At 48.9% G+C, this 143,064-nt stretch overlaps 1 protein-coding gene and 1 long non-coding RNA gene across 2 annotated transcripts; one reads left to right on the top strand and one right to left on the bottom strand.

The window, feature by feature from the left end:
- The first annotated feature begins 48,157 nt into the window (after nucleotides 1–48,157).
- LOC130540949 (uncharacterized) lies at nucleotides 48,158–58,644 on the top strand. The gene is made up of 3 exons (XR_008954991.1): nucleotides 48,158–49,119; nucleotides 56,591–56,666; nucleotides 58,259–58,644. It is a non-coding gene; the product is annotated as an uncharacterized LOC130540949 (long non-coding RNA).
- A 38,119-nt stretch (nucleotides 58,645–96,763) lies between these two features.
- On the bottom strand, nucleotides 96,764–140,257 carry USP22 (ubiquitin specific peptidase 22). The gene is made up of 13 exons (XM_034942235.3): nucleotides 139,832–140,257; nucleotides 125,559–125,691; nucleotides 118,153–118,266; nucleotides 116,135–116,236; nucleotides 114,992–115,161; nucleotides 112,809–112,956; nucleotides 109,888–109,993; nucleotides 108,231–108,389; nucleotides 105,035–105,161; nucleotides 104,061–104,152; nucleotides 102,099–102,161; nucleotides 101,395–101,544; nucleotides 96,764–100,264 (listed from the first exon to the last, which is right to left on the bottom strand). Exons 1-13 carry the CDS (start codon nucleotides 140,000–140,002, stop codon nucleotides 100,222–100,224), a joined length of 1,578 nt encoding a protein of 525 aa, XP_034798126.1. The 5' UTR covers nucleotides 140,003–140,257; the 3' UTR covers nucleotides 96,764–100,221.
- Nucleotides 140,258–143,064: the final 2,807 nt, after the last annotated feature.

The raw sequence follows: 143,064 nt of genomic DNA, 5'->3' as shown, positions 1-143,064 counted from the left end.
GGGCCAGGCTAGCGCTAGGGACAGGCTAGGGCCAGGCTAGGGTTAGGGCCAGCCTAGGGCAAGGCTAGTGTTAGGGCCACGCTAGGGCCAGACTAAGGCAAGGTCCAGGCTAGGGCAAGGCTAGGGCTAGGGCCAGGCTAGGGCCAGGCTAGGGCTACAGACAGGCTAGGGCTAATCCAGGCTAGGACTAGGGCCAGGCTAGGGCTAGGGCCAGGGTAGGGCAAGGGCCAGTCACGGGCTAGGGCCAGGCTAGGGCTAGTGCCAGGCTGGTGCTAGGCCAGGCTAGGGCTACAGCCAGGTTAGGGTAGGCCAGTTTAGGGCTAGGGCCCTGCTAGGGCTAGGGTCACGCTAGGGCCAGGCTAGGGCTAGGGCCAGGCTAGGGCCAGGTTATGGGTAGCGCAGGGCTAGGGCCAGGATAGGGCTTCGGCCAGGCTAGGCCTAGGGCCAGGCTAGGCCTAGGGCGAGGCTAGGGCTAGGGCAAGGCTAGGGCTAGGCCAGGCTAGGACTAGGACCAGGCTAGTGCTAGGCCATGCTAGGGCTAGGTACAGGCTAGCGTTATGCCAGTCTAGGGCTAGGGCCAGGCTAGGGCTAGGGCCAGGATAGGGCTAGGCCAGGCTAGGACTAGGGCCAGGCTAGGGCTAGGGCCAGGGTAGGGCAACGGCCAGGCTAGGGCTAGGCCAGGCTAGGGCTAGGCCAGGCTACGGCTGGAGCCAGGGTAGGGCTTGGGCAGTCTGGGGCGTGGGCCAGGCTAGGTCTAGGGCCAGATTAGGGCTAGGGCCAGGCTAGGGCTAGATCCAGGGTAAGGTAAGGGCCAGTCTAGAGCGTGGGCCAGGACAGGGCTAGTGTCACGATGGTGCTAGGCCAGGCTAGGGCTAGAGCCAGGCTAGGGTAGGCCAGTTTAGGGCTAGGGCCCTGCTACGGCTAGGGTCAGGCTAGGGCAAGGCTAGGGCTAGGGACAGGCTAGGGCTAGGGCCAGGCTAGGGCCAGGCTAGGGCTAGGGCCAGGCTAGGTCCAGGCTAGGGCTTCGGCCAGGCTAGGCCTAGGGCCAGGCTAGGAATACGGCCAGGCTAGGGCTACGCCAGGCTAGGGCTACGGCCAGGATACGGTTAAGGCCAGGCTAGGGCTAGGGCCAGTCTAGGGCTAGGCCACGCTGTGGCTAGGGCCAGGCTAGGGCTAGGGCCAGGCTAGGGCCAGGCTAGGGCTAGGGCCAGGCTAGGGCCAGGCTATGGCTAGGGCCAGGCTATGTCTAGGCCAGGCTAGTTCTCTGGGCAGGCTAGGTCTAGGCCAGGCTAGGGCTAGGGCCAGGCTAGGTCTAGGCTAGGGCTAGCCCAGGCTAGGTCTAGGCTAGGGCTATCCGGCTAGGTCTAGGCTAGGGCTATGCCAGGCTAGGTCTAGGCTAGGGCTAGGCCAGGCTAGGTCTAGGCTAGGGCTAGGCCAGTCTAGGGCTAGGCTAAGGCTAGGCCAGTCTAGGGCTAGGCTAGGGCTAGGCCAGGCTAGGGCTAAGCTAGGGCTAGGCCAGGCTAGGCCTAGGCCAGTCTACGGCTAGGGACAGTCTAGGGCTAGGGCCAGGGTAGGGCATGAGCAAGTCCAGGACTAGGGCCACGCTAGGGCTAGTGCCAGACTACTGCTAGGCCAGGCTAGGGCTAGACACAGGCTAGGGCTAGGGCCGGGCTAGGGCCAGGCTAAGGCTAGGGCCAGGCTAGGGCTAGGGCGAGGCTAGGGCCAGGCTAGGGCTAGGGCCAGGCTAGGGCTACGGACACGCTAGGGCCAGGCTAGGGCTAGGGCCAGGCTAGGGCCAGGCTAGGGCCACGCTAGGGCTAGGGCCAGGCAAGGGCCAGGCTAGGGCTAGGGCCATGCTAGGGCCAGGCTAGTGATAGGGCCACGCTAGGGCCAGGCTACGGCTAGGGCCAGTCTAGGGCCAGGCTAGGGCTACGGCCAGTCAAGGCCTAGGGCCAGGCTAGGGCTAGGGCCAGGTTGGGGCTAGGCCAGGCTAGGACTAGGGCCAAGCTAGGGCTAGGCCAGGCTAAGGCTAGGGACAGGCTAGGGCTAGGCTAGGGCTAGGCCAGGCTAGGGCTGGGCTAGGGCCATGCCGGCTATGTCTAGGCTAGGGCTAGGCCAGTCTAGGTCTAGGCTAGTGCTAGGCCAGGCTAGGGCTAGGCTAGGGCTAGGCAAGGCTAGGGCTAGGCTAGGGCTAACTAGGCTAGGGCTAGGCTAGGGCTAGGCCAGGATAGGGCTAGGCTAGGGCTAGGCCAGGCTAGGACTAGGCTAGGGCTAGGCCAGTCTAGCGCTAGGTCAGGCTAGGGCTAGTGCCAGGCTAGCGCTAGGGCCAGACTAGGGCCAGGCTAGGGCTAGGGCCCGGCTAGGGCCAGGCTAGGGCTAGGGACAGGCTAGGGCCAGGCTATAGCTAGGGCCAGGCGAGGGCCAGGCTAGGGCTTTGGCCAGGCTAGGCCTTGGGCCAGGCTAGGGATAGGGCCAGGCTAGGGATAGGGCCAGGCTAGCGCTAGGCAAGGCTACGGCTAGAGTCAGGCTAGGGCTTGGGCAGTCTGGGGAGAGGGCCAGGCTAGGGCTAGGTCCAGACTAGGGCTAGGGCCAGGATAAGGCTACGGAAATGCTAGGCAAGGCCAGGCTAGGACTAGGGCCAGGCTAGGGCTAGGCCATGCTAGGGCTAGGTACAGGCCAGGGTTATGCCAGTCTAGGGCTAGGGCCATCCTAGGGATATGGCCAGGATAGGGCTAGGCCAGGCTAGGGCTAGGGCCAGGCTAGGGCCACGCTAGGGCTAGGCCAGGATAGGACTAGGGCCAGGATAGGGCTAGGCCATGCTAGGGCTAGGTACAGGCTAGGGTTATGCCAGTCTAGGGCTAGAGCCAGATTAGGGCTAGGCCCAGGACAGGGCTAGGCCAGGTTACGGCTAGGGCCAGGCTAGGGCTAGGCCAGGCTAAGGCTAGGGCCTGGTTAGGGCCAGGCTAGGGCTAGGCCAGGCTAGGACTATGGCCAGGCTATGGCTAGGCCATGCTAGGGCTATGTACACGCTAGGGTTATGCCAGTCTAGGGCTAGGGCCAGGCTAGGGCTAGGGCCACGATAGGGCTAGGCCAGGCTATGGCTAGGGCCAGTCTACGGCTAGATCCAGGGTAAGGTAAGGGCCAGTCTAGGCCTAGGGCCAGGACAGGGCTAGTGACAGGCTACTGCTAGGCCAGGCTAGGTCTAGAGCCAGGCTAGGGTAGGCCAGTTTAGAGCTAGGGCCCTGCTAGGGCTAGGGTCAGGCTAGAGCCAGGTTAGGGCTAGGGCCAAGCTAGGGTCAGGCTAGGGCTACGGCCAGGCTAGGGCTAGGGCCAGGGTAGGGCAAGGGCCAGTAAAGGGCTAGGGCCAGGCTCGGGCTAGTGTCACGATGGTGCTAGGCCAGGCTAGGGCTAGTGCCAGGCTAGGGTAGGCCAGTTTAGGGCTAGGGCCCTGCTACGGCTAGGGTCAGGCTAGGGCAAGGCTAGGGCTAGGGACAGGCTAGGGCTAGGGCCAGGCTAGGGCCAGGCTAGGGCTAGGGCCAGGCTAGGGCCAGGCTAGGGCTTCAGCCAGGCTAGGCCTACGGCCATGCTAGGGACAGGGCCAGGCTAGAGCTAGGCCAGGTTAGGGCTAGGGCCAGGCTAGGGCTAGGGCCAGGGTAGGGCAAGGGTCAGTCTAGGGCTAGGGCCAGGCTAGGGCTAGTGCCAAGCTGGTAATAAGCCAGGCTATGGCTAGAGCCAGGCTAGGGTAGGCCAGTTTAGGGCTAGGGCCCTGCTAGGGCTAGGGTCATTCTAGGGCCAGGCAAGGCCTAGGGTCATGCTAGGGCCAGGCTAGGGCTAGGGCCAGGCTAGGGCCAGGCTAGGGCTTCAGCCACGCTAGGCCTACGGCCAGGCTAGGGACAGGGCCAGGCTAGAGCTAGGCCAGGTTAGGGCTAGGGCCAGGCTAGGGCTAGGGCCAGGCTAGGGCTAGGGCAAGGCTAGGGCTACGCCAGGCTAGGACTAGGACCAGGCTAGTGCTAGGCCATGCTAGGGCTAGGTACAGGCTAGCGTTATGCCAGTCTAGGGCTAGGGCCAGGCTATGGCTAGGGCCAGGATAGGGCTAGGCCAGGTTAGGGCTAGGGCCAGTCTAGGGCTAGATCCAGGGTATGGTAAGGGTCAGTCTAGGGCTAGGGCCAGGACAGTGCTAGTGCCAGGCTAGTGCTAGGCCAGGCTAGGGCTTCAGCCAGGCTAGGGAAGGCCAGTTTAGAGCTAGGGCCCTGCTAGCGCTAGGGTCAGGCTAGAGCCAGGCTAGGGCTAGGGCCAGGCTAGGGCCAGGCTAGGGCTAGGGCCAGGCTACGGCTAGGCCAGGTTAGGGCTAGGGCCAGGCTAGGGCTAGGGCCAGGTGAGGGCTACGGACAGGCTAGGGCTAGGCCCGGCTAGGACTAGCCCCAGGCTTGATCTCGGGCGAGGGTAGGGCAAGGGCCAGTCAAGGGCTAGGGCCAGGCTAGGGCTAGTGCCAGGATGGAGCTAGGCCAGGCTAGGGCTAGAGCCAGGCTAGGGTAGGCCAGTTTAGGGCTAGGGCCCTGCTACGGCTAGGGTCAGGCTAGGGCCAGGCTAGGGCTAGGGCCAGGCTAGGGCCAGGCTACGGCTAGGGCCAGGCGACGGCCAGGCTAGGGCTTTGGCCAGGCTAGGCCTAAGGCCAGGCTAGGGATAGGGCCAGGCTAGGGCTAGGGCCAGGCTAGGGCTAGGCAAGGCTACGGCTAGAGTCAGGCTAGGGCTTGGGCCGTCTGGGGAGAGGGCCAGTCTAGGGCTAGGTCCAGACTAGGGCTAGGGCCAGGATAAGGCTACGGAAAGGCTAGGGCTAGGCCAGGCTAGGACTAGGGCCAGGCTAGGGATAGGCCATGCTAGGGCTAGGTACAGGCCAGGGTTATGCCAGTCTAGGGCTAGGGCCATCCTAGGGCTATGCTCAGGATACGGCTAGGCCAGGTTAGGGCTAGGGCCAGGCTAGGGCTAGGCCAGGCTAGGGCTAGGGCCAGGCTAGGGCCACGCTAGGGCTAGGCCAGGATAGGACTAGGGCCAGGCTAGGGCTAGGCCATGCTAGGGCTAGGTACAAGCTAGGGTTATGCCAGTCTAGGGCTAGAGCCAGGCTAGGGCTAGGCCCAGGACAGGGCTAGGCCAGTTTACGCCTAGGGCCAGGCTAGGGCTAGGCCAGGCTAGGGCTAGGGCCTGCCTAGGGCCAGGCTAGGGCTAGGCCAGGCTAGGACTATGGCCAGTCTAGGGCTAGGGCCAGGCTAGGGCTAGGGCCACGATAGGGCTAGGCCAGGTTAGGGCTAGGGCCAGGCTAGGGCCAGGCTAGGGCTAGGCTAGGGCTAGGCCAGGCTAGGGCCAGGGTATGCCTATGCCAGGCTAAGTCTAGGTCGAAGCAAGGGCTAGGGCTAGGCTAGGGTAGGCCAGTTTAGCGCTAGAGCCAGGCTAGGGCTAGGGACAGGCTAGGGCCAGGCTAGGGCTAGAGACAGGCTAGGGCCAGGCTAGCGCTAGGGACAGGCTAGGGCCAGGCTAGGGTTAGGGCCAGCCTAGGGCAAGGCTAGTGTTAGGGCCACGCTAGGGCCAGACTAAGGCAAGGTCCAGGCTAGGGCAAGGCTAGGGCTAGGGCCAGGCTAGGGCCAGGCTAGGGCTACAGACAGGCTAGGGCTAATCCAGGCTAGGACTAGGGCCAGGCTAGGGCTAGGGCCAGGGTAGGGCAAGGGCCAGTCACGGGCTAGGGCCAGGCTAGGGCTAGTGCCAGGCTGGTGCTAGGCCAGGCTAGGGCTACAGCCAGGTTAGGGTAGGCCAGTTTAGGGCTAGGGCCCTGCTAGGGCTAGGGTCACGCTAGGGCCAGGCTAGGGCTAGGGCCAGGCTAGGGCCAGGTTATGGGTAGCGCAGGGCTAGGGCCAGGATAGGGCTTCGGCCAGGCTAGGCCTAGGGCCAGGCTAGGCCTAGGGCGAGGCTAGGGCTAGGGCAAGGCTAGGGCTAGGCCAGGCTAGGACTAGGACCAGGCTAGTGCTAGGCCATGCTAGGGCTAGGTACAGGCTAGCGTTATGCCAGTCTAGGGCTAGGGCCAGGCTAGGGCTAGGGCCAGGATAGGGCTAGGCCAGGCTAGGACTAGGGCCAGGCTAGGGCTAGGGCCAGGGTAGGGCAACGGCCAGGCTAGGGCTAGGCCAGGCTACGGCTGGAGCCAGGGTAGGGCTTGGGCAGTCTGGGGCGTGGGCCAGGCTAGGTCTAGGGCCAGATTAGGGCTAGGGCCAGGCTAGGGCTAGATCCAGGGTAAGGTAAGGGCCAGTCTAGAGCGTGGGCCAGGACAGGGCTAGTGTCACGATGGTGCTAGGCCAGGCTAGGGCTAGAGCCAGGCTAGGGTAGGCCAGTTTAGGGCTAGGGCCCTGCTACGGCTAGGGTCAGGCTAGGGCAAGGCTACGGCTAGGGACAGGCTAGGGCTAGGGCCAGGCTAGGGCCAGGCTAGGGCTAGGGCCAGGCTAGGTCCAGGCTAGGGCTTCGGCCAGGCTAGGCCTAGGGCCAGGCTAGGAATACGGCCAGGCTAGGGCTACGCCAGGCTAGGGCTACGGCCAGGATACGGTTAAGGCCAGGCTAGGGCTAGGGCCAGTCTAGGGCTAGGCCACGCTGTGGCTAGGGCCAGGCTAGGGCTAGGGCCAGGCTAGGGCCAGGCTAGGGCTAGGGCCAGGCTAGGGCCAGGCTATGGCTAGGGCCAGGCTATGTCTAGGCCAGGCTAGTTCTCTGGGCAGGCTAGGTCTAGGCCAGGCTAGGGCTAGGGCCAGGCTAGGTCTAGGCTAGGGCTAGCCCAGGCTAGGTCTAGGCTAGGGCTATCCGGCTAGGTCTAGGCTAGGGCTATGCCAGGCTAGGTCTAGGCTAGGGCTAGGCCAGGCTAGGTCTAGGCTAGGGCTAGGCCAGTCTAGGGCTAGGCTAAGGCTAGGCCAGTCTAGGGCTAGGCTAGGGCTAGGCCAGGCTAGGGCTAAGCTAGGGCTAGGCCAGGCTAGGCCTAGGCCAGTCTACGGCTAGGGACAGTCTAGGGCTAGGGCCAGGGTAGGGCATGAGCAAGTCCAGGACTAGGGCCACGCTAGGGCTAGTGCCAGACTACTGCTAGGCCAGGCTAGGGCTAGACACAGGCTAGGGCTAGGGCCGGGCTAGGGCCAGGCTAAGGCTAGGGCCAGGCTAGGGCTAGGGCGAGGCTAGGGCCAGGCTAGGGCTAGGGCCAGGCTAGGGCTACGGACACGCTAGGGCCAGGCTAGGGCTAGGGCCAGGCTAGGGCCAGGCTAGGGCCACGCTAGGGCTAGGGCCAGGCAAGGGCCAGGCTAGGGCTAGGGCCATGCTAGGGCCAGGCTAGTGATAGGGCCACGCTAGGGCCAGGCTACGGCTAGGGCCAGTCTAGGGCCAGGCTAGGGCTACGGCCAGTCAAGGCCTAGGGCCAGGCTAGGGCTAGGGCCAGGTTGGGGCTAGGCCAGGCTAGGACTAGGGCCAAGCTAGGGCTAGGCCAGGCTAAGGCTAGGGACAGGCTAGGGCTAGGCTAGGGCTAGGCCAGGCTAGGGCTGGGCTAGGGCCATGCCGGCTATGTCTAGGCTAGGGCTAGGCCAGTCTAGGTCTAGGCTAGTGCTAGGCCAGGCTAGGGCTAGGCTAGGGCTAGGCAAGGCTAGGGCTAGGCTAGGGCTAACTAGGCTAGGGCTAGGCTAGGGCTAGGCCAGGATAGGGCTAGGCTAGGGCTAGGCCAGGCTAGGACTAGGCTAGGGCTAGGCCAGTCTAGCGCTAGGTCAGGCTAGGGCTAGTGCCAGGCTAGCGCTAGGGCCAGACTAGGGCCAGGCTAGGGCTAGGGCCCGGCTAGGGCCAGGCTAGGGCTAGGGACAGGCTAGGGCCAGGCTATAGCTAGGGCCAGGCGAGGGCCAGGCTAGGGCTTTGGCCAGGCTAGGCCTTGGGCCAGGCTAGGGATAGGGCCAGGCTAGGGATAGGGCCAGGCTAGCGCTAGGCAAGGCTACGGCTAGAGTCAGGCTAGGGCTTGGGCAGTCTGGGGAGAGGGCCAGGCTAGGGCTAGGTCCAGACTAGGGCTAGGGCCAGGATAAGGCTACGGAAATGCTAGGCAAGGCCAGGCTAGGACTAGGGCCAGGCTAGGGCTAGGCCATGCTAGGGCTAGGTACAGGCCAGGGTTATGCCAGTCTAGGGCTAGGGCCATCCTAGGGATATGGCCAGGATAGGGCTAGGCCAGGCTAGGGCTAGGGCCAGGCTAGGGCCACGCTAGGGCTAGGCCAGGATAGGACTAGGGCCAGGATAGGGCTAGGCCATGCTAGGGCTAGGTACAGGCTAGGGTTATGCCAGTCTAGGGCTAGAGCCAGATTAGGGCTAGGCCCAGGACAGGGCTAGGCCAGGTTACGGCTAGGGCCAGGCTAGGGCTAGGCCAGGCTAAGGCTAGGGCCTGGTTAGGGCCAGGCTAGGGCTAGGCCAGGCTAGGACTATGGCCAGGCTATGGCTAGGCCATGCTAGGGCTATGTACACGCTAGGGTTATGCCAGTCTAGGGCTAGGGCCAGGCTAGGGCTAGGGCCACGATAGGGCTAGGCCAGGCTATGGCTAGGGCCAGTCTACGGCTAGATCCAGGGTAAGGTAAGGGCCAGTCTAGGCCTAGGGCCAGGACAGGGCTAGTGACAGGCTACTGCTAGGCCAGGCTAGGTCTAGAGCCAGGCTAGGGTAGGCCAGTTTAGAGCTAGGGCCCTGCTAGGGCTAGGGTCAGGCTAGAGCCAGGTTAGGGCTAGGGCCAAGCTAGGGTCAGGCTAGGGCTACGGCCAGGCTAGGGCTAGGGCCAGGGTAGGGCAAGGGCCAGTAAAGGGCTAGGGCCAGGCTCGGGCTAGTGTCACGATGGTGCTAGGCCAGGCTAGGGCTAGTGCCAGGCTAGGGTAGGCCAGTTTAGGGCTAGGGCCCTGCTACAGCTAGGGTCAGGCTAGGGCAAGGCTAGGGCTAGGGACAGGCTAGGGCTAGGGCCAGGCTAGGGCCAGGCTAGGGCTAGGGCCAGGCTAGGGCCAGGCTAGGGCTTCAGCCAGGCTAGGCCTACGGCCAGGCTAGGGATAGGGCCAGGCTAGAGCTAGGCCAGGTTAGGGCGAGGGCCAGGCTAGGGCTAGGGCCAGGGTAGGGCAAGGGTCAGTCTAGGGCTAGGGCCAGGCTAGGGCTAGTGCCAAGCTGGTAATAAGCCAGGCTATGGCTAGAGCCAGGCTAGGGTAGGCCAGTTTAGGGCTAGGGCCCTGCTAGGGCTAGGGTCAGTCTAGGGCCAGGCAAGGGCTAGGGTCAGGCTAGGGCCAGGCTAGGGCTAGGGCCAGGCTAGGTCCAGGCTAGGGCTTCGGCCAAGCTAGGCCTAGGGCCAGGCTAGGAATACGGCCAGGCTAGGGCTACGCCAGGATAGGGCTGCGGCCAGGATAGGGTTAAGGCCAGGCTAGGGCTAGGGCCAGGCTAGGGCTAGGCCACGCTGTGGCCAGGGCCAGGCTAGGGCTAGGGCCAGGCTAGGGCTAGGGCCAGGCTATGTCTAGGCCAGGCTAGTTCTATGGGCAGCCTAGGTCTAGGCCAGGCTAGGGCTAGGGCCAGGCTAGGACTAGCCTAGGGCTAGCCCAGGCTAGGTCTAGGCTAGGGCTATCCGGCTACGTCTAGGCTAGGGCTATGCCAGGCTAGGTCTAGGCTAGGGCTATGCCAGGCTAGGTCTAGTCTAGGGCTAGGCCAGTCTAGGGCTAGGCTAAGGCTAGGCCAGTCTAGGGCTAGGCTAGGGCTAGGCCAGGCTAGGGCTAAGCTAGTTCTAGGCCAGGCTAGGGCTAGGCCAGTCTACGGCTAGGGATAGTCTAGGGCTAGGGCCAGGGTAGGGCATGAGCAAGTCTAGGGCTAGGGCCACGCTAGGGCTAGTGCCAGGCTACTGCTAGGCCAGGCTAGGGCTAGACCCAGGCTAGGGCCAGGCTAGGGCTAGGGCCAGGCTAAGGCTAGGGCCAGGCTAGGGCTAGGGCGAGGCTAGGGCCAGGCTAGGGCTAGGGCCAGGCTAGGGCTAGGGACACGCTAGGGCCAGGCTAGGGCTAGGGCCAGGCTAGGGCCAGGCTAGGGCCACGCTAGGGCTAGGGCCAAGCTAGGGCCAGGCTAGGGCTAGGGCCAGGCTAGGGCCAGGCTAGTGCTAGGGCCACGCTAGGGCCAGGCTAGGGCTAGGGCCAGTCTAGGGCCAGGCTAGGGCTACGGCCAGTCAAGGCCTAGGGCCAGGCTAGGGCTAGGGCCAGGGTGGGGCTAGGCCAGGCTAGGGCTAGGGCCAAGCTAGGGCTAGGCCAGGTTAAGGCTAGGGCCAGGCTAGGGCTAGGCTAGGGATTACTAGGCTAGGGCTAGGCTAGGGCTAGGCCAGGCTAGGACTAGGCTAGGGCTAGGCCAGTCTTGCGCTAGGTCAGGCTAGGGCTAGTGCCAGGCTAGCGCTTCGGCCAGACTAGGGCCAGGCTAGGGCTAGGGCCCGGCTAGGGCCAGGCTAGGGCTAGGGCCAGGCTAGGGCCAGGCTAGGGCTAGGCTAGTGCTAGGCCAGGCTAGGGCCAGGGTATGCCTATGCCAGGCTAAGGCTAGGTCGAGGCTAGGGCTAGGGCTAGGCTAGGGTAGGCCAGTTTAGGTCTAGAGCAAGGCTAGCGCTGGGGACAGGCTAGGGCCAGGCTAGGGCTAGAGACAGGCTAGGGCCAGGCTAGCACTAGGGACAGGCTAGGGCCAGGCTAGGGTTAGGGCCAGCCTAGGGCAAGGCTAGTGTTAGGGCCACGCTAGGGCCAGACTAAGGCTAGGTCCAGGCTAGGGCAAGGCAAGGGCTAGGGCCAGGCTAGGTCCAGGCTAGGGCTACAGACAGGCTAGGGCTAATCCAGGCTAGGACTAGGGCCAGGCTAGGGCTAGGGCCAGGGTAGGGCAAGGGCCAGTCACGGGCTAGGGCCAGGCTAGGGCTAGTGCCAGGCTGGTGCTAGGCCAGGCTAGGGCTAGAGCCAGGCTAGGGTAGGCCAGTTTAGGGCTAGGGCCCTGCTAGGGCTAGGGTCAGGCTAGGGCCAGGCTAGGGCTAGGGCCAGGCTAGGGCCAGGCTAGGGGTAGCGCAGGGCTAGGGCCAGGATAGGGCTTCGGCCAGGCTAGGCCTCGGGCCAGGCTAGGCCTAGGGCCAGGCTAGGGCTAGGGCAAGGCTAGGGCTACGCCAGGCTAGGACTAGGACCAGGCTAGTGCTAGGCCATGCTAGGGCTAGGTACAGGCTAGCGTTATGCCAGTCTAGGGCTAGGGCCAGGCTATGGCTAGGGCCAGGATAGGGCTAGGCCAGGTTAGGGCTAGGGCCAGTCTAGGGCTAGATCCAGGGTATGGTAAGGGTCAGTCTAGGGCTAGGGCCAGGACAGTGCTAGTGCCAGGCTAGTGCTAGGCCAGGCTAGGGCTTCAGCCAGGCTAGGGAAGGCCAGTTTAGAGCTAGGGCCCTGCTAGCGCTAGGGTCAGGCTAGAGCCAGGCTAGGGCTAGGGCCAGGCTAGGGCCAGGCTAGGGCTAGGGCTAGGGCCAGGTGAGGGCTACGGACAGGCTAGGGCTAGGCCCGGCTAGGACTAGCCCCAGGCTTGATCTCGGGCGAGGGTAGGGCAAGGGCCAGTCAAGGGCTAGGGCCAGGCTAGGGCTAGTGCCAGGATGGAGCTAGGCCAGGCTAGGGCTAGAGCCAGGCTAGGGTAGGCCAGTTTAGGGCTAGGGCCCTGCTACGGCTAGGGTCAGGCTAGGGCCAGGCTAGGGCTAGGGCCAGGCTAGGGCCAGGCTACGGCTAGGGCCAGGCGACGGCCAGGCTAGGGCTTTGGCCAGGCTAGGCCTAGGGCCAGGCTAGGGATAGGGCCAGGCTAGGGCTAGGGCCAGGCTAGGGCTAGGCAAGGCTACGGCTAGAGTCAGGCTAGGGCTTGGGCCGTCTGGGGAGAGGGCCAGTCTAGGGCTAGGTCCAGACTAGGGCTAGGGCCAGGATAAGGCTACGGAAAGGCTAGGGCTAGGCCAGGCTAGGACTAGGGCCAGGCTAGGGATAGGCCATGCTAGGGCTAGGTACAGGCCAGGGTTATGCCAGTCTAGGGCTAGGGCCATCCTAGGGCTATGCCCAGGATACGGCTAGGCCAGGTTAGGGCTAGGGCCAGGCTAGGGCTAGGCCAGGCTAGGGCTAGGGCCAGGCTAGGGCCACGCTAGGGCTAGGCCAGGATAGGACTAGGGCCAGGCTAGGGCTAGGCCATGCTAGGGCTAGGTACAAGCTAGGGTTATGCCAGTCTAGGGCTAGAGCCAGGCTAGGGCTAGGCCCAGGACAGGGCTAGGCCAGTTTACGCCTAGGGCCAGGCTAGGGCTAGGCCAGGCTAGGGCTAGGGCCTGCCTAGGGCCAGGCTAGGGCTAGGCCAGGCTAGGACTATGGCCAGTCTAGGGCTAGGGCCAGGCTAGGGCTAGGGCCACGATAGGGCTAGGCCAGGTTAGGGCTAGGGCCAGTCTACGGCTAGATCCAGGGTAAGGTACGGGCCAGTCTAGGCCTAGGGCCAGGACAGGGCTAGTGACAGGCTACTGCTAGGTCAGGCTAGGTCTAGAGCCAGGCTAGGGTAGGCCAGTTTAGAGCTAGGGCCCTGCTAGGGCTAGGGTCAGGCTAGAATCAGGCTAGGGCTAGGGCCAGGCTAGGGCTACGGCCAGGCTAGGGCTAGGCCAGGTTAGGGCTAGGGCCAGGCTAGGGCTAGGGCCAGGCTAGGGCTACGGACAGGCTAGGGTTAGGCCAGGCTAGGACTAGGGCCAGGCTAGGGCTAAGGCCAGGGTAGGGCAAGGGCCAGGCTCCAGCTAGGCCAGGCTACGGCTGGAGCCAGGCTAGGGCTTGGGCAGTCTGGGGCGTGGGCCAGGCTAGGTCTAGGGCCAGATTAGGGCTGGGTCCAGGCTAGGGCTACGGACAGGATTGGGCTAGGCCCGGCTAGGACTTGGGCCAGGCTAGGGCTAGGCCATGCTAGGGCTAGGTACAGGCTAGGGTTATGCCAGTGTAGGGCTAGGGCCAGGCTAGGGCAAGGGCCACGATAGGGCTAGGCCAGGTTAGGGCTAGGGCCAGTCTATGGCTAGATCCAGGATAAGGTAAGAGCCAGTCTAGGCCTAGGGCCACGACAGAGTTAACGACAGGCTACTGCTAGGCCAGGCTAGGTCTAGAGCCAGGCTAGGGTAGGCCAGTTTAGAGCTAGGGCCCTGCTAGGGCTAGGGTCAGGCTAGAGCCAGGTTAGGGCTAGGGCCAGGCTAGGGTCAGGCTAGGGCTAGGGCCAGGGTAGGGCTAGGCCAGGTTAGGGCTAGGGCCAGGCTAGGGCTAGGGCCAGGCGAGGGCTACGGACAGGCTAGGGCTAGGCCAGGCTAGGACTAGGGCCAGGCTAAGGCTAGGGCCAGGGTAGGGCAACGGCCAGGCTAGGGCTAGGCCAGGCTACGGCTGGAGCCAGGGTAGGGCTTGGGCAGTCTGGGGCGTGGGCCAGGCTAGGTCTAGGGCCAGATTAGGGCTAGGGCCAGGCTAGGGCTAGATCCAGGGTAAGGTAAGGGCCAGTCTAGGGCTAGGGCCAGGACAGGGCTAGTGTCAGGCTAGTGTTAGGCCAGGCTAGGGCTAGAGGCAGGGTAGGGTAGGCCAGTTTAGAGCTAGGGCCCTGCTAGGGCTAGGGTCAGGCTAGAGCCAGGCTAGGGCTAGGGCCAGGTGAGGGCTACGGACAGGCTAGGGATAGGCCAGGCTAGGCCTAGGGCCAGGCTAGGGCTAGGGCCAGGGTAGGGCAAGGGCCAGTAAAGGGCTAGGGCCAGGCTCGGGCTAGTGTCACGATGGTGCTAGGCCAGGCTAGGGCTAGAGCCAGGCTAGGGTAGGCCAGTTTAGGGCTAGGGCCCTGCTACGGCTAGGGTCAGGCTAGGGCAAGGCTAGGGCTAGGGACAGGCTAGGGCTAGGGCCAGGCTAGGGCCAGGCTAGGGCTAGGGCCAGGCTAGGACCAGGCTAGGGCTAGGGCCAGGCTATGTCTAGGCCAGGCTAGTTCTATGGGCAGGCTAGGTCTAGGCCAGGCTAGAGCTAGGGCCAGGCTAGGCCTAGGCTAGGGCTAGCCCAGGCTAGGTCTAGGCTAGGGCTATCCGGCTAGGTCTAGGCTAGGGCTATGCCAGGCTAGGTCTAGGCTAGGGCTAGGCCAGGCTAGGTCTAGGCTAGGGCTAGGCCAGTCTAGGGCTAGGCTAGGGCTAGGCCAGTCTAGGGCTAGGCTAGGGCTAGGCCAGGCTAGGGCTAAGCTAGGGCTAGGCCAGGCTAGGCCTAGGCCAGTCTACGGCTAGGGACAGTCTAGGGCTAGGGCCAGGGTAGGGCATGAGCAAGTCTAGGGCTAGGGCCACGCTAGGGCTAGTGCCAGGCTACTGCTAGGCCAGGCTAGGGCTAGACCCAGGCTAGGGCCAGGCTAGGGCTAGGGCCAGGCTAGGGCCAGGCTAAGGCTAGGGCCAGGCTACGGGTAGGGCCAGGCTAGGGCTAGGGACACGCTAGGGCCAGGCTAGGGCTAGGGCCAGGCTAGGGCCAGGCTAGGGCCACGCTAGGGCTAGGGCCAGGCTAGGGCCAGGCTAGGGCTAGGGCCAGGCTAGGGCCAGGCTAGTGATAGGGCCACGCTAGGGCCAGGCTAGGGCTACGGCCAGTCAAGGCCTAGGGCCAGGCTAGGGCTAGGGCCAGGTTGGGGCTAGGCCAGGCTAGGGCTAGGGCCAAGCTAGGGCTAGGCCAGGCTAAGGCTAGGGCCAGGCTAGGGCTAGGCTAGGGCTAGGCCAGGCTAGGGCTGGGCTAGGGCCATGCCGGCTATGTCTAGGCTAGGGCTAGGCCAGTCTTGGTCTAGGCTAGTGCTAGGCCAGGCTAGGACTAGGCTAGGGCTAGGCCAGTCTAGCGCTAGGTCGGGCTAGGGCTAGTGCCAGGCTAGCGCTAGCGCCAGACTAGGGCCAGGCTAGGGCTAGGGCCCGGCTAGGGCCAGGCTAGGGCTAGGGCCAGGCTAGGGCCAGGCTAGGGCTAGGCTAGGGCTAGGCCAGGCTAGGGCCAGGGTATGCCTATGCCAGGCTAAGTCTAGGTCGAAGCAAGGGCTAGGGCTAGGCTAGGGTAGGCCAGTTTAGCGCTAGAGCCAGGCTAGGGCTAGGGACAGGCTAGGGCCAGGCTAGGGCTAGAGACAGGCTAGGGCCAGGCTAGCGCTAGGGACAGGCTAGGGCCAGGCTAGGGTTAGGGCCAGCCTAGGGCAAGGCTAGTGTTAGGGCCATGCTAGGGCCAGACTAAGGCATGGTCCAGGCTAGGGCAAGGCTAGGGCTAGGGCCAGGCTAGGGCCAGGCTAGGGCTACAGACAGGCTACGGCTAATCCAGGCTAGGGCCAGGTTATGGGTAGCGCAGGGCTAGGGCCAGGATAGGGCTTCGGCCAGGCTAGGCCTAGGGCCAGGCTAGGCCTAGGGCGAGGCTAGGGCTAGGGCAAGGCTAGGGCTAGGCCAGGCTAGGACTAGGACCAGGCTAGTGCTAGGCCATGCTAGGGCTAGGTACAGGCTAGCGTTATGCCAGTCTAGGGCTAGGGCCAGGCTATGGCTAGGGCCAGGATAGGGCTAGGCCAGGCTAGGACTAGGGCCAGGCTAGGGCTAGGGCCAGGGTAAGGCAACGGCCAGGCTAGGGCTAGGCCAGGCTACGGCTGGAGCCTGGGTAGGGCTTGGGCAGTCTGGGGCGTGGGCCAGGCTAGGTCTAGGGCCAGATTAGGGCTAGGGCCAGGCTAGGGCTAGATCCAGGGTAAGGTAAGGGCCAGTCTAGAGCGTGGGCCAGGACAGGGCTAGTGTCACGATGGTGCTAGGCCAGGCTAGGGCTAGAGCCAGGCTAGGGTAGGCCAGTTTAGGTCTAGGGCCCTGCTATGGCTAGGGTCAGGCTAGGGCAAGGCTAGGGCTAGGGACAGGCTAGAGCTAGGGCCAGGCTAGGGCCAGGCTAGGGCTAGGGCCAGGCTAGGTCCAGGCTAGGGCTTCGGCCAGGCTAGGCCTAGGGCCAGGCTAGGAATACGGCCAGGCTAGGGCTACGCCAGGCTAGGGCTACGGCCAGGATACGGTTAAGGCCAGGCTAGGGCTAGGGCCAGGCTAGGGCTAGGCCACGCTGTGGCTAGGGCCAGGCTAGGGCTAGGGCCAGGCTAGGGCCAGGCTAGGGCTAGGGCCAGGCTAGGGCCAGGCTATGGCTAGGGCCAGGCTATGTCTAGGCCAGGCTAGTTCTCTGGGCAGGCTAGGTCTAGGCCAGGCTAGGGCTAGGGCCAGGCTAGGTCTAGGCTAGGGCTAGCCCAGGCTAGGTCTAGGCTAGGGCTAGGCCAGGCTAGGTCTAGGCTAGGGCTAGGCCAGTCTAGGGCTAGGCTAAGGCTAGGCCAGTCTAGGGCTAGGCTAGGGCTAGGCCAGGCTAGGGCTAAGCTAGGGCTAGGCCAGGCTAGGCCTAGGCCAGTCTACGGCTAGGGACAGTCTAGGGCTAGGGCCAGGGTAGGGCATGAGCAAGTCCAGGACTAGGGCCACGCTAGGGCTAGTGCCAGGCTACTGCTAGGCCAGGCTAGGGCTAGACACAGGCTAGGGCTAGGGCCGGGCTAGGGCCAGGCTAAGGCTAGGGCCAGGCTAGGGCTAGGGCGAGGCTAGGGCCAGGCTAGGGCTAGGGCCAGGCTAGGGCTACGGACACGCTAGGGCCAGGCTAGGGCTAGGGCCAGGCTAGGGCCAGGCTAGGGCCACGCTAGGGCTAGGGCCAGGCTAGGGCCAGGCTAGGGCTAGGGCCAGGCTAGGGCCAGGCTAGTGATAGGGCCACGCTAGGGCCAGGCTACGGCTAGGGCCAGTCTAGGGCCAGGCTAGGGCTACGGCCAGTCAAGGCCTAGGGCCAGGCTAGGGCTAGGGCCAGGTTGGGGCTAGGCCAGGCTAGGACTAGGGCCAAGCTAGGGCTAGGCCAGGCTAAGGCTAGGGCCAGGCTAGGGCTAGGCTAGGGCTAGGCCAGGCTAGGGCTGGGCTAGGGCCATGCCAGCTATGTCTAGGCTAGGGCTATGCCAGTCTACGTCTAGGCTAGTGCTAGGCCAGGCTAGGGCTAGGCTAGGGCTAGGCAAGGCTAGGGCTAGGCTAGGGCTAACTAGGCTAGGGCTAGGCTAGGGCTAGGCCAGGATAGGGCTAGGCTAGGGCTAGGCCAGGCTAGGGCTAGGCTAGGGCTAGGCCAGTCTAGCGCTAGGTCAGGCTAGGGCTAGTGCCAGGCTAGCGCTAGGGCCAGACTAGGGCCAGGCTAGGGCTAGGGCCCGGCTAGGGCCAGGCTAGGGCTAGGGACAGGCTAGGGCCAGGCTATAGCTAGGGCCAGGCGAGGGCCAGGCTAGGGCTTTGGCCAGGCTAGGCCTTGGGCCAGGCTAGGGATAGGGCCAGGCTAGGGATAGGGCCAGGCTAACGCTAGGCAAGGCTACGGCTAGAGTCAGGCTAGGGCTTGGGTTAGGGTTAGGTTTAGGGTTAGGGTTAGGGTTAGGTCCAGACTAGGGCTAGGGCCAGGATAAGGCTACGGAAATGCTAGGGCTAGGCCAGGCTAGGACTAGGGCCAGGCTAGGGCTAGGCCATGCTAGGGCTAGGTACAGGCCAGGGTTATGCCAGTCTAGGGCTAGGGCCATCCTAGGGATATGGCCAGGATAGGGCTAGGCCAGGCTAGGGCTAGGGCCAGGCTAGGGCCACGCTAGGGCTAGGCCAGGATAGGACTAGAGCCAGGCTAGGGCTAGGCCATGCTAGGGCTAGGTACAGGCTAGGGTTATGCCAGTGTAGGGCTAGGGCCAGGCTAGAGCTAGGGCCAGGATAGGGCTAGGCCAAGTTAGGGCTAGGGCCAGTCTAGGGCTAGATTCAGGGTAAGGTAAGGGCCAGTCTAGGGCTAGGGCCAGGACAGGGCTAATGCCAGGCTAGTGCTAGGTCAGGCTAGGGCTAGAGGCAGGGTAGGGTAGGCCAGTTTAGAGCTAGGGCCCTGCTAGGGCTAGGGTCAAGCTAGAGCAAGGCTAGGGCTAGGGCCAGGTGAGGGCTACTGACAGGCGAGGGATAGGCCAGGCTAGGCCTAGGGCCAGGCTAGGGCTAGGGCCAGGGTACGGCAAGGGCCAGTAAAGGGCTAGGGCCAGGCTCGGGCTAGTGTCAGGATGGTGCTAGGCCAGGATAGGGCTAGAGCCAGGCTAGGGTAGGCCAGTTTAGGGCTAGGGCCCTGCTACGGCTAGGGTCAGGCTAGGGCAAGGCTAGGGCTAGGGACAGGCTAGGGCTAGAGCCAGGCTAGGGCCAGGATAGGGCTAGGGCCAGGCTAGGGCCAGGCTAGGGCTTCAGCCAGGCTAGGCCTACGGCCGGGCTATGGATAGGGCCAGGCTAGGGCTAGGCCAGTTTGGGGCTAGGGCCAGGCTAGGGCTAGGGCCAGGGTACGGCAAGGGTCAGTCTAGGGCTAGGGCCAGGCTAGGGCTAGTGCCAAGCTGGTAATAAGCCAGGCTATGGCTAGAGCCAGGCTAGGGTAGGCCAGTTTAGGTCTAGGGCCCTGCTAGGGCTAGGGTCTGTCTAGGGCCAGGCAAGGGCTAGGGTCAGGCTAGGGCCAGGTTAGGGCTAGGGCCAGGCTAGGTCCAGGCTAGGGCTTCGGCCAGGCTAGGCCTAGGGCCAGGCTAGGAATACGGCCAGGCTAGGGCTACGCCAGGCTAGGGCTACGGCCAGGATACGGTTAAGGCCAGGCTAGGGCTAGGGCCAGGCTAGGGCTAGGCCACGCTGTGGCCAGGGCCAGGCTAGGGCTAGGGCCAGGCTAGGGCTAGGGCAAGGCTAGGGCCAGGCTATGGCTAGGGCCAGGCTATGTCTAGGCCAGGCTAGTTCTATGGGCAGGCTAGGTCTAGGCCAGGCTAGGGCTAGGGCCCGGCTAGGTCTAGGCTAGGACTAGCCCAGGCTAGGTCTAGGCTAGGGCTATCCGGCTAGGTCTAGGCTAGGGCTATGCCAGGCTAGGTCTAGGCTAGGGCTAGGCCAGGCTAGGTCTAGGCTAGGGCTAGGCCAGGCTAGGTCTAGGCTAGGGCTAGGCTGGGGCTAGGCCAGGCTAGGGCTAGGTCCAGGCTAGGGCTAGGTCAGGCTAGGGCTAGGCCCATGCTAGGGCTAGGGCAGGCTAGGGCTCGGTTCAGGCTAGGGCTAGGGCCAGGCTAGTGCTAGGCCCAGGCTAGGGCCAGGGCCAGGCTTGGGCTAGGCCAGGCTAGGGCTAGGGCCAGGCTAGGGCTAGGCCAGGCTAGGGCTAGGGCCAGGCTAGGGCTAGGGCTAGGCTAGGGTAGGCCAGTTTTGGGCTAGAGCCAGGCTAGGCCTAGGGTCATGCTAGGGCCAGGCTAGGGCTAGGGACAGGCTAGGGCCAGGCTAGCGCTAGGGACAGGCTAGGGCCAGGCTAGCGCTAGGGCCAGGCTAGGGCCAGGCTAGGATTTGGGCCAGGCTAGGGCCAGGCTAGTGTTAAGGCCTGGCTAGGGCCAGACTAGGGCTAGGTCCAGGCTAGGGCCAGGCTAGGGCTAGGGCCAGGCTGCGGCTAGGCCAGGCTAGGGTTAGGGCCAGGCTACGGCTAGGCCAGGCTAGGGCTAGGCCAGGTTAGGGCTAGGCCATTCTAGGGCTAGGGCCTTGCTAGGGCTAGGCCAGGCTAGGGCTCGGGCCAGGCTAGGACTAGGACAGGCTAGGGCCAGGCTAGCACTAGGGCAAGGCTAGGGCCAGGCTAGGGCTAGGGCCAAGCTAGGGCCAGGCTATGGCTAGGGCCAGGCTAGGGCTAGGCCAGGCTATGGCTCGGCCAGGCTAGGGGTATGGTAGGGCTATGCCTGGCTAGGGGTATTGTAGGGCTAGGCCAGGCTAGGGCTTGGCTAGTGCTAGGCCAGGCTAGGGCCAGGGTATGCCTATGCCAGGCTAGGGCTAGGTCCAGGCTAGGTCTAGGTCCAGGCAAGGGCTAGGGCAGGCTAGGGCTAGGTCCAGGCTAGGGCTAGGGCAGGCTAGGGCTTGGTCCAGGCTAGGGCTAGTTCCGGCTGGCGCTCGGGCCTGTCTAGGGCTGGGGCAGGCTGGGGCTCGGGTCAGGCTAGTGCTAGGTCAGGCTGGGGCTCGGGCCAGGCTAGGGCTAGGACAGGCTGGGGCTCGGGCCAGGCTAGGACTAGGGCAGGCTGGGGCTCATTCCAGGCTAGGGCTGGGGCAGGCTGGGGCTCGGGCCAAGCTAGGGCTGGGGCAGGCTGGGCCTCGGGCCAGGCTAGGGCTTGGCCAGGCTGGGGCTAGGGCCAGGCTAGTGCTGGGGCAGGCTGGGGCTAGGCCAGGCTAGGGCTAGGGCCAGGCTAGGGCTAGGCTAGGCTAGGGCTATGCCAGTCTAGGGCTAGGGCCAGGCTAGGGCTAGGCCAGGCTAGGGCTAGGGCCAGGCTAGGGCTAGGTCCAGGCTAGGGCTAGGGCAGGCTAGGTCTAAGTCCAGGCTAGGGCTAGGGCAGGCTAGGTCTAGGGCCGGCTAGGGCAAGGTCCAGGCTAGGGCTAGGGCACACTGGGGCTAGGGTCAGGCTAGGACTAGGGCAGGCTGGGGCTCGGTCCAGGCTATGGCTATGCCAGGCTGGGGCTTGGGCCAGGCTAGCGCTAGGCCAGGCTGGGGCTGCGGCCAGTCTAGTGCTATGCCAGGCTGGGGCTAAGGCCAGGCTAGGGCTAGGCCAGGCTAAGGGTAGGTCCAGGCTATGGCTAGGCCTGGCTAGGGCTATGCTAGGGCTAGGCCAGCCTAGGGCCATGCTAGGGCTAGGCTAGGCTAGGGCCAGGCTATGGCTATGCCAGTCTAGGGCTAGGCCAGGCTAGGGCTAGGGCCAGGCTAGGGCTAGGGCCATGGTAGGGCTAGGGCCAGGCTGGGGCTAGGGCCAGGCTAGGATTAGGCCAGGCTAGGGCTAGGGCCAGACTAAGGCTAGGCCAGGCTAGAGCTAGGGCCAGGCTAGGGCTGGGCCAGGCTAGGGCTATGGCCAGGCTAGTGCTGGGCCACTCTAGGGCTAGGGCCAGGCTAGGGCTAGGGCCAGGCTAGGGCCAGGCTAGGGCTAGGTCCAGGCTAGAGCTAGGGCCAGGCTATGTCCAGGCTAGGGCTAAGGCCAGCCTAGGGCTAGGCCAGGCTAGGGCTAGGGCCCGGCTAGTGCTAGGCCAGACTAGGGCTAGGGCCAGGTTAATGCTAGGTCCAGGCTAGGGCTAGGGCCAGGCTAGTGCTAGGCCAGACTAGGGCTAGGGCCAGGTTAATGCTAGGTCCTGGCTAGGGCTAGGGCCAGGCTCGGGCTAGGGCAGGCTAGGGCTAGTGCCAGGCTAGGGCTAGGCCCAGGCTAGGGCTAGGGCAGGCTAGGGCTATGGCCAGGCTAGGGCTAAGGCCAGGCTAGGGCTAGGCCAGGGCCAGGGCCAGGCTAGGGCTCAGGCCGGGCCAGGGCCAGGCTAGGGCTAGGGCTGGGCTAGGGCCAGGGCCGTGCTAGGGCCGGGCTAGGGCCAGGGCCGGGCTAGGGATGGGATATGGCCAGGGCCAAGGCCAGGGCGAGGGCGAGTGCGAGGGCGAGGGCTAGGGCTAGGACTAGGCTAGCGCCGTCCCCGACATGACGGCGCGCCCGCATCCTTCGCCTGGCCATTACCTCTTCTTCCTATCCCTCTTGTCCACGCCAGTGTCTCCAGGAGCCCAGCAGGATAGCCCGCGGTTTCCAATCTGCGAAAGGAGGACCGCCAAGCCAGAAATCCCAAGCCAAGCGATCACTGCCACGCCAAGCCAAACGACCACCGCCAAGCCAAGCAGCCACCGCAAAGCCTCGCGGGTAAGGCCAAGCCAATCCGTTACAGACCAGTGCACCTGCCCACCTGTGACGTCACAGAACCTGTGACTTCACTGCAACTGCCACTCCAGCCTCCCAGAAAAAGACTCCTTGGCCTGCAGGTGGCGCTGCAGCTCCAGCCTCCCAGAAAAAGACTCCTTGGCCTGCAGGTGGCGCTGCAGCTCCAGCCTCCCAGAAAAAGACTCCTTGGCCTGCAGGTGGCGCTGCAGCTCCAGCGCCAACCTGGGCTGGCTGGTCCTCCCTCGGAGGTTTCGGGGTGGCCGCACCCAGCCTGCCTATCATGAGTGCCGCTTCACAGCGCCGCCGGCGCACCTGCTCCTAGGCTTGCTCGGTTCAGGGGTACGGGCCAGTTCCGCCCCCGGCTTGGCCACTGCAGCGAAGTTGCCCTAGGGTCCGCGCTGCCAGGACGCAAGCGGAGTCTGATGGCTGGGTCAGAGCGGCCTGTCAGCCTGGCTGGAAGGGCCTGCCCAACACCGCTGCCCGCCCAGCTCCTACTCGGCCTGCGCCCGGAGCCAGGGACCAGCTCTGGGCATTCTGCTGCCTTAGGATGGGGCCGAGCAGCCGCTCCCCGCCCTGTGCCGCAGCCGCTGTGTGCATCTGCCCAAGGTCCGTGCAGCTGGCGACCCGGGCGGGTCGGGGAATGCCTGGTGCCACCGGGATTGCTCGCCTCTAGTTCCACTTTTAGTTTTGTCTGAGAAAATATATATTATACACATTTGGTTTTTCTAAATTTTGTATAAAGTTATGGGGCACAATTGTAATTTTGTTACACGGATATTTTGCTGCATGGGGTGAAGCCTGGGCCTTTTGAATATCCATCACTGGAATAACATGCATTGTACCCATTAGTAATTTTGCATCTTGCACCCCCAACCCTTCCAAGTCTCCATGTTTTCACACTCTACGTCCATGTGTACACATTATTTAGCTCCCACTTATGAGAATGTGGGGTGTTTGTCTTTCTGTGTCTGAGTTGTTTCATTTAAGGTAACGGCCTCCAGTTCCATCCAAGTTGCTGCAATAAACATGATTTCATTTGAAAATACACATATAGGTATACGTAGAATTTTTTAAATTATCTTTAAAATTTTTGCTTCTTTCTGGTTATTTCCTCAAGGTCATCCATATATCTCCTGCAGCTGAATCTCTCGATATGCCTCTGCAGCCCTCTGTACCCCAATCAAAATTTTTATTTTTATTTATTTATTTATTGAGACAGAGTCTCTCTCTGTGTCGCCTAGGCTGGAGTGCAGTGGCACAATCTCTGCTCACTGCAACCTCCGTCTCCTGGGCTCAAGCAATTCTCGTGCCTCGGCTTCCCAAGTACCTGTGACTGCAGGTGTGCGCTACCACAACATGGGGTCTCACCCATGTTGGCCAGACTGGTCTTGAACTCCTGACCTCAAGGGATCCACCCGACTCAGCTTCCCAAAGTGCTGGGATTACAGGCGTGAGCCACTGGCCCAACCCCACTCTAAATTTTTAAAATTCTTGTTGAATAAGTAGAAGTAATATGTATCATCTTGTACTTTTTTAAAACTTCTTGAATAAAATGTAATAGTTGACATTTCATTGACAAATTTATCAGTCCAATTCTGCTTTACAATGCCATCCCTTGGGAACCACAGCTTATTCTCTAAAGAGAGTTGAAGATACGCATTTGGTTATAATTATTTAACATGAAAAATGTATCCATTCCAAGCCTAACCTGAGAGATACAGATAATATACATTCCTATAATTGAGCTCTAAAGTGCTTTTATTCTTAGGATACATTTTAAAAACTAGAATCTGTGGAGAACCAAGATCACATGTAAAACCAATAAATATATATATTTTTGTAAAGTATGTAAAAATAGCATTGAAAAGAATAAAAATCAGGCAATTTGTGAGTGGAAGGAGAGATGGCAAAAGTCTTTATTAACAAAATAATCATAGTTATGGAAGTTTTATTACATGCTGGCCACATTCTCAGTATGTTAAATGTATTGGCTTATTTAAAACTCACAAGAATCTCATGAGATATTAATATTTCCCCCATTTTAAAGATGACGCTCAGAGAGATTAGAACTTGCCCAAGCTCATACAATGAGTGACCCTTGGAGCCCAGCAATGAACCGAGTCAGTGACATTACAGACGTCATGATAAAAATGGAGTCTTGCTCCAGCCTGGGCGACAGAGCAAGACTCCGTCTCAAAAAAAAAAAAAAAAAAAAAATGTGACTCTTAGGAAAAAAAAAAAGAGCAGATATTTGTTTCCACCAGTGATGATCTTCAAAATTGTTACTACCAGTTTTAGAATCTCTGGCACGATGAGAATAATCAGGCTTGTATCCATAATGTATTTTAAAGGTGAATTTGTTTTGGAGTAGTTATAAATGAAGCTGAGAAATTGACAGTAAGCATAGGATTGGCAAAAAGCAAAATGACTATCTTACATATTGATGAACTGATGCATTGAAACATAATCTGCGCAAAGAAAAATATTTCATTTTGAATAAACATGCCTATCTGCGTCGATTGATACTTGGCCAGGTTTCTGTTCTCCTTTGTTTTGCATTATTTTCAATTGAATGGAAAAACATTGTTACTAAATTGGTTAAAATTATTACAGGAAGAATGTTGTTTCGAAGTATAAAGTAATTTATACAGAATTTCTATGTTATATTATCTGATTGAGACAGTTAAGCAAAACAAAGTCAAATTTCTTCTTCTTCTTCTTCTTCTTCTTCTTTTTTTTCTGAGACAGTCTTGCTCTGTGGCCCAGAATTGGAGTGCAATGGCATGATCTCGGCTTACTGCAACCTCTGCCTCCCAGGTTCAAACGATTCTCCTGCCTCAGCCTCCCAAGTAGCCAGGATTACAGGCACACGCCACCATGCCCAACTAATTTTTGTATTTTTAGTAGAGACGGGGTTTCACTATGTTGGCCAGGCTGGTCTCAAACTCCTGACCTCGTGATCCGCCCGCCTCGGCCTCCCAAAGTGCTGGGATTACAGGCATGAGCCACCTTACCCAGCCAACAATGTTAAATTTCTTCGTTTTTTTTTTTTTTTTTTTTTTTGAGACAGGATTTCACTCTTGTTACCCAGGCTGGAGCCACCGTGCCTGGCCACAATGTTAAATTTCAATAGCTTCAAGTGTACTCATTAATTATCCTCTATGAAAAATGTTTATTCTGAAATAATTAAAATTCAAAAATAAATTGATTCAATATATATTTTAATTTTATTTCACAAGTTTTGTTTTGTTTTGTTTTGTTTTTGAGATGGAGTCTTTCTCTGTCTCCTAGGCTGGAGTGCAGTGGCCTGATCTCAACTCACTTCAACCTCTGCTTCCTGGGTTCAAGGGATTCTCCTACCTCAGCCTCCTGAGTAGCTGGGATTACAGGTGCGTGCCACCACATCCGGCTAATTTTTGTATTTTTAGTAGAGACGGGGTTTCTCCATGTTGGCCAGGCTGGTCTCAAACTCCTGACCTCAGGTGATCCACATGCCTTAGACTCCCAGAGTGCTGGGATGACAGGCCCGAGCCACCGTGCCTGGCCATTTCACAAGTATTTTTATGTTAATAGTGGCAAGATTTTAAGTATATGTATTAAAATTATACCTACTGCCTATTATTATTTCATATGCATGCATTTTAAATAAATAGAAATATAGCAAGAAAAACATTTAAGAAATACTACGCTTTAAAAAATCTCAATACATTGTTTATGTTACTAATGTCTTTTAAGTTTTTGGTTTTTCTTTAAAAGATGAGGTATTTCAACGCTGCCAAGACTTGTCTCAAACTTCTGGGCTTAAGCCTCCCGAGTAGCTGGTATTACAGGTGTGCACCACCATGCCCAGTGTTGCCTGTTTCTTGACTATCAGGTAGGAAGCACATTAAATAGTTTTCACTCATTCACTCAGCAACCATCATAACTAAAATTTCCACAGGTAAGAATCTGAATTCTCACTAAATGAATACACTGGAATGTTTTACTTGTATTTATCATCTAGTTTGACAAACACCATAGTTATATTGCTAGACATACCCATTAAATTATCTTCCTTAAGGTATTAATATCCTGTTGTATCATTTAGGAAATACATTTTAGAAGTACAGTATGCCATTTTATCAAGATGTCCGGTTTCACTTTCATTTTATTCTGATTATAAGAGTTCATTGTTTTGCAGGTTTGTCTTACGCTATATGTCATAGGTTGGCCAACTTTTTCTCTAAAGAGCTGCACAGTAAATGTTCTATGTGTTGCAGGTTATAGCATGCCTGCCTAAATTGATGTGGCCATGTCCCAATTTTTTGTTTCTTACTAAAACGGGCTCAGCCCGATTTGCATATAATCTCATCTCTGCTTGCCTCACTGCCTATCACTCACCCCCTTAATGCTTCTGTCTTAAATGACCTTTCTTTTGTTTGGGCAGACTTTAATTCCTAGATTAGATCTGCTGTGCTTTCTTTACCCTCTGACTGTAAATATCTATCCGTGTGTTGAAATGTCACCTCTTCTAGTGGCCTTTTCCAACCAGCTTCCTCCTGTAGTTGCATACACTCCACACTCTACGTATTAATTAGAGAATTGTATGTCCAATTGCATGTCCTGATTTACAATGAAAAGCCCTGGTCTGGCTGGCTGTGGTGGCTCACACCTATAATCCCAGCACTTTGGGAGGCCGAGGCGGGAAGATCAGGAGGTCAGGAAATTGAGACCACCCTGGCCAACATGGTGAAACCCCGTCTCTACTAAAAATACAAAAATTAGCTGGGTGTGGTGGCATGCACCTACTACTCCCAGCTACTTAGGAGACTGAGGTGGGAGAACTGCTTGAACCCGGGAAGCGGAGGTTGCAGTGAGCCAAGATTGCATCACTGCACTCCAGCCTGGGTGACAATGTGAGACTCTGTCTCAAAAAAAAAAAAAAAAAAAGAAAGGAAAAGTCTTGGTTTACGTGGAACAGACCTGGTTTATTTCTGCTACCCATGTATCACATCTAGTAGAGTCTTTGTTCCAGGTACTACATTGTTTAAACAAATACTGTTACTTGCAATACATAGGCTGGACAGGGTTTGATAGAGCTCTTCTTTTTTTATTATTATTATTATACTTTACGTTCTAGGGTACATGTGCACAACGTGCAGGTTTGTTAGATATGCATACACATGCCATGTTGGTGTGCTGCACCCATTAACTCGTCATTTTCATTAGGTATATTTCCTAATGCTATCCCTCCCCCCTCCCCCCACCCCATGACAGGCTGCGGTGTGTGATATTCCCCTTCCTGTGTCCATGTGTTCTCATTGTTCAATTCCCACCTATGAGTGAGAACATGCGGTGTTTGGTTTTTTTGTCCTTGCGATAGTTTGCTGAGAATGATGGTTTCCAGCTTCATCCATGTCCCTACAAAGGACAGGAACTCATCCTTTTTTATGGCTGCATAGTATTCCATGGTGTATAGGTGCCACATTTTCTTAATCCAGTCTATCTATCATTGATGGACATTTGGGTTGGTTCCTAGTCTTTGCTATTGTGAATAGTGCCACAATAAACATAGGTGTGCGTGTGTCTTTATAGCAGCATGATTGATAATCCTTTGGGTATATACCCAGTAATGGGATGGCTGGGTCAAATGGTATTTCTAGTTCTAGATCCTTGAGGAATCGCCACACTGTCTTCCACAATGGTTAAACTAGTTTACAGTCCCACCAACGGTGTAAAAGTGTTCCTATTTCTCCATATCCTCTCCAGCACCTGTTGTTTCCTAACTTTTTAATGATCGCCATTCTAAATGGTGTGAGATGGCATCTCATTATGGTTTTGATTTGCATTTCTCTGATGGCCAGTGATGATGAGCATTTTTTCATGTGTCTGTTGGCTGCATAAATGTCTCCTTTTGAGAAGTGTCTGTTCATATCCTTCGCCCACTTTTTGATGGGGTTGTTTGTTTTTTTCTTGTAAATTTGATTGAGTTCTTTGTAGGTTCTGGATATTAGCCCTTAGTCAGATGAGTAGATTGCAAAAATTTTTTCCCATTCTGTAGGTTGCCTGTTCACTCTGATCATAGTTTCTTTTGCTGTGCAGAAGCTTTTTAGTTTAATTAGATCCCATTTGTCAATTTTGGCTTCTGTTGCCATTGCTTTTGGTGTTTTAGACATGAAGTCTTTGCCCATGCCTATGTCCTGAATGGTATTGACCAGGTTTTCTTCTAGGGTTTTTATGGTTTTAGGTATAACATTTAAGTCTTTAATCCATCTTGAATTAATTTTTGTCTAAGGTGTAAGGAAAGGATCCAGTTTCAGCTTTCTACATATGGCTAGCCAGTTTTCCTAGCGCCATTTATTAAATAGGGAATCCTTTCCCCATTTCTTGTTTTTGTCAGGTTTGTCAAAGATCAGATAGTTGTAGATGTGTGGTATTATTTCTGAGGGCTCTGTTCTGTTCCATTGGTCTACATCTCTGTTTTGGTACCAGTACCATGCTGTTTTGGTTACTGTAGCCTTGTAGAATAGTTTGAAGTCAGGTAGCGTGATGCCTCTAGGTTTGTTCTTTTGGCTTAGGATTACAGCCAATATCATACTAAAAGATTAAAAACTGGAAGCATTCCCTTTGAAAACTGGCACAAGACAGGGATGCCCTCTCTCACCACTCCTATTCAGCATAGTGTTGGAAGTTCTGGCCTGGGCAATCAGGCAGGAGAAAGAAATAAAGGGTATTCAATTAGGAAAGGAGGAAGTCAAATTGTCCCTGTTTGCAGATGACATGATTGTATATTTAGAAAACCCCATCGTCTCAGCCCAAAATCTCCTTAAGCTGATAAGCAACTTCAGCAAAGTCTCAGGATACAAAATCGATGTGCAAAAATCACAAGCATTCTTATACACCAATAACAGACAAACAGAGAGCAAAATCATGAATGAACTCCCATTCAAAATTGCTTCAAAGGGAATAAAATACCTAGGAATCCAACTTACAAGGAATGTGAAGGACCTCTTCAAGGAGAACTACAAACCACTGCTCAACAAAATAAAAGAGGACACAAACAAATGGAAGAACATTCCATGCTCATGGATAGGAAGAATCAATATCATGAAAATGGCCATACTGCCCAAGGTAATTTATAGATTCAATGCCATCCCCATCAAACTACCAATGACTTTCTTCACAGAATTGGAGAAAACTACTTTAAAGTTCGTATGGAACCAAAAAAGAGCCCACATTGCCAAGATAGAGCTCTTCTTTATACATCCTGCTTTTGCCATAGTTGCTTCTAATACCACGTGAGATGCACCTTCAGTGAACAGAGTTCTCCCTGAAAAAGATCATCAAATGTGAAAGACAACCAGTGATAACCCACTTAGAGAGAAACAGGACACACGTTAAGGGAATGTGTTAGAATAGAAAAAATATTGAAAATCAATCACATAAACCTTTCAAGAACTAAAAAAGATTAGAACGAAAGAATGCAGAATGAAAGTAATAATAAAGAGCAGACATCAGCTGAAAGTTTTGACAGAATGAGGACTGACTTCTCCCAAGCAGGAAGGGATTGTGCCAGCAGACTGCTTCGGACTCAAACAGCAACTGTTTCCTGGGTCTTCAGCCCGCCGGCCTACCCTGCGGTCTTTTAGGCTTTTAAGGGACTGGCTCACATGATTGTGTGTATCTATATCTAATCTATATCATCTGCATCACTCATTTCTCTGGAGAACCCTAATATATGCCCTTAAGGGTCATTTTATATCAAGAGTTTATTTTTGCCAGACATGATTGTGTTGCACTAATATTTGCCTTCCTTTTCTTAAAATTATGCCTTCTTTTTTTGTTGAATATTATATCTGTGACTTAGCTTTCTAGTGTGAGTGTGTTATTTGTTGTCAAGATGAAAAATACACATACACAATTTAATAAACATTAAAGGAACTGTGGTGGCCAAAATGCAGATGGATGTGAGAAAGAAGGGCTGTGAGCTGCCACCTCATTAATCCACAATGGCACCATTTTCCTCTCACCTGAACTTTTAGAAACTTTTTTTCCACCTTACAATTGCTTATGCAATAAACTTCACTCTCACTTAGACTCCATAACTTATCCCAGAAACCTTAATGCCTCTAAGCAGCAACAAATAGACTGACAAAGAGATGTGTTACCTTGTTCAGACAACCCGATGATTCTGTGAAAGCACATAATGACCATCTTCACTTTACATAGTTAACCTGAACTGCCAATTAAATTGAATTGTTCTCATCTGACGTAGTTATTGGCCTAGCTTTTTCCCTGTATTCTTGTACTGGAGACATTTAATATGGTCATCATAAGTGAAGGTAAGTTATTTCAAATAAATATACTAATTGGATCAGACTCAATTCTATTTTACTTTTTATATTTCAACTGTGCATGTATACATGCACTATTAATTTGGTTTTAATTATAATTTTGATTAATAATTTGAATCTAAACTTATCCCCATCCCTGATACTTACACGGCCGGAGCTAGCACAGTCTTTGACTGGATTATAGCAATTGACTCCAAATGACCCTACTGCGTTTGCTTTTGCCTCCCATTAATGCTTGCACTCAGTCCAGCGGCCAGAATGTTCCTTTAAAGATACACATCGAATCACATTACTCCTCTGCTCACAACCTTCCCATGGCTCTTAATCATACTTCATCTGAAGACTAGAATTGTTAAAATGGCCTGCAAAGTGCATTATGATTCAGTGCTCAGCACCTTTCTGACTATTTCTCCTGCTACTTTTCCACGTTGCTTTCTCCACTGAAGTTATGCTGGCCTCCTTGAAGTTTCCTTCTCAGCACTTTTTAGCTATAGGAGGTTTGTGCTGTATCCTCCTTCACCTGTAACAGACTCTTGCGGGTATTTCTACAACTCACTCCTCATATCATTTACATCTTCTCTCAAATGTTAACTTCACAGTGAAGTCTTCCTTCAATATCCTACTTAAAGGTGTACCAAGTTTACCAGCCCAGCAGGAGCTTCTGTCTCCTCTGTGATTTGTTTCCCTCCAAAGCACTTATCGCCTTCTAATAAATTATACAACTTATTTTACTTTTTCTCTTTGTCTCTTTTTATTGCTTTTTTGGTTCATTTCTTATTGTATCTCTTCCACCAAATAAATTTTGAATAAAACATTTTTACTAATTTGTCTCATCTCCATAATTTCAGCAAAAACAACAGACCTTCATTCAGCTTAGGAACATAATAAATAGGATGAAGTTGAATAAACGAAATGGAGGGGAGTGAAGTATTCCAGATGGAAGAGGCAGTACGTGGCCAAGAGGAAACAGACCATGTGCGCTGGAGAAAAAGGATGGCCAGACTTGCAGAAACCTGGAATTGGTGATTGGCTTTAGAAGTGGAGAGACAAAAAAGGAGGCATAGAAAGTGCCAACATTTGGCTACACAGGGAAGAAAGACGTAAAATAATAAAAACATTGGCATCACCTGTAGACTCAAATCCTGTGAGTGAAGGACCTGAGCAATGAAGGATGGATTGAACTCGTGATTAGCCTTCTTCAGCATATGTAAAATGATGTCTGCTTTTCTTCTCTATTTGTCATTTTACCGACTTTTTATATAGTTTCCCCATATCCATGGAGGATGTATCCCAAGACCCCCAGAGGATGCTTGAAACCACAGATAATAACAAACTCTTATGTATCCTATGATTTTTCCTGTACATCCTTACCTATCATAAAGTGAGTGTATAAATTAGGCACAGGAGATTAAAAACAATAACTCATAATAAAATAGAACAATTAGTACAACCTAATGAAAGTTATCTGAATGTGATCTCTCTCAAAATATCTTATTGTAGTGTACCGTGGGTAACTGAAATGATAGAAAACAAAATTGCCGATAAAGGGGGATATTGTAGTAAAATAAAGGGGGATGGGTAGAGCGTAGGAAGCATTCACAATTAGAACAGTTGGCAGTAGGGAAAGAAACATACTTTAAATTGGAATGTGGATCACATGGCTGCCTCCTGCCAGTCATGATCGCAGGGTACGGAGGCCTCTGGTATGTCAGGTCTTCTCTCCCACCACTAATACTGCCCAAAAGACTCCATCAGCAACCAGAGCTGAATCACACACAACCCAGATTGTCATTTCTGATGACTTTGACTTAAACAAACAGACATATTTTTAATCTTTTTAGTGTGTGCGAAACTAGCAAGGCCTAATGAATTGAGTATATGGATGAAGTTTGTGGCCTCTGTAACGTTTTCTCCAACCAGAACCTACTGAAATAGCACAGATGGTGATGAGTACGGTTCAAACACAAGAATTCTTGGGTAAGTGACAAGAATCTCGGTCTCCTGCCATTTCCATCTCTGCATTTACTTACTGTGTGAATTTGGACGAGTCATGTAATCTTCTGGCTTCAGTGTGTTTATCTCTGTAATTAATATGTTCAGTAACAGTTCTTCCCTCTGACCTAAAAATAACCACTTCTTCCAAAGGTATATATTAGAACTATATACATATATACTATACAAATATCTAACATTTATATACTTAATATATGTAATAAACATATTACACATGTAAATTTAATGATCTACCCTATTCTCAGCCTCTACTTTCCTCTGACAATGACATCATTCAAATACTCTAAAAAGCTCATATTATAGAATCTTTATATTTAAAAAAGTTTTGTAATGCTCTAAACTTAATTGCATATTGCTAAGTGAAAGAGGCCAGTCTGAAAAAGCTACATACTCTATGATTCCAACTACATGACATTCTGAAAAAGCCAAAACTATAGAGACAATAAAAGTATCAAAGGCCTTTAGGGGGTTCAGGGAAATGGGTGAGGAATTAAATAAATGGAGTACAGCACACTTTTAGGGCAGTGAAACTATTGTGTATGGTACTCTAACAGTGGATATGTAACATTACACTTTTATCAAAACCTATAAGCCCCAAACAGAATGTTGTAAATGTAAACTCTGGACTTCATTTATTTGTAGAGACAGGACTTTAGTTAAAAGTCCATATTGGTTTATTAATGGTAGCAAATATACCACACGAACGCCAGATGCTACTAAGAGAAGAAACTGTGTTGGGAGGAGGGAAGACGTATGGGAACTGTACTTTCTGTGCAATTTCTCTCGGTAAACCTAAAACTGCTCTAAAATTTTTCTATTGAATTTTTCAATTATTCCAGTTATTCTCTATAAATTAGCATACCTATCAGCCCCCAATTACCTTGCTAATTTTAGGTTACTTATTTATATATGGTTCTCGATTTAGTCTCCTTGGGCAAATAGTAAACTGCATGGCTTTTACTCTCTCTGACTTTCTTTTTCTGTCCTTCACAGAAATTGAAGTTGAAGTATAAGGAGAATTTTTACATCACCCAGGTTCTAATTTGGAAGGTTTCTAACAGCCCTCTGTCCTCTTCTGGTGCTCACTGTGAAAGAATTTGCACCCTGCAACATTAAGTGTTTGTGCTAGAATCCACTTCTGATGTTGGCTGCTCTGACACAGCTTCCATTTGGTATTTATGTTGAGTTCTTTCATTTTGTGTTGCTCTAATAGAATACTTTAGACTGTGTAATTTACAAAGAGTGAAGTTTTATTTCTTACAGTTCTGGAGGCTGGGGAGTCCACCCCAGGTGCTGGCATCTTGTGAGAACCCTCCTGCTGTGTCATTCCATGGCAGAAGGCAAAAGTGCAAGAGAATGCCAGAGAGCAAGAAGGGGAAGAACTCAGTTTTATAACAAACTCACTCTCAAGATAACTAACCCATTCCTGCTATAGCAACATTCATCCATTCATGAGGGCAGAGCCCACATGACCCAATCACATCTTACTTGGCTCCATCTCTCAACACTGTTTCATTAGGAATTAAGTATTTAACACATGACCTTTGGGAGACGCATTCAAACCATAGCATATGTCCTCTATGCAGTTGCCTTGTCTAGATGTAGGACACTGAGAATTTACCACCCTTCCAGCATTGACGTGCTCTCTAGGTGGCTCAAGAATTCTTGGCTGTGTCTCCACCAGGCTTCAAGACCCTTCATTAGCCTGGCTTTTGGACCTCTGTGGTTCCAGCCCTTACTAGACACGGGTTTCTCTAAGAGATCTGTATTCTCCACAGTCTGTATACAGAAAAGACAGTCTCAAATCTCCTCTGATTTAGGGCCCTGATAAAAATTACTTGGTCTTCTACTCTACAACCTCACCATAACCCTTCAGGTTTTGAACCTGGGAGAGACAGAATATGGAACACTTTCTTAAAAATAAATGCATACTTGACATTAATAAGGGACTTACAATCTATTCACTATGAAATCCTCAGGAACATATAGGTTTTTCCAAGAAGTAAAAAACAATTATTTTCATTTAAGTCATATGTCAATTAACAATATTTTTTACACAATTAAAAATCTCATTTTTGTTATGAAATGTGAAACACATTTCCTTTGTTTTTGAGGCAGGGTCTCACTCTGTCGCCCAGACTGCATTGCAGTGGGGTGATCTCGGCTCATTGCAACCTCTGTCTCCCGGATTCAAGCAATTCTCCTGCCTCAGCCCCCCAAGTAGCTGGGTTTACAGGTATGTGCAACCATGCCCAGCTAATTTTTTTTTGTATTTTTTTTTAGTAGACATGGGGTTTTTTTTAAATTTTATTATTATTATACTTTAAGTTTTAGGGTACATGTGCGCAACGTGCAGATTTGTTACATATGTATATATGTGCCATGTTGGTGTGCTGCACCCATTAACTCATCATTTAGCATTAGGTATATCTCCTAATGCTATTCCTCCCCACTCCCACCACCCCACAACAGTCCCCGGTGTGTGATGTTCCCCTTCCTGTGTCCATGTGTTCTCATTGTTCAATTCCCACCTGTGAGTGAGAACATGCGGTGTTTGGTTTTTTGTCCTTGCGATAGTTTGCTGAGAATGGTGGTTTCCAGCTTCATCCACGTCCCTACAAAGGACATGAACTCATCCTTTTTTATGGCTGCATGGTATTCCATGGTGTATATGTGCCACATTTTCTTAATCCAGTCTATCATTGTTGGACATTTGGGTTGGTTCTAAGTCTTTGCTATTGTGAATAGTGCCGCAATAAACATGCATGTGCATGAGTAGACACGGGGTTTCACCATGTTGGCCAGGCTGGTCTTGAATGCCTGACCTCAACTGATCCACCTGCCTTGGCCTCCCAAAGTGCTGGGATTACAGGCATGAAGTCACCACACCTGGCCACATTTCCTTTTTGAAATGTGATTTATTTTATGAGGAACTGTGTGAAATATGAACAAATGAATAAATAAATCTCATATTTTTTATGTTAATGGATTTGTGACCAGGCCAAGAAATAAACAGAAGTAGTAAATGAGAGATGTTGGCTTGGACTTACGTGAGTTCCTGTGTGTTTGCTAATTGGTAAAGGAAATGCGCCAACACCAACTTGGAATACATTGATGCTGATTTCTAATACTTCATCAGAGGCAAGCATTTAGGGAAGTGGAGCAGACAAAATCAAGGACTTGGTCAGGGCTCAGCAAGAACTGGGTTTGCTAGATGTCTGCTAGGCAGCTTTCATCCCATTAACCTCTGGGATACTGTGTCCGTGTTGTCCTTCTGGATAAACAGAGGAATCGACTCTGTAGAGCTACTATCAACAGAGTCTTAAGCCACCTTCAATATTTCCCCTTGATTCCTGTGGGTAACATGAGAGCCAAAATTTCATCCCAGCCGTGCTAATCATCATTGTTTATGAGGTTCTCAGATACCCCGAGGCTTTCCAACATGGCCACTCACAAGATGGAAGCTAAGTAGAACTGAAATGTACATTTAAATCAAAAAATATTAATAGAACATTAGATAAGATTTCAACCACCATAGTAAGTAAAAGCTCACATCTAATCCATTTAGAAAGGTCTCTGGATACAGTATACAAAATCATTTGTATAAAAATACCTATACATGCAAAACTCAGTTATATTTCTATGTATCAACAATTAATAAAAAGAAATGCAAAGAATAAACCTGGAGGACCTAAACTATCAGATATGGAATGTGTTATTAATTTACAGTAAGTCAGGCGATAAGCACAGGGTAGAAAAACCATCAATGGAATAAAATGGAGTCTAGAAAAAGATTCAGAAGTAGAGAAAACTTGATTTATGACATATGTGGCACTGCAGTTTACAGAAAAAGCTTAACTTTTAAAAAATTTTGCTGAGTCATTGACTATCAGTTTGGAAAAACAGTGTTGTAGCCCTTACCTTACACCACAATTAAAAATTTATCCCAGTTGCATAGATCTAAATGTGAACAGCAAAACAATAAATATTATACAGAAAAACACAGGAGATCACATCATAGTCTTTAGAGGTGGCACACATTTTTAAAACAGAACACAAAAAGCATGATCCACAGGGGGAAAAAAGAAAACTGGAGTATGTTACAATTGAGCATTTTATTCAGGAGAGCAGTGGGACACAACACAAAGTAAAGGATGTTCACTATGTATATATACAATTTAAGACTCACATCTAGAATACACAAAAAGAATGTACCAAAGAACAGAATATGTATAAAGAACTACTACAAATTTAAAAGGGTAAGTCAAGAGATCCAAAAAAAATTAGCCAAAGGCTTGAATATATATTTTCAAAATTATATATATACACATAGGGACAGTAACACACTAAAAGTGGCTCAACTTATAAGGAAAATTAACTTAAACTTAGTGTCAGTAAATACACACTCTAGTGATTATAATGAAAATAGACCAAAAAAACTAATTTTTTTTTAAATATAAACTACTGATGAGAGTTTAAGCTGGCAAAAATTCTTAGGAATTCTGTTTGGCGGTATCTATTACAACTGAAAAAGTGTTCAGAATCAGTAAATCCACTGCAAGCTATGTGCCCAACAGAAAATAGTACCGATTTTTACCAAGACATGTGCTAGAATGTTAACAGAAGCAGTCATGGTGATGGTCCTACCTGAAAACTGCATAAATGCCCATCCACATTAAAATTTATAAATTAATTGTGGCATAGTCACATAATGACACTTCCAGAAAAATGTGGAAGAATCCTACAAACATACTGCTAAATCAAAGCATCCAGACACCAAATAGTACATATTGCTATATTTAAAAACTGGCAAAACAAGTCAATGCTGTTAGAATTTAGGATAAGGTTATCTTCAGGAAAGGAACGGCAGGTAGAGACTAGAGAGGAGTACTAGAGAGATTTGTGGTGCAGATAATGTTCTGTTTCTCAGCCTGGGATCCTGCTAACCAGGCATGCTCAATTTGAAGAAATTCATCAACATATTTGCATTTATGATATGGACACTTAGAATCTTGAATATATTATCTGAATGAAAATTTTTTAAATAATCGATTGATGGAGGAAACTGAATGATGACTAAGAAGAAAGGGACATGAAATTTGATACACATAAGTAGTTGAATAAGTTATCAATGTACAGAGTAATACAGGAATAATAAAATAATTCCTCCAGTAAACAGACTTTTGCAAATTTTACCAAGCAGTGTAGTATTTCCAGACCAAAAGAGAAAGAAGGAAATGATTCATGACATACAATTTGAATCTTTGTTATTTTTGGCACAACGCTGTGGAAAGCAAATGGACTTTCAAGAAGAGTTATGTTGTTTTGAATCTTCACTACCAAAAATTCCCAGAGAGGACAGTGCTTGCACAAACACGTTCACTGTAAAATGTACTTTTCATAGCAAACACCTGAAAGTAACTGAAAGGTCTCAGTGCAGGATACGGTAAAGCCAGTTGAGACTGGTTAGGGGAGCTGATAGTGCTCACCTCTTCACAAGTTCACAGTCAGGGACATCATGTTGGCTGCCTTCATCTTTGAAATGCTGGTGGTTTAACATTTACAAACTGGGTGAAAGGAAATAGATATTTTTCTACCATATATTGGCAATATTAAAGAGCAATTAAGTTTAAGAGACTTTATACTATTCTGCTGAAAGTGCTTCATTACAGTTTTTTTATATTGCCATTCAATTACACATATATATGATTTAAAATGATACATGGGGGGAAAACTAAAGGAAATGCAGTATATTAATCTCAGAAGCTATGATTTCATAACTTTTAGGCTATCCTATAGTTTTAAATTATTTACAAAAGCCTATTATAAAATTTTAAAAGACAGTAAAATGCATTAAGCTTTTAAATTCATTCAGAATGGCTACAAATAATGAGTCTTTAAAAATTTGTATTTATTACGAAACGAATAAAACCTAGTGACTCCAATGCTTGTATCAGCTAAAGCTTGCTGCTGTCAATGTGTCTTCATTTTTAAAGTCCTAATTTACTATATTGTTTGAAATAGCGTTAAGATATATGTTTCATTTGGAACACTTAGTTTTTCTTAAAAGAAAGACAATTAGTACAAAAGGGATTAACATCCACATAGTTACAAAATTCAAATAATACGGGTAAAATGGTACACTCTATTAGAGGATTCAACCCATTAATTACAAAAGTCTGTGAACATTGTTGTAGGACTCCAATATGTATAGCATTACGCTTTAAGACTTGTATTTCAAATGTAACTTAAAACTACCATACCAAAATTAAAAGCACAGAAACCCAGGAGAGCCATAACACAATAGCCAAGCAAGCAACCAAGTATTACATATTGTTTTATTTGTGGACGAATATGTATTAATTGCAATATCATATGAGCTTCATGTTTTCAGTATAAGACATCATATGTTGTAAAATCCAGGTAATCACAGGGTGAATTGGATAAAATATGGGATTTGTTTATCTGCTACTTAAGACATAATCTTTTGGCTTACTTTGTGAGTCACACTCTAAACATTTGGTTTTAACATGTGATGTAATAAATTTTAATAGGGCTCTCTTTTGAAAGGGGAAGAGCTCTGTATGCGCAGGAAAATGTGTCTGTTGATGCAGTGAAATGAAGTTATTTTAATGTATTCCTTTTTACAGCTATGTAGGCAATTGTTAATTATATTTCTACCAGCAAAACAAAACTATATATGTGTTTGTGAGAATGTGTGTATACCTGTGTGTGAGAGAGAGAAATAGGGATGGAAGAGAACACTAAGTCTAATGCATTACAATTCAGTTAAATTTTCAACGTAAGTCAGACTGCCCACAAGAATATCATTTGGCCGGGCGCCGTGGCTCATGCCTGTAATCCCAGCACTTTGGGAGGCCAAAGCGGGCGATCACAAGGTCAGGAGTTCGAGACCAGCCTGGCTAACATGGAGAAACCCCGTCTCTACTAATAATACAAAAAAAAATTAGCCAGGCATGGTGGCGGACGCCTGTAATCCCAGCTACTCGGGAGGCTGTGGCAGGAGAATCGCTTGAACCCGGGAGGCAGAGGTTACAGTGAGCCAAGATCGTGCCCCTGCACTCCAGCCTGGGCAAAAAGAGCAAGACTCTGTCTCAAAATATATATATATATGTATATATATACACACATATATATGTATATATACACACATATATATGTATATATCATTTATAGATATATATAATTTAAGATATTGCAGAGTGTGTGTGTTGGGGCGGGGAATGACCTCTGAAAACAGGCTGCAGGGGGCATTGTGTGGTTGTGCACGGACCCCGAGGTGCGAGGGGACCCTGAGCTCCCAAGGCTGAGGGTCAGAGGCAGGGCCTGGGAGCCCCAGGGAAGCCTCCACAGCCAGCCACAGACACAGTAAGCGTCCTTGTTCACGACACAGGGCACACAGTGCTCGGTGAGCCGGGTCAGGATCAGATGCTGGTGGTCTCTGCCCAGTGCGGGTCTCGCTTCCTGACGCAGGTGCGCCTTGGGCTCCCACAGGAAGCGGTCACATCCAGACTCACCAGGCCTGAGATGTTGGAAGATGGAGAAGCCTTTGCCACAGGAAAAATCCTCCATGAACACAATGAAACTTGGCCTGCACCTGGGACATCCTTCTCCACGGCTAGTCTACAATGCAGGTGCTCTGCACACGCTCCCTGGCTGACCCCAACGCAGAGAAGATGCACGTGAGCCCACCCCCACAGCAGGCGTGGACATTTGCCTCCCTTTTATAATAGCTGTATTCAAATGAGGTATCCTGGAAGCCTCGTTCTGATAGGATGAGAGCAGACTCTACTACAACACGGATTGGATAATAGTCTCCAACTCTGACTGGTTAAGATTGTGCAATCAGAGATGGAGACTATTATCCAATAAGAGTTGTCAAAAAGGTTCCTTGCGCAGTGGTCGTCATGGATCAGAAGCGATGACGACCGGGAGCGTGTGCAGTGCGCGCCTGCCGTGAGGCCAGCCTCAGAGAAGGGTGTCCCAGATGTAGCCAAAGCGTCCTCCATGTGTTCCTGGAGGACCGTCCCAAGCCCTTCTCCATTCTCCCAACCTCTTGGGCCTGGTGAGTCTGGATGCGAGCGCATCCCACGGGGCCGAGGCACAGGGAGAGACGAACGGGGTAGAGGGAGGGAAGCGTGTGCAGGGGCCCGGAGCGCCAGGCTGCCCGGGCTTCACCCCATGGCCACCAGGGAGCTGTGGCCCCACTCGGCCCAAGGCAGAGTCCGGCCCTCCTGCTGCTGGCACTGTCACCTCCCTGGGGTCCTGCCTTCTGGGTCCCTGTGGGCCTCCTGTCATCTGGCACTGGAAATAAGCTAGCGAAGCAAAATTTCGTGAATATTGGCCTTTGCATCTTTTTCTTCATTTTCAGTGATGGTTTTTCTGTTGGGTCATTTATGTTCTTACATTGATTTGAATAATTTTAAAATGTATTTTATAAATTAATTCTTCATGGTCTCATTTCTAGAGTAGATAGTTGTTTCCTATTCTGGTCATTGTTCTTTAATTTTATTTTGCATTTCTTTCTTGCTGATACGTAGGAATCTGATTGATTTTATGTATTCATCTTGCATCCTGTAGCCTGGCTCAATTCACATATTCATAACCATCATTTTTGGATTGTGGTGTATTTTTCATGTACATAATAGTGTCAGCCACATACAATAACAGCTGTATTGCTTAAATGTTGGTTCTTATACCTTTATTTTTGTTTTATTGTCCCAATTACACCTCCAGCACTGGGAAATAGAGGGGGTATGTCCAGGAAGTCTTGCTTGGTTCTGATTACAGTGGAAAAGCTTCAGTGGTCGTGTGTTGTAATTTCATTTTAGACAAGCTTAATCAGATTAAGGAAGCTGCTTTCCTTTGCATTTGCTAAGAGTTATGACTAATTGTTGAATTTGAATAAATGCTTTTTTTACATATATTGTGAATAGTAATGTTTTTCTCCTATTTTTCTGCAAATAGGATATTTTACATGATCTATTTTTTAATGTTAACCAATCCTGCATTTTTTAGTATATCCCACTTGGTATCCATGTGTTATGTTTTCATATGTGGTTTCATTCATATTATACAATTTTTCTTAGAATATCTGTATCTCTGGCCGGATGCGGTGGCTCACGCCTGTAATCCCAGCACTTTAGGAGGCCTAGGCGGGCGGATCACCTGAGGTCAGGAGTTTGAGACCAGCCTGACCAACATGGCAAAACCCTGTTCCTACTAAAAATACAAAAATTAGCTGGATGCGGTGGCGGGCGCCTGTAATCCCAGGTACTTTGGAGGCTGAAATAGGAGACCTGCTTGAACCCGGGAGGCAGAGGTTGCATTGAGCTGAGATTGTGTCACTGCACTGTAGCCTGGGAGACAGAGCGAGACTGCATCTCAAAAAAAGAATATTTGTGTTTCTGTTAATGAAAGAGTGGGTCTATAATTTTTTTTTTCTAATGTCCTGTTCAGATTGTGGTATCAACGTGATGCTGGCCTCACAAAACAAAATTGAAAAATAGTCCCTATATTTCTTCTCTTTGGAAGGGTCTGAGAAATTTAGGTGTTTACTTCCTTAAATGTTTGGAATATTTCTTTAGTCTGGGCATGGAATTTTACTTGTGGAACATTATTTGTTAGCTGTTTTGTTGTTGTTTTTTTAACAATTCAAATCCTTTAGTATATATGGTAGTTTTCTGGTTTTACGTTATTTCTGTGTCCAGTTTTGTAAGTTTATTTTTCAATGTGTGTAATTTCATCTCTGTTGTCAAGCTTGCAGTCCTAAGTATTTCTCAGAATTTTCGTAGTATCTTGATACACTGCTCTGTAGAGCAGGCCTCTGTTTTCATTCCTGATATTGGTCTTTTGCGTCTTTTCTCTTTGCCTTAGTTTCGCTAGTGGTGTATTTAGTATATTAATATTTATAAACCAACTTTTTTTTTTTTTTTTTTTTGAGACGGAGCCTTCCTCTGTCGCCCAGGCTGGATTGTAGTGGTGCGATCTGGGCTCACTGCAAGTTCTGCCTCCTGGGCTCATGCCATTCCCCAGCCTCAGTCTCCCGACTACCTGGTACTACAGGCACCCGCCACCACGCCTGGCTATATAAACCAACATTTATCCTTGATTTGTCTCCATTACAATTTTTTTTCCTATTTCATTGATCCTGTACCCAGGATGTTTTTGTAACAGTTTTGGGGTTATGGATTGTCTAAGCATGTAATAGTGTCACACACACATAATGACAATTTTTTTTGGTTAAAAAAAATCCTAATGCCTTTTATTTATTTGTTCTTGCTGTATTGTTTCTCCAGTACAATGCTGATTAAAGAGTGATCGCAGGCATCCTCGTCTGGTCCTGCACTGGGGGAAAAAGCTTCCCATGATTCTCTATTAATTATGTTGTTTGTTACAGGCTCATATTAGACAAACCATCAAATTAAAGAAGTTGCCATCTCTTATATTTTACTCAGACTCGTTTTTATGGTTCAGTTTTAAGTGTTATTAAATGTTTTTTTAAAAACTCAACTTAAATGATCTTATTATTTTTGCCTGTATTTTTCTGCTAATGGGATGACTTACATGATTTATTTTGAATGTTAAGGACCCTTGCATTTTGGGGTATATTCCACTTGTTATTGATCTGTGGTTTGTTTGTTTTTTGTTTTGGTTTATGTGGTGTTGTTTTTTTTGGTTTTTTCTTTTTTTTTTTTTTGAGACGGAGTCTCGCTCTGTCGCCCAGGCTGGAGTGCAGTGGTGCGATCTAAGCTCACTGCAAGGTCTGCCTCCCGGGTTCACGCCATTCTCCTGCCTCAGCCTCCCGAGTAGCTGGGACTACAGGCGCCCGCCACCATGCCCAGCTGATTTTTTGTATTTTTTAATAGAGACGGGGTTTCACCATGTTAGCCAGGATGGTCTCGATCTCCTGACCTTGTGATCCGCCCACCTCGGCCTCACAAAGTGCTGGGATTACAGGCGTGAGCCACTGCGCCCGGCCTAATCTGTGTTTTCATAGGTGGTTTCATTCATGTAATATTTTGCTTAGAATATTTGTAGCTTTGTTTATGAAAGAGGAGATACATACTGTTTATGAAAGAGGTGACCTAATTTTCTTCTTTTTTGTTCCATAATGCGTCCTGGTCCAATTGTGTTCTCAATCTAATACTGGCTCCACACAAAACTTTAAAAATGCTATCTTTATTTCCCAGCAGTTTGGGAAATTTTGGTGTTTTTCTGCCTTGAATGTATGGAGTATTCTATAATTATGAGCTTGGAGTTTTACTTGTGAAACATTTTTGTTTGCTGGGTTTCTTTTCAAGAATTTATTCAATTTGTTTAGTAGGCAGGAGTTTTTCTATTTCATGTTATGTTTGGATTAGTTTGGGTAAGGTGGTTTTTAAAATGTGGTGCATTTTGTTCTCTGTTGAGTTTTTAGACCTACATACTTCTTCAAATCCTTAGTTCTTATTAAGGTCTACAGGCTCGGTAAAGAATGTGTCTGTGTTGATTGCTCTCTCGTGTTTGCGTTAACCTCTCTTTTCTCTCTTCATCCTGAGCTGCCTGGAGTTGGGGGAGGGATGATGCAAGCACCCCTCTGGCTACCACCACTGGGACCGCGCTGGGTCAGACGTGATGCCACCGTAATACTGAATCTTGCTAGAGGCCCGTGGCTAGTACTCACGGCTACCATTGATGTTTATTCAAGACCCAAGCAAGGGCTCTTTCATCAGCAAGTAATGAACCCTGCCAGGACTGGGTCCTTCCTCCCTTCAAGGAAGTGGGCTCCCTGCTGGTCCAGGGTGTGTCTTGAAATGTCATCTGAGAGCTAGGCCCTGAATGGCCGCTTCAGGACTCTACTTGGTGCTCTGTTTTACTGTGGCTGAGCTGGTATCCAAGTTGCAAGGCAAAATGCTTTTTACTCTTCTCTCTCCTCCTGGAGCTGTGAGCTGGGCTGCCTTCGGCTGGAGGAAGTGTGATGCTAACACTCCCTTGGCTACACCAGCAGGTGTCTCACTGGGTCACCTGCATCCCAAGTTCACTGGCTCTGAGCCCAGTGCAGCACCAGCCCTTGCCCAGCAATGGCAATCCTTATAGCCTAGACTGGCTTTCACGTTTGTCTAGGACACCAAAGCACTTTAGCCTGCAGTGGTGATGGTGGGGTTAACAGAACTCGGGTTTTGATTACTGGGATGGAAGATTCCCCTCTGGCTAGGGCTGGTCTAAATGCTGCCTCCATGGGTGCTGGCTGAATTCTGCCTTGTGTTGCTCTCCACTGTGACAGGGCAGCACTGAGTTTCAAGGTAAAGTCCCACAATCACTGAGCTCTCCCTGCCCTGGGTGCACAGATTCTGTCTCTGCACCACGTGTGGCTGCTGCCGGGAGATGAGGGAGAGGTGGTGTAGGAGATTTGAGACTGTCTTTCCCCCTTTCTCCAGTTCCTCCTTCCTTGATACGATGTGAAAACCAGGCGCTGTGAACGCTCACCCGATTTTTGGTTCTCATGAAGAGCTTTTTTGTGTGCATAGTTGTTCCATCTGGTGTTACTTCAGGGAGGAATAGAATCGCTGGAGAATTCTATTTGGCCATCTTGCTCTGTCTCCAGGTCTCCCCTCCCTTTCTTGTTCTTTATCACAACTTCCCAGTGAATGACCCTGCAGTGCTGCCTTCCAGTGTTCATTCATTCATTCATTCATCAGATATTCATTAAGTGCCTCCTGTATGTCTGACACTATGTAGACACTGGGGATGCAGTGGTGAATAAACCAGACAAGGTCCCTGTCCCCTTAGAGGTTACAGTCAGGTTTTGCACGTGAAATGTAACTTTAAAATATTTTCTTACACGAAGACACCCTCTGCCCCAATCTAGAAAGAAATCTATTAGGCATCAAGCTTAGATTACCTGGTAAATGTACAGCTATTTACTAATGTTAATTAATGGACTATAGAAAAGGGACAATGATATTTATTACAGCGTTTTGTTTTTTCTTTTATTTATTTGTTTAACTTTTATTTTAGGTTCAGGGGTACATGTGCAAGTTTGTTACATGGATAAATTGCATGTCATGGGGGTTTGGTGTACAGATAATTTCATCACCCAGGTAATAAGCATGGTACCCGCTAGGTAGCTTTTTGATTCTCACCCTCCTCCCACTCTCCACCCTCAAGTAGGCCCCGGTGACTGTTGTTCCCTTCATTGCGTCCATGTGTACTTGATGTTTAGCTCCCACTTACAAGTGAAACTATGTGGTATTTGGTTTTCTGTTTCTGTGTTTGTTTGCTAACTATAATGGCCTTATAGCTCCATCCAAGTTTCTGCAAAGGACATGATCTCATTCTTTTTCATGGCTGTGTACGCAGTAGTCCATGGTGTATATATACCACATTTTCTTTTTTCAGTCTACCTTTGATGGACCTTTAGGTTGATTCCATGTCTTTCCCACTGTGAATAGTGCCGTAATGAACATATGAATGAATGCATGTGTCTTTATGGTAGAATGCTTTATATTCCTTTTGTGTATACCCAATAATGTAATTCCTGGGTCAAATGGTAGTTTTAAGTTCTTTCAGAAATCACCAGCCTGCTTTCCATAATGGCTAAACTCATCTGCATTCCCACCAGTAGTGTGTAAGTGTTCCCTTTTCTCTGCAAACTCACAAGCATCTGTTATTTTTTGACTTTTTGGTAATAGCCTTTCTGACTGGTGTGAAATGGTATCTCACAGTGGTTTTGATTTCTTTCCATTTCTCTAATGTTTAGTGATGTTCAGCATTTTTTCATATGCCTGTTGGCCAGGTGTAAGTCCTCTTTTGAAAAGTGTCTTTTCACGTCCTTTGGCCACTTTTTGATGGCATTGTTTTGTTTTTGCTAATGAATTTATTTAAGTTCCTTATGGATTTCTGGATATTACACCTGTATTGGATGCATAGTTTGCAAATATTTTCTCTCATTCTGTAGGTTATCTGTTTACTCTGTTGATAGTTTCTTTTGCAGACAGTGGAATACTATGCAGCAACTAAAGTAACCACCTAGCATGATGTGTATCAGTATAGATACATTGCAAAAACAAAGCTAAAAACAAGCTACCAGGCATATGAAGCACAGGATGGTAGAGGACAAACTATACTACAAGGCTATAGTAACCAAAGCATGATACTCATAAAAAAACAGGCACATAGACCAATGGATCAGAGTAGAGAACTGAGAAGTCTGCACATGTACAACTATCTGATCTTCAACAAACCTGACAGAAAGAAGCAACGGGGAAAGGATTCCCTGTATAGTAAGTGGTACTGGGAGAGCTGGCTAGCCAAATGCAGAAAATTGAAACTGGGCCCCTTCCTTGCACCTTATACAAAAATTAAGATGGAGTGAAGGCTTAAATGTAAAACTTAAAACTATAAAAACCCTAGAAGAAAATCTAGGCAATACCATTCAGGACATAGACATGGGCAAAGATTGTATGATGAAATCACCAAAAGAAATTGCAACAAAAGCAAAAATTGACAAATGGGATCTAATTAAAGAGCTTCTGCACAGCAAAAGAAACTATCATCAGAGCGAACAGACAACCTACAGAATGGGAGAAAACTTTTGCAATCTATCCATCTGACAAAGGTCTAATATCCACAATCTACAAGGAACTTAAGCAAATTTACAAGAAAAAACATTAAAAAGTGGACAAAATTCATGAACAGACACTTCTCAAAAGAAGACATCCATGTGGCCAACAAATATAAAAAGCTCAACATCACTGATCATCAGAGAAATGCAAATCAAAATCACAATGACATACCATCTCACGCCAGTCAGAATGGCGATTTTTTTTTTTTTTTTTGAGATGGAGTTTTGCTCTTGTTGCCCAGGCTGGAGTGCAATGGTGCAATCTCAGCTCACTGCAACCTCTGCCTCCCAGGTTCAAGCAATTCTCCTGCCTCAGCCTCCCGAGTAGTTGGGATTACAGGCATGCACAACCACGCCCGGCTAATTTTGTATTTTTTAGTAGAGACGGGGTTTCTCCATGTTGGTCAGGCTGGTCTCGAACTCCCGACCTCAGGTGATCTGCCCACCTCTCAGGTTCCCAAAGTGCTGGGATTACAGGCATGAGCCACCGGGCCCTGCCTACAACCATGATTATTAAAAAGTCAAGAAACAGTTGCTGGCGAGGTTGTGGAGAAACAGGAACACTTTTACACTATTGGAGGGAATGTAAATTAGTTCAACCATTGTGGAACACGGTGTGGCAGTTCCTCAAAGATTTAGAACTGGGAATACCGTTTGACACAGCAATCCCATTACTGGGTGTATACCCAAAGGAATATAAACCATTCTATTATAAAGATACATGCACATGTACGTTCATTGCAGCACTATTCACAATAGCAAAGACATGGAATCAACCCAGTTGCCCATCAGCGATAGACTGGATAAAGGAAATCTGGTACATATATGCCATGGAATACTATGCAGCCATGCAAAGGAACAAGATCGTGTCCTTTGCAGGACATGGATGAAGCTGGAAGCCATTATCCTCAGCAAACTAACACAGGAACAGAAAACCAAATACCACATGTTCTTACTTATATGTGGGAGCTGAACAGTGAGAACACATGGACACAGGGAGGGGAACAACACACACTGGGGCCTCTTAGCACAGGGTGGGGAGTGTGGGGAGAGCCTCAGGAGAAATAGCTAATGCAAGCCAGGCTTAATACCTAGGTGATGGGTTGATAGGTGCAGCAAACCACCATAACACACGTTTACCTGTGTGACCTGCACATTCTGCACATGTGTCCTGGAACTTATAAAATAAAATTTAAAAATATTTGAAAACCAATCAAAATCAAGATCATTATTTTATTTAGCTATTTATTTTTAGAGATGGGGGGGCCTCACTATGTTGCCCAGGCTGGACTCGAACTACTGAACCCAAGTGATCCTCCAGCCTCAGCCTCCTGAGTAGCTGGGACTACACATGTACCCAGCAAGATCATTATAATCACATCTGTACCCTCTGGTCACCAAAGGATGTGAATTTTCAGTGGAGGTAGAGGGAGAATAGGAAAACTAGATTTCACAGTGTTCCCTACTGAAACAGTAGTGAGGCCATTCTGGGTGGCCTCTGCATCTGCTTTTGTTTGTTTGCCTCTGTCTTGATTCCCTGTTGTCTGTCATTGGAAGAAAATCCGAGTCCGGACTTGGGTTGCTTCACATGGACGTTATTTTAATGATAAATGGTAAAAGACAAGTCCTGAGTTTCCATGGTGGCCCTGAATAGGTTCTTCTATGAGATGCTGCGTTTCTTACGTATATTCTGAGACACAGGCCAGGTTCTTGTATGAGATGCCGTGTTTCTTAGGTATATTCTGAGACATGGGCCAGACCATGTAGCATGAACCTGATATTCTAGGAAATCTCCGCATGCGTCCTGGCGGTTTAGGACTCCCTATGCTGCATCCTGCATCTTCAATCTTAACGTCACCTTTTTTTTTTTTTTTAACACAGAATGTTTCTTTTTTGATATTACAGTGATTTACAAACCTACCTTCTCAATCTAGCAGTTTAATCCCTTACTACAAAACATTTCAAAATTTTAGAACGAACCAATGAGAACATGTCATGGTACTGAAATTAGGCTTCAGAACATTTTTGTCTGTCATTGCATTTGGCAGGAAGTCAGACAAGTACCAGTGATTGCTGGTTTCTTTTCTGATTTTTGCACTTCTGTGGCAAGCTGCCCCCTCTGAAGAGTTGACTATTTGGGAGTTACTCACTGATGGTTCAGCCACTTCCAGAACCTACCCCAAGAGCAAGACTTGAAACCAACTCGCACCCTCAAAGCTCCGGAAGCCATTCAGTGTTTCCATCTTGGCCGAGTGAGTTCTTCACTGAAACTCAATTTGACTTTGACAGTCATCTAATGAGAACTCAAAAGTCATTCTTGGTTCAGCCACAGTCAAAGAACTTGCAGAGCATTCTCTGACGAGGTCCTCAAGGACAACTGAGAGAAGGTAAGATCCAAAAAGCACCTGGATCCTGACACAGGATTGCCTGGTTCTTAAGCTCTGTTTGCATCCATGGGCACTCACAGGGTTGATTGCAGCCAGGCCAATGGGCAGGAGATGAAGTGCCCAAGCCGGAATGCAAGTCAGCATTTATTAGAGGAACTCAGTAACTACACAGGTGGAATGTGTCTAACCCATCGATGATCTTCAGTCCTGTTATATTTTCACAGATATTTTATTTCAGAGTCAGAATAACTGATGTTAAGGTACATGGGGAAGGAAGGCGGTAGCCTCATCTTTGTAGCCAACCAGCAATATCTCATTCCCAGCCCTGCCTCCTACCTCTGTTAAAAGAGATGGGAAGAATTGGTAGTTTTCAAGGTTCCTTGAGCTCTGCTGTTCTCTGGAGTAGTCGGCTAACTTTTCCCTGGTGGGAGAGTCAGAAACTCCAGTGTCAGCTTTAACACTTGAATTTTCTCTTCCAAAATTGGTAGTTTAGCACTTTTGCCTATATTTTCACTGAGCTGATTGTTTTTTTCTCATCAGTGTATAAGTCAGTATTTTATTAAGGAATGTGTGTTCTTTTGTTTTTTTTTTCTCATCGTTTCATAACTCAGTATTTTATTAGGGATGTGAGCTTTTTTGTTATATGGAGGACGGTTTTTGTTTTTTTTCTGAAATGGCGTCTCACCCTGTCACCCAGGCTGGAGTGCAATGTTGCGATCACGGCTTACTGCAGCCTCAACCTCCCAAGCTCAAGCAATCCTCCAGCTCAGCCTCCCAAGTAATTGGGACTACAGGCATGCACAATCGTGTCTGGCTAATCCTTTCTAATTTTTGTAGAGATGGGGCATCACTTTATTGCCCAGTCTGGTCTTCAGCTCCTGAGCTCAAGTGATCATCTCGCGTTGTCTCCCAAATCACTAGGATTACAATTGTGAGCCGCCACGCCTAGCCAAGCATGTGTTTTTGTCCTCAGTATGTTATGGGCCTTTTGGCCTTAACATCTTTGTCATAGACAATTTTATGTCGTTATATAAACTGCCAGTGTCATCTTGTTTCTGGTTTTTTAAAGATTTACCCTCCCCAATCTTATGCAAATATGCTATTAAATGTGTTCATCTATTTTATATACACACATGCAGGTGTTTGATCCGCCTCTCTTTATTTAATCTGATGTGAAGTGTGGGTCTTTCTCTCCCAGGTAGATAGCCGATCATGCCAGCGCTATTTATTACCAGAACCGTTCTTTGCCCACTGAATTGAAATCTTACCTTGACACGGTTTATTTCATCTACATTCAGAGACCTGCCCTAGATACGCCCCTATTTCTTTTTCTTTTGAGCTCTGCTTTAAAATATGTCTCATGGATTATTAGATTGCTTATATTATTTTTAATTTATCTTTTTATTTTAAGTTGTCATTCTCCGTTTATGTTTCCTTATTTTATTTATTTATATATCTATTTATTTCCTTTTTTCGAGACAGACGCTCACTCTGTCGCCCAGGCTGGAGTGCAGCGGTGTGACCTTGGCTCAGCGCAATCTCCACCCCCGGGTTCAAGCAATTCTCCTGCCTCAGCCTTCCAAATAGCTGGGACTACAGGAGTACACCACCACGCCTGGCTAATTTTTTGTAGAGACGGGGTTTCACCATGTTGGCCAGGCTGGTCTTGAACTCCTGACCTTAGGTGATCCGCATGCCTCAGCCTCCCAAAGTGCTGGGATTACAGCATGAGCCACTGCGACCTGCCTTCTTATTTTATTGAATTTTAAGGTAGATGGTGTCAGTGTCAAACTCTGTTTCCAGTCATGAATTTACAAATGTCGGTTCTCTTGAGTGCAGTTTCCCCTTCACTTTGTATTATAAAATACTTGCCTCGAGCAGGGCATGGTTTTGCCTGTCACCTTCTCTTGCTGAAGCAGATCCAGGTGTGGCAGGGCCTGATGTTTGCCCCAGGTCTGTGTCTGGATTCTGCTCAGATCCACTGCCTTTGCCTGACAGTGCGTCTGATCTTCTCATGACTTAAACGCGATGGAAGGCTCTTGAAGGCGCATTTATATTACATATTGGGAGGTACAGAAGCTCAGGTAGAGAAGGGCGAGTGCCTAGTGGGAAATTCACCGGTGCCCAGTTTCTTCTCTGCTTGGTGAGCCTGGAACACAGAGCCCGCTCTCTGAGTCTGTGTGTGTGCCCCTCCTGCCTTTTAGATGTACACTGTGGCTCTTCCTGCCCTCCCCTTGTCACTACTGTCTTTTGTGCCTGGGGCCCATGGCCTCCTCTGATGTCAGATCTTCTTGTTCCTGATCCTTTGCCAGAACGCCCTTGATCTTCTCGTGCTCCTCTCCAGCACTGGCCCTCTAGGGTGGGGGGCGTTAGTGGAGGTTTCCCATATCTCCATTTTCTCTGGAAGGGAATTGGGGGAAAGTCCTGTATTTTCTTTCCGTTTTCTCTCACTCACTCAGTAGAAATTCTTCAAAGTCTAAGCTTGTAGATGATACCCGACTACAAGATTTTTACTGTGTCTTTGATTATTTTTGTTGGGATTTGTAGATTAAGATGCTGGTGGTCAAACTGCTGGCTTATCCTGTTTGATTTTATTGTTACATATGCTTATATAGAAATTTGAAAGTGAAATTCAGAAGATAATTTTTTGACACCTGAGAGACACAGTACTTCATAATTTATGTCTCATGATAGAGTGACAGATTTCTCTTAGATTTGTTTGTCTGAAACAGTAAGTATTTAGAGAAAATTGCATTCCAGGCAAGGGCATGGAATGAGCAAAGGCACAGAGGCAGGACATAAAAAATAAAAATAAAAAAAGTCAGGTGCCTGGGTGAATAGTCCAAAAACTAGACGGGCAGAGGGGAGTCTTGGGAGATCAACCAAAAGGCCTGGGCTGGGCTTCATCCAGGTGTTCAGGAAAAAGCCCGGCAGGCGTGAGCGTGTGGTTGACATGACCCACCCCTTCACAAATATTAATCTGCCTGTTGTGAAGGTAGCAGCAGTGTCATGCAACGCCTCCCAGAGTTAACCATTGAATACTTTAAAAATCATCATATACCAGGAGCTCACCTGTGCCTGGATCAGAATAAATGACAACATAAAGTGATGTCTTGAGGAAGGATAGGTTGGTGCAAAATTAATTTTTGCCATTACTTTTGCAGCACCAGCCTATATTTACAATAAATGCTACAGACAGTCACAGACATTTGAACACTCTATTCTCTAACATAACAAGGAAAGAAACAAATTAGAGATGTTAAATAAAAGTTTTAAAGGAAAACAATTACAGACATATATGTGTATGTGCTTAAATGAGAAGACACAGAAGGCAGACTGGCGTTCAGTGAGGAGGGCCGTGCACCTTGCTGTGCTCCCTGGAGACACTGCCTGCCTGTGGGGTGCACATCACCTGCAGTGTGTGACAGCACTGGGTGGTCTGGCCTCCAACTGTCGTTCTCAGGCACGGGTTGTCAGCTCATAAGAGCAGATTACTATATAAAAATAACACTGGAATATCGGGAGTATTTTTTCTTAAATATGCTTAAAATAATTTTTTTTTTTTGAGATGTACTCTCGCTCTGTCGCCTAGGCTGGAGTGCAGTGGCATGACCTTGGCTCACTGCAAGCTCCGTCTCCCAGGTTCACGCCATTCTCCTGCCTCAGCCTCCCGAGTAGCTGGGATCACAGGCGCCTGCCACCACACCCGGCTAAGTTTTTTGTATTTTTAGTACAGACGGGGTTTCATCATGTTAGCCAGGACGGTCTTGACCTCGTGATCCGCCGGCCTCAGCCTCCCAAAGTGCTAGGATTACAGGCGTGAGCCACTGCGCCCGGCTAAAATAAATTTTAAGAAGAAATACTGTCAGTATTATTTTTAGAACCTTGTATACTTCTCACAGTACACTTGCGCACTACAGAAAATTTGAGAAAGCATGGCCAAATAGAGCTGGATTTGCATCCCAGATTCACCATTTATGAACCACATGACTCTTGTCAAATTTTCATCTAAAATAAAGGCTAATATGTGGGAGTTTTGTGGAAAAATTAGGTAACTTTAGACACATGGTACCATGCCTGGCATATACAGTGGAGTCATATCAGACACGTATTTATTTGTTTCAGTAAAATTACCTATTATTATTATAATTTTACATGGTGGGAGCAAATAGAACACATGCTTCATTTTTGTTTTAAATGTGGCCCCTAAACACAAAGGAGCTATTTCATCTGGGATGTAACTAAAGAAGGAGCCAGGCCAGGTGCGGTGGCTCACGCCTGTAATCCCAGCATTTGGGGAGGCCGAGGCGGGCGGATCACAAGGTCAGGAGATTGAGACCATCCTGGCTAACATGGTGAAACCCTGTCCCCACTAAAAATACAAAAAATTAGCTGGGCGTGGTGGTGGGCACCTGTAGTCCCAGCTACTCGGGAGGCTGAGGCAGGAGAATGGCGTGAACCCAGGAGGCGGAGCTTGTAGTGAGCCGTGGTTCCGAGGTTGCGCGACAGAGCAAGACTCCGTCTAAAAAAAAAGAAGGAGGCCGGGCGCGGTGGCTCACGCCTGTAATCCCAGCACTTTGGGAGGCCGAGGCGGGCGGATCACGAGGTCAGGAGATCCAGACCATCCTGGCTAACACGGTGAAACCCCGTCTCTACTAAAAATACAAAAAAAAAAAATTAGCCGGGCGTGGTAGCGGGCGCCTGTAGTCCCAGCTACTCGGGAGGCTGAGGCAGGAGAATGGCGTGAACCCGGGAGGCGGAGCTTGCAGTGAGCCGAGATCGCGCCACTGCACTCCAGCCTGGGCGACAGAGCGAGACTCCGTCTCAAAAAAAAAAAAAAAAAAAGAAGAAGGAGCCAACTCTGAAATACTGGAGGGAAAGTGAATGTGTGAGACTTACTGAGAGATGGTGTGTTTATAAACAGTCGTGTTTACAAAAGCACATATTTCTGAGTGACTGGAGGGATTTTCAAGGCTTATTTGACCACATGTGTGATTGTTACTTTGCAGGTTGAGCTTAGAACCTAACCTCAGCCTTACAGGCAGTAGGTAGCCTTGAACAAATGTTTAGCCAGTAGTGGTATCTTGCACTTTTTCCTTTATTTAATGAATTTGCTAAGATATATCTGGCTATATGCTTAAAGATTTTGCAAAATATTTTTTTAAATTATTTTGAAATTCTTTAAAAGGATTTGTTTATTAATCTTTATAGAATACAGAGTTTTCTTCATTGGAACAGAGGAAATGTAATAACTTCATTTATTGCTAGGGCTGTTATTGATTCTAAACAATTCTATGATAGGCTTCTGCAAGGAATTTCAAGCTTATTTATGATTAAAGTACGTACTAATGAACCCAATAGCATTATTAATAACCGTTTTCTTTGGTTATTCAATTCAGGCTTTGTTTTGTGAATCCCCCTACACACACACACACACACACACACACACATCGCTGTTGTATAAGACGGTGGGTATGTAGTGGGCATTTCTCTAATGTGCTTAAATAAAACAGGGTTTTCTCATACTGACTTTTACTGTTCTAGCCAAGGAGACTCTGTTTGAAGCAAGAAGGCAGGGGTACTGGAAACTGATTTCTTGTGTCCTTGCTTTTTTCTTGTGAAGAGTCTAAATTAGTCTATTTATCATTTGATATTTTGAATTCCAGAGAAACTTAGATAACTGAAGGGAATACCTCAGCAGAGTGTAGGCTTATCTATTTTGTTGTTATTAAATTATCAAAGAAGGAAATGAATATGAATTATTTAAAATAATCGTCCTTGGAGGTCTTGGGTACTGAGTCATTTAAATGGACTGGTAAGGAGGTGGCCCATTTTGTTTGTTGATTACCTTCCTGAGAGTGGCTGGCACAGACAGAGGAGATATTTTTCTGCTCAGACCTAACCCGATTTCATTATCTTTCTGCATTCACCGCCTGATTTTATTTTGTAAAGTATGAACACCGGTCTGACTTCTCTATATCTTACCTTGTCATTTAAGCATATGAATTGTATTATGTAACATAAAGGGGAAAATATGAAAACCAGTTCCTCTCAGTAAACCTTTTAAAACATTATTTAAAAGCCCAGCCTCCTACAATTTCCAAAGTTCCTGGTAATTTTTTTCAGTGGAGTTTTCAGTTTACTGATTTTTTTTTTTTTTCACTCAGAAGGGGCTGTGAAGTCAACAATTTTAAGGCAGTGTGGTTTAAGTGTTTTAAGTTCTGTTTCTGTTAAATGTATTCTATTCATGTTTACAAAGCAACAGAAGAAAGCTTAGAGAACTAAGTACACATAAATTTAATCACACAAGCTTGAGTAGCTAGATTAACTTCAAAACGATCAGTAAATAATATTTTAAACTTCTACTGACCTTATTAAAATACACTTCCAGAAACATTCTGTTTGAACTATTCTTGTAAATTAGTCATCTTGCAAAACAGCTGTGGCAATATGATATAATGAAGAGAGCAGTGATTTAGCAATGAGAAGGCTGGGAGTCCTTGTCTTGGCTCATTCACAGGGAGATCACATGACATGCCAAAGTCCCCTAGATGAGGAAGCCATGCATGAGAGGATTCAGGATTGGGTCAATGATCTATCATAGAATACTTTCTATGAGTCTGTGCTTAAACTTAGAAACCTCACAAAGAACACACTGGGGAATTTGGTGAGAGCAGGAGCTTCACCTCATGCAGAATTGCAGTGTGATTTTAGAGTGCTGTTACCATTCTTCTGCTTAGAAGGCAGAGTGTCTTCAGTTAGGATTCTGTCGTGTTTAATGGATCCCACTCTTGTTGGCTTAGGCAGAAAGGTGTTAAATGGTTTGCAGAATTGTTGGGAAGGCTAAGCTTCCAGGAGCAGCTCCCAAAGTCTCCACACACAACTGGACCACCAGGGAACCTGCTCCCTCCACCAAGACAGGACTTGGAAACCTGCCACCGCAATTACCAGCACCAGAAGGATCTTGTCTCTGCTAAGTCTCTGTCCACATAGTGAATACCCCGTGCCCTGCCTCTCTCTCCCTGACTCAGGTCCCATTCCAGGTCTTGCCCAAGTCTTTCTGATTGGTGGAACTTAAATCACACCCAAAATTCCAGCTGCAGGAGAGCTCTGAGATTTCATCTTTCCAACCTCTGTGTGCTACGTGGGGGTTGGAGCACTTGCTGACAAGCCTTGCAACCACCATTGACAGTAAATGAGATATTTATGATCAATAACATTTGCATTTTTCACAATTTACAGTATAGCTGTACATTTTATTTAGAGCTAGTATCAAGTCACTCTACAGATAACAATATTATTTCTGACCATTTTGGAAGAAAACAGCTTTTTTAAAATTGAGAGCAATATCTACATTATTTCCTAAAGAGCCAAAGCTGATAGAGAAAACAGGATGTTGAATTTTGAATTTTCCTTTCAGCTTTATCTTCTCCATGTCAGTTCTGTTTTCTTCTGTCTTTTTTTTCCATAGGGATGTCCTCCACCTTTTCAATCTGATTTGCTCTTTGCCATGCAGACCTGTGGATGAAGAGCCAGAGTCCTCCAAGGTAAATGCTCCTGGCCAGTGGCCTGGTGTCTGTGTTAACTGAACATCTCCAGCGCCCTCAGAGTCCACAACCACCATTAAGTCACTTATCAAGTCATTTGACTTGGGATGCCCAGGTATTTGATCACTTTTTTTCTATAAGCAAAGCTCCAAATTCAAACTTTGGCCCAACATTTGATATGTCAACTGTCTCTACTCCACCCTGGCTCCACGTTGGCTGTTACAATCACAAGGGTGCTTTCCAGGTCCTACCAGGTGCAGCCACTGCCTGCAGGAGCCTGGCTGAGGCTCCAGGGAGGCGCTGATGGAGAGCCTGGCACATGAATAACACAAATGCAGCCTCTTCCTCTCTACCTCTTCCTTCCATCCAGTTCCTGCCTTGTCACCTTTCTTTTCTGCCTCTCATAGCCATTAAATTCAGGTCACTACTATTTGCCTTTTTGTCATCTCATGAGAATTACAAGGGTCAGCTGGAGACTTCACCTCCTAGGAAACGAGGCATCACATCTGTGCACCTGGCCCTCTTGTAGGCACCCCTGGCCATCCCCATCTTGAACCTGCTAGATGTTTTTCTACCTGGTCTTGTACCTAAGCACCTGTGCTAATCTGTCACTCCTGATTTTGGTACATTCCCAGCTTTTCCTGGAATTGTCTGATGGACTCACAATTCCACTTTAGTCATGCTTATCTTTATATATGAGAAAGATATGTAGCTATACTTCATACATATACTGTACACATAAACACAGCAAATAGAAGAAACAGAATGTGCATCTCTCTACAGTAACATATATTTCTTCCCTGGACTGCAACAAATATGCCATTGTCTTGGAAGACTGTTGTAAAAGTTAATCCTAGGATGTACCTGGTTGTCTCTGCTAAAATAGTTGGCAGCTAAGTTAGATGATTAGACTGTGCATATTTAAAGACATGGAAGGGCTGGGCGTGGTGGCTCATGCCTGTAATCCCAGCACTTCGGGAGGTCGAGGCTGGTGGATCACCTGAGGTCAAGACCAGCCTGGTCAACATGGTAAAACCTGTCTCTACTAAAAATACAAAAAAAATTAGGTAGGCGTGGTGGTGCACACCTGTAATCCCAGCTACTCAGGAGGCTGAGACAGGAGAACTGCTGGAACCCCAGAGGTGGAGGTTGCAATGAGCCGAGATTGTGCCATTGCACTCCAGCCTGGGCAACAAGACTGAGACTCCATCTCAAAAAAAGAAAAAAAGAAAGATATGAAAGCCGAAAGCCCAGTGAGTGAGTCTGTGAAGGTGGGAAATGAATTAACAGTAACAGTTTGTGCAAGAACTTTCCTGTTCCTTCCTCCCCGAGGCACCTCATTATTTAAACATTTGCATTTTACTCAGTTATCCTACATCTAAGAGTGACCTCCACTCAGCCAACTCCTCCTGCCCTCTTATTTCTCCAATTCAGCTTTAGTCCAGAGGAGAAAAGGATAATAGAGTAAATGTTACACTAAACATCATGGGATACTTCTTAAGTCACCAAAAAAGTAACAACAAATTAAGAAGTATTATTTGCTATTTTGAACTGGATCAACATATAAATGTTCCCATCTCTTTTCTTGGCAGGTGAAGCTGGACTGAATATTTCTGTCCATAAGACTATTAGAATCCCCCACAGTGGGATACCAGTGAGGACCTCACCAGCAGCTGCTGTCTCTCCAATGCAGGTAGATGAGCCTCAGAAATAACCGCTGCTTGTGGATTGCTGTGTATTCCTCTAGATGTTTTTCTTTACACATATTAGTGAGTGTGGAGAGAGAGTGTGTATGTGTTCTGTAAATTTGATTACACTGCGCATTTATTCCGAAATCCGTTTCACTTTACCGTTGGAACGTAAGCTCTGTGAGGGCAGAGACTTTTGTTTATTGCACTTGCTGTTAGAGCTCTTGTCTGTAACAGTGGCTGGCACATGGTCACATCATAGTAGAAGCTCAATAAATATTTGTTGAATGAATGAAAAAATACGTCCAAGACATCTTCAGATTTCAATATTTGGAGAAATGATTCATTTTTTAAAGAAGGTTACGTAATATATGGTGATTTATTTAGCCACTATTCTACTGATAGACATTTAGGTTGTTTTGGGTTTAACTTATTACAGAAACAATACAGGGAAGATCCTTGTACAAATTTTTGACGGTTAAAGGGGCTATTTCTGTATAAGGGTATATATCAGGATTCATTTGCAAATATCAGAGATCACTGTAATTAAGCAGAAAGGAATTTAATCCAGGGCATTTGGTACTAGAAGGGCTGGAGAAGGCAGTAGGCTCCACTGAGCTTCCAGGAAGGGTTCCCAGAGCATCTCAATGCTGACCCATTAAAAGACCTTCTGTTTCTGCCAGAATCAGGAAGTCTTTCTGTAGGTGCTTGCTCAGGACCACCAGTGCTGCCAAGATATAGGATAAGCCTCGGGATCACACAGGCACAGGTGCAGTCTGTACCTGCAAAACAGGCTCTGTGCCTGCCTCACACTGCCCAGATGATGGTGAAACAGACCCCAGAACCTCTGCTCCCCTGCCACAGAACAGCAAATGCCTTTCCAGCCATGCTTGCCAGGAGAAGCTGCAGACGGGCAGCCTTACACTCCCTTGCACCTTCCAGATCCTCTAAGAGGGGGCCTCTTCGACAGAAAGTAGACCCACTTGATGAGCCAAGCTTTTAAGACTTTGGCAAATACACCCTAGTCTCTTTATGATTCAGTAAGTCAGCCTACAAAGAGATGAGGATGGAGTCGAGTGAGCCTTTGCTGAGATCTTCCATACATTGATTCCTAGAAAAGGAAAATGGAGTCCTAGAGAAGGAAGTAGATTGACCTGTCCCGGCATGTTGAAAAACTTGATAGACACATTGCTCTTCAGTTTGCCCTCCCACTCACAGCATGCCAAGGTACTGTCTTCCCAGAATTTTCACACTCTGTAAATAATTTTAAAGATTAAGTAAATGAACAATGATAACTTGTTTTGCTTTGTTCATTAGTAAGGTTGAGCACTTCTTCATATGTTTAGAGGCCTTTATGTATCTTTTGTATGTGTCTATGGAAACTCATATACTTGGCTTGTATTTCTTTTGAGGTGTTAGTCTGTTTCCTGGGTTTTTTTTTATTATTTTATTTTTTTTGAGATGGAGTCTCGCTCTGTCCCCCAGGCTGGAGTGCAGTGGCGCGATCTCGGCTCAGTTCAAGCTCTGCCTCCTGGGTTCACGCCATTCTCCTGCCTCAGCCTCCCGCGCAGCTGGGACTACAGGCGCCTGCCACCACGCCCGGCTAATTTTTTGTATTTTTTCACTGTTAGCCAGGATGGTCTGGATCTCCTGACCTCGTGATCCGCCCGCCTCGGCCTCCCAAATTGCTGGGATTACAGGCATGAGCCACCACGCCTGGCCATCTTTTTCCTGTTTATAAGAAATCTTGATATATTGTGCTTTTTAACTTTTTTTCATATGTAGTGCTATTATTTCTTAGTCATCTTTTAACTTTGTTTATAGTTATATTTTACTGAAGAGAAATGTTGCCTTTTGTGTTGTTTTTCTTTGATTTTAAGTGTTTTGTTTCCTTCCTTAAAATGTCTTTCTAGCTATTAGTTTATTAAAATATTCTTCCTTAGCATCTTTAAAAAGCCTTTTATTTGTTCAGTCTTAAAACCCATGGAAACATGGGCTTTGGATTTTGATGATCTTCTCCTATCTTGACTGTCTTCTGGAATCAAATGGATACTCTGGAGGAATATTACATCACCTAGAACCTCAAATTATAGCCATGCTTTATTTTATTTTTATTACTTTACACAAAATAGAATGAGTTTCTGTATTCATCTTCTTTCTTCCCTTTTTAAAAACTTTTCAGTTCAGGGGTACATGTGCAGGTTTGTCATATAGGTACATTCGTGTCGTGGAGGTCTGTTGTACACATTATTTCATCAACTCGGTATTAAGCCTCGTACTGATTAGTTATTTTTCCTGGTTCTCTCCCTCCTCCCACCCTCCACCCTCAGGTAGGCCCCAGTGTCTGTTATTCCCCTCTGTGTCCATGTGTTCTTATCATTTAGCTCCCACCTATAAGTGAGAACATGGGTAGGGATTTTTTTTATTAGGCAAAATGCAGGAATGGATACCAAGGTAGGGAATGTGGGCTGGGCTATGTAGAGCACGTGGAGGGGTGGGGGGCTGCAGGTCACCATATCTGCTGGCGATGGCTGTCTTGAGTCATGGGCCACCTGGTGCTCTGACCAGTGGCAGCAAGGCTGTATGAACCAGTTCAGTTTTCCTTCCTGAGGTGGGACACTCACAACTTTGGTTGGATATTTTGGCTCGCCTAAGGCAAGTTCCTGGAATTCTTTAAGTAAAAGGCAAGGTTAAGCATTATGAGAACACCAAAGAGCAAGTTTTTTTTTTTTTCTATAAAGGTCAGATAAGGAATTGATACCTGATACGTTTAAGCCTTTTTGTGAAATACCATACACAAAGATAAAAGCGAACAAAATGTAAATGACAGTTTCTTGAATGATTAGAACATGAAAAGTCATGCAGTCACCACTCCCGTCCAGAAGAGGAGCAGCGCCAGCTCCCCCAGACCTCTCCTACGATTTTCCCATCGTAACCCTCACTACTCCCAAAGGTAACCGTTGTCCTCACAATTCTTCTCTTTAACAGATCTTTACAAAACTATGCAGCCCTAAACATTATGTTACTTTTCCTTACATCTGAATTTTATTACAAATGGAATTTTAAAACTATATAATATTTACATCTAGTTTTTTTTACACATTATTAAGTTAGTGAGATGTATCCATGTTGTTACATATACCGTAATTTGTTCATTTTCTTCACCTAAAAGCCATTGTGTGAGTATACCTTTATCCATTCTGTCATTAATGGACAGTTGAGTCATGTACAGTTTGGGGCTATTGTGAATAGAACTGTTACGTTCTTGTCGATGTCTCTTGAGACATGTATGTGCTCATTCCTGTTGGTTACATACTTAGGAATGGAATTCCTGGGCCTTAGGGTATGCATACATTCTAGGATAGTGCCAAACAGATGACTGAAGTATTTGTATAACTCATGTCTTTTCAGCAATTTATGAGAGGTCTGTTTCTCTCCATTCTCATCAATACTTAGTAGTGTGTTAGTCTTTTTACTGGCGGTCATGTGGGTAATGTGTAGTAGTGTCTCACTGTGGTTTTGATTTGCGTTTTTCTTTTGGCTGGGGAGGCTGAACACTTTTTCTTTTTCTTTTTTTTTGAGACGGAGTCTCACTCTGTCGCCTGGGCTGGAGTGCAGAGGTGCGATCTCAGCTCGCTGCAACCTCTGCCTCCCAGGCTCAAGCGATTCTCCTGCCTCAGCCTCCTGAGTAGCTGGGATTACAGGCACCTGCCACTACGCCTGGCTGATGTATTGTATTTTTAGTAGAGACAGGGGTTTTACCATGTTGGCCAGGCTGGTCTCAAACTCCCTGACCTCGCGATTCACCCGCCTCGGACTCCCAAAGTGCTGGGATTACAGGCATGAGCCACCGCCCCCCCCACTGGCTGAACACCTTTTCATATGCAAATTGACCATGTGGATAGTGCCTTTTGGGATGCACCTGTTCAGGTTTTTTTGCCCATTTTGTTTGTTTGGGGGGTGGGATTTATTGGCTCTGTAAGCAGGATATGAACTTTTGCCCATTTATAAAATCAGATTCTCGTTGTTTTCCTTATTGCTTTAAAGAGTTCTTTATGTAGTCTCCATATAAGTCCCTTGTCAAACAAATATGTGGCAAATACCTTCTCCCAGTGTGCCTTAAATTATCTTCTTTTGATGAACAAAGTTCTTAATTTAATTAAGTCTAATTCATCCGTCTTTTCTCTAATGGTTAGTGCTTTTTGTATTCTGTGTAAGACATTGTTTATTCCAAGATCGTGAAGATATTGTCCTATGTTTTCCTGTAAAAGCTTTATTGTTGTATCTTTCACATTAAATAGATACGCTCTTTAAAATTGCCAACTCCTACTGCATCCTTACAACATTTTGCTAAAACTTCCGACAATTCCAGTGCCACAACACTCCCTTCCCAGGCTGAAGCTTTTTGGGAGGTGGGGATGGAAAAAGAAAGAAGCTGGCAAGAAAAACCCAGGCTTGGCCGGGCTCAGTGGCTCACGCCTGTAATCCCAGCACTTTGGGAGGCCGAGGTGGGCGGATCATGAGGTCAGGAGATCGAGACCATCCTGGCTAGCATGGTGAAACCCCGTCTCTACTAAAAATACAAAAGTTAGCTGGATGTGGTGGTGCATGCCTGTGATCCCAGCCATTCAGGAGGCTGAGGCAGGAGAATCGCTTGAACCTGGGAGGTGGAGGTTGCAGTGAGCCGAGATCGTGCCACTGCACTCCAGACTGGGTGGCTGAGCGAGACTCCATCTCAGAGAAAAAAAAAAAAAGAAGGAGAAGAAAAGTAAAGGAAAGAAAAAAGAAAAACCCCGCCTCAGCCAGGACCCAGCACAGAGAGTAAATTAGCGGGGCTGGGAGTTTCTGCCATATCAGCAGTCAGATGTCTTAAAACCAGAATCTACCCAGAGTATATGTATCTCGTATCTTTTCCATAACGTTCTTTTCACTTTATGTTAAAGAAGAAAAAGAATCCCAGCACTTTGGGAGGCTGAGGTGGGAGGATTGCTTGAGCCCAGGAGTTTGAGGCTGCCGTGAGCTGTGATAGCGCACTGCACTCTGGTCTGGGTGACAGAGGGAGACCCTGTCTCCAAAAAAATTAAAAAAAAAAAAAAACCTGTCATGCTACTGACCAACAATAGAGGCTCTCAAGGTATAAACTCACCTCAGATCCCTGTTTGTTCTTCCTGCTACCCTGTCCATTCTGCCTCCACCCTGTTTCAAGGCTGGACCATGCCATGAAGGAAGGCTCCTCGGTTACAGCCTCCCCCAGCCCGTCAGCCACGCTGCCGAGGACACGGGAAAGAATAAGAAGCCAGAGGGAGGCGGCTGCCTGCAGAAGGTTTAGCATAAAGGAAATAGGAATGGTAATGGGAAATTGAAGAAAACATTTAAAAAGAGCTGTCATTCAAGTATGACACCCCTGATGCCACCTGTGCTGTCCCCCATCTGACAGAAATGGACTGAGGCAGCTGCCAGAGGGGATATGAAAAAGCAATTAACATTTTCAGAAGGGGTGGCCTTCTATGGTGTAACCTTGTTGTACTGAGATTGCAGGGAAGAGACACAAAGTTTCCAGTCATGATCACAAGAATAGTATTTCCTGCTGGAGTGATTTTTTGGTTTGTTTTTATGAACATCCTGGATTAGTTTGCAAAACATTTTACGTTTGAAGAAATCCAAAACTCATTTTGCCTGAAGAGTTATATTCTTTCATCGTTAAATCTGTAAAATTACAAATATAAGTGTGTGTCTGCTTTACTTACTCTTCACAAAATAGTATGTGTCTAGATCTGATTGTCATAGGCTTGTTCTCTCAGAATTAGAAGCCAAAAGAAAAAAAAGAAGAAAAAAACTGGTGAAAGTCAGATGGTTCATAGTCTTTTTGAAAACCAGTAGCCATGTGCATTTTACTTAAAATAACTTTATTTCTACCTCACCAAAATACACCATGGTAGGTTATGTCTTTCCCTCTCTCTCTTTCTCTCTCCTCCCCATACACAACACAACACACACACACACACACACACACACACACACAACTTTTAGATTCAAGGGGTACATGTGCGGGTTTGTTACAGTGGTATATTGTGTGATGCTGAGGTTTGGGATACAGTTGATTCCATTACCCAGCTAGTGAGCATAGTACCCAATGGTCAGCTTTTCAGGCCCTGCCCTCCACCCTTCCTCACCCCTTTTGGAGTCCCCAGTGTCTGTTGTTCCTATCTTTGTGTCGCTGTATACTCAATATTAAGCTCCCATTTATAAGCGAGAAAGTGTGGTAAGGTTTTCTGTTCCTGCATTGGTCACTTAGAATAATGGCCTCCAGCAGTGTCCATCCTACTGCAGAGGACATGGTTTCCTTTTTATGGGTGCATAGTATTCCATGGTGTATATGTACCATATTTTCTTTATCCATTCCACCATTGATGGGCATCTAGGTTGATTCCATGTTTTTGCTATTGTGAATAATGTGATGAATATACAAGTGCACGTGTTTTTTTGGTAGATTTTTCCTTTGAGTACATACCCAGTAATAAGATTGCTAGGTTGAATGGTAACTGAGGTTCTTTGAGAAATCTCAAAACCGCTTTCCACAGTGACTGAAATAATTTACACTCCCAATAGTGTATAAGTGTTCCCTTTTCTCCACAGCCTCACCAGCAGCTGTTATTTTTTGACTTTTTAATAGTAGCTGTTCTGACTGGTGTGAGATGGTATGGTATCTCAATGAAGTTTTCATTTGCATTTCTCTGATGATTAGTGATGATCAGAATTGTTTGTATGTTTGTTGGCCACTTGTATGTCCTCTTTTGAGAAGTGTCTGTACATGTCCTTTGCCAATTTGTTAATGGGGTTGTTTTTTGCTTGTTGATTTTCTTTATCAATTCTGGATATTAGATACATAGTTTGCAAATACTTTCTCCCATTCTGAAAGTTGTTTACTCCATTGATAGTTTCTTTTGCTGTGCAGAAGCTCTTTAGTTTAATTAGATCCCACTTGTCAATTTTTGGTTTTGTTGCAGTTGCTTTTGGGGACTTAGCCAAAAATTATTCGCCAAGGTCAATGTCAATGGTATTTCCTGGGTTTTCTTCTAGGATTTTTATATTTTGAGGTCTTCCATTTAAATCTTCAGTTAATTTTTGTATGTGGTAAAAGGTAGGCCTCTAGTTTCATTCTACTCTATATGGCTAGCCAGGTATCTCAGCATCATTTACTGAACAGGGAGTTCTTTCTCCATTGTTTGTTTTTGTTGAAGATCAGATAATAGTAGGTATGCAGCTTTATCTTCTCTTCCATTGATCTGTGTGTTTGCTTTTATATCGGTACCATGCTGTTTTCATTACTGTAGAGTTGTAGCATAATTTGAATGCCAGTAATGTGATGCCTTCAGCTTTGTTCTTCTTGTTTAGGACTGCTTTGGCTATTCAGGGTCTTTGCTAGTTCTATATGAATTTCGGAATAGTTTCTTCTAAATCTTTAAGAAGTGCAGTTGGTAGTTTGGTGGGAATAACATTGATTCTGTAAATTGCATTGGGCATTATGGCCATTTTAATGATAGTGATGCTTCCAATCCATGACCATGAAATGTTTTTTCATTTATTTGTGTCATCTCTGGTTTCTTTCAGCCCCCTTGCATATGTTAACTCAGTAATGAACTTGTGTTCAGGGACCTGTTCAGCTCCAGGTAATATTGTAGGTGCTGGGGATTCCACAGTGAATGAAACAGGCAGCAGTCCCTGCTCTCATGGAACTTAAACATCCTCATGGGGTCTGGCAGTTAACTGAAATAAAAGGTAACATATGTACCCTATTTGAAGGTTGTATTGCTGTGGAGAGAAATAAAGCAGGGAAGGAGGGTTGGGAATATTGGGTGAATGGTACAATTTATACACAGTGGTCAGGGAGATGACATTCAAGCACTTGCTCCCCTCTCTTGAAGGGCTTTGGTGTCTGCATGAAGGTTTATTTCCCACCAAGGCCTAGGTGTGGAGGGTCAGAGTAAGGAGGTCATCACTGCCGTGACTGTGCCGATAGGATCTAAAGTGACACACGGTGGGACCCCCAGGTCAGCAGCACTGGGAAGTGAGCACCACAGCCAGACCCACCTGCCAAGCCCCAGGCCAGCTGCGTGACGTCTTGAGTGGCCCGGGATTGAGACCCAGTGAAAGGATGTGAGTCTGCCCTTGCTATGAAGTGAGGCCCTCACTGAGCTCAAAATGGCACTCCTAGGAGACCCTTCCACACATTCTGCTCAACTCAGCCATTTTCCAAGCCAAGCGGGCAGCCCTGACCCAGGGAACTCGTACACCTCCTTTTCTTTCACCTAAAAGTCTACTTTGGGCTCCTAGTTTTGTGTTCTGATGGGGAAATTTCCATCTCTAATGTAATTTCCACTAAGAATTCTGAAGGGACAGAAAGCTGAGATGGGAATATGTCAGGAAGAATTCTAAAGATAACCCCCATGACTCTCCCTGGTAGAATGTCCTCCCCTTTATATGACACAGGGAGATGGTCTGGATGTGCCCCACCTAATCACAGAGCCCTGTAAAAGCCAAGTGATGTCTCTGGCTTGTGGCAGAAGTTGGAGAAATTCAAAGCATGAGAAGGACTCTGCATGTTCTTGGTGGCTTGAAGAGGGAGGGGCATGTGAGGAGCCGAGAAGGGCCCCTGGCTGACAGCCAGCAGGAAACAGGGACTTTCTAGCACGAAAACATTAGTGCTGAGGTCCTAGCAATGCCCAGAAATTACCATGTCACTGCTCTGGAGTTTTGAGGTTGACAACTCCAAGTGTGGTGCCACCAGGTCCTTTGTCTCCTCCTCTGTCCTGATGCCCTCAGACCTCAGCAAAGCCAAGGATGCTCAGTTTGCTTTGCCTTCTGCTTTCCCTCAGCTGGGGGATCTTGGGCTGGAAGTCACTCTGATGAATGTGTGGAATTCAGCTCTAAGTCTCTCCTAAGTTCTCTGTCACCTCCCAAGAAGCATGATGAGGCACAGCCACCCTACACTTCCATGGGTGGCACCTTGGCTGCATTCCTTGGTCCCTGCCATACCACTGGACCCTTGGACACTGGTGAATCAGGCAAGGGCATGGATTGAGTCCCTACATCTCACCTGTATCTCCAAAGTTGGAATCCATAACCCTTAGCAAGTTGTAATGGGATGTTTAAGAGTTTTAAAGGCCGCTGGTTTCCTGAGTGGAATTAGAATATTATTAGAGCAGTACTGTAGCATTAGAGCCAGCTGCTCCGTGAGGTGGTGAGAGTCCTGACCCGGGGGGTGTGAAAACAGGAGGTAAGGAGGGACACAATGAGGGCATCCCGTAGTGACTTTAGGCTTGCTCATTTCCGCAGACAGAAAATTCCTAGCAATGGGATCTCTTTATTATATCGCTCTTAGAAACCCACCTGCCAGATCCCAGCTGTGGTTTTGTTACTATTCATTGACAGGAGTAATGAAATTTAAATGTTACAAATACAGCTAAAGGCCTCTTTGATGCAGTCCTGGTTCCCTCTTGCCTCACTTGGTGAGAGCTGGTGACGTCATGCAAGTCCTTGCAGGCTTCTTATGCTTCACACTCAGTGTGTGTGTTCACAGACAACACAGCACTGTACTGTGTGTGTGTGTGTGTGTGTGTGTGATCTGTTTGGTTTTGGTATTGTTTTACTAAAAGGGATCATACTGTAAGGCTCATGCTATAAACTACTTTTATTCACTTAGCATCTGTCCTAAGAGCTTCCAGATCTGTCTCGTTAACTGTGGCACAGACTTCTGACTCTGGCCTGTGCACCCTGCGGATTCAGGCATCCTCTGTTGCATGGACATTTACATTGCTTCCAGTTTCTGGCTGTCATTAGGGGGCTCACTGAGGAGGAGAATTTCTTGGCGGGTGGGTTAGGTTTGGGGTCTACATTTAACTGACCCTGGCCAGTTGCCCTCCAGAATGCTGCTGCCAGCTCCCTCCCTCCAGCAGGGCATGAGTTTATGTTTCTGTAGATCACCCCCTGCCCCTGATGTTAGCAAACGTTAAAACTTTGCAACCTGATTGGTGAAAGTTACTTTTTCATTGTTTAGTTGTTTTTTTCTGATCTGGGGGACCTGGTGTTTTCTGTGTTTGCTGACCGTCTGCATCTCCTCTCCTGCTCTGTGCACCATCACCCTGCTCCAGCTGCTTCCTGCAGCCTCCCTCCTTCCTCTCCACCTGCCCGCATCCTCTTTATCCTTCAGTTTCTTCCTAAGGGCCCATGGGCTTTCTTTGTCTTTTACGTTCTTCTCACTCCGCCTTTGGCTGTTGCTGGGCCTCCCATCCCCTGGGAGGTTTCAGAGGATGGGGAAGACACAGGAGTGCAGTCGCCATGCAGTGCAATATGGGCTGTAATGTTAATCCTCCACGGCCTTTATTGAGGACTTACTGTGTGCCAAGAACCTGCTCTGAGAACTTAACTGTGCTCCCTCCCTTCATGCTCATAACCACCTGTGAGACAGGCAATGTTCTCATCCCCTTTCACACAGAGAACATGGAGGCAAAAAGGAGTTTCATAAATTGCCACCAAGGCCGTCCACTGGTGTGCGGCAGAGTCAAGATTCAAACCCAGGCTGTCTGGCTCTGGGGTTCCTCTGTTAGGTGTCAGATAGGGCCAAGGAGACACAGAGAAGGAGCACCACCTGACTTGGGCTGGGGCAGTCAGGGATGGCTTCCTGGAGGAGGTGACACCTCAGTGGAGCCTTCAAGGAGGAGCTGACCAGGCTTTGAATGTCCAGGAAGAGTGAAATGCCTGAGTGATGCTGGGAGGCTGGAGAGCTGGCCTGGCTCGGGTTGTGTGCCAGGGGGCAGGAGATCAGGACTAAGGGGTGGCCAGGGTCAGATCTAGAAGACTTGGGCCATCCCATAGTCAATACCTCATCGCAAGGCCAGGCAGGCCTTCCACTGCTCTGTGTGTACCCCATGGGACACCAGGAGCCTGGGCCGCGGCCACCCACCTGGGCCCCTGAGACCCAATGCACAGGCATGGGGGCGGGAGTGGGTGTGGCTGATTTACATCCAACAGGTTGAGGGGAAAACCCAGGAAGTGCAGCCCAGGCAATAATCAAATCTAAGACTAATAATAAGCATCCTGAGTAGTGAGTGGCCTGGGCTGGAGTGGGCAAGCTGGCCAGAGTGGATGGACCAGGAGGAGCCGTGTGAGTAACCAGGCAAGAGGGCAGGTGGGAGGTGTGAGGAGGGTTGGGCCTGAGTGCCGTGGGGGTTGGCAGGGGCCAGTAGGTGCAAGGCCCACAGCAGATCCACACACTGGGGCAGTCCCAGCCTCCCCAAGCCCCTGCACATGGAGAGCCCCAAGTCTGGATGCCTCTGGGGTGTGGGGCTTGCCTTCTGGGAGAGAAGCCACTGAGGCTACAGGGTTGGCCACACCGGCAGGAATTCCCTTTGTCACCATGGCCCCCGCACAGCCTCCATTTTCCCCCTTACATGTCCGCTGGACCATTTTAATGCTAATCTCAAATACCAGATTGCTTTGAGTTGCTGAGACTGCAGGATTTATTCCTTAAGAACACAAACTAAAAACAAACAAAAAGCTAAGCATCATACGGTTCCTGCTAAAACAATTCCTAAACATCATCACATAACCCGCCAGGGTTCAAACTGCTCCGACTATCTCTTCAATGTCTTTCTCAGTTGATTTGTTCAAATCAGGATCCCAGCGTAGCCCACATTAGACATTTGGCTATGTTTTAATCTATAACAGTTTCCACTTGTTTTTTTCTTGGTTGGTTGGTAAAGATACTGGACTATTTATACTGCAACATTTTTATCAGGGTAGGTTTCTAAGGCTTTATGAAAGGGCTCCAGATCCTTCACTGTGCAGACAGAATCCAAGGCTGGATGGACCCAGGGCATAGCCTAGATTCACAGCCTCTCCCTGCTGCTCTGTCCCCACACTCCAGGCAGAGAACAAATCTGTTCTCTCATCCTCTTTTGTGTCCTGCGACCACATCCCCAGAATCTACCCAGCCAGGGGCTCAAATACGTAATGTTTCTCTTTCTGAGAGAGTTGGACAAGGCAGTGACCAGAGGCTGCCTTGACACAGGATGAAATTGCCCAGAGCCCTGGGGCCGGGAGTCAAGACCCAGCTAGAACTGTGACCTGGCACTAGCAGAGGCCGCCTGGTGCTGCAGAATCAGCCCTGGCCAGTTGTTCAGTGACCCCCTCTGAGACCTTGGCTGAGCCACTTCCCCTCAGTGTAAAATGAAGAAGACTGTCTTTCCTACCAGATATCCCTCAAAAAACACAAAAGTGCTTTGAACCTGTCAGATCCCCTGTTAAAGAGTCACAAGGAAAGGCTCTGAGAAGACCTGCAGTTAAAAAAAATCCTTTGGCTTCCTTTAACCCAGAGATTTTTCAAGGTAATTTGACCACAGAGAACTTTCTTGGTGCAGCAACTGTTAACTAGCCAAACGTGTGGAGGCACAAGCAGAGGGCTCAGAGAATCACCCTCTTTGGCTGCTCTCTGGTCTCGGGGTGCAGGGGAGAGTCTCTGTCCTGCATCCGAGTCTGCAGCAGCCTGGAGTGTGAGCCCAGCCCACAGGGCTAGTGTCAGAGAGGAGTTCCCTTTCTTCCCTTTCCATCAATGGAGCTTCTCTCTCAAGCTTCTATTCTGCCTGGCTGGTGTCAATCTTGGGGTTTTCCTGCCCTCCTTTGACACTTGATGGTGGTTCTGGGATTTTGATGGTGGTGGAGGAGGGGGCAGGGACAGGCCCTCTGGTCAGCTTGGCATCTGCCATCTGGTCAGTCAGGCACTGTCTCTCCATAGGTCCGGTGGCTTTGGTGGCTTCTAGGCCATGAATGGGTCTTGGAACTTCTCCAAGGCTGCCCTTGTCACGTAGAACCTGCTGCCCACGTTCCACTCAACCATCCCTTCACGGTGATATGTGGTGGGTGGTGGCTTTCTGCCTCTTTGCTCCCCCCACCCAAAAGGGGGAAGAATCAGGGGTCTGTCTTTAATTTTGTTTGATCCTTTGATTTTACATTTGCTTTTAAATATACAGTATAGTCAGATGGTTTGAAACCCAGAAAGTATTGAAAGATGTATAATGGAAAGTCTCTTTCCCACCTTGTCCTCCATCTGCCCAGTTCCCACCTCCTCTAGAATAAGCAACTTTATTGAGGTATAATTTACATGCCATGAAATTCACCTGTGTAAAGTGTACGAGTCAGTGTTTTAGAGTTGTGCAGCCATCACCATAAGCTAATTTTAGAACATTTTGATGACCCCAAAAAGAAACTTTGTCAGTCTTCATTCCTCCCCAACCCCAAGCTACCACTACTCTCTGTCTCTGTAGATTTGCCTGTTTTGGACATTTTCCATAAATGGAATCATATGTGGTGTATTGTGACTAGCTGCTTCCACTTGGCATAATGTTTTTAAGGGCCGTCCATGTTGTAGCAGGTGTCAGTACTTCCTTCAGTTTTGTGGCTAAATAACATTCCATTTCATGGATATATTACATGTGGTTTATCCAGTCACCAGTGGAAGGACATTTGGGTTGTTTTTACTTTTTAGCCGCTTTGATTATTAACAATGCTTCCATGAACTTTTGTGTTAAGATTTTGGGTGGACGTGTTTTCATTTCTTTTGAGTAGATGGATACCTAGAAGTGGAATTGCTGGATCATATGGTAATTCTACATTTAGCATTTTAAGGACCTGCAAACTGCTTTCCAAAGTGGCTGTGCTATTTTATTTTATTTTTATTTTTATTTTTATTTTATTTATTTATTTATTTATTTATTTATTTATTTATTTATTTATTGAGACGGAATCTCGCTGTGTCGCCCAGGCTGGAGTGCAGTGGCGCGATCTTGGCTCACTGCAAGCTCCACCTCCCAGGTTCACGCCATTCTCCTGCCTCAGCTTCCCGAGTAGCTGGGACTGCAGGCGCCCGCCACCACACCCGGCTAATTTTTTGTATTTTTAGTAGAGACAGGGTTTCACCATGTTAGCCAGGATGGTTTCAATCTCCTGACCTTGTGGTCCACCCACCTTGGCCTCCCAAAGTGCTGGGATTACAGGCATGAGCCATCGCACCTGGCCTATTTTATTTTTTAAATTTAATTATTTTATTTTATTTATTTATTTTAATTTTTGTTTTTTGTTTTTTGTTTTAGATAGAGTCTCACTCTTGTTGCCCAGGCTGGAGTGCAGTGGCACAATCTGGCTTGCTGCAACCTCTGCTTCCCTAGTTCATAAGATTCTGCTGCCTCAGCCTCCCAAGTAGCTGGGATTACAGATGCCCACCACCATGCCTGACTAATTTTGTATTTTTAGTAGAGATGGGGTTTTGCCATGTTGGCCAGGCTGGTCTCGAACTCCTGACTTGAGGTGATCCACCCACCTCGGCCTCCCAAAGTGCTGGGATTACAGGCATGGGCCACTGTGCCTGACCGGCTGCACTGTTTTATAGCTCATTTCATGCATGAGGGTTCTGATTTCTCCACATCTTCACTGACACTTGTCATTGACTGTCTTTCTCATTGTAGCCACCCTAGGGGGTGTGAGGTGGTATGTCAGTGTGGTTTGGATTTGCATTTCCCTAATGACAAATGATGTTGAGCATCTTTTCATGTGCTTTTTGGCCATTTGTATGTCTTTTTTTCGGAAAATGTCTATTGAAATCTCTGCCCATATAAAAATTGGATTATTTGTCTTTTTTCATTATTCTGTTATAAGCATTTTTTATATATTCTGGATACAAACTCCTTATCAGATACAAGATTTGTAACTATTTCCTCCAGGTTTGTAGATTGTCTTTTTACTTTCTTCATGATGTTCTTTGGAACACGAAAGGTTTTCATTTTGATGAAGTCCAATTTTTATCCATCTTCTCGTCTATCATGCACATTTGGCGTCATTGCCTAACCCCAAATCATAAAGATTTAATTCCATGTTTTCTTCTAAGAGTTCTATAGTTTTAGCTCTTACATGTAAGTCTGTGACCTACTTTGAGCTCACGTTTGTGTGTGGTGTGAGAAAGGGGCCCAAGTTCATTCTTTTGTATGTTAATATACAGTTAACCCAGCAGCATTTATTGAAAAGACTATTGTTTCTCTCATTGACTTGTCTTGGTACCCTTGTTGAAAATCCATTGATCACAACTGTTACTCTCAATTATATTCTGTTGATCTATGTCTGTCTTCATGCCAGACCACCCTGCCTTAATTAGTGTTGCCTTGCAATAAGTGTTGAGGTGGGGAACCATGAGTCTTCATGTATTTTTTCTTTCGATTCATGAACATGGGATGTCTTTCCATTTATTGAAATTTTTAATTTACTTCAGCAATGTTGTATAGTTTTCACGTCTTGCACTTCTTTTATTAAATTTCTTCTTAAATGTTTTATTTAAAATGGTGTTTTTGGTTTCTTATTTTTCAACAGGATTTCTTTATGCGTATATGATCATTCACAAAATACAGATCAGAGCTTCCCCCTTTTTGCAAAAACAACCCCCGAAATAAAAACAGAGCCTATGAGCCATGCTGTTATATACCTTATTTTGTTTTTATTTTTTTTTTTTTAGTCAATATGTCTTGCTGTTCTTTCCATAGCAACATACAAAGAGCTTCCTCATTACTTCGATAGCTACATAAAAATCTAGTGTATAAATATACTGTAATTTACTCAGTCAATTCCCTGCCGATGGTTGTTGGGTTACTTTTAGTCTTCTGCTATTACAAATGTTACTGCAATGAATTTATCATTTCACACTTCAGGATAAATTGCAAAGTTTAATCACTGGGTCAGTGGGTAAATCCCTCAGTAATTTTGACAAATGTTGCCAAATTACCCCCATGGGGGTTATTTCTGTTTACTCTCCTTTCATGAGGAATAAGAATGCCACTGTCCCCATGGCTCTGCCAAAAGAAGGTGTTACTAAACTTTTGGAGTTTTAACAGTCTCTTAGGGTGAAGATGGTATCAGTGTAGTTTGAACTTGCCATCTCTTTTGAATGAGGCGAAGCATCCTTATGTTGTATTTTCCTGTCTATGAACTGTGTATTCATGCACTTTGCCCATTTTTCTCTTGGGTAGCTGGTCTTTATTTTTCCGTTTATTCTTTAGATTTGAGTTGCAAAGGTTTTGTGCCTGCTTTTCATATGTCTTTGGACTTAGGTGTTTGTTGTTATGAAGAAGTTTTTTTGTTTGCTTGTTTTGTGGATTCTATATTATGCATCTTTTCTTTTATGGATTTTGGGTCATAATTAGAAAGGCGTTTCATATTCCAATAATGTAAAGAAATTATCAAATGGTTTCTTCTCTATTAGCTTTACATATTTTTATTCTTTTCACATTTAAATATTTTATTGGGTTGGGTCTTGATCTGAGGGAAGTTATTTCCTGTGCCTGTTTCTGGCCCAGTCACTTTGTGCCAAGAATCCTTTCTCCGAAGTGTTGAAAGCAACAGCCAGGATTTTCCCATTTCCCCACCAGGGCACCTCTCTGGATGGAGTCCTCCCTGGATGGAGGATGGAGGAGATGCAGGCAGGGAGGGAGCTGCTGATGAAACTCCATATGATCCCTGCCCAGCTGTCTATCAGCACAGTGCAAGAATGTGGCTTGCTTTTCCTTCCACAAGCCTTTACTGAGGACAACTATATACAAGGAATCCAGTTACTGATTAGCATTTATCCAGCAACTGCTGTGTGCATGCTATCATGGAAGGCACTGGATTCAGAGACAAATGAGACAGTAGGAGGAGGCAGAATGGCTACACCCTGAAATGTCACCAACAAGAAATGTCACCCAGCAGTGGGTGCTGGGAATTCAGGTTCTGGGAGTAGTTCAGGTTCTGGGAATAGTTCCCTCCCACCAGGAGCACTAATTTGATGCTACTATTATTAATAATCATCATTGGCTGGGCACGGGGGCTCACACCTGTTGTCTTAGTTACTTAGGAGGCTGAGTGGGGACAATCGCTTGAACCCAGGAGTTCAAGGCTGCAGTGAGCTATGATTACACCCCTGCAGTTTTGTAGAGACAGAGCAAGACCCTGTCTCTACAAAAAATTATCGTTAATATTACAATTATTTTATATTATTATAAGATTATAACTATTGACCCATTATATTTCATACTATTTATATCACAATAACAACTACCAGTAGTAGCAGCCGTGTCTTGGGCCAGTTACATGCTTGTCATATACACACCCTTGAGAAGAGCTAGAAAAGGAAGCCTAGAATTCCCATTTTACAGGTCAAGAAAACTGAGGTTTTGCATGGCCCAGGTTCTTCCCAGGATGACTCAGCTGTCCTTTCCCCACCACGGGCACTTCACTCCGGCACACTCTGGGTTACTCATCCATGGTGAATCCATTTTCAACATGAGCTGACAGGAGTCAAAAATTATGATGGGTAGAAGTGGTTGTCCCCATTTCACAAACAGAAAACTGAGAAGGTGACTTGACCAGTTCACCCAGGACCTAATTAAGTAGTTCTTCCTTTAGAACTAGCATGGGGATGGTGGGCTCTCAACCCTGAAAATCTCTGAAGGTTCATTCTGGGTGGAGATAGGAGCAGGCAGGGGTGGGTCTTAGTGCCATTTTCAATATTTCAAAATAGCCAGGTGAGAAATCATATACAGCTCACAGAAACCAAAAGCATCTTTTCCTCCTCCTCCATCATCCTCTCCCCCCTCCTCATCTCTCCTCCTCTTTTTTCCTTCTTCCACCCTTGTGTCTCCTCCTCTTCATCCTTCTCCTTCTCCTCCTTTTCCTCCTTCCTCTCCTTCCTGATTAACAGAAACCAGGTTGTAAAGTCGTCATCTATTCCCATGCACATCGCCCAGGTCTCAGGCTGCAGCCTCATCCAGGCACACATGCCGTGTCGTCACACTGGAATGCTCTCCTGTGCCCACCTCACTGATTAGCTCAGCTCATAGCCCCCAACCCAAGTTTGCACTCAGTGTTTGCTTGAAGGATTGAGTGAGAAATTCCTCCTATCTGCCAAGCTTTACTGTCGTTTTCCAGTCACAACTGCAGGTTTTCTTGGTGAAATTGTAAAGGGCAAGAACAAGGAGCTGACATCTCCCCCCAACCCTGCTCCAAACTCCTGCACAGACCCCTCCCCACCAAGGAGGAAAAGATGGAGTTGGCTCACGCCAACAGGAATTGGCCCCTAAATTTTTGTTTCCTCAATGCAGGTGTGGGCCTTGTCCAGCACAGCATTCTGTATCACAGAGAGTGGCAGTATTGATAAGGGTAGCAGCTCAGGAGGTTAAACCTTTACTAACATGCTTAGTACCATGCTAGGCACCTGTCATGCATATGCTGCTCACAATGACCCTGTGCAGTAAGCAACAGCATCCTCATTTTACAGGGGAGGATGCTGGGTCTCCAAGAGGGGAAGTTGTGCCCAGGGTCACACAGAGAGGCGTACCAGCCACATGATGCACAGTCCAGGGTTCCCAAGCAGGGCTGCCCCGTGGCTTTCCCCAGGCTCATCCCCAAAGGCTCAGAAACTGGTCCACTCCCCATGCTGGTCCTTCACTTGTCCATTTTAGACGCTCTGGATTGATTTCCTACTTTCTAAGGTGAGAACTTGGACGTCACTATGTGCATGCATGCAGCCTCCCCTCCCCAGGCCCCCAGTGAAGGAGGGGTGCGTGTTCAGCTGGAGTCAAGGCAGATCTGCTGGCTGCCAGCTCTGCTCCAGAATGTCAACTCCTCTGCAGTTTAGTTCTCTTCCCTCTCCTTCCTCTCTCCTAGAAAGCCTGTTTTTGCCTTCGTTCATTGACGGTGGCCTAATGGCTCATACAGTGAGTAAACAATTTTACAGAAGAAATAATTCCACAGATAGCTCACTTATTTATGATGATGTAAATACTGCCCACACCTGAGCTGTACTTTTACCATTTTAATCGTTATGATGTGTACAGTAAAGTGGCATTAAGTACATGAACAAGTACCACTATCGATACCCAAGACTTTTCTATCGCCCTAGACAGAAAGTCTGTACGCATTAATAACTTCTGCCTGTGGTAATCTCTGTTCTACTCTCTAACTCTATGAATTTGCTTCTTCTACTTTCTTCATGTAAATGGAATTGTACAATATTTGTCTCTATATGACTGTCTTATTTCACTTAGCATAATATCTTCAAGTTCATCCCTGTCGTAGCATGTGTAAGTATTCCATTCATTTTAACAACTGAATAGTATCCCTCCGTGTACCTGTAACACATTTTGTTTATCCATTCATGCGCTGATAAACGATTGGGCTGTTTCCACCTTTGGCTGTTGTGAATATGCTGCTCTGAATGTTGGGGCACAAGTATCTGTTCACATCCCTGTTTCAGTTCCTTTGGATATTTACTTAGGCGTGGGATTACTGGGTCATGTGGTAGTTTTATGTTTGTCTTTTTGAGGAACTGCCAGACTTTTCCACAGCTGTTGCTCTGTTATACATTCCCATGAGCAGTGCCTTCCCATCCACTTTCTTCACATCGCTGACGCTGCTTATTTTCCATTTTTTTATAATAGCCATCCTAACGGGTGTGAAATGATATCTCATTGTGGTTTCAATTTGCATTTCCCTAATGACTAATGACGTTGAGCATCTTTTCATGTGCTTATTGACCACTTGAATGTTTTATTTGGAGAAGTGCTGATTCAAGCCTTTTGCCCAGTTTTTTGTTGTTGTTCTTGTTTTTAGATGGAGTCTCGCTTTGTAGCCCAGGCTGGAGTGCAGTGGCATGATCTCAGCTCACTGCAAGCTCCACCTCCCAGGTTCACGCCATTCTCCTGCCTTAGCCTCCCTAGTAGCTGGTACTACAGGCGCCCGCCACCATGCCCAGCTAATTTTTTTGTATTTTTAGTAGAGACAGGGTATCACCATGTTAGCCAGGATGGTCTCGATCTCCTGACCTTGTGATCCACCTGCCTCGGCCTCCCAAAGTGCTGGGATTACAGGTGTGAGCCACCACACCCGGCTGCCTTTTGCGTAGTTTTGACTTGTGTTGTTTGGATTTTTGTTGTTGAGTTTTAAGAGTGTGGGGTTTTGTTTTTTTTTTTTTTTGCTTTTGTGTTTTTGTTTTGAGATGGAGTCTTGTTCTATCTCCAGGCTGGAGTACCGCGGCATGATCTCAGCTCACTGCAACCTCTGCCTCCCGAGTTCAACTGATTCTGCTGCCTCAGCCTCCCGAGTAGCTGGGACTACAGGTGCATGCCACCACGCCCAACTAATTTTTGTATTTTTAGTAGAGACGGGGTTTCACCACGTTGGCCAGGATGGTCTCAATCTCTTGACCTCATGATCCTCCCACCTCGGCCTCCCAAAGTGCTGGGATTACGTGCTCCTAAATTGCATGATAATGTATCCTAGTATTTGAGACTGTATTGCACTAATGCTTGATTGACTCTTTCAATCTGGAAGCCAATGTCCTTCACATCATTAGTCAACCTTTGGAATTCCTGAAATGATTCCATAATTTCATATCTTTTGTCTCCTGTTTTCTGAACAATTATTCAATTACATCTTTCAGCTTTTCTACCGATATTTTTATTCTGGCTATAAAATAATTTCTTACAATTCTCATTTGTTCTACGAACGTCCTTTACAATAGTCTGCTGTTTTGTTTCTTAGATACACAATCCTCTCTTATATTTCTGGGGATCTCAACTGTTGCTGCTCTTGTTTTAAAATGCTCTTCTGTTTCCCGCGTGTCTTCGTTGGCACCAGGTGTCTGCCTTCTGTTTGGTTTGAGTTTGCTTTCCTGCTAGAGGCGGTGCTCCCATATCAGATGACCCTTGGCCATTGGTTCACAAGTCAGACTGAGGCACTGACAGCTGCCTGGAAGTTCTGGGTAAGCAGATGGGCTCACTGACATAGAAGCTTTGCTCCAGTGGGATCAGGCAGGGACTTGGACATTTTCCGGAGAGAACCTCCCGCTGTCAGTGCCTCTGGGTCTTTTCCTTTGGGTTTGTTTTCCCAGAGCAGAGACTTCTGATTTCCTGCCAGTTTCAGGGTAGGAAGGCAGGTGTCTTTAAAAACCTGGTTGCCGCACTCCTTAGGTAGGGGCTGGGGTCAGTGAGGAGAGGGGAGACTGACCATCCAAGAGGAAGATTTTCACAGTCTCCCTGTTGCCAGGAAGGACCACGTTGCTACCCTCAGCTGTGTCCAAGGAGACCCCACTCTTATGCCCGGGCGGGTGGAGGGACTGGCACCTGCCTTGGAATGGGGATGTGCTGTGGTCACGCCCTCTTTATGTAAGTTTTCAACCAATCCTCTTTCAGAGCTTCCTGCCTCCTGCCCAGCCCCTGCTGTCAGAGATACTTGGTGCTTCCAGTTCTGGAGACTTCCTTGAGTTCTGTGACTCAAAACAACTTCCTTCCCCTGTGGGCATCAACAATGAGAGATCTTCAGATGCGATCAGGCACTCCAGTCCTTCCATCTCCCACAATGTTGGAGACCTGTGTTCCCTGCTGTAGAAACCTCTGCCATTCCCTTTATCTCTGAAGACAGATGGACTTGACTGTCAGCTTAGCATGGTTTCAGGAGGAAAGGAAGATAAACCCCTGTGTTTAAGCTGCCATGTTAAATGGGAGGCACCTGGTCTTTTTTCTTTTTCTTTTTTAAAGACTGGATCTCGCTCCGTTATTCAAGCTGCAGTGCAGTGATGTGGTCATAGCTCATCTCAGCCTTGAACGCTCAGGCTCAAGCGATCCTCCAACCTCAGCCTCCTGAATTGCTGGGATTATAGCACCTGGCCAATTTTAAAATCTTTCTGTAGCGACAGGATCTCACTATGTTGCCCAGGCTGGTCTTGAACCCCTGGCCTCAAGGAATTCTCCCACAACCTCCCAAAGTGCTAAGATTACAGGCAAGAGCCATGGTGCCCAGCCACCTCTGGCCTTCCCTCAGTTTGCTTTCATTAAAGGACAAACACATGCCTTGCAAAATGCTTTTAAACATTTTTAAGGAGAAGTTGTTGGGGGAAGCAAATGTCATGAAATCAGAAAAGGATGGAGAAGGTGATGCATGCACACAGTGGAAGACTCACAGTAACACAAAACCAGACACACAGAGAGCACCCACATGGATGAGTCTCAGGCACCACCTGGAGGGACAAAACCAGACACGGAAGTTCCAGAAGGGGCAATATTAACCTGTGGGGGTAACAACAGAACAGTAGCTGCCTCTAGGAGTGGGCATTGGGTAGGAGGGGACCCCAGGGAGTCTTCGGGGTGAGGAAATGTCCCACATCTCCATGTGGGCTGTAAAGACACAGGTGCATACATACATCAAATTTCACCAAGCTGTATTCTTTAGCTTTTTGTGCACTTTACACACATCATTGTGGTTGTTTCATACTTTAGTAAAAAAGAAAACAAGAAGGAAATTGACATTTCTTGGTTCTTGCTGTGTGCTAGGCACTGACTTGGTCTGCGCTTAAAGAAACCATTCACTTAATGAGCAGGTACTATGTCCTAAGTACTATCTAGGTTCTGAGGACTCAGCAATTAATAAGAAAAATTGGGCACAGTCCCTGCCAGATGGTGCTCACAGTTAGTGTAGGAGCCAGCATCAAATAACCACATGCATAGAAGAAAAGTGACCGCAGCAACAGGTAAAGGGCAGTGCGAGTGTGTAGAAGAAGGACTGCATTCTAGTCTAGGGGGCAAGTCAGAAAGGCTTCCCTGGGAGATCAGGTTTAGACAGAGGTCTCAGGTTGAGAAGGAATAAGCAGCTGAGGGGCAGGGGCTGGGGAGAAGGGCACGTCATGCGAGGGAACAGCAGGTGCAAAGACCCTGTGGCAGGGAGAGGAGCGGCACGTTAAGGAGGGCAAGGGGCAGGGCCCAGCAGGGCACTATTGATGTGAGAGAGCAGGGGGCCTGCAAACCATTTGCAGATAGGGAAACTGAGGCTGGAGAGGGGAGGTGGCTGCCCTAGGCCTCCAGCCAGCACAGTGGGAGTTGGAAGCCAGCTTTCTCTGCCCTCTCTGCTCCTGAGACAGCGCTTATGTCTATGGGAAAGTGGACAGCAAGAGGCTGGGCTGCGACCACCTGCCAGCTGCCCTCACGCTTCTGGTCTCTCAGCTCCACAGGGCCTGTGGACAGGGCTGGCTATGAGATCCTGCCCTGAAGAGCAGTACTGGGCTGCTCTGCTGGGCACCTGCATGTCCTGCAAAGCCATCTGCAACCATCAGAGCCAGCGCACCTGTGCAGCCTCCTGCAGTGAGTTCTGGGACCTGAGCCCAGGGGACAGTGTGATCACCCCCAACGCCTGTCCCCAGAGCACCCTCTGGCCCCACAGTCAGGTGGCTGAGGAGAGGATGGCAGGAGGAGATGTACAGTGTGGCACCTCTTATCCCTCCACCTTCCTGCTCTGGCCACACTGCCTCCTTTCAGTGTTGAACATGCCATGTTCTTCCCTGCCTCGGGTTCTTTGCACATGTTGTTCCCGCTGCCTGGAATGCATGCTGTCTATCATCTTCCCTCAGCTCCCTCCTACCCAACTTTCAGGTCTCGGCCCAAACATCGGGGGTCTCCTCTGACCACACAGTAGTACTGGGCCCTCCTTTGTACTGCTAGTGTTACTTTCTTTTGAAACTTTTAATTACAGAACTTACCACACATATACAATAGAGAGGACTGCACAATGATGCCCTCCTCATCCATTACCAGCTTCACAAATCATTTAAATTCTGCCTTGTACTTTCCCAACCAGTTGTTTTGGCTTGTGTATTTTAAAGCAAAGCCAAGACCTCATATCATTTTACCTGCAGATACTGGGCCATAAAGATCTGTAAAACATAACCCAAATATCCTATCACTGCCAGCAATAATTTATTAACATCATCTAATATTCAGGCCATATCCAATTTTCCCTGATTGTCTTGAAAACTATCCATTGCTTGCTGTTCTTTTTCATAATCTGTCTTTTTCCTTGATAGAACTTACCGCAATTTGCTGTTTTGTTCTTTCGTGTGTATGTGTTTCACATCTACTCAGCCACTGGACTGGGAGCTCCCTGACGGGAGGAACCATGTCTGACTTGAGCCTAGCACAGTGCCTGACACATAGTAAGTCCTTCATGAATACTTGCTGAGGGGAACTCAGAGAGGCTGAGTGACTTACCCAAGATCACACAGCTTAAAAGTGAAGATGTCAGGGTTTGAACCCAGGACTCTGACTCCTAAATCATACCCTGAACCGTTACCCATTAATGAATTAGAACATTCATTGATTCATCCCACAAACATAGATGGAGTGCTCCAGCCCCATGGAAATAGGAATCTGGTGTGGCCCTTCAAGGACAGTATCATCTAATGGGAGAAATGACTATGTGTCAACGTAGAAAGCCACAGTTGGGGCCGGGCGTGGTGGCTCATGCCTGTAATCCCAGCACTTCGGGAGGCCAAGGCGGGTGGATCACCTGAGGTCGAAAGTTCGAGACCATCCTGACCAACAAGGAGAAACCCTGTCTCTACTAAAAAAAAAAAAAAAAAAATACAAAATTAGCCAGGCGTGGTGGCACATGCTTATAATCCCAGCTACTGGGGAGGCTGAGGCAGGAGAATCTCTTGAATCCAGGAGGCAGAGGTTGTGGTGAGCCAAGATCACGCCATTGCACTCCAGCCTGGGCAAAAAGAGTGAAACTCTGTCTCAAAAAAAAAAAAAAAAGCCACAGTTGGGAGAGACCACCTTCAGCTGGCGGCGGGGGGTAGCAGGGAGGTGTCCCTGGAGGAAGCACCATCAGAGGCAGATTGTTAAGAGGCCACAGAATGCAGAAATCAGATGAAGGGGAAGGGTGCCTGGAAGAGAGGACAGCATGAGCAGAGGTGGGAAACGCAGCGGGGAAGACTGAGTCCTGGGTGGGGGCGGGGTGGGGTGTGAGGTCAGGCAGGGAGGGTCAGCAGTCTGGGGCGCTCAGGCACCACCTGCAACAGCCATGCTGGGACCACTGAGGAGGGGAGGAGGTCACAGAAAGCCTCAAGGACACCACTGCTGGGCTGAGTGTGCCAGGAGTGGAGGTATCAGTTTCTGTGCAGTTCACTGAGCCCTGGGATAGGGCAGGGCCAGAGTAGGGGAGGCCCCATGTGGGCCATCTGAGTTTTCCTCGAGGTTCCAACTCCGTGGTCTTTTAGGTCCTTCCTTTACTCTGTCAAAGACACAAGGACAGGTGTGTATTTACTTTGTGAAGAGGCTCAAATGAGTATTCTACTCAAGCCTTCCATTAAGTGGACATTTAGTATGTGCCAGGTGCTGTGCTGGGCACTTCAACTCTGCCAACAACCCTAAGAAGTCAGTACTGTTATTTTCCCTTTATTGGAAATGAGGAAACTGAGGCACGGAGAGGCTATGACCACACTGCCTGCAAGTGGTACAGCCAAGGTAGGCTCTGAAATTTGGGTTCTTATCCACTCTCCTGCAATGCCTCTGAAATGTGTCCTTAAAATATCTCTGTGAGCCACAGAGGGACCATCTCATACCATTAAGAATGGCTATTGTTAGTCAAAAAACAACAGATGCTGGTGAGGCTACAGAGAAAAAGGAACACTTTATACACTGTTGGTGGAATGTAAATTAGTTCAACCACAAGAAAGCAATTTGGAGATTCCTCAAAGAATTTAAAACAGTTACCATTCAGCACAGCAATCCCATTACTGGGTGTGTATGACCCAAAGGAAAATAATACATCCTACCAAAAGGACACATACACACGTATGTTCGTCACAGCACTGTTCACAATAGCAAAGACATGGAATCAACCTAGGTACCCATCAGTGGTGGATTGGATAAAGAAAATGTGGTACATACACACAGTGGAATACTACACAGCCATGAAAAGAAAAAATCATGTCCCTGCAACATGGATGCAGCTGGAGACCATTATCCCAAGTGAATTAATGCAAGAACAGAAAACCAAATACCGCATGTTCTCACTTACAAATGGAACCATAAGCATTGTGTACAGATGGACATAAAGACAGGAACAACAGACACTGGGGCCTACTTGGGGGGAGGCAGGGAGGGGCCAAGGGCTGAAAAACTACCAATCAGGTATTATGCTCACTACCTGGATTTTGCTCTAACACAGCCTCTCCTGAGAGGAAGCACAGATTCACACGGAGGGGGTGTGGATACAGAGGGGCTGAAGAGCCCAGCCACAGATGCGAGGGGCCATGCCTGCCGCCCTGGTGTCTGGCCACCTGCATCCAGTGATGCATTTGAAACTTCCCGCCAAACTTGGAACCTTTCTCATCTCCAGTGCAATGGATTCCCCTTTGGTTCATCCTTACCCACCTCACAGATCAAGAGACTTGAGTCTCAAATTTGGAGCGACTCGCTGACAGTCACACAGAGAATGCACAGCTGAGTTGGGATTTGAGCACAGTCTGTGGGTTCCAAAGTTTGTCCCCTCTGCAACCGCAAAATGACCCAGTGGCATCCACAGGGCTATTGTTCCTTGGGCGTGAGCTGTTGCCCCTGGGACAAGGTTAGCCACTTCCTGTGTGTGACCCCTAGTCAAGCCCCCTTCCCAGAGGGCACTACATCAGATCCTCATCTTGGCTTCAGGGATGGAGCCCCAGGCTGTGAGCGTGGGGGCTGTGTGAGGACATGTTGGTGCCAGTAGGGTCGGCATTACCACACCTCACCCCACATCAGCTGCCACACTTGTGCCATGGCGTGGATTTTGGTGGCTCTGTGACTGTCACTGCCCAGCCCTGTATTTCTCCAGGGGCCCAGGGCTAAGGTCTGTTCTGACCTTTGATGCCTGCATGGGCTGGTGGGGCAGGAGGGGAGCTTGCTGTGGATTGCAGACATGAAGTACAGAGCCACATGGCCAGGGGAGGGGACCCAGAGGTAGACCTATTTGAGGACAGGGAGCAGAGAACACCATGTGACCAAGTTGTCTAGCTGCACACGGTGGAAGGGCTGACGTGTTCCTCTGGCCCCTTCGTGGGCTCCCTGAATTCTGCTGTCCCGTCTCCAGCCCTGCCAGACCCCACCTCACCCCGACTCCAGGTTTCCCACTGAGAACTGCCACTCCTTAGTGAGACCTGGAACTGTGGTGGGCTGCTTGTGTGTGGGGAGGGAAGAGAGTAAGGCAGGTCCTGTCCCAGACTGGTGGAGTTCACCACCTTGTGGAAGGCCAAGCAGTGGACAAGTCACGCAGGTGACACATTCCTCTCAGTGCACGGAGGCCACGTAACCCAGCTGCAGGTGAGATGGGGAAGGCTTCCCCAAGGAGGACAGGGCAGGCTGTGGCAGGGGTGTGGAGTGTGGAGCCAGGCCCCTAGTTATGTCCCTTACAAGGTGTGTAGCCTGGAGCAAGTGACTGTCGGTTCTGTGAGGCTGAGGTTGTTCACCTCATGCAGTTGCTGTGAGGATAATCTGGGAGAATACATTTTGAGGGGATCACGTGCTCTGTGCACTGGAACTGCTCATTCAAAAAGCAACCATGGGCCAGGCGCGGTGGCTCACACCGGTAATCCCAGCACTTTGGGAGGTTGCGCCAGGTGGATCACCTGAGGTCAGGAGTTTGAGACCAGCCTAGACAACATGGCAAAACCCCGTCTCTACTAAAAATACCAAAATTAGCCAGGCGTGGTGGTAGGTACTTGAAATCCCAGCTACTTGGGAGACTGAGGCAAGAGAATCACTTGAACCCAGGAGGCGAAGGTTGCAGTGAGCCAAGATCAGGCCATTGCGTTCCAGCCTGGGTGATGAATAAAACTCCGTCTGAAAAAAAAAAAAAAGCAACCATATTGAAACCACACAGTGGGGACGGGGGTTCCAGGCAGAGGCAACAGCACTTACAGGTGCTGCTAGGAGCAGGGAAGGCTGTGAGGGGCTCTGTGCTGAAGGCTGGGCTAAATCCCTTCCTCTGGGGCTCCCAGCCTGTGGGAGTGTGGGGTTCACTCTACATACAGAAGCAGGAGGGACCCCACCCCAGATCTCCTTTGAAGGTGGAGACACTTCCACACGCTCACCAAGAGGGCACAGAAAGACCTTCCACGCACACGCACACAGCAAGAGGGCTGTGAAAGATCTCTACAAGGAAAACTGCAAAACACTGCTGAAAGAAATCACAGATGACACCAGCAAAGGGAGACACATCCCATGCTCATGGATGGGTAGAATCAGTTTTTTTTTAGTTATTCCCAAATTTTTATGAGGGATTCACACATATTATGAACACTTAATAAAACCCACCTGTTGCTGTTATTTCCAAATATTTATGAGGGATTCATACATATGAACATTTAATAAAACCCACCTGCTGTTCACACATGGGGCTTCGTGGGGAGAGCAGGGGCAGGCTCCCAAGCTGGACTGAAAATGGCTTGAGATGTTGATCAGGAGAGGAGACTGGCCTGGGGTTCTGTTGCGACGACTCCAGGCTGACGCGAGGAGCTCCCTGTCCAGGCTTGGGGGTAGGTGCAGGGAGCATCTGTGTCTCCCTAAGGGGACAGGGAGCCTGCCTCAGCGACTGGGGGCTGCTCATTTGCCCGGCAGAGGAGGAGGAGGAGCACCAAGGGCACAACACTGTTCCTCCACGTGGAGGTTGCTAAGGACTGAGTTGGGAAGAGCAAGGATTCATGGGTGGCTGGAGATGGCACCAGGAGGGACCAGGTGATGGCTCCATGTGCCAGGCTGGGAGGCCGATGTCCTGCTGGGGGGAGGGGCAGCCACTGGAAGAGGGGTCAGAGCAGGGCTGTGGGGAGAGCCCCTTGTTGCTCCTGGATGATGGTGATGGCAGCAGGGGTCCTATGAAAGGCTGTTTCTGGCAATAATGGGAACCAGAGATGACAAGGACCTGGAAGGGGGACAGAGGAACAGTGCATTGGCATGAGATGAGAACTGGAGGGAGAGGCCCTGTAGTGATCATAATGGCTGTCATCTCACAGGGCTCTTGTGGGGCCTCAGTGACTTGGGGTTTGCCAAGTACAGAACCATGCCCAGGACTGAAAGGTCCACCACCCTGGCTGGATGGGTGCCATCCTAGGACAGGCTGTATTTGCTTCCTGGGGCTGCTGTGACAGGGTCCACATGCTGGGTGCTTAAAATAACACTGATTGATTCTCTCGGGACTGGAGGCCAGAAGTCTGAGATTCCACGGTCAGCAGGGCCCCACTCCCTCTGAAAGTCCAGGGGAGGATCCTTCCCTGCCTCCTCCAGCTTCTGGTGGCTGCCCCAGGCCTCCTGGGCTGGTGGCCACTTCACTCCCATCTCTGTCTCTGTCTTCACATGGCTTCTTTCCTGTGCCTGTGTCTCTTGCCTTCTCTTCTCGTATAGGACACTTGTCACTGGATCTGGGGCCCACCCTAATCCAGGATGATCTCATTTCCAGATCCTTGTATTCATATGTCTGCAAAGAATCTTTTATCCAAATAAGGTCACATGTGCAGGGGGCATATCCTTCAGGTGAGGGGGGGCACCATTCAGCTTACTACATAGGGTGAGGGACAGGGCTGCCTGCCAGGGCAGGGACTTCATAGAAACCAGGAGCTCTGAGTTAGGACCCCGCCCCCATGTGAGGGTGATACCAGCCTTGGGGTCAGCCAGGGCCCCCATGTGGGTTCAGAGTTCTGGGGAGCCTTTCACCTGGAGAGTTTAGATTGTGTTGGCCTAGAAGGTGGCAGTTGAAGTCACAGAAATGGAAAAGGTTGTGCAGGGACTGGGAGGTGTAAGGAGAGAAAGGGATAGAAAAGAAGGTCCTATGTGGGGGAATCTGCATTTGAGGGGTCAGAAGAGGAAGAGGGTCCCACAGAGACATGGAGAAAGAGCAGGTGGGGAGGTCAGAGCAGCTCCAGCAGGGCTGTGTCCACAAAGAAAGTTCTAGAAGGCCGTACTTAACAGCATAGAGAAAGGACATCATAAGACACCTACATATGTCCCCAGCTCTGCCACAAGGAGGTCAGAGGATGCTATAAAGGGCCATTTTCAGGTGCCCCCAAGTTGAGGTTGCCCTTGGTGGCTCTGGCCAGGGGCATGGTGGGGGCTGTGAGCTCGGAGCCCTGTGTCACTGCTGGGAAGCTGGGAAAGGCTGACAAACTGGACCCTTCCTCTGCCCTGCTTTTTTCTTAGATGCATCATTTGTCCGTCCCTTCACTCTGGCTCATGGGAACCTCATCAGATACAAATGTGGCAGGGGTGGGGTGTGGGTGGACAGGACCCCCATCTGGAAGAAATCAGAAATGGTCAAGCTGATGCCTGGGGGTTGGAAGCCAGTGCACACTAGGGTCAGGCCAGACATGGGGTGAGTGTGAGCCCCATGCTCACGGGGAGGAAGGACGTGCCAGGGAGCGCCGGCGTGACATGGAGTCATGGTAGCCTTGAAAGCAGAGGCAGCGCTGTCGCCGGTAGGAGCAGGGGTCCCAGGAGCCCGCCTGGATGGCAGCTTCAAGTCAATGCTCCGCTGAGACCTTAGCTCAGCTCTGCCGGGCTGGGAGTTGAGGGATGGAGTCACACTGCTTTTGCTCCAGGAACTGCTCAAGATGTCACTTATTTTAGGTGCTAGAAATAGATGGGGTGGCCCTGGCTGCAGGTCTCCTGGTTTGCATTTCATCTGTGTGTCTTGGGTTGGAAGGGTGCTTTTTCTTTTGTCCCGACTGCACCATGTGCCCTCACAAGGGAGCAGCAGGACGCTCCGGTTTTGCTTCCCGGGGTTGAAGCCAAGGTCCAGGGACCTGCAAAGGCAGGGACAGAACCACAGGGGAGAGGGTGGGCCAGTGTCACAGGGGTGAAGGGCTACCCTAATGAGATGCTGCACAAGATGGGGGGTCCAGGGAGACTTTTTTTTGATGGGCATGATCTGGGTGCTGGGAACGGGCTGAAGTCTGTGTGTCCCTCCTGGTGTACACAGACGGCCTCCTACCACCAGCAGGATGGAGGGTCGCCTTAGAGAGGTGGCCCCAGAAAGACCCAGGGACCCCAGGCCCAAAGGAAGAAAGGAGGTGACACTCTGGAAACCACTTCAGTCAAAGGCCACACACGGAATGGGAGACTTACGCCCAGCCTGCCCTCCTGCCTTTTCCCGAACTTAATACACGTGTGCATCACGCACACACATGCAGATGCGCACGCATATGCACGTGTACACACACGTGCATGCACATACGCAGACACCCGGAGGACATAGGGTCCTCTGCAGGGAAGGCCTGAAGGTGTGCACATTTGGAGGTTGTAATGATCTCACAGGAAGGCTGTACCTCACATAGAAAAGCCCCTCTTAAATATTGGCAGCCCACCATGTGTCAGGGACACACCTGAAACGTTCATGGCGCCAAGACCACAGGGAGGGAAGGAGAGATGCTTGCAGAGCAGAAGGACCAGGAAGTGGGGACCACCACGGGGACCTGCAGCCTGGGACCCCCGAGGAGGGTGGCAGAAACCTTGGCCGGGCGAGAGATCCGGCAGCCCCTGCCCGCCCGTGCCCACGTTGCCTCCAGGTTCCCCTTGCTGGCTGGGCCCCCAAGGTGTGAGTGCATGGCCACGGGCTGGAACTTTCTACCCAGGTTCTCTGCCTCCTGCATGTTTGCAGGGACCCTTGCTAATGCCAAGCCCCTCTGTGGAGAGAGAGGGGTATCAGGCCCCACTCTGCAGATGCAGACACTGAGGGCCAAGGCGACTGAATGAAACATCCAGAACCATAGCCCCCTTGCCCTCCTGCCCCCTCTCTGTCCCCCGCCAGGCCCACCCCTAAATGACAAGTCCCAGTGCTGCCTAGCGGGCTGGCCCAAGCCTGCGCTGGGAAATGCAGCAGGCTGGGGCAAGTATTTTTGGGTGAGAGATGGCTTTGAAAACAGTTTGAAAAACAAAAGAAAAAGCGTAGAAATAAACTTTATGCCAGCCTGCCTGGTCCTAAGGCCTCAGAAGCTGTGGGTGCTGCCTCCTGGTGGTAAGGCCTACAAACTGCACCTCTGGGACCCTTCCCCCAGGCTTGATTTTCAGACAAGGCTAGAGAATGAGCATTTTTTTTTTTTTTTTTTTTGACAAAAGCTTGTGACTAGGCCCCTTTGTTCCCAGGAAACAGCAGACAGTGAGCCGCAGGGCAGGACCTCTCCATGCCGTGAATTCCCGCCTGTCCTTTCTCACATAATCTCAAGTGAGGCTTATTTACAGCTCCTTGTCTGCCTTCCACCGGGGTGGCACTGGAGTGCCTGCCTGGCTATTCTCACCCCACATCTCTTGGAGATCGTTCCCTCTTAGGACACATGGCCTTGCCTCATTGGCTGGAGTGACTGCGTGGTATTCCCTCTCATGAGTGTGTCATGATGCATTTAACCCTTCATCCCCTGTGGATGGAAGGTTAGGCTGGATCCCGTCTTTTGCAACCTGAACAATGTTGGAGAGATACCATTTGTGTGCTGGGGGAGACGCAGCCCTAGAAGTGAAGCTGATGGAGCAAGGGGAGCCAGGGAGGCACATTGTAAATGGTGGCGGGTGGTTCCAAATGGCTCTCGAGAGTACACTCCACCATGAATATGTGAGGTGCCTGTGCTCCCCCGGCCCCCGACGTGACAGGTAGAAAGTGATATTTTTCCTAGTTCTAATTTGCATTGATTTTCTTAGGCTAGGGATTTTGAATGACGTGTGTATCCTAAGGGCCAGGCAGGAGCTATGTTTCATTTCCCACAGAAAGCCTCAGATCACTGGCCTGGGCAGAGAGGAATGAGAAGCTGGGGCACCTTCTTCATGTCCTCAAGAGCAGCGAGTCTCTGTTCTGGTCATTCAAACTCAGTGCCCTAAAAATGACCATTATGTGACCTTGCATGGCTCTGTGGGGCGGCAGGGCTCAGCTGGGTGGGTCTTCTGCTGCTCTTGCTTGGGGTCTCTTGAGAAGATGGTCCTGGGGATGAAGCCATTGGAGGCTTGGCTCTGATGCTGTGATGGTCAGGCCTCGCTTCTCCTCCAGGTGATCTCAGGGCCTGTCCCTCTCCATGGGGCCTCTCCACCTGGACGACTTGAGTGGTGCTCAAAGCTCCCAAGGGAGCAAACACCGAGGCTGTCAGGCCTTCTTGAGGCGGAGGCCCAGAGTGGCACAGCCTCACCCCCACGGCACTCTCCTGGAATGAGTCCCAGATAGTCCACAAGGGCGTGATGTTGGGTGACCGTGCTCTGGGCGTGGTGGATCAGCTGCTGGACGGTGAGAGGCACTCCCTGCAGGGTAGGTGGACGGCTGCCCCCAGGGCCTTACACAGCAAGGCCAGGGGACGGCCACCCTGGCCGGTGAGCCCGACTTCCAGGCAAGGCGCCTTCCTTGCATCCCAGCTTGTTTGGAGCCTCCAGGACATCCCTACTGAGGGTCCCACAGGAGCCTGGGTCTGGACAGGGACCCTCTCACCTCAAGTCAGACACCTTTCATCCCCAACAGCAGAGGGACTGATACCTCCCCCTGGCCACCCTCTGTCGCCCGAAGCCAGCCCTGACTTTGTGCAGGCGCCACTCACCTTCCTGGGGGTCCGCCTGCCTCCCAGCTGGCTGTGCTCCCAGCCACCCTCCCTGCACATGAATGGGCCAACGAAGCCCAGATAGCAATGTCTGCCCATCACGTGTCCCCCAGCCTGACCCCCATATCCAGCATCCCAGCACCCACCCTGTTCTCCTGCTGGCACCCACCTGCTTCAGCCCTGCTTCGTGGTGTCAGAGGCAGGCCTATCCTCCTGGCACCTCGACCCAGGAAGCTGCTGGGCAGCGCCTCCAGCCAGGGCCCTCCTCCCCTGGGCTGAGGCTGTGTGGTGGGGTCACTGGATGGGAGGGAGGGAGGCCTTGGGGCCCGGAGTACCCTGCCACTACCCAGCAATTCCAGCTGATGCCTCCACATCTTTGGAGTTGGGTCTGATTGGTGATGGGTCGGGGGCTTCTCAGTGTTCTACAGCCCAATACTGCCCAGCTCCGGAGGCTCCTATCGTACCAGGAGCAGGTGTTGCATAAGAGCTTCCTGAAGATCATGAGACACCTGGTGAGTGAACGAAACCCTGGGTCCCATGGGCCAGGGGAGACTCGAGCCCCTCCTGGGGCTGGCAAGAGGCCGAGTCCCAGCCATGGCCTGACCTGGGATGGGGATTCTCCATGAGTTGGAAGTTGGGTTTCCTTTTCTTGCCCCAGAGGATCCAGAGATGCTGGGACCAGGGCTGAGCTCTGGCTAAGCAGGGCTAAGGGAGTGTGTCCACCGGGCGTCGTGCACGGACTTGTCGGGAGACCCCTGGCCACCACCCAGGGTTCTGCTCCTTGAGGAAGGGTCTGCAGAGGGGCCTGAAAAGGGGGATTGCAGGGCAGCTCAGGAGGCCCTGAGTACCTCTGCCTCTCCCTGCAGGGCAAGGAAGGACTGTGCATTGAGTGTTTCATGCTGCGGTGGCTCCTCCAGTGTTTCATTGATGGGGTAAGGAGGCACAGGGAGACCCCAGCCCATGGACACAGTGCCCGGCTGCCCCAGCTCAGGGGTCCAGCTCCACCAGGAGGACTCGGCTCACCCCCAGCCCGTAGGAGGCACAGGCAGGTCCCTGCATGACACACAAACCAGGCCCTGCTTGAGAGGGGGTATCCCATGGCAGAGGCCAGGGCTTAGGCCCAGCCTTATGGGCAGACTGGACCAGGACCCGACTTGGGAGGGCCCAAGGAAGCCCAAAGTCCTCAGGAAGCCCCTCCTTCCAGAAGCAACAGCGCTGCTGAGGTGGGTCCCCCATGAGGAGCTGCAGGACCTTGTCTGACCCTGCTTTATAGGGGGCTCTCATCCCATGGAGAGGTGTTCCCAGCACTCCAGGAGACTGAAACCCCAGGCGGCCCTGCTCAGGCCTCTGACCCCAGCCCAGAAAGGCAGGTCCTCCCACACTTCCTGTCCCCACAAAATCCTTCGGGCTCACCCTGCAACTGTGGGATATGCTCATCTTGGAGGGCGAGCAGGTACTGTTGGGCATGGCGCATGCATCATTCAAAATACACGGGTAAGTCCTGTGTGCCCGAGGATGCCAGGGGGAATACGCAGGACAGACCCCGGCTGGCCTGAGGGAAGTGTCCTTACACTGTCCCTATGACTCTCTGCTCTGTCTTGAAGGGGGGGTCTGGTCTGGTGGGCTGGGCAAGGCACGATGACACTGAGCCCACCCCCCACATGACCCAGATGAAAGTCAGGAGTGTGGTGAGCACTTCCCTGCCTGGCCTTCCCCAGCTGTGGCCTCCTGTGCACAGCTGGACCCCAGGGTGGCCAAGAAGGACCAGACACCACCCAGTGGGAGGTGGGCCTGGTGGAAATGGGGTGCAGGCACAGATCCCCCCCCCCCCAAGGGAATCCTCCTGGCCTGATACCCGCCATGTCCCTAGAGTGCCTCATGAAGCTTTCCTGGAGCACCATCTGGGAGTTTCAGGAGCGACTTTTTCAGAGCTGGGCCCCGGAGGACAACGTGGTCCTCAGGAACCTTCAAACCTCCATGAAGGAACTCACAAGGAAACACTGGGACCTGCCACCCCCAGGTGGGCTCCAGCACCAAGTCTCCTCCCAAGTCACCCTCTGGGGCAGTCAGTGGTGGGGAGTGCCCTGGCCCTACCAGCCCTCCTACCTGGCCTTCCTCCTGCACCTCTTCCTCCTCCTCTTCCTCCTCTACTCTAAGAAAGTCAAATGGGTCTGTCGGTCCTCAGGGCAGGCACTGAGCGGGACAAGAGGTGCAGACAGGCAGGGGCTGTGGGCAGGACCCCCCAACTTCCCTCCCCCTCTTTCCACATTGTCCCCATCACCCCCTCAAAGGGCCCTGAAGGGCACTGGGGCAGTCAGATCCAGGTGTGGAAGCCCCCACCCCCGCCTCCAAGCAGCAGGATCCCTCATTCTTGAGTGCCCCTCCAAGGCTGTCAAGACAACAAGCCAGGAGGACAAGAGAGAATCAGTGTCCCAGATCCAGAGAGGATTCGGGCAGAGGGCACAGGGGGGAGCCCTGACCCAGAGCCAGAACCAAGAGTTCAGCCGGGCATGGGATTTGTCCAGCCCTGGCATGGGGTGGACGGCCTGGAGGGCAGAGGGAAACCCGTGCCCATTCACTTCTCACCCACTGTGGAGACAGACCCCATGCGAGGTGGCAAGGGGGCTGGGTGACAGTGAAGGTCCCTTTCACCTGAGTTCTGAGTCAGGGCTGCTGAACAGCCCTGAGGTGAGGGTGTGAGGCAGGAAGCCCTGAGCCAGCCTGAAGCCTGGGAGCCGTTTCAGGACTGACCTGAGGTTCCCTGAAAGCTCCCCCACCCCAGGCTGCACACAGCCCTCGCCCTGGGATCAGCAGCTTGCAGAGGTGTCCTCAGTGTCAGGCCAGAGGACACCTGGGGACCCCAGGACTCCAGAGGCCCAGGGCTGTGGGCCCAGCCCTGGAGAGGCCCCTGAGGCCTCTGACCCCACCTGTGGGTCAGAGCCTGTCCCCCAGGGCCTGAGTCCCAGGCCCAGAGGGACCTGGCTTCAACTCGAGTTGTCCTAGGAGGACAGGGGCACCGCAGATCTCCAGGTGACCACGCAGGGGACCAGGGCACTGCAAGCCCTGATGCTGTAAGGATTCACATCAGAGAACCTGGGCAAGCCAGGCCAGAGATGCTGAGCCCGTGCAGTGATGAGGATGTGGAGGCCTGGCTCAAGGGGGTCAACAGCTGTGAACACTGCTGCCTCTTCCCGGCCTCATTGTTGCAGTGCAGGCAGTCTGCACCCCGGAGCCTGGCCCAACAGCGCCCCGAGTGCCCTAGTCCACTATGCCAACATGGTACCCGGAGGCTTCGAGGCCCTGCCTGCTGCACCACCCGCCTCCTGGAGGCCTTGTTCTGCAGCCTAGCCCCTGCCGCAGCCACAGCAGGCACCACTGCCAAGTGCCTTCCAGCCGGGCTTCCCAGAGGACAGAGGCGCCCTGCAGTCATTGCCTCAGCAGCTCACACTGTGAAGATAGTTTCATCCACATTCCCATGTTCCCACCAAAGAGAATCCCTGCAGAGGGTGCTCTTGATCCTGAGGTGGGGAAAACGGCACACTAGGTGGACTCAGCTCCTTTCCCTGGCCACCATGATTGCTGGATGGGCCCACAAAGCAGCCATCAGACAGGCATGTTGGGGAAGAGCCTAAGCATCCTGCTTGTTCCCTGACCAGGCCGACACCACTGCCGAGTGCCCCATCTGCTGATGAGAGATTTGGTGTCGATACCTGGACTGGAACCATTTCCCAGGAGGAGCGGCTGGCTACCTGTGGGCAGGCTGCCCACACTGTGGAGAGGGCTGAGATCGGCCTTCACTACGGGGAGCCCCTACCTGGACATAGACTCGCCAGCCCTGCCTGTTGCCATCACAGCAGCCCACATGGCATTGCTTGTGACCAGGGTACCCCATTCACAGTGACGGACATGCAGCAGTGGCCCCTGACTAGGGAACTAACTCTTCTCGCTACGTCACCCACCGCCTGGAAGCAACTGGACTTCGGATTGCTGTTATGCTGAAGTGGTGAGGTTGTCTTACGAGATGAATTTTATCCTTTCTACTGGAAGCCAGTGTATGGTGATGACTCCCCCACAACCGGAAGGTGTAGTTCTGAGTGAAGGTGTGAAAGTGGACGATGTTCAGTGTTGCACCGAATGTCTCAGTCACAAAGTTTTCCTATTGCCTGTCCTGGAGAAATGGAACTTTGCTAGTTGGAAGGTCTTAGGACCCAGGAAGAGTGAAGCTTCCCCCAGGGGAACACAACAATGGTTCTATTTAATATGAGGAGACAGGACTAAGTCTGAAACCCCGGGGCATTCTCTGGTGTTCTTGAGTGTTTGCATGTAAAGGAAGTCAAGTAACTTGCCACAAAGCTTTGCCACAGAAGCATCTGAAAAAGGAGGGGGCATAACTATTCAGAACTCAGAGGTTTCAGAACCGAAGATGAGGCCGAGAAGATTCCTGACCCGCTGAGGGCAAGGGAAGTATGTGGGGGCGGCTGGGAGAGAACGTTATAGAGGTCCGCCGTGGCCTCGTGACCTGTCACAGAACCGTGCACTTCAATAGCTGTGCACATCTTCTCTGCACTGATTATAGTATTTCTTTGCCTTTGCTACTCTCCGCACAGGGAGCTTGGTACAAAATGCACATAACCACAGCCCAGGTCTTGCAATCCAAGCCTGGCAAGGATTCAGCATGTCAAGGGCTTCAGGTCTGAAGGTCCATGGCTGTCCTGAATCCTGGATGTCACCTTCTTGCCCAAAAAAGGAGGGACGAGGCTCAAACCGCAGCAGGCCACTCACAGAAAGGGACGAAACGTTGAGTGCATGGCCTTCCTGACACCCAGACAAGACTTTGGGCCCAAAGCCAGGCTGCAGCTCTGGCCACTGACTCAGACCAGGGACGCCCCCATGCAGGCCGGTGTCCCCTGGCCGCTCTTCTCCCTCCTGCCACCCTCTCTGCGGCTGCTTGTGTCAATAAAAGGAAAACCGGCCAGTTCTCAGAGAAAATGTAGCTTTATTATGACATAGGAGAGACTACAAAGCACTGGGGGGGAGGAGGAGTGACACAGCTCCTCAAAATGGGAGGGGAAAGGAAGAGTAAACATCTTGGTAAATAAAGTCTCCAACCACAGCACAGTCATTGGAATTTTTTTCTTAATTTTTATTTTCAAACTTACAGTAAACAAAACAATCACTTAAATTGTCAAAAGAACAGCAATTTTGCACAATGAAGAGCATACACACCAAGCCAAAATACAATAGCACTCAGGTCTGTATGTTGCAGTGGTGCTGGCGCTGGAGGGAACGCCCAGGGAGACTGCAGTGCTCACCACGAAGCCCAGGTCCACGGAGGGAGCCAAGGTCCACAGAGGGCCCCGGGGCCGGAGGGAGGCCGCCCACACTCCCAGCACATCACCTGCCTCAAAGCACTCCCTTCAGGCATCTGAAGAGGGAAAGGCCATGTGTCTTCCTGGGAGGCACTGAAAGGCCAGCCAGCATCTCCGAAACGCAGGCCATTTTAACACTGCTGTGAATGTGTTGGGGTCACCGAGGGGGCCCCTTAGTGGTCAGATGCACTTTGTCACAATGTACACCTACATGGGGTGATTATTAGGCAACGGGAGGTTTCCTGAATTTCACAGCCAGATGGGGAGCTAAAAAGAGAAATTCCTGAACCCAACGCGTAAATATTTTGTTCTGACAAAGTAAATTCACAAGAACACATCAAACACAAGACCTAATGCAAGGGGTAGTGCCAGGGCCGCCGCCGCCTCCTGTGAGCAGCTCTTCAGCAGCAGGCATCAGGTAACTGCTTAGAACGGCAATGCCACAGTGGAATAAGGGGGACTAACTTGGATACAAAAGTTTAGAATAATGCCCACCAAAAATCCATGTGACTCCATCTCTCTTCCCAGTTCTAATGTTCTCAGAACAGCAGCCACCCCTGAATGCAAGTGGAGACAGGAAGGGGACTAGGGGTTGGCCGGCGGGAGGGGAGGCAGGGTCTGGCCAAACCCAGGCAGCTGCCAGAAAGCCTTCTGCACTCCGCAAGACACCCCAGTAAACCGGGGCGTCCCAAGGTGGCAAGCCTTCATGAAGGCACTGCCCAGCTCACAATCCTGTGGGCCAACTTCAGTCAACTCTCCTTTCCATTAGATTTGTTCCTGATTAAAAGACCGCTCATAGGCCAGGCGCGGTGGCTCACGCCTATAATCCCAGCACTTTGGGACGCTGAGGTGGGTGGATCGCCTGAGGTCAGGAGTTTGAGACATGGTGAAACCCCATCTCTACTAAAAATACAAAAATTAGCCTGGCGTGGTGGTACATGCCTGTAGTCCCAGCTACTTGGGAGGCTGCGGCACGAGAACTGCTTGAACCCAGGAGGTGGAGGTTGCAGTGAGCCGAGACTGTGCCACTCACTCCAGCCTGGGCAACAAGAGCAAAACTCCATCTCAAAAAAAAAAAAAAAAAAAAAAGACTGCACATCCTCAAAGGAGATCTTCAAAGCAATGTCACCCAAACAGCAGAACTTGGTCACATGGGGCCATTTCTGAAAATCTCGGCCCATCTCTGTTTCTCTGGTAATTCATTTTATAAAACATGCTTCCATGTGAATTCTTTAAATGCAGAAAAACAACAGAAAATGAACAGAGCACGTGGGCAAGAAACCGCATCCCTCAGGCTTCTACCACACATGATGGTTCTGTGGGCTGTGATTGCCAAGTCCTGTGTTTTCCACACTGAGCAGTGAGTAGCAGCTGCCACTGTCACTGCCCCCTCCCCAGCCCAGCCAGCTAAGGAGCTGGGTCTGGTCCCCACCAGCTTCTCCATGGCCTGTGAGCTAAGAATAGGTTTCACGTTTTTAAATAGCTAAAAAAAAAAATCTAAGTTTCTTGACACGGAACAATATATGTCATTCAGATTTCTGTGTCTAAAAGTTGTACTAGACACAGCCACATCTCTGTACTATTTATGGCAGAGACCATACAGCCCACAGAGCCAACAGTGTTTACTCCCTGGCTGTCTATGAAAACATCTGCCCACCGCTGAGACAGATGATCCTGTTCCTGCAGGACTGAAGAAGCCTCAGTTCAGATGCTGCTGGGGCTCCTGGGACAAGCACAGCCCGAGACACACTTGCTTCATAAACTGTATTTCAGTACTTTTCCTCCCCCTTGTCCCTAGTTTATAATTTCTCAGTGGACAAATGGACAAACCATCTCTGTTTGAATTTGAATACACAGATACATGCAAGATATCTTACAAGAAACAATGCACATCCTTCTACTTTCTCTTTCAGCTCTGCTGACAAGCTCAATCACGATGTCATTTTACTGCCACCATGCCCAAAAGTACACCAAATGTAAAGCAGAGGCAGACGAGACAAGATGCAGGCTCCACCAGAGGCCACTCCAGCTTCGCGACCAACACCCTTGGCTGCCAGGCAGCGGTAGCCAGGCAATGGGATAGAAGGCAAAGAAAATACGAGGGACAGAACCCATCAGACACCGGCAGACGCTGCATTTACTCCAGACTGAGATGACAGAGACACCGTATGAGCTGCAGCACAACTCTCCTCCGCTGTGCCCACTGCCAGCCACCAGCAGACACCAAGGCACCCAGAGGAGCCAGGCACACAGGGCGGGCAGCAACATAAACGGCACCCATTAAAAAGCAAGACTCCCTCTCGAGACTAAAGGAGAAGTTACCTAAATTTCTGTATAAACTCAGTAATTCATTCACTTTACTAGTATTACATTTATGAAATTCATCTTTGTGGAAAAAGGAGCGGGAGAGGGATAAGAAAATGCCTGTTTCTAGAAAACCGCGAGATGCTTCCACGTGCAGCTTGATGCTAAATTACCTGCAGAACAGACACGCTTGAAAACGCGACGTAGTGTCCGTACTTCCGAAGCTAGGAGGCTGCTTCACAGCCGCTGAGAAAATGGAAGTGAAGAGTTCCATACTCTCCGTATTTTAACACTAAAACACCAACAGAAAGGCATCTGCAAGGCCCTCTGTCCCGCACACTACACCTCTGTGTCTTCAGCTTACTGCTTTCATGGACCCATAATCTTACAGCAGGTAGGGGCCTTTCCACACCGAGTGCTGGGGAACGCCAGGCAGCGGTCACTCTGTGCTGTGAGGCCCCCGTTGCACCCCCATGTCATGACACAAGAGATGTTCTGGTGACGGGTGTACGCTGCTCCTCCCACCCAGAGCACACCCCTCATCTCATCCATCTTCAAAGCAGCTCCAGGAGCCTCCCCGTCCGTGTGGTCCATCCCGACCCGATGGGTCCCAGGTGCAGAGGGGCCACATCTGCACGTGAGGTGGTGTCACCAGGCCGGGGAGGCGGCGGGAGGCTTGGGGGAGGGGGGGGGCAGGGAGGATCATTTTGTGAGGCTTGCCAATGCGTTGCCTTTGTTTTTCTGACCAGCTGCAGGTAAGGCTACTCGTATTCCAGGAACTGTTTGTGATAGAACAGCAAGTACCTGTGGAGGCAGAGAGAGGGAGGCGGCTCACCTCTAACTCCTAAGACAGGAGCCAGAACAACCCACCCTACACAAAAGCCTATGTGCTCTGCGCTCTGCACAGGTCTGCCAGGCCCAAGTTGATGGTTTTGGCTTTTTAGTCCGCAAGGAGGAAAGAGTGCTTCACTGGCTGGTGGCACTGGCCCTGCCCATCTCTGCAGCCCGACCACCACCCCCACCTGCCACGAGGTCACCCATTGCCTCACCCAACCTCCCACAGCCTCTCCCCCACTTGTGACAGCCTCACCCTTGAGCAGAGCCCACTGTTTTCAAGTGGGTCCGTCCAGATCCACCTCATCGCCCTGAAGGCTGTCCTTTATCCCAGATTCTTCCAAATAAAACCTCTCAAGAGGGCTTGGCTTCCGTGTTGCTCAGAATGTGAAGTGCAAAGCCCTCAGGGAGTTCATGGCAGCTGGGGTCCCCCTGACCCCTGGAGGGTCAACAGGTTTCTCTATGCCATGAAGGAATGAAACTGGAAAGGAGAGGAGCTGATAAAGAACTGATGTGGGCCGGGCCCGGTGACTCATGCCTGTAATTCTAACACTTTGGGAGGCCAAGGCAGGAGGATTACCTGAAGTCAGGAGTTTGAAACCAGCCTGGTCAACATGGTGAAACCCCATCTCTACTAAAATACAAAAGTAGGCGGGCGTGATGGTGCATGCCTGTAATCCCAGCTACTTGGGAGGCTGAGGCAGGAGACTGACTTGAACCTGGGAGGCAGAGGGTGCAGTGAGCTGAGATCATGCCATTGCACTCCAGCCTGGGCAACAAGAGCAAAACTCCGTCTCAAAAAAACAAACAAACAAACAAAAAAAACTGATGTGTTCAGTTCACGCAGTTAAAAAACAACTGCTCTGATGTTCTCTGTGCTAAGGGAATGCCTCCAGAGAGGGCCTTTGCTCAGGCACCTCTTCTCCCACCTGAGCGCCCATCGAGGCTGGCATCCTATCCAGAACAGGCCTCATTACTTCGGCAAATGAAGGTCAACACCTTCGAGTGGTTCTAGGCTCAGACATGGGCTAGTCTCAGCTATACCGGAGGGGAAGCACCGTAGCCACCGTAGGGCCTTCCTCCCACCCCACAGGACGCACCCTTCGCTGTCCAGGACGTCCTTGATGCTGGCCTTGGTGATGATGGCATCGTCACACTTGAACCACTGGTCTTTGTGCTGCCGGATAAAGCTGGTGTAGTGGCCACTCTCCAAGGTCCCTTGATGGTTAACAACAGCAAACAGGGAATACCTAGTGCAGGAGGAAAGGAGAGGGAGGGCGCAGGTGACTTGATGCCATCACTCGAGGTCATCACCATCAGAAACCAGGCAGCCCAGGCAGGGAGCGGGAGGCCTGTGGGCCTGTCAACCCCCAGGGCCTCAGGCTGATGCACAGGAGGCTGCAGGAACTAAGGGAGCCTGGTCACCCCCTTTGGCTGTAGCCCGGGTCCAGGCGCTTCCTGGGACTGCATCTAGTGGGAGTGGTGACTGCAGTCAGCAGTGGGGATCCTGGAACACCCCAGCCTTTCATACTTTCTACAACCCCAAGGCAAGAAGAATGAACACCGAGCTTTCCAGATGGAACCTCCCTCCTGCCAGAGGCCAGGAGTGGGGCTGGGCTCCTCCAACAGGAGGCAGCATTTGTGGCGCCACGTGGAGCGGCCTTTCCTAGTGGGGCTGCGGGCAGCCAAGCGGGAAGCAGGTCAGTGGCGGGGGATCCGCTGGGCGCCCTACAAGGCAGACAGGAGCCCACCCCCAGCTCTTGGCCAGAGGCCCTGGACACCCACACCGCTAAGCACCACTTACTTGTTGTCATTGTTGAGACTGTCCGTGGGCTGCTGGTACTGTCCATTCATCCTGCTCTCTTTGCTGTAACAGACAACGGCAGGATTCAGCATCATTAAAATCATCAGGCCCAGAGACACAAGGCTCTCGTGAAACCAACACTTATCCAAGCTTGACCATGCAGATGCTGCACCGAGGTGCACTTTATGCTTCAGGCAGAAATCTCCCCATGTTTCGTGAGGACACTGACGCTCAAGCTGTTGGAGGCCCCTGCCTCAGAGCACACCTGGGTCCTGAGGCCACCTGGCGTGGCCCCTGGTTCTTCCAAGGTGGGTCCTGAATAGGGCTGGTAATGGGAGCTGGATCTGGAGGAATGTGAGTTTGGTTTGTGACAAAGCAGATGGTGAAGGTGCTCTTCCTCCCACATGTAAAATGTTAGCTTGAAAGGGTACGCTGAATCCATTCTACGACCTAGGCAGGTGCCTCCTCAAAAGGGACAAAGATTGCTGCTCATTATTTCATGACCAGCACCTCCCCTGGTGAGATGGGGGAGAGGAGGTGCTGGGAACAGGAAGCCATGCACATTATTTACTGCATTTTCCTACAGCTGTGTTTGGCAGGAAACACCAAGATCTTTGAGACCCTGACCTTAGAACAGTACTGTCACCTCCCTCAGTACGTGACCATCGTGGTCAGACTGATGATATGGAGCTCTGACTCTGGTCTTGTTTTATTCAGGAGGTCATCTGTGTGCCACAGGGGTGGGACAGCCATGAGAGGACACCAGGAAGAGGCCGCTAACTACCAAAAAGCAACATGCTTTCCACGGCGCTGGGGCTGGGACTGTGGCCACCAAAAAATAACACCCTGCAAATGACAACATCCACGTCTCAACCCTCAGAACCTGAGACTGGGACCTCATTTGTAAAACCAGTCTTTGCAGAGACTCAAAGTAAAGATGTTGAGATGAGATCCTCCTGGATGATCTGCCTGGGTCCTAAAGCCAATGACCACGGTCATGACAGAGAAGCAGAGGGAACTGGACACAGAGTCAGGGGAGCTGGCCATGTGACCCGGAAGCCAGGGGAGTGACAGCCACAGAAGGAACACATGGAACCACCAGCAGCTGGAGGCGGTGAGGAATGGAATCCCCCAGACCCTTGTAGGACATGGAGCCCTGCCAACACCTTGATTTCAGATTTCCGACCTCTAGAACTGTGAGGAAATTAATTTTAAGCCACCAGGTTTTTGGTCATTTGTCACAGAACCACAGGAAACTCCTATGTGTCTCATGCATTAGTAAGCAGCTCAATTCCAAGTACCCCAGAATAGGCAGATTTGGAAAGGAAAATGCAATCTACAACTGCAAAACCAACTATGTCTGTCTGTACTTCAACATCTGTTCCACGAACTAAAATGTTGCCTTCTCGCTGTGATCCCACCTTGAGGACTTTGCCGGTTTGAAAGTGGATTGAGAATTGTTGAGAAACATTCAAAACAAAAACAGGGTATCTGACGAAAAACAACTCATTAACATGTGCCGTATCTTAAGATCAGGATAAACAGATTTGGGGAAGGTGGGGTTTATATTAGTATCTACAGTCTTTTTTTTAGACGTAGTCTCGTTCTGTCACCAGGCTGGAGTGCAGTGGCGCGATCTTGGCTCACTGCAACCTCCACCTCCTGGGTTCAAGCGATTCTCCTGCCTCAGCCTCCCAAATAGCTGTGACTACAGGTGCCTGCCACCACACCCAGCTAATTTTTGTATTTTTAGTAGAGACGGGGTTTCACGATGTTGGCCATGACGGTCTCGATCTCTTGACCTCATGATCTGCCCGCTTCGACCTCCTGAAGTGCTGGGATTACAGGCAGGAGCCACTGCACCCGGCCAACAGTCATCTTAATAGGAGCTCCGAGCTGGATTCCTGTCCTGATAGGATCACAGCCCCTCCGGACACAGAACGGGCCTACATCCCCACATACCTGGAGGCCATGAAAGGGGTCATGTCCAGCTCCAGGGGGAAGGACACATACGTGGTGATCTTCCGCCGCAGCTTGGCTGAGTGTTCAAATCGCTGCAGAAATAGGAAGGGGACAGAGGGAAGAGGAAAGAAGATCAGAAATGTCACTGGAAGCTTCAGGGCCTTCTTCCGATGACAGGTGTCTGTGTTATCTCTTTTGTATTTTATTGAACTGCCTTGTAGCTACATCTAGAATTACAGATTCAAAAACACAGTGGCAATCCACCCAAGTCCTCATTTACAGGGTTCAAGTCTTCAAATGATAGGATTGTTCAGTGGTAACACCAAGGGTACAAAAAGTAATCTTACAGCAAACCCAGCAAAGCACAGAAAACAAAACAAAGATCCGTGGCCCATGGCAGCAAAAATGAACAAATTGTTCCTTTCACCAGACAGAAGACAGTCCTTTGCCTAGATCAGGAGTCACCCATTCCAGCCAGCAAGCTAGGAATGGGCGCTTTCCATGTTTAAAGGGTGGTGAAATGAAACAAAGAACATGTAACGGAGAATCGTATGATCGCACGCAGCCTGTGGAGCTCCACATCTTCAGTTATCTGGGCCTTTAGAGAAAGAGCTTGCCAACTCCTGGACCAGATCTGCATGCTGAGGGCCTTTGTCTTAAAATAAAACAGAAAACCTGAGGAGGGGGTAGCCGGAGGAATGGTAGAAGTAATAAAAACTTCACAACCACTCTGCTCCCAAGAAAACTCACATTCTACTTTCACTGCGAAGCCACTGATTTTGTTTACCGCAGCACAGACAAAAGGACAATTCACAGATGGGAGGACAATTCCCTCACACCCTCCCTTCCTTGGTGTTCTTCCTGCTTGCTGCAATTATAAAAAATGTAACTGCACAGCAAACCAAAAGGCTGAGGACCGTACTGTGGACTAAAAACTAAGTCTGCCATTAGAGTTGGCTTTCTGGAAAACTTACTTTGAGATGAAAACAGGCTACGATGGGCAGTTTCTTCATAGTGAGCTGCTTTGTGGACTCCTGGTAGCTATGGCAACCGCTGCACTTGATCTTGGCGCTGCTGCCCAAGTGCTCTGGTCTGGTGAATCTACAGGCGTTCAAAAGAGACAGGAGTGGTAAGGGAGATGCAAGAGACGGAAAAATGAGAGGAAAGAGGTATTTTATCTCTTTCATTGGGTTGACTTCCCTACCAAAAACATACACTTACAACTAAAAATGAAACAATGAAAAAAAGAGAAAATGTCCACCTTTGCTGCCTGTCTCTACAGAATATTTATCTTAAATATTTTTTTTCCAGGAAAGGCCTGGGGAAATGGTAATAATTTTCTAAGTACCATATGACCCAGCAGTTGAATTTGAGCCAGAGAAATGAAAACTAATGTTCACACACAAACTGTCCACAAATGTGCACCAGAATGTTACTTGCGAGAGTCACAAAACTGGAAACACCCCGTTTCTTCCCATGGCTGAATAATTAAAGAAACTGTGGAACACTGTACCATGGAGTATGAGACAGCAGCAAAAAAGGAAGGAACTACTGATCCCAAGCTATACCCTGGATGCATCCCCAGAGAATTAGGATGTGCAAGAAAAGCCAATCTCAAAGGGTTCCCTGTTACATCATTCAGTTGACATGACATTCTGGAATTGTCAGGCGTATGGAAATGCAGGAGTCCAGGGTGACTGGGGTTACGGAGTGGGTGGTGAGGGAGGAGGCACTGGAGATGCTGGGTACTTTCCGCATGAATGTCTGAATCCTGGCCAGGGCGTCGCACCACAGTGCTGAGGAGGTCACCATCGGGGGACCGGGGTAAAGGGTACCTAAAGGCTTCTTACAACTGCATGTGAATCTACAATGATCTCAACATAAGCAGTTTAATGTAGAGAGGTGAGAGGTCGGCCAGGTGCGGCAGCTCACACCTGTAATCCCAGCACTTAGGGAGGCTGAGGCAGGTGGATCACCTGAGGTTGGAAGTTCAAGACCAACCTGACCAACATTAGAGAAATTCCGTCTCTACTAAAAATACAAAATTAGCCGGGCGAGGTGGTGCATGCCTATAATCCCAGCTACTCAGGAGGCTGAGGCAGGAGAACCGCTTGAACCTGGGAGATGGAGGTTGCAGTGAGCCGAGATTGTGCCACTGCACTCCAGCCTGGGCAACAAGAGCAAGACTCCATCTCAAAAAAAAAAAAAAAAAAAAAAGGCGAGAGGACTGGGAAAGGTAATTTCCTGACCGTGCAGAGGCAGGAGATAGGAGGGCTGCATCACAAGCGTGTCTGGCACAGGTGTCAGCTGCCACTGACAAAACCTGCAGAACAGATGATTCAACAAAGCACACGCCAAATTTTGAAGCTGAAACACCAGCAAAAAATTCACTCTTTTCACAAGCAGGTATGGAAAGCCCTTATTTATGCTCTGGAAATTCTGCCATCTTAACTAGGGCAAGACGAGGGGGCCTCTGGGCAAAGCTGCACCTGTTTTGTTGCTAGCTTTGTGATCTGCTCTCCAAAGGACTCGAAAAGGAGCCTTTGCTTGCAATACAAAGTGGGGAAGGGTGCACTCTACCTCTCCTCCACCTTCCCGGGAGTCAGCACCACGTCATGTCTCTCCTAACAACACAGGCTTCCTACACATTGTAGTTTGTGAAGTGTGGTTTCTACCTCATGGCCTGCTGTTTTGGCAAAACTTTCATTTTATTGGAATTTATGATTAAATTTAATTTAGCTGCAAAGACTTTCTTTAAAAAGGTTTTGGTTGGCCGGGCATGCTGGCTCACACCTGTAATCCCAGCACTTTGGGAGGCCAAGGCAGGCGGATCACCTAAGGTCAGGAGTTTGGGACTACCCTGGCCAATGTGGCGAAACCCAGTCTCTACTAAAAATACAAAAGTTAGCCGGATATGGTAGCAAGCACCTGTAATCCCAGCCACTCGGGAGGTTGAGGCCGGAGAATCACGTGAACCTGGGAGGTGGAGGTTGCAGTGAGCCAAGATCGCGCCACTGCACTCCAGCCTGCACTCTAGAAAGAGCGAGACTCCGTCTCAAAAAAAAAAAAATTAAAAAAAAAAAATCACAAAATCAGCTGGGCATGGTGGCACACACCTATAGTCCCAACTACTCAGGAGGCCAAGACAGGAGACCAAGGCTGAGCCCTGGACACTGAGGCTGAGCCCAGGAGATCGAGGTTGCAGTGAGCTATGATGGCACCACTGCACTCCAGCCTGCATGAAAGAGCAAGACCCTATCTCAAAAAACAAAATAAACATGCAACTTTGGTCGTGCTGACTATGCAGCCAGACAGAAACCAAAGGCTCGTACCTCTTCTAAGGGATACTTCCACTCAACAAGGACTCTTCTGCATACAATTGTATGCCACAGCTACTTAAATACTTTTTTTTTTTTAAATCACTCACAGGTGTGGTGGCTCATGCCTGTGAGCACTTTTGAGAGGCCGAGGTGGGTGAATCACCTGATATCACGAGTTCGAGACTAGCCTGGCCAACATGGTAAAACCCCCACTCTACTAAAAATACAAAAATTAGCCAGGCGTGGTGGTGCACACCTGTAGTCCCAGCTACTCAGGAGAATCACTTGAACCTGAAAGGCAGAGGCTGCAGTGAGCAGAAATCGCACCACTGCATTCCAGCCTGGTCGACAGAGCACAACTCTGTCTCAAAAAAAAAAAATCACTTTGTAAATATTATTACTTATCCCAAATGAAGCAGTACATGCACAATTTCAAAAACAGCCCTAAGAGTACAGAACATCACAACTAAGTTTAAATCATGCGCAGAGAAGGCCGTGGACCATGGGGAGAGGCCCAGGCGCATCTCAGCTCACACTCCGGGGTAGGTGATTAGTACAAGGGCTAAGGGAGCAGCCAGTTTGGCTCTGGGTTCATTTACATGCGGAGGTTGGAGTAGCAGCTGCTGACATTGACACCTGGTGCTGTGCGAAGCTGGGGGACAGAAATATTGAGTCATCTGGCCAAAACAAAGGACAAACTAGCACAAGAGACTGCAGCCAATCCAGGCTCATGCTGCATCTTTGCCCAGGCTCTGTCCTGGGCATGTGAAAGAGCCCTGCTTTGGTCCTGATGGAGCACAGCCTTCTGGCCAGGAGACACGCCCCCGCCGTGTGGGTGCAGGCCTCTCACCGTCGCAGGCAGTCCGTGAGCGTGGTGGTTCCCGACACGTGGCTTTCCCCGTTTACCACGTTGCCCTCGCTCCCTGGGCTCAGGGGCCAGAATGGGGTGGAAGAGCCGGGGAGATCCAAGCTGATGTCCCAGAAGGGGTCGATGGTGGTGGAGACTCCACTGGAAGCAGAGGGAAAACAATGGCTGTGAGGACTGACACCCACCCAGCTCCAGAGGCAACCCGGGGTGGAAGCCGTTCCCACATCCCTTCCCCGCTGTGCCCTTTGTACAGTGACACTCAGGTGGCACGGGGCAGGAGCAAGAGCAGCAGTGCTCACACCCAACGTGTCCTGGCTCCCAAGGTGGCCCTGGGGAGGGGCGTGTGTGAACTCAAGCAAGGACTTCCCAGTCTGGAGACCATCACAGTCACTGAGGGACTTGGGAGGAGGATAAACTCATGGGCCCTGTCAGAGGCTCTGAATCCACAGGTCTATCTCAGCTGCATCTAGAACTTGGGGCCTGTGACCCTAGGCAACACTGGAGACCCCTGCACATTTCACAGAGCGTGCCCAGGCCAGGCCCAGTGGCCTGCACTGGACAGTCAATGCTGCATTTCACAAGGCCAGTTCCTTGCTAGAAATTTATTTAACAATATAAAAAACGAAAACTTGCAGACTGGGAAATTTACTCTCGATATTTATACAGGATTTAAATCTTGAGACAATCTCCTACTAATGGAATTCAGTAGTTAAGGGACAGCGAGGAGGTCCAAATTGCTCAGAGCAAACTCGGTTTCTAATGCTCAGAGACAAGGCCCCAAACGGTCTATGCTCCTTACAGAAAATGGCCCCCGTGACACAGGCAGCACTGGCCTTTCCCGATATTTGCTGGTCTTATGCAGTTTAGAAGTGACAGTCCATTTCGGGTTCTGCAATAATTTCGGTGGATCATGTCCAGGGTTTTTAAACTTCAACTGAAGTAAAGAACAGAGCCAGGCACGGTGGCCCACGCCTGTAGTCCCAGCTACTTGGGAGGCTAAGGAGGGAGGATCGCTTGAGCCCATGGGTTCAAGGCCAGCCTGGGCAACATACACAAGACCCCATGCCTGAAAAAAACAAAAACAAAAACAAAAAACCTGTAGCATGCACTGAGGTTGGGTGAGAGGGTCCCCTGACCTAACAAAGCAGTGGATTCTCCCTGCACTCAACACTTGAGGCTCTAAGCAGAGACCACATCTGAGAAGAATGAGGGCCACTACATCAGAAAATGGAACCAGAAACCATAAAATAATGAAAACTAACACACTTCGAAGCACGTAGAAAAACAATCCACCATGCATGATCCACGCCTTCTTGAAGAGGGCTCTTTCACTTGGTCCCTGGTCAAGGACTGTAAGATGCAAAATGGTAGGGGAAGCTTCCAAGAACACACTGCTGGCTGTAGACAACAGCCAAGACCTCAACACGAAGGGCTCGCATCCCGAGGGGACACCTGCCCTACGACCTCCCCAAGAGGAAGCACCCCCACCCCACAACCTTTGCTCTCATGGCGTCTATTAATCATTTCTCTCGTAGCCTCCTTAAAGACCTCTCAGAGCACACACAGCTCTGGAGACTGGGAGGATGTCAGTACGGCCCCAGAGGGTTTGATATTGCCCAGCACGCAGCCTCTCACTTACTGGCAGACTTGGCAGGTGACGTCTGACTGCAATCCACCTGTGAAGATCTGGTCTATGATGCAGTTGCAGTGGTTGGGGTTGTTGGCCTTCTTCCCATTGTCATCACCTGGAGACAGACCACGGCTCTGGGATTAGTGTCTCCCCAAATATGGGGAGTCTCTAAGGGAAGAGCAGTTCACTCTGCAGAAGCCTGGGGGAGCCAGGGCCAACGCTTTAAAAGGCCATGTGAGGACACTCCTCATTTTAGCAGAGGGTGTCCTTGTTATTTTAATATGACGAGAAATCACAGCACTTGGATTTTCAATGCTCCTTTTTCTCATTCCCTAACAAGAGCCCCACAGCTTCAGTCTTGCCAAGAAAACCCACCTAATACCCAGTGACTGAGCAGAATAATCGATTCCCATTATCATATAAAGAATGACTGAATCAATATTGTTCCAGTGAGACAGCTGAACATATGGTGAGCCAGGTACACCCGGGGAAGCCCCAGCAACCTCCCTCCCTGAGTAGGTATCATGGTGCCCCGAGTTCAGAAAGTGACACCGCAGGACACAGGCTGTCCTCATCAGCTGGAGCCCCCAGGGGACAGCATGTCTTCCAGTCAGTTGCATCTGGAAGTGCCACTCCCACCCTCTCTATTCAATACACGCTTCATTCATATCCATGTGTGCAGATCGGTGAAGAAGAAACTTAAGTAGCAGAACTTAATTCATATGTGGAATACATATTCTACATAACTTCACTAGACAGTGGGGACAGGGCACGAGGCCACCTGTATATACATCACAGTTCAAAGACTGTGAATCATGACAGAGGAATAGAGAAGGGCCACTAAGTCTTCTGAGAGCAGAAGGTTTAAGATTAGAGAGAAAAATGCTTCCCAGAGGGATCTCAAATTCATGGGACAAAATTCAGAGGACAAGAATATCCATACAGGAAGACGCAAAGAATGATGAACAGAATGGCCAGGCGTGGTGGCTCACGCCTGTAATCCCAGCACGTTGGGAGGCCAAGGCGGGTGGATCACGAGGTTAGGAGATCAAGACCATCCTGGCTAACACGGTGAAACCCCGTCTCTACTAAAAATACAAAAAACTAGCTGGGCATGGTGGCGGGCACCTGTAGTCCCAGCTACTCAGGAGGCTGAGGCAGAAGAATCACTTGAACCCGGGAGGCGGAGGTTGCAGTGAGCTGAGATCGCACCACTGCACTCCAGCCTGGCAACAGAGCGAGACTCTGACTCAAAAACAAAACAACAACAACAAAAAAGATGAACAGAAAGATGCCGTGAAGGCCACAAGGACAAACAACTGCACGTAACCAAGGCCACGTGGCCAGGCCACCTCGCTGAACAGCTCTGGCAACCAGGTTTCTAAACAGAAGAACGTTACATTTCTTTTCAGATATTTCCAAGGGAATTCTGTCAGAAGCACGTCAGAGGTCACATTTTGTCATGTGAACATTTTAACAGCAATGCATTTTTGAACAAGTGATTTTTAGAACATCTTTCTGCTGCTTACAGAAGGCTCTTCGTTATTCTCACTAGGTGCTTGGGATAACAGCGTAGTCACTTCCACAGTGGCTCTTTCCTCTCTTATAAATCATACTAGGACATGAAATTCTACCTAAGCTACTAAGTAACTTTCATTTGATTTCTAGGTAAGAATTAAAAGGATCACGCAGTTTTTCAGAGGAAAAAAAGTAAGTACCAAAAGAAAACAGAACCCAAAGTCACATTTGACCAAAACCAGCCATTTTAGCTCAACTGTGGGTTGTTTCTGGGCTGTGATCTCAGAACCCATAGGTTGTACGTAAGCGCCTAGGGCCCGGGTGCACAGCCTTGAGACGGATGAGAAGCAATGGGAAGGCCAGTCCACCAAGCTGTTCAACTTGGTGAACTGTCAGAACAGGACTCTGTTCTCTAAAAGACTCCAAGTTAAAATTAACTGGTAGGATATCGGCTACAACTAGCTGTGCCAGCCCAGAGACCACAGGAAACTCACAAGCAGCCAGGTGCCCTGTGACCTGAGCGCATGGGTTCTCAGAGTGTGGCATCTGAACCAGCGGCATCAGCTGGGAACTGATTAAGAGTGAAGAAGCCCCTGCCCCCCACAGACCTGCTGAATCAGAAACGCCAGCACGGGCTTTAGGAAGACCTGCAAGTGACCAGCCCACACTCATCTGAGAATCAGCTCTCAGTCTCTCTGCCTGTATGGATAGACTTCAGCTGCAGGTCCCTCACACTGGGATCTCCACCATGAGGAGTGGGGAGGAGCCGATCTTGGCTCAAGTCATTCATTCCCAGCCTCCCACCTCCAGCGCTAAGAGCTGCCCCTGCCAACTACCAACACCACACATCTCTGAAAAATCATCAGGGTACCACCCTGGGGCCAGGCTGTGGGACTATGTTGGGGGAGATGGCCCAGGTCCAATGAGACCCCAAGAGAAGCTTTGCTCGTCCTGTGTCCCAGCTCTCTGGCTATTTCAGAGCAACCATCAGTCCTTTTGGAGAGTCCCCAATGGGAAGGAGACAGTTGGGTGATTAAGTTGTGTTTGGGGGATGTCCAGAAGCCTCAGGCCTGATAACCCACAGGGTCCCAGAAATGCCAGGGCAGGCAGGGGCCTCAAAGCACAGGCCCAAGAGGGCTCCAAGAGTTTGCTGTTCACTGTGATCGGTCACTGAGGACCTGCCATACTGCTGGAACTACTTCCTCGCCTCTTAAAAATAAACTAGGAGGAGCCTCTCTGAGGTCATTAGTTATGGTGACTTCAGAAACAAATGACGACAAGGGCTATGATGACAAAACAATGGAATGTGTCTCCTGTGCCCCTTTTTGCACGAGGGCATACACTCGCTTTGCTTCCTTCCCCTTCAAGGAAAACATCCTGCCCTGGTGGAGGGTGCAGAGCCCAGGGCCCACCTTTGCAGTGTCGGTGGAGCACGTCCAGGGCCGCGATGAGGAACTCGTGGGCGTCCTGCTGCTCGTAGCCTGCCAGGTGCCTCGCGTGGGTCCACACCAGGTGCAGCAACTTATACGGGATGTGAGGGGACCGGTGTCCAGAGTAAAACTGCCAGAGGGCGGGGAAGGAAACCTTGTCAGGAATAAATGTAGACTCTGAACACAGAGTACACACAATCAAAACCTTTATCAGATGCCTACCATTGGCTGTGGCTCATTTGACACAAATGGTTCAATTTTACTTTTCTACTTTTTGCAAAGTCTATTTTTATCTGGGCTCACTGGACTTTTCGAGTCCTCATATGAATTTTTTCCTTTCTACCGTCTAGTTTTCCACATATAAGCCTAAAAAATGAATTATGACTTGCTACTATGAGATCACATGCAAATAAAAGTGACTCGATTTGCCCAATACTAGTTTCCTCAAAGCACTAGCCAAACCACTCAGGCCCATGGACACCAGCACCTCCGCAAAGGGAAGCACATCACTGTGATTATGCAGAATTCACCAGCATCAGCCACAGGACTCTCTGCCTCTGAGGCTAATGGCAATTAGCTGAGGGCTTGCCAGCCAGTCCTCTCCAACAGCTCAACTCCAGACCCAGACCCAGCAGCACACCTTCCATCCCACGGCTTCCTCCCCAGGTCAGAACCCACAGAGGGGTCTTGCCTGTGCAAATACAGAATTCACGGCAGTTTTATTTCTCATCAAAAAACCCAAAACCACAGACCACCCAAATGTGTCTGAACTGGGAAACAGACAACTAAACCATAACCCATCTACATAATGGAACCCAACTCAGACATCGAAAGCACACATCATGGATGCACGCAAGACACGGGTGAATCCACCCAGTATTACATTAAGTAGGGACAGCCAGATTCAGAAAGGCTACTTCCTGCATGCATCCATCCGTATGATGCGCTGGTAAAGGACACTCAAGGGACCGAAGACAGATCGGCAGCTACCAGGGTCTGGGGACTGGGGGTTGACTTCGGAGGGGCACGAGGGAGTTCGGAGAGGTAACAGTTCTTCATCTTGAGTAGCAGCAGTTACACAACTATGCATTCGTCAAAACTCATCTATCTATATGCTAGAAGGTGGGTGTGACTGTAATTTACACCTTAACAAGCCTGAGTCTAAAAACAATCTAACACAAGTGAGCCTATCACTAAAGTCAGTGATACAACCACCCACCAACTTCCCAGCTGCACCCTCCTTTCTCCTATTTGGCCGTGTCCCCAGCAGTTATGGCACATTGCAGGTACTTTGAGGAAATCGGTTAGGCTCGACCAGAGGCTGGCAATCTGTTTTTGAAAGGCCTGGACAATAAATAATTTCAGCTTTGCAGGTTGGATAGCCTCTGTCCAACTGCTCAACTCTGTGGCTGTCCCACAAAAGCGACCAATGACCAGACAGACATGAGTGAGCTGGCGTGGCTGCGTCTCTCGCAGAGGTTACGAACGGGAACAGGCCAGGGCTGTTGGCTGGCTCCTGTGCAAGGCACCTGAAGAACAGGCACCAGCCTGCTTATTAGTTGAGGTAACTGAGCTGCTTCAGCTCTGAGAAGCATGTCTAGGTCACGGAGCTGGTGGGGGCTGAGGCAGCAGCCGTGAACGCCTTGCTCTGAACGCTGCCATGCTCTGATGCCGGGGACAGAAGTGGACAGGAACGCCACACGTGCAGCCCACAGGAACAGCCAACGTGCAGCGCGTAGCTCATGAGGACAGAGGCTCTGATGGGGCATGCTTAGAGAGACCTGGCGGTGGAGGAGACTCACATACCAGGAGGACACAGGAGGGTGACACATGCGTGCCTTTCTGAGCCAGGAAGGTAGACCATGGAGGAAGGGGGAGAATCACCCGTCTTTAGAGACAAATGTCACCCACCAGGGAAGTCTCTGCCACAAGCCTCTCAAAGGGCTTCTCCTTGTTCTGAATCAGCAGTGCGTCCCCAAAAATCACGCCAGGTCTTCCCTTTTTGGAAAACTGTGTTTTCCATAATGGACATGTACATTAAACATTAACTTACTACAAAAGGTTCTAAATGTATCTTCCTTTATCATGGTCCACCTTAAATTTTCTTTTTGAAGGTGAAAACAAAGTAACAGAAATGCTCCCCTGCAGAAGTCAATGGTGCTCACCTCCTGAAACAGTGAGGACATCTCACAGACCAGACAGGAGCTGGGGCTCTGCATCTCACAGCGGTGCCTGTCAGACAGGAAGAAGTCCCGCAGAAGTGGCGTGTGGGTCAGGGCCTGCACGATGCAGTTCATGAAGCACGTGTTCCCAAGGTTGATCAGCCCACGCAGACCTGGACACAAATCACCAGAGAGCAGGAGTTACCTGTGTGCTGAACCACAGGTGTCGCTGGATCCCAGCGGCTTCCTCTACCTCTACATACTCATTTTCTCTTATTCATTCAAGAAGCCAGAAAACGATGAGATATCGCATTCTGCTAGTTTTTATGCCACTTTTACATGAACGGTATTGAAGAATGTCCACCACCATGGACCCCTCCCACTTCAGCCATTGTATGCTTTGACAGAATTACACAAATATAGTTTCTACGACAACAGGCCAGGTCAGAGTGAAGCCTAATGAACAAACAAAACAGGTTTTTAAAAATGTTCTAGGGCCAGGTGCAGGGGCTCATACTTGTAATCCCAGCACTCTGGGAAGCCAAGGCATGAGGATCACTAGAGCCCAGGAGTTCGAGACCAGCCTGGGCAACATGGTGAGATGTCTCTACGCAAAACACAAAAATTATCCAAACATGGTGGTGTGCACCTGCAATCCCAGCTACTTGGGAGGCTGAGGTGGAAGGATCGCTTGGGCCCAGGAGACAGAGGTTGCAGTGAACTGTGCTCCAGCCTGGGCAACAGAGCAAGACTCTGTCTCAAAAAAGAAAAAAAAAAAGTTTTAAAGGGTATTCCCTCAATTTGTAGAAAATTCAGCGAACACTTACACTCACACACATCATTTCTCTCCCTGAAGATTACTGTGCCCAGCCTCACCCTGGCCAAAATCAACTTGAGTCCCTTTACCCACACAGACGCTGAAGGCTGTGAGGGCAGGGCTGTTGCTACGCATCACTCTGCGCCCCAAGCCCACTGCAGGTCCCTGCAGAGAACAGGTGCTCAAGAGCTGGTTGCTGAGCACATTGATGAGTGACAGTTATGCAGGGCTTCAACAGAATCATGTGGACTTAAGAAACCCACAATTCTGTATTTACTTTTAAACCCCGGAAAGAAACCTAGCTGAGAGTGACGACACGCTCCACCCACCTATGGTGCAGTTCGAGGTGATCTTTCTCCTTTTCGGGTTGTGCTTCAGCAGTTCAAGCTCCCGTTTGGTTGGTTCCCAAGTTGAAAACTTCTCTCCAACGCCTAAGCAGATGAAGGACAGTTCCAAGTGCTATTAGCAAGATTTTCACATCAAGTGTGTTTACACATAAAAGCTGTGGCGCTATGCTGTCTGTCAGGGTGCATTTCAGTGAGCAACATCCACAGCACCAGGGCTTTCTCAAACTCTACTGTGCTGAGAGGGGCTACACACAACACTTAAAGGAGCTTCTCACAGAGGGTATGAGCATGTGAGCTACGTTTCCTGCAAGAAAAGCAGCACCTCCAGTCAAAACTACCCCAACGCCAATGCCAAAACAGTTGTTTTTCAAATGTCTTCCATCCTTCAGCACAGAGATGGCAGCATCAGCACCAATGGGAACTTACATGAAGGATTCTCCCGCAAACAAGTGAAATTGAAGGAGAGAGCATGCACTTTTCAGCAAACTGAAATAGCATAAACACAGCGTCGAGTTACCAAACTAAGATAGATCCAACAGTTAAAAACATGTGTGCCACAAAATATTCAAAGAGTGGTGGTAAATGCTAATTGGCATCGTATTCCATTCAACGCACACCCTATGCGCTCAGAAGTACTTGTTCCATGCCAACCAACATTTCTGAATACTTCAAAATACTTTAAAAGACACAGCATGTTGGATAGACAGAATTATAAAATGATTCTAGAAGAATTCCATTTTAATCCTGGACATACATTTCTTAGGCCCGTGCTTTAAGTGCTCTGCACAGAATAATACACCCACACTTAGTCACAATGTTATTAAATTTCTGAGACGGAAAAGAACAGCGAACACAAGTCAGAGATTGCTCTCCAGAAAAGACTTGTTAAACACAAATAATTCTGCTCACTGAAAGAGCCCCTGTTGCTATTCTTCCCTTCTCAAAACACTGGGGTGTTTTCAATGGAGAGTAATCAAGGCAAGAATGTAAAACAGGTGTCAGGTTCATAGGTTTCCTTTGCAAACAGTGATGGCTTTGCTACCAGGGAGATCAGATGCTCACCTGTCAACTGGGGTAAACCACACCTGTCACTATGTCACTATCGCTGTCAACCACTATGAGCATCTGTCAGAATCAAAAACCAAAAAAAAAAAAAAGGAAAAAAAACTCAGGGAAGCCAAGAAGAAATAAAAAATAAAGAAAATGACTGCATGTTTGCTCCTCTCACTCTGTGTAGCCAATAACCAGTGTGTGTGGCCACATGGTGGCGACGGCAAGTGCAAAACCCACACTGGTGTGAGAGCCGTGAGGGCAGCTCATAAGACGGCAAGGATCTGACTGTGTAGTGGGGCTGCTGGGAGACTCTCCTAGTTTCCTTCTGGTGGGTCTAGTTTCCATCTGGTGGGTCTAGTTTCCATCTGGTGGGTGCACGCTGTTGACATGGATTTAACATCACCCAAACAGTCCAGAGTTTTAAAAGAGATTCTACCACAACTTGATCCGAAAATAGTCTGCTCTCCTGGGAGGAAGGAGGTATGTTTACATATAACATTTCTGCAAAGAGATCGCTTGCTAGAATTCGGCAGAGCTGAGGGCAAACCACTCAGGGATGTCCAGATACGGAGTCACCTGTCCCCGAGAGGTGTGACCTCGCCACACTCGTTCAGCCGCACATCTGCAGGTGCGCCCTGGGAGAGCTTAAGTAATGCTGGGGTTGTTCCCTTGGCCCAGCTGCAGGCCCATGGGGGACCTGCAAGGGAAGCACCCTGGAAGTGGTCCCAAGCACACAGGCAGCTATGCATGCCTCGACGCTAGCCACCTCCCCTGTCATGCAGAGCTTCAGCTGACTCCACTGTGGGCCTTAGGGGAAGGTGGGGACGGCCTCTTCCCACCAGCCCGCCACTTCCCACCTAGGTACTTCTCTTTCTCCTACTGGGTCTGCCCTTGATGGACATGAGGGAACTGCAGGATCAAGCAGGTAAACTGAGGTGGAACCAAACCTTGCATTTTCCAAGCTTTTCGCTGCTCCTCCTTGGCGATTATTTCCATGTCTTTGTCATAGATGTAGTCCTGGCACAGAAAACAGTAGATGCCTCCGTACATCAGATCAATGGCTGAGGAGAGAAAGGAGGGAGGAGAAACCAAGTTGAATTAAAAACCACAATGGAAGGCTGGAGGGCAGAGTTAAACACAGCGAGGTTCTGTACATACTGACTGTTCACAGCACCTTCCTATTCACAAGCAGGGAAGCCAGTCCAGCGGGGTCTCCTATCCTGAGCAGGTGAGGGGCATGCACTGTGTTTGGCAGCTCATGCCCAGGGCTGAGGTGTCTTAAAAAACAGAGGCGACCCATACATACTTTTCAAAGCAGCCAATACTCCAGGATCAGGACCTCTGCCACCTTCTCTGAATGCGTGGTATTTAAAACTGGTACAACTGCATTGGATATTTTCAGTCCTGGCCACCTGACACGGAGTGACTATGCTTCCCTCCATCTAGAATTCCTGACACCATCACCATAAAGAATGTGGCAGCAACTTGCTGTGACTTTTGTGGTTGGCGGCATTTGCTACTCTTACCTTAAGTACAGGGGGAAAATAGTTTCTCATCGGATGACTTTGATTGACATCTTGACCCAGAGCTACCTGAAGGTGGGTCTTCTACCACAATTTCTCAACTGCATCTTCTATAAAATGGGACTAATAGGCCAGGAGCTGTGACTTATGCCTGTTACCCCAGCACTTTGGGAAGCCGATGTGGGCAGATCATTTGAGGCCAGGAGTTCAAGACCAGCCTGGTCAACATGGTGAAACCCCATCTCTACTAAAGTACAAAAAATTAGCCAGGCATGGTGGCACACGCCTGTAACCCCAGCTATTCGGGGAGCTGAGGCATGAGAATAGCTGAAACCTGGGAAGGGGAGGTTGCAGTGTGCCAAGATCTTGCCACTGCACTCCAGCCTGGGCAACAGAGTGAGACTCTGTCTCAAAAAATAAAAATAAAAATAAAAAAATTATAGTAATACTAGTATATTCTTTTCACAAATAAGAAGAGATACATATGTATGTATAAATTTCAATTTTCTAAAACAGTCACAAGAAACTGTTCACAGTCGTTTCCTTTGGGGAGAAGTATACATTTTCGTGTCGTTTGAACTTTCTAATCGTGTGCATGTCCAGTTTTTAATTGTCAACATAAACCTTTATTTTATGGAAATAAGATCCACTTTTGCTTTCTTTGTTAAAAGTAATAATTTGTAAAAAGTCAAAAAAATAAAATAAAATAGGACTAATAGTTTGGGCTCTTAATTATTTTATCATAAAAGTAAGTAAGATAAAGTCCTCTGAGTGCCTGAAAAAAGGTACTCTCTCCATTCAACAATTTATAAACAACTGGGGTTAACCGGGTGTGGTGGCTCACACCTGTAATCCCAGCACTTTGGGAGGCCGAGGCAGGCAGATCACGAGGTCAGGAGATTGAGACCATCCTGGCTAACATGGTGAAACCCCGTCTCTACTAAAAGTACAAAAAATTAGCCAGGCATGGTGGCAGGCACCTATAGTCCCAGCTACTCAGGAGGCTGAGGCAGGAGAATGGTGTGAACCTGGGAGGCAGAGCTTGCAATGAGCTGAGATCTCACCACTGCACTCCAGCCTGGGCAACAGAGCGAGACTCCGTCTCAAAAAAAAAAAAAAAAAAACCAAACGAACCAGGATTACCTACCCAAAGGAAGGTAAATGGCTCTACCGTAGACACATGCATGCATGTGTTCATCGCAGCACTATTCACAATAGCAAAGACATAAGATCAACCTAAATGCTCACCAATGGTGGACTGGATAAAGAAAATGTACATATATACCATGGGATACCATGTATACATAAAATGAAATGAGATCATGTCGTTTGCAGGAACATGGATGGAGCTGGAGGTCATTATCCTTAGAAAACTAACATAGGAACAGAAAAACCAAATACCACATGTTCTCACTTATAAGTGGGAGCTAAACGATTAGAACACATGGACACAAGAGGAGAACAACAGACACTGCGGCCTACTTGAGGGTGGAGAGTGGGAGAAGGGAGAGGATCAGGAAAAACAAACAAAAAAAATTGTCAGGTACTACAGTACATACCCAGGTGAGGGAATAAACTGTACACCAAACCCCTGAATAATACGTTTATATAACAAACCTGCACATGTACCGTTGAAACTAAAATAAAAGTTAAAATATTTTTTTAAAAACTGGGAGAGAAACCCGGCGTGGTGGCTCACACCTGTAATCCCAGCACTTTGGGAGGCTGAGGTGAGTGGATCACTTGAGCTCAGGAGTTCTAGGACCAGCCTAGGCAACATGGTGAACCCCCATCTCTACAAAAATTAGCCGGGTGTGGTGGTGTGTGTCTAAGGTCCCAGCTACTCAGGAGGCTTAGGTGGAAGGATGGCTTGAGCCCAGAAGGCAGAGGCTGCAGTGAGCCAAGACTGCACCACTGCACTCCAGCCTGGGCGAGAGTGCCAGACTATGTCTCAAAAAAAAAAAAAAATTGGGAGAGTGGGGCTTAAATCCACGCGATGTCAGACACCCGGGAGGCAGCGAAGCACAGAGGAAAGACCATGGATTGAGAGTAACTGGCACCAGCCCTCACTATGCCACCTGCCAGCTGTGCACCTTTCATCAATTACTCCACACCTCTGAGCCTCAGTTTCCCCTGCGGTAAGATGCTGATAGCAACGGTACTAGTGCTTCCCAGAGCTGTGTGATGATTAGGTTAGTATGTAACTTAAGTGCATCCCCGGATAAACAGGGAAGTCTTGGAACACCACAGTTTTATTCTATTTCATGTCTTAAGCTCCTACGACTTATATTGTAGTAAATCTTTGAAGTCTTCCAAAGCAGATCTGTTGAAACTCAAAACAGCAGTTTAAGATTCCCAGGGCTACCTTCTGCCCTACTCAAAAAATTCACAAAATGCCAACAACGATGTTAAAATCCTGGTGGGAGCTGTCGCAGAGCTCAGCCATCAACCTTTGCCACTTCCTGTTCATCAGCAGTACAGCCCCAGCACATGGACGTCACAGAGAAATCCTGACAGAGACAAGTTTACAATAAGGGTGATGAGAATTTACAGTAAGGCCAAGATATCCCATGAAAAACAGCCCACACGTGTAGCTGACAACAAAAACTCTAGCCTGGGAAGACGGATCACCATTCCAGTGCCTATGTAAATCCTTCTAGATTTAGGCCTTCTTTAAGACGCCTTCACACTGCAACGCTCCCACTGCATAAAACCAACCGACATCCACAAGGCATCAGGACCATTTGAGGGGATAGGGTATCTCTTTAACAAATGCTGCTGGGACAACTGAATATTCACCTACAAATCCTTACCTCATACTGTATACAAAAATTAACTCGAATGGATCAGAGACCTAAATATGAGAACCAAAAGTATAAAACTCGTAGAAGAAAACTTAAGGGCAAGTCTTCATGACCTCAGATTTGGTAAGGGATTCTTAGATCTGACACAAAACCATCAGCAACAAAAGAAAAAATAAAACCAGGCTGGGCGGCAGCAGCTCACACCTGGAATCCCAGCACTTTGGGAGGCAGAGATGGGAGGATCACTTGAGCCCAGAGTTCAAGATAAGCCTTGGAAACATGGTAAAACCCCATCTCTACACAAAATACAAAAAATCAGCCAAGCGTGGTGGCGCGTACCTGTGGTCCCAGCCACTCAGGAGGCTGAGGTTGGGAGGATCACTTCAGCTTGGGAGGTTGAGGCTGCAGTGAGCTGTGATTGTGCCACTGCACTCCAGCCTGGGTGACAGAGGGAGATAGTGTCTTGAAAAGAAAAAAGAAACTGGACTTCATCAGAATTAAAAACATCTGATCCTGTGCTTCAAAGGACACTATCAAGAAACTAAAAAGAACCTACAAAATGGGAGAAAACATTTGCAAATCATACATCTGCTCAGAGTCCAGTATCCAGAATATACACACACACCCCAATGCACGCACACACTGTATACTGTGCATGTGTACATATAAAGAACAACAACAAAAACCAAACAACCCAATTTAAAAAAAGCAATGGACATGAACTGATATTTCTCCAAACATATACAAATGGCCCAACAAGCACATGAACAAATGTTCAACATCACTGGTCATTAAGAAAATGAAAATCAAAGCCACAATGAGATACCATTTCACACTATTATGGGTATTAAAAAATAAAAGTGTTGGCAAGGATGTGAACAAACTGGAAAGCTTGTCCATCACTGGTGAGAATTAAAATGGTGCAGCCACAAAAAAAAGATGGTGTTTCACGTAAGTTAAGCAGTGACCTGATGACCCTGCCAGCTCACTTCTAGGTATACATCCAAGAGAAATGAAAACATGTCCCCCTAGAATTACACACAATGTCCACAGTGGCACTATTCCTAAGCGCCAAGACGGTGGGAACAACCCACACGTCCATCAGCAGATGAACGGATGAAGAATGTGGTCTACATACACAATGGAACATGACTGAGCCATACAAAGGAATGAAATACTAATCCATAATGCAACTCAGATGAATCACAAATGCATGCTTGCGGAAAGAAGCCAGACACGAAGGGCCACATGTTATATGATTCCACACATATGAAATATCCAGGAAAGGAGAACCCACAGAGACAGAAAGTAGATTCAAGTCACCAAGGGACAGGAGAGAGAGCAACAGGCAGTGATCTGTTAACGACGCATTCCTCTGTGGTGCAAAAAAGTTTTGAACTAGAGAGGTGGTGGACACACAACATTGTAAATGTGCTAAATGTCACCGACTTGTAGACTTAAAAATGGTTAATAGGGCCAGGCGCGGTGGCTCATGCCTGTAATCCCAGCACTTTGGGAGGCCGAGGCAGGCGATCACCTGAGGTCAGGAGTTCAAGACCAGCCTGGCCAACATGGTGAAACCCCATCTCTACAAAAATACAAAAATTAGCTGGGCATGTTGGTGTGCATCTGTAAGCCCAGCTACTCGGGTGGCTGAGGCAGGAGAATTGTTTGAACCTGAGAGGCGGAGGTTGCAGTGAGCTGAGACCGTGCCATTGCACAGCATGATATTGAGGTGACAGCTTCCAGATGTCCATAAGAAAACAGCTGGATCATAAACACATCATAGAAGATACAGGTATGTTTTGCCTTAAATCGTCTCACTTCTTTTTTACTTTATTTTTTTGAGTCTTGCTCTATCACCCAGGTTGGAGTGCAATGGCTTGATGACAGCTCACCACAGCCTTGACCTCCTAGGCTCAAGAGATCCTCCCACCTCCTGAGTGAGTAGCTGGGACCACAGGCACACACCACCATGCCCTGCTAATTTTTAAATTTTTTGTAGAGACAGGATTTCACCATGTTGTCCAGACTAGTCTTGAGCTCCTGCGCTCAGGTAATCTGCCAACCTCAGCCTCCCGAAGTGCTGGGATTACAGGTGCAAGCCACACCGCTCCTCCCTCATCTCACTTCTTTAAAAAAAAAATTAGTGGGAAAAAAAAAATCAGACACACTGTGTCCAGGCATGGTGGCTCACTCCTATAATGTCAGCACTTTGGGAGGCCACAGCCGAAGGATCGCTTGAGCCCAGGAGTTCAAGACTAGCCTAGGCAACATAGTGAGACCCTGTCTCCACAATTTTTTTTTTTTTTGAGACAGATTCTCGCTGTGTTGTCCAGGCTGGAGTGCAGTGGTGCGATCTCGGCTCACTGCAACCTCCGCCTCCTGGGTTCAAGCCATTCTCCTGCCTCAGCTTCCCGAGTAGCTGGGACTGCAGGCGTGCGCCACAGCACCCAGCTAATTTTTTTGTTATTTTTAGTAGAGACGGGGTTTCACCATGTTGGCCGGGATGGTCTCGATCTCCTGACCTCATGGTCTGCCCACCTTGGTCTCCCACAGTGCTGGGATTACAGACATGAGCCACCACGCCCAGCCTACAAAAAATTTTTCAACACAGGAAGTCACTCGGCCTCCCAAAGTGCTGGGATTCCAGGTGTCGTGGTGTGTGCCTGTGGTCCCAACGAGAGGCCAGGAGGTCAAGGCCGCAGGGAGCCATGACTGCGCCACTGCACTCCAGCCTGGACTCCAGACAAAGTGAGACCCTGTCTCCAAAAAAAAAAAAAAAAAAAAATCAGACACACTATCTGTGTCGTCAGCCTCAGTTAAAGCCGTGGGTCTTATCCTTTACTACGAGTACTCCTTGTAGACAGCTGTAAGGGACGTGGGTGCAGTGACTTTATGGACTCGCATGTTGTTTCCAATAGGTCTTTCTAGGCTAATGTTTTTAAAAGAGCATCAAATTACAGAACTTCAGGGCGGGAAAGCCTAAAAATATCTTTACCTGGAATTGCTAGGCTCACATGAACTATTCCCTAAAACAGGTCTCTAGCTTGGACCCCTTGAAAATGCTGTTCTGAAGGATATCCTGCCAACTCCATGAGCATTCCAAGGAAAACACTACTGTGTAGAAGAAACAGTTAATGCACGAAGTCAGAAAACAAAGCCAAGGCCGGGCACAATGGTTCACGCCTGTAATCCCTGCACTTTGGGAGGCCAAGGCAGGAGGATCACGTGAGGTCAGGAGTTTTGAGACCAACCTGGCCAACATAGTGAAACCCCATCTCTACTAAAAATACAAAAATTAGCCAGGTGTGGTAGCAGGCACCTGTAATCTGTTACATGGGAGGCTGAGGCAGGAGAACTGCTTGAACCCAGGAGGCAGAGGTTGCAGTGAGCCAAGATCACACCACCGCACTCCACCCTGGGTGACAGCGCGAGACTCCATCTCAAAAAAAAGAAAAAGCCAAGAGCAAAACTGAGTTTTATGTAACTTCTAGAATGTAGAATGAGTTTGATTTTGTAAGGCTGTGAAAGGTAAATTAATCTTGAGGCCACACACAGTGCTAAGGGAGCCTTTTCAAGAACTGTGTGACTGGAAACAATGAAACCCATTGCTGAAGGCCATAAAATCACCTATGCCCACCCAACCCCACGCCAGCCTCAGTGACCTCATATTGCATGGAGCTCTTTCTTTATAAATGTTTGCCTAAGGCGATTCCTAACTATGTGTTTCAAAGGGTCTGACGTTTCATTAGCAGGGACAGTGCAACTTTTCACAGGAAGTCAGCTGGACATAAGACAGCAGGCCATTCACTCAGAACCATCGGATGCTAAGGCAAACTGAGGACGCGATTCAGCTGAGCTCGGCTTGTCCCTTTCACTTCCAAGTGTCACCAGTGAGGGGCACGCATTACTTGAGACAAACGACAAAGTGGACTTTTGGAAGAGTGGAACTGCAAATCAAAAAATCAAAGAGTAGCAATTTGGGGGCCACAACTATCCCCTCATCCCAGAAGCTCGCCTCACCCAGGTTGTGCCGCTTCGCCTTCGCATGCTCGTGAATATGCTTCTTTGTGAAACAGCCGAAGAAGACACAGTAGAGGCAGGAATGCAGCCTGTTGAGGTGGACGCCACAGACATGGCAGATACAGGACTTGGCCTGAAATTCAGAGAAGAGGAGGAGTGAACGCTGTGTGATAAGACAGGGGTGCTCAGAGGAAACAGTCAAGCAAAGCATCCCCCCCAAGACAGCTACTGGAAGAAAGGACAGGGAATTCCATCTTCAAGGCTTACCACTCTAGAGGATCGTTTAATCCTTTCAGTTCCCCCAAACAGGACTTCATTCAGATGAAAACTAGCTCCCCATAGGAAAACTCCGTCCACAACTTCAACTGCCAAAACCCTGTAAGCTACGGGGATGTTCCCCCACCTCCTCCTCCTGATCCTGATGGGCACCCCAAGCCCAGCTCCCATCCCCACTGCAGGCCAGCAACTCACACCTAGTCACCCTTAACCTGGACATCATTTCAGATTTGCAAATCCAGGTTCCAGGACCACAGCAAATTTAGAAGCAACAAGAAAAAGGGAGGGAGACATGAATCAAAGCAATGTACAGAAGAAAGAAAAAGGAGCAGGGCATTACCAAGAAACAGACCTCACAAACCTGAAATGTTAATCACGGCAATGATGAGCACAGTGCTAAACAACCGTTACACCCCCAACCACCCAGGAGTGCCACTGACTCACAATACTAACGGGATGTGTGAACAGGGACAGCCGCCACTGGCAATAGTTGCACAATTCGAGCACAGAAATGAGTAAGAGGAATTATTTATACTGAGTTTTAAAAGAATCCATAAGTCCAGATTGGTAAACATATACACCTACTATGTACCCATCAGATTTTTTAAAAAAGAAATTAATACTATACAAACACAAAGTCTTCTTCGCAGGAGAATTCCATCTAATAAATATCGTAAAAAGACAAAAATACAAGATCTTCATTTTATGCTTATCATAGTAGTAACTGATTCAGGCAAGAATCATCAGTAGATGCTAGAACCATTGGGTAAAAAAATATTGTGTCATTCACAACTGTGAAAATAGTAGAAAAGGTCCATATATTCATCAACAGATGAGTGGATGAACAAACTGTAGCATATACACAATGGAATATTAATTACTCCACCACAGAAAGGAGTGAAGTACTGACACATGCTACAATGCAGACTAGCCTTGAAAATATCATGCTAAGTGAAGGAAGCCAGAAACAAAGGGTCACGTATTCTATGAGTCTATTTACATGAAATACTCAGGATAGATAAATCCACCAACACAACTCAGGACGTTGCCAGGGGCTGGGGACAGGGAGAACAAGGAACAGATAAAAACATTTTCAAATTTGATACAGGTAAGGCAGTGACTGCACAGCAGTGTAAACCACGAAATGTTGCTGAATGATTCCTCTAAAACAGTTTACTGTATTATGTGAATTTCACCTGGATTAAAAAAATATATTAAGTTACATATACAATTGTCCCTCGGTATCTAGGAATTGATTCCAGGATCCCCTCAGGTACCAAACTCCATGGATACTCAAGTCCCTGATACAAAATGTACTTGCAAATAACCTATGCACATCCTCCCATAAACCTTCAATCATCTCTAGATTAATTACAATACCTAATACAAAGTAGATGCTATGCAAACAGTGGTTATAGTGTATTGTTTCAGGAATAATGACATGAGAAAAAGTCTGTACATGTTCAGTACTGATGCACCTATCCCTTTTTTCCCCCAAATATCTTTGATTTGTGGTTGGTTGAACCCACAGAGGTGGAACTCAGGCCGCTTGTGTATGTATGTATGTATGTATGCATGCACACGTGTACTTGTGTATTGAGGCAATAGATATATACAGTTTCAGAGTATCACTCCAGAGACTTCAGTCAATTAAACGGGAAAAGATTACCTCTACAACAAAGAACTCTGGCCAACGCCACCCTAACCAAACTTATCCCCACCACGGAGCAGGCAAGTGCAGAGAACAACATGGCGGCGCCTGTGGCGTGCTCAGACCAACACGACCCATCTGGAACCTGCTCCTGAGAAGTAGGGAGGTATGTCCAAATTGAAGGACTTCTGCAAAATGACTGACCTGAGCTCTTCAAAAACATTAATGTAATGAAAGAAAAATAGGCTAGGAATTTCTAGATGAACCAAATCTAAAGACACATGAAATCAAATGCAATCCATGATCTTGGATTGAATCCTATACGCCAATTTTTAAAGGAATAAAGGATATTATTGGAACAATTCAGGTATTTAAAGTTGGACAATATATGTTAGATAGTACTATTTGAAAAATTAAACTGAGTGTGATAACTGTATTGCACTTATGTAGGAGACTGTCCCAGTTCTTAGGAGGTAAACTACCATGATGTCTACAGTCAGCCCTCAGATGATTCAGAAAAAGGTACAGACATAAAACCAGTTAGCAAGAAGCTAACAATTGATGAATCCATATAAATGTATACAATATTCATTTTAGCATTCTTGCTATTTGTTGTAGGTTTCTTATTTTCCAAATAAATGGATAGAAGACAACTATTAAATTGAACATATGTACCCTACAGCCTAATGCTTCAATTCATAGGTTTATACGCAACCAAAGACACGTACAAGGACTTTTGTAGCATTATTACTTGCAACACCCCAGAGCTGAAAATAAAAATGTTCATGACTTGTAAAAAGAATAAACTATACTACAGTTAACTGAGTAAAGTACACAGCAATGAAAAGGAACTTATGATATACTCAGCAGCGTGGATGAATCTCAGAAACGTAACACTGAACAAAACAACTAAACACAACAAGCTCCTGCTGTGCTACACACTCCATTACAGTCTATCTCTACTACACAACCTAGGACTGTGCTACACACTCCATTATAGTCTCTCTCTACTACACAACCTAGGACTGTGCTACACACTCCATTATAGTCTATCTCTACTACACAACCTAGGACTGTGCTACACACTCCATTAGAGTCTCTCTCTACTACACAACCTAGGACTGTGCTACACACTCCATTAGAGTCTCTCTCTACTACACAACCTAGGACTGTGCTACACACTCCATTAGAGTCTCTCTCTACTACACAACCTAGGACTGTGCTACACATTCCATTACAGTCTCTCTCTACTACACAACCTAGGACTGTGCTACACACTCCATTAGAGTCTCTCTCTACTACACAACCTAGGACTGTGCTACACACTCCATTAGAGTCTCTCTCTACTACACAACCTAGGACTGTGCTACACACTCCATTATGGTCTCTCTCTACTACACAACCTAGGACTGTGCTACACACTCCATTATAGTCTCTCTCTACTACACAACCTAGGACTGTGCTACACACTCCATTATGGTCTATCTCTACTACACAACCTAGGATGCTCCCCTGCACGGGTTTACCAATCACCAGGGAAGACACATTTTACAGGCCTTACGGAGCCAACACAGCTAAGAGACAGCTTCTCCAACATTATTCAAGCAGCCAACCAACAAGACAACTGGCGCTAAATACAGAAAACAGCTGTCTCTGACATATTGATAAAACCTCAATCTTATGTCTGGTATAGTCACGCACCACATAGCAATGTTTCAGTGAATGACAGGCTGCATGTACAATGGCGGTCCCAGAAGATTATAGTATCATATTTTTACTGTAACCTTCTCTATGTTTAGCTATAGATACACAAATGCTTACAATCGTCTTTCAACTGCCTACAGTGTTCAGTACGGTACATGCTGTACAGGTTTGCTGCCTAGGAGCAACAGGCTCCATCTCACACAGCCTGGGTGTGCAGCAGGCTGTACCATCTAGCTTTGTGTTAAGTCACTCCATGATGTTCACACAAAGACAAAATCGCCTAACAATGCATTTCTCAGAATGTATCCTGTTGTTAAACAATGCCAACACTGCATTATTATTTTTCCCCAATCTACACTGTGGAACAGCACGTCCATTGATAATACTGTATCAGATTTAAATGTAACAGAGGCAGACACAGGAGTAAGGTAGCACATGTCTTCCAGTGTCTGGAGGAGGCCAGGAATAGCCTCTGGAGTGGCTACCCTGCAAACACTTTATTTTGGACGTCCAGTCTCATAATTTGAGATGAAATTTCTGTTGTTCTAAGTTAATCGGTTTGTGGTGGTTTGTTACAGCAGGCCTGGTCACTCACATGGGGTTCACATTCATTTTTATTCTATCTCCTTTCACAGCACTGTAAAGTAGAAAACACAGCCAGGCGTGTTGGCTCACGCCAGGAATGCAGCACTTTGGGAGGCCAAGGTGGGAGGACAGCTTGAGGCCAGGAGTTCAAGACCAGCCTGGGCCAAATGGTGAAACCTCATCTCTACAAAAAATGCAAAAATTAGCTGGGCATGGTGGCACACACCTGTAGTCCCAGTTACTCAGGATGGTTTGAGCCCAGGAGGTCAAGGCTGCAGTGAGCCAAGATCGCACCACTGCCCTCTAGCCTGAGCAACAGGACCAGACCCTGTCTCAAAAAAAAAAAAAAAAAAAAAAAATGTTGAAAATGCATTCCCCAGGCACCCTTGCAGCTCATGTTCCAAACATATCTTGAGACACATTTGCAGATGATGCGGTTGGTGAGTAAGCTAAGGAGAGAGGCCCAGTGGGGGCACCCACAGGCTGACATGGACCCCGGAGGGGTGGCACTGTTTAAGCAGCCCAGCACACCACTTTCTGGTGTGGTGGCTCCTGCAGAGGCAGGATTCCCCAGGCTGGCGGGTTTTCCTAGAAATTGAACCTAGAATCTACTACTCCATAGCCCTTGCAATGATTTCTGAATTAAATCCCTTTCTCCTATAAATTAATTCAAGTAGATTCAGTAGACTGCAAGTAAATCCTGAAACATAACTAGGATTTGTATGTGACAGGAATTAGAAGAGGATCAATTATTTAATTGTTGTTGATCTTATGCAGTACAGAAACACCCTGCCAAATTCATTAATTCGGTCCCGATATTAAGAATATTCCTCTGAATATCCTGTCCTCTTATCTCCTTACTCACACTACCTCCCACCCCAAGAAGGATGCGGAGGAGCAAGAGGGGCAGAGCCCTTGTAGTCAACCAGACTTACCCTATGGGATGACTCAACAGTACACTGAATTTTGAGTCCAGCTTTTAAAAGTGTGCAAACATGACACACCACCTTAAGAGCTAGTGCACTTTTCACACATTACCCATGACTTCCTACTGGTCTAAAACCTGAGCATCTTAGGAAGGTAAGTTTAATTCTTGTGCATTCTCTTCAGTGACTTTTTCAAGGACTCAAACACTGACATAAGTGAAGGGACAGGTATAAATTTTTTTTTTTTTGAGAAGGAGTCTTGCTCTGTCACCAGGCTGGAGTGCAGGGGCGTAATCTCGGCTAACTGCAACCTCCGCCTCCCGGGTTCAAGTGATTCCCCTGCCTCAGCCTCCCGAGTACTGGGACTACGGGCGCGTGCCACCATGCTCGGCTAACTTTTTGTATTTTAGTAGAGATGAGGTTTCACCATGTTGGCCAGGATGGTCTTGAACTACTGACCTCAAGTGATCCACCCACCTCAGCCTCCCAAAGTGCTGGGATTACAGGCATGAGCCACTGTGCCCGGCCTAAATATTCTATCCTTTATATGAAAAAAAAATATGGCACTAAAAAGCTAAAGACTTTGCCAAAATTAGATAATCTTCTCAAATTAAGTTCCCCAACCTCAAAAACCTCAGCTTCCAGACTCAGGCCCCTCAATCTCGGAGCCAAAATCAATCTAAGGGTACAGCGACTCCAGACCTTTCAATTTACAGAAGGAGTAATTTCATTCAGCAAAGACAAGACCTCAGACTGACCTCATTTCAAGGCTGGGACCCAGCAGTTGCTGGTGATGTCCTTGGACAGGTCAGGAGACTTACTTGCCAGGCCTACCTAAAAAGTGTATCCCAACTACCAAAACCAGAAGGAAATTACGTATGAAATATAAAATATCACAGCAGTCCTCCCTTACCTACAGTTCCGCTTGCTGTGGTTTCAGTTACCCACAGTCAACCTCAGTCTGAAAATAGTAACATGGAAATGCCAGAAATAAACAATTCATAAACTTTAAACTGCCCACCGTTCTGAGAAACATGATGAAACTGAGTGACATCCCGCTCTGTCCCATGACCATCCCTTTGTCCAGCTTCTCCGTGCCATCTAGGCCACCTGCCCGTTAAGTCACTTGGTAGCTGTCTTGCTGATCACATCAACTGTTGCGGATGTGATCACGGATAAAAGTGAACACAAGCCACTTTTATTTGGCTTAATATGGCCCCAAAGCTCAAGAGTACTGATGCTGCAATTTGGATATGCCAAAGAAAAGCCATAAAGGGCTTCTTTTACGTGAAAAGGTAAAAATTCTTAATAAGAAAACAATATCAAATAACAAGGTTGCTAAGATCTACAGTAAGAACAAATCTATCCATGAAATTATGAAGGAAAAAAGTTTGCACGTAATACAAATGGGGTTCAGTATTATCTGTGGTTTCAGACAACTACCGGAGGTCTTGGAATGTATCCCTCAAGGATGGGGGTGAGTACTCTATTATCATAAACAGGAAATGAGGAAGCCCAAGAGATGCTGTGCTGAGGGACACACACTTGGACGGAAGCAAACTGGGGCAAAATCCTCCTGGTACTGACCAGCTTAGGCTAGTCTTCCTTTAAATTGAGCTCACCTCACACAACTGTCAATTACACATGTATGGGGAGCAATCACATTATCCTAAAGCCTCATTTTAATCTATCATTCTCACTTAATTCTCTGAGTTTCTTACCAGAGCTGCTAACATATAATAATAAAACTCACACTCAATTCTATCTCAATTTCTACTCTTCAGCACCCTCTGCTACAGGTACTGGCCAACATAAAACAAGAGGCAAGAAAAAGACTCACATATCTATTAGGCGGGTCATTTTAATCCTTGAAAACTGAGTTTACTTCCTATCTAAACTTCCATCCGCTTAATACCGAGGTGATCAAGTCTGTGTGCTAAATACAGGAAAAGCCTTGATAGGAGACCCTGCTACCAATTTGTAGGAAATAGGACAAAAAAAAAACAAAACACAACACTTTGAACTTCCACTGTTGAGTATGCAAACAGCAAAATCCAGACTATAGGGAAGTCAACAAGTCAAAAGGCCCAAGTTTTTCAACAGATAAAGTAGAAGCAAAAAACTGTAAGAAAGGAATGAAGAGAGAACCTACAGATTAAGAAACTTAAACGACTTACCAGTATAGCCACATGATAAATACCATTAAAAGAAAAAGGAATGAACTTTCGGCTGGGCGCGGTGGCTCACGCCTGTAATCCCAGCACTTCGGGAGGCTGAGGCAGACAGATCACAAGGTCAGGAGATCGAGACCATCCTGGCTAACAAAGTGAAACCTAGTCTCTACTAAAAATACAAAAAAATTAGCTGGGCGTGGTGGCAGGCGCCTGTAGTCCCAGTTACTCGGGAGGCTGAGGCAAGAGAATGGCGTGAACCCAGGAGGCGGAGCTTGCAGTGAGCCGAGATCACACCACTGCACTCCAGCCTGGGCGACAGAGCAAGACTCCGTCTCAAAAAAAAAAAAAAAAAAGGAATGAACTTTCAATCCACTCAATGGATACAATGGATATTGCTAGACAAAAGAAGCCAGTATGAAAAGGCTACAGACTGTATGAACCCAATGATATGACATTCTGGAAAGGGAAAAACCTCCGAGATGGAGACGAGACCAGTGGTTGTGGAGAGTTAGAAGGTGAAGCACAGGGATTTCTTGGGGCAGTGCAACTGTTCTGTACAGTACTGTAGTTGTGGATGCCTCTGTCAAAATCCACTGAGCTTTAAAGCACAAAGAGCAAACCTTAATATATGCGATTTTAAAAATAACTGATGAGGCCCTATGGAATGCAGGCTGAGGCAGAAGAAACCAACTGTATTACACATATAGGACACAACTCCGCCAAGAGGGGTGGGGAGGGAAGTACCTAAGTAATGTGGAAATGAGGAGGGAGTGTAAGACTAAAAGCAGAAGGAACTGTAACTGAGCACTGTACTCTAAAGGGGGGGGGGGGGTCAAGTCGTTTCCCAAGGGAGTACAGGACAATTCTGAAACCTCTCTTCATGTATACCAAAGCACAACAGGTAAGTAAGTAGATTGTCAATAGTGGGAGCCAGCATTTTCTCTGCTGGACAGAGAAGTTACAGATAAACTGGAGGGGAAGGCTAGAATAATCCCTATAGAAATGGATTAGAGTTGGAGATATAAACATGAACTCATGTAGAACTTAATAGGGATGCTGATGGATATGTATCAAATTACAGACGTGTATATGCACGCATTTGTATATACACACCTGTTTCCCAGCTCTGTCCCTTGAGGGGGCCAAGAAGCCAGGATATCCCAGTAATGATGAACACACCAGTGCCCAGATCTTGATATCTAATTCCATTCTCCCAAAAAAGGAACTAGGGATCCTTGGAAAATGCTGGAGTCTAAGGCTGGGGCAGAAAACACATAAGATGATCCCAGAACATCGTGTAGTTCCAGAAAGTAAGGAAGTGCTCAAAAACAACAAACAAAAAATAATGAGGCTATGTGAAAGGGACACCGGAGCCAGCTGAAAGAGCTCCCAGTGGATACAGCCAGATGATGGGAGCAACACAACAAACCGCACAGCACTGGATGATAACCCAAAGCATACATTCAATATCCACAAGTCCATGTTGATATACACAAATGAATAAACACACGAGTGAGGATCAGCAAATCTTCCATACATAAACGTTCCAAATAATTTAAGTAGCTACTCCATCCTCAAGGAGGAGGAACAGAACTCCCCACCCCGGTAGAGTACCTATGCAGAGTGACTCCCTTCCAAAATAAACAGTACATAAAGGAGGGAAAGAGTCACTCCGCAGTGGAGAAACCTGGCAAACATGACTTCGGCCATTCAGTCAAGCCCAGCAACCCAAGACATCTTGACAGCATCATCCTTAATTTACGGGAATGAGAAGGGCACTTCATCTCCCTGGTCTTCCTTCCCAAAACTCATAACCACAGCTGAATCATGAGAAAAACATCAGAAAACCAAAACTGAGGGACATTCTACAAATACCTGACCGGGACTCCTCAAAACTCACAAGGTCACCAAACAGGACAGCCTGAGAAACTGTCACTGTCTAGAAGAGCCCAAGAGGACGTGAAGACTCAAAGTAATGTGGGATTCTGAGACAGAATAAGGACATTAGATAAAAACCAATGAGTTCTGAATAAAGTATGCAGTGTAGTTAATGAACTAAATACACAAACACAAATGAGTAGAAGTAAAAGCGGGGAAATCTGAATGAGATGGTGGATTATATTAAAGATAGACTGTATCAATGTCAATATTCTGGTGGTAATTGTACTCCATTTCTGCAAGAAGTTACCCTTAGAGGACTGGGGAAAGATACACAGGATTACTCTATTTTCTTACACCAGTATGTCAATCTACAATGACCTCAAAATTAAAACCTTAAACAGAAAAATGTTTACATTTTAGATCTTTTACTTAGACCCCACTTAGTATGAATGGTGTAATGTTTTGTTGTGATGATTTGAAAGATCCAGTTCACTATAAAATAAAAAGTAAATTCCTCAAAGAAACAAAGTTTTAAAGTATACTTTTAAAATAGCACATATCATCCCAGCACTGTGGGAGGCCGAGGTGAATCTCCTAAGGCCAGGAGTTCAAGACCAGCCTGGGCAACATAGGGAGACCCAGTTTTTAATTTTTTTTAATAAATAAATAAATACAATAGCACGTATCAGGAAAATGAGCTAGACTATGAAAATAAAAACAAGTAATGAGAGCTCTCTACAATGTGCTCACCACCATCCCAGCACCTGGCTGAGCCAGTAAAGACAGACTGAGGCATTGTTGGATGGCTGGGAGAGGTGGCTCATGCCTGTAATGCCAGCACTTTGGGAGGCCAAGGAGAGAGGATCACTTAGCTCAGAAGTTCAAGACCAGCCTGGGCAACATGGCAAAACTCATCGCTACCAAAAATACAAAAATTAGCCAGGTGCGGTGGCGCATGCCTGTAGTCCCAGCTACTTGGGAGGCTGAGGCAGGAGGATCACTGGACCCCAGGAACTCGAGGCTGCAGTGAGCCATGATCATACCACTGCACTCCAGCCTGAGTGACAGAGACAGACCCTGTCTCAAAAAAAAAAAAAATACATAAAAAATAAAAAATTTAAAAAAGTGTTTTGAGGACACAGTGCCATAAAATTTTAGATTCAAAGAGAGAAATGGTTTTAAAAACATTACCTGTTCTCCAAAGTGTCTATATTCAAAATATAATGTAGAATGTTAAATCATAATCACTTCCTGCCAGTTCCTATCTTTACAGACAAACCCTGAAATGGTAAGAAATTTGTTATATTTAACACACACCAAAAACACAAAGGAGACACCACTGTGGTCGTGCCAGTCCTAAATCACGGAAATAGTTTTTTTCTTTTTTTTTGAGACGGTCTCGCTCTGTCGCCCAGGCTGGAGTGCAGTGGTGCGATCTCGGCTCACTGCAACCTCCGCTTCCCTGGTTCAAGCGATTCTCCTGCCCCAGCCTCACGAGTAGCTGGGATTACAGGGACGTGCCACCATGCCCAGCTAATTTTGTGTATTTTTAGTAAAGACATGGTTTCACCGTGTTAGCCAGGATGGTCTCGATCTCCTGACCTCGTGACCCGCCCGCCTCGGCCTCCCAAAGTGCTGGGATTACGGGTGTGAGCCACCATGCCCGGCAGAAATATTTTTATAGTCAGCAATACAAGAGTTTTATGGCAATTCGGGCCAGGCGCGGTAGCTCATGCCTGTAATCCCAGCACTTTGGGAGGCCAAGATGGGCGGATCACCTGAGGTCGGGAGTTCGAGACCAGTCTGACCAACATGAAGAAACCCCATCTCTACGAAAAATACAAAATTAGCCGGGCATGGTGGCGCATGCCTGTAATCCCAGCTACTTGGGAGAATCACTTAAACCCTGGAGGGGGAGGCTGTGGTGAGCCGAGATCACGCCATTGCCCTCCAGCCTGGGCAAAAAGAGTGAAAACTCCATCTCAAAAAACAGAGTTTTACTGCAATTCAAGCTTCTTTTGGACAGAAATTTATCAAGCCTGGTCATGTTTTTGTCAAGTTCTGCCTGTTAAAAGAAGAATCAAAGTTTGGGTACAAAATGCATAATCCATCTGTCCTTAGATAACAAAACTCGTAATTCCTATTCATTCAGGGATTCATTTCTTTAAACTGTACCTGAGATGTCCATCTCAAAAAGTACCTTTGTTTGTTTACAAAGATTATAATTCAAGTTGAAGTTTGTTTTCAGATAGGTTTTGTTGTCCAGGCTGGAGTACAGTGGCACAATCATCAGCTTAAAGTACTTTTACAGTCAAGTTCATATCATTAAAACCAAAAATATGGCTGGGCTCAGTGGCTCTGGCCTGTAATCCCAGCACTCTGGGAGACAGGAGGATGGCTTGAGTCCAGGAGTTCAAGACCAGCCTGTGCAATATAGTGAGACACCGTCTCTACAAATATTAGCCGGTCGTGGTGACACACGCCCGTAGTCCCAGCTACTCAGGAGAGGCTGGAGTCCAGGAATCTGAGGCTGCAGTGATCACTGACCAGACCATTGCACTCCATCCTGGGTAACAGAGCAAGACTCTGTCTCTACAAAAAATAATTTTTAATAAAATAAAATTTAAAAAACAAAATGTCCTAAGCTTACAGATCTGATGGAAATCCTATACAGATTGTCCAACTGTTAATCATCAGGTTTGTTAAACTATTTCCCAAACCAACTCTTCCTTAACTGGGCCACTAGAGAGTGCTAGAAATGCAGGACACCGCACATGAAGTGATACAGGTAAATAAGTCCCCCCAGTCAGAGGAAAAAGCATGGAGGGCTTAAGGGCTCCTTGCTGGCACACTGTCAACTGGCACTGCAGCAGCCCCCACCTGAATTTTGAAAGAAACATTTTTCACTACCCGGCTACAGTTCAACTTCTAATTGGTGAATAACATACATGTGGCTCAACAGTTTTGAAACTAAGCAACTGACATCTGAAATTAAAAGATTAATCAGAGCCATAAGTAGCGCAAAAAAAAAAAAAAAGTAATTCTTAACTTTAGGAAATTAGGCAAAGTTAGTTAATGATGGTTTAAACTTGACTCCTTCAATTTGGTTAAAAAATACCAGAGGGGGGAAGAAAGAGAGAGGGAGGGAGGGAAGGGAAGAAGAAAAGGAGGGAGAGGAAGAGTGGGGCAGTCCCCACTTCGTCCAAAGTAGAAACAAATCTTGGGCGCGTCACGTCCCAATCCGGACACTACTGACCCAGAGTGGCAACAGCACATTCCCTGTAGAAGACTGGCTTCAACCAGGCCATCTTTTTTTTTTCCAGACGGGGTCTTGCTCTGTCACCCAGTCTGGAGTACAGTGGCGCGATCACTGCTCACTGCAACCTCCGCCTCTCGGGTTGAAGTGATTCTCCTGCCTCAACCTCTGGAGTAGCTGGGATTACAGGCGCCCGCCATCACACCCGGCTAATTTTCGTATTTTTAGTAGAGATGAGGTTTCACCATGTTGGCCAGGCTGGTCTCGAACTCCTGACCTCGTGATCTGCCCCCCTCGGCCTCCCCACGTGCTGGGATTACAGGCGTCAGCCACCGCTCCAAGCCAGGCCATCTTTTCTTAACGACACACAATTCTACTAGCAAGACTCTAACTCCGATCCTGAAACGTTTTATGTCTGATTTTAGTTCATCCAGACATAACGCTGCCCGATATCATTACAGATAAAAAAAATTTTGAGGCCGGGCACGGTGGCTCATGCCTGTAATCCCAACACTTTGGGAGGCAGAGGCGGGTGGATCACCTGAGATCAAGAGTTCCAGACCAGCCTGGCCAACATGGTGAAACCCCGTCTCTACTAAAAATACAAAAATGAGCCGGGCGTGGTAGCAGGAGCCTGTAATCCCAGCTACTCGGGAGGCTGAGGGAGGAGAATCGCCTGAACCCGGGAGGCGGAGATTGTAGTGAGCCGAAATCGCGCCATTGCACTCCAGCCTGGGGTACAAAGCGAGACTTCGTCTCAAAAAAATAATTTTTTTTTTGAGTTGCTGCTTAACATACCCTACGATCTCAGCGGGCCTGTTGGTATTCCCATAAATAAAAAAATGCCACTCAAGGTGGAAACTGCCCTCACAACTCCCAATCTCGGATTGTAATCTACAAAAGCGCGTGAAACTGTAAAAATAAACTTTATTCACATAGAAGAATCACGTTACGTTTTGATTTCCAAACCCTTACCAAGCCTAACTGCGGGACGCAAGACTGGGCTCCCCGAGGGAACTCACTCCTGGTTAAGGCCTCCCACAGCCCAGGGCGCGCTTCCAAGTCTACTCCTCAGCCGCAACGCAAACCCGGGCTGCGGCTCCGCACCCACAGGCTCGCCCCGGCCCCAGCCCCTGCCGCCCTCCACCTCCAGCTCCTCGCGGGCCCCGAGCCAGCCGCGAAGCTCCGGCCCCGCGACCCCCAGCCCGCCTCCTGCCCCAGCTCCCGTCCAAGGTCGCTCCTGGCGACGGGTGACCGCTGCAGACCAACGCCCAGAACTCGACAGCCCCCCATCCTTTACTCATTTTTTTGAAATATTTCTTTCTCTGCACCCCCATCCAGCCCCGAACCCTCCAGAACCAGGAGAGTTCCCCGCAGGGACCTCGCGCAGGAACGCCCGGGACCGCCCACCGAAGTCCCAGGCTCCCCAGGCAGCAAGGCAGGAGAACACCGCCCCCCGCCCGGAAGCACTCGCCCCTCCCTGGCCAAGAAGGATAAGGGAGGGGGAGGGCGGAGAGAAAGGAGGGGGAGGGGACAGAGAGGAGGGGGAGGGAAAGGAAGAATGGGGGAAGGGGGGAGAGGGGAAGGATAGGAAGATGAGGAGATAAGGGAAGGGAGAGAGTTGAAAGGGGGAAGACGAGGGGGGAAGGAAAGGAGGGGGAAGGGGTAAAGAGAAGACAGGGCAGAAGGAGAGAGGAAGAGGAAGGACAGGGAAAGGCAACGGGGGAAGGGAAGAGGGCAGGAAAAGGGCCCCTCCGCCGGCCGGCCTCAAGAGCGGCAGAAGGCCCCGAGCCCGCCGCGCGGTGGGCTGCCGGGCGCACCTTGCGCTTGCGGGCCTCAGCCGTGCCGCTCCACACGAAGCACTGGTAGATGGCCCGCAGGTTCTGCTTCCAGTTGTCCACCTTGAAGCTGCCCAGGTGCGAGCAGCCCGGCGGCGCTACCGCCAGCTCGGCGTCCATGGCCTCGCCCTCGGGCTCTGGCCGGGACACCATGGGGGGCAAGGCCCGGCCGCGCGCGGGGGGCGGCGGCGAGGGAGGCGAGGACGACGCCAGCGCGGCGTGGGGGCTGCTCGGCCGCTGGCCAGGCCGGCCAAGACACGGGCGCCGAGAACAAAGCGCAGAGGCCGGACAAAGATGGGGCTGCGCGATCGCCGAGGGGAGGCTGCAGGGCAGGCGCCGCCCCCGAGCTGCGGCTGCTGCGGACCGCCTGCGCTGCGCTCTCGCGGTTCGCGGAGGGCGTCGCGGGGCGGGGCGGGGCGCCGCGGCCGGAGATTACGTCACCCCCCCACCCCCCCCCCCGGCCGGCACCGCACTGCGCAGTCTCCAGCCCGCGCCAGGCCCTTCCCCCACTCTCGCGCTCCCGTAGGCTCTGGGTAGACCCGCGCCCGAGGAAGCGTGGTAGGGAGGGAAAGCTAACGAGGGCCCGCCCCTCCCCTTCCTTTATTGGTCGCCGGCCACCCCCCGGCACCTTCGGCTATTGTCATAGGCTCTCAGTACAGTCCGTCTGGTACAGAGCCGCCTCCCGGGACCCTGGCGGCTAGACGTTCCCTGTCTCTTCCAGAGGACTGGGGAGGCGGGGGCGTGCTGCGGTTGGGCGTCGCGAGACGTCCGTCCTAGCACTGAACCGGTTTGCGCCGGCCTGAGCTCTGCCGCAAAGAGGCGGGGCGATGAGCTGGAGCGCCGCAGGTCGGACCTCCATCCAGCGCCTGCGCTTTCCCACCCAAAAGCACCCCCTAATCGGGAGCTGTTTGCAGGGCCCCCGGTTGCCGTAACCTGGCTCGGGCCCTGCAGTGCCGTGGCCCGGGGCTGGAACTGCCTGCCAACTGCCTGGTAGGCGCTGCCCCCGGCCGCAAGCTGGGGCGCCTCCTGTCGGGAGCCCGCGGATAGTGAGGGCCAACCCGGCCCCATCCAGTTTAAAGAGGCATCTGCGCGCCACACGCCTGACACTTCACATTTGCTAGTGGCTACATTTTTCTAATGAAAAAAGAAAGTTACAGTAATATATCTTAACCCAATAGAGTCAAATTATTTCAGCATGTAGGCAGTATTGCAAAATCGTTAGTGGAATGTTTTACAGTTTTTGCAGCAAGTCTTGGAAATCTGGTATTTACACTTAAAGCACATCCAATTCCTACTAGCTGCTACCGCAGTGGGCGGCACAGGTCTAATCGGTATACAAATAACTGACCCAAGGCAAACTGAGAAGACATTTAAAGACGAATGCAAACGAAGTTCTGGGGGAGCCAGGGAGCCAAGGGTCTGGGGGAACTTGGATAAGGTGTCAGGTGTGGAGCTGCTCCCCTGTACTCATCCCGCTGCTAACTGCTTTGCTCATTCATTCATCCACAGATTGCAGGAAACAGCAATTGCCGTCCAGAACCATCACAAGTTAAAAAATAAAGATTGTGATCTCACAACACTTAAAGCTACAGGGTTTAATGGACTGACGACTGGGATAAAGCTTTTGTGGCCAAGACAAATTGCCGAGCACAGGTTTTTGCCTCATGGCCTTCGTGCTTGCAGTACCCTCTCCCTAAAATGCTTTCCCTACCCCCTCACCCTCTGCATCCTTATATTCCATGTCTGATGCTCGCTCGCCTCCTTCCAGCTTTATCACACACCTCCTTTTCCGTGAAAAGGAAAATTGCCACCCTAATGAAAATTGCAAGCCCCCCAAAATTCTCCATTCCCTTACCCTGCTTTGTTTTTCTCCAAAGAATTTATCACTATCTGGCGTAATGAATATTTACTTATTTTTTTATTGTCTCTTCCCTTAATAGCATGAAAAATTACGAGAGGGTAATTTTTTTTTTTATTTTTTATTTTTGAGACAGAGTCTCGCTCTGTTGCCCAAGGCTGGAGTACAGTGGTGCAATTTCGGCTCACTGAAACCTCCGCCTCCCAGATTCAAGCGATTCTCCTGCCTCAGCCTCCCCAGTAGCTGATATTACAGGCGCCTGCCACCACGCCGCTAATTTTTGTATTTTTAGTAGAGAGGGGCTTTCACCATGTTGATCTGGAACTTTTACTAGAAATGGGGTTTCCTCAGGCTGGTTTTGAACTTCTGACAGCAAGTGGTCCACCAGCCTCGGCCTCCCAAAGTGCTGGGCTTATAGGCGTGAGCCACTGTGCCTGGCCTCCAAGAGGGTAATGATATTGTGTGTTTTATGTACTACTACAGCCGCAAGTTCCCAGAACTGTATTGGCTACATGCAGGTACTCGGAATTACCTGGTGAAGCCCTATAGTAGTCCCAGCTACTCCAGAGGCTACGGCAAGAGGATCGCAGAGCCCAGGAGGTCAAGGCTGCAGTGAGCTGTGATTGTGCCACTACACTCTAGCCTGGGCAACAAAGCAAGACCCCATCTCTAAACAAAACAAAACCCTGCCGAATTAATTAACCCAAAACACATTTACAGAAAAATCTAACAAGACCATTTCTAGAATAAAACACTTGTTAAGGAAAACCATGTTTATGTTAGAGGAAAGAATGTCAGCTTACAAAAAACTAAAATCATAACTAGTAAGTCAGGAATTACAAAAATATGTGATCCATCTCTATAAATATTGATGTAAGGAGTTTTCTCATATTGTTGGGCTTATACAAATATGATTTGGCTTCACAAATGTGCACTTAGCATTCAGGCCCTAATATTTATTATCTTTTTTTTATCAATACGATCATCTAAGCACAGAAGAATATCTGTGCTGTCCACTTGAATCAATTATAATGATTTAAATGTTCCATAATCAGAACAACCTTAGTGATTTTAAAAAATTTAAACTACAGAATATACTCTTGAGAAGCAGCCCCCAAAAGATGTATGGATGAAGTGATTTTTTTCTAATGGGAAACAAATGGAAACGTTAATGACGATTAATAGGAGAATCATCGAATAAATGATGGACTAGCCATTCTAGGGAATGGTACACAGCTATTAAAAAGAATGAAGTCCAGCTTGGGCAATGTGATGAAACCCTATCTCTACAAAGAAATTTAAAAAAAAAAAAAGCCAGTTGTGGTGGTGCACGCCTGTAGTCCCAGCTACCCAGCAG

The sequence above is a fragment of the Pan paniscus genome, chromosome 19, assembly GCF_029289425.2.
Source record: "Pan paniscus chromosome 19, NHGRI_mPanPan1-v2.0_pri, whole genome shotgun sequence".
Lineage (NCBI taxonomy): Eukaryota > Metazoa > Chordata > Mammalia > Primates > Hominidae > Pan > Pan paniscus.
This window is presented reverse-complemented; position numbering and strand designations above follow the sequence as displayed.

Coding starts and splice junctions, on each gene's coding strand:
- USP22 (XM_034942235.3), bottom strand. CDS start 140,002: ATGGTGTCCCGGCCAGAGCCCGAGGGCGAGGCCATGGACGCCGAGCTG. Junction 105,162..108,230: donor CTCACGGACTGCCTGCGACG/GTGAGAGGCCTG, acceptor GAACGCCTGTAG/ATTCACCAGACCAGAGCACT. Junction 100,265..101,394: donor GACGTCCTGGACAGCGAAGG/GTGCGTCCTGTG, acceptor CTGCCTCCACAG/GTACTTGCTGTTCTATCACA.